This window comes from Lepidochelys olivacea (genome assembly GCF_965140295.1).
Source record: "Lepidochelys olivacea isolate rLepOli2 genome assembly, chromosome: 7".
In the NCBI taxonomy this organism is placed as follows: domain Eukaryota; kingdom Metazoa; phylum Chordata; order Testudines; family Cheloniidae; genus Lepidochelys; species Lepidochelys olivacea.
Genome location: NC_140417.1, coordinates 11,059,493 through 11,203,671, shown reverse-complemented (window position 1 = coordinate 11,203,671; position 144,179 = coordinate 11,059,493). Strand labels below are relative to the sequence as shown.

At 43.4% G+C, this 144,179-nt stretch overlaps 1 protein-coding gene across 1 annotated transcript; it reads left to right on the top strand.

The window, feature by feature from the left end:
• Positions 1–47,616: 47,616 nt before the first annotated feature.
• Positions 47,617–113,081, top strand: RYBP (RING1 and YY1 binding protein). Its single transcript, XM_084633328.1, has 5 exons — positions 47,617–47,789; positions 48,886–49,011; positions 108,886–109,062; positions 109,206–109,304; positions 112,370–113,081. The coding sequence occupies exons 1-5, from the start codon at positions 47,758–47,760 to the stop codon at positions 112,620–112,622; spliced, it is 687 nt and encodes a 228-aa protein (XP_084489454.1). The 5' UTR covers positions 47,617–47,757; the 3' UTR covers positions 112,623–113,081.
• Positions 113,082–144,179: the final 31,098 nt, after the last annotated feature.

Below are 144,179 nucleotides of genomic sequence, written 5' to 3'. Positions count from 1 at the left end.
TCTTCTCCTGGACACTAAGGACCCTTCTGCTGAAACAAATTGGAAAAGTTTTCAACTTTGAATAACCAGCCACAGAGGGTGAAATCCTGGTCCCAATGGTGTCAATGGGAGTTTTGCCCTTGACTTCAACTAGGCCAGGATTTCACCTGCAATATCTATGAATTGAGCTACCTTAAATATGGGCCCAAACCAAAATTCCATATTCTAAGACTCCCAGAACTTGGGGACAGGGCCGGCTCCAGGCACCAGCGAAGGAAGCAGGTGCCTGGGGTGGGTAATAGAAAGGGGCGGCATGTCCGGGTCTTCGGCTGCAATTCGGCGGCAGGCCCTGCAGTCCCTCTCTTCCTCTTCTGCGGCACTTTGGCCGCAGCTCAACCAGGCTTGTTTTTTTGTTTTTTTTTTCCTTCGCCGCTTGGAGCGGCAAAAAAGCTGGAGCCGGCCCTCCTTGGGGAAGTCTGTCCAGAGATCCAAACATCACAGCTCAGGGCCTTTTCTAAATCTACATGCAGAAACCTTATGTTAGTGCTTCTGAGGCAGCTTTATTGTTTAATTTGTAGTTTTAATATATCTATTGAAATCTCCCCTCCACACACACACACATCACCTTCATTTTAATGGCATTTGTCGCTTTGCCTTAACCTCAGCTGATTTCAGTGGAAGCTCAAACAGACCCAAGATTAGCTCGTTGCAGAGGAGGTGCGAACAGAAGACTCAGTAGTTTGCTAACCCATCTCTCAGATCATATTGGGGTCTGATAATTATTCTGCGAGCTGGAAATTAACATGTGAGTCATCAAAGAAGCAGCATGTGGGTGTGCACTAATCTTGAGGCAACAGGTGTGAGAACAATTCTATGTATACAGAGAATACATGGGCTCGTGTCTGACCTTTATCTTCCTGAGTCAGGAGAATGATAACTCACGGGCAACAGAGCCACAAGTGACTTCTCTGGGCTCTCTCCACGAGTGAAGATAAAGGTTGATTTGTATCTGAGTTCAGCCAATATGTTCCCCCTATGGACAAGAGCCACTGCTCCTGTGTTAACCAGCTGCAAAAGCAGTTCTTTTAATATTTTAAACCAAAATTGAGTTAAACAGCAGTCATTAAAAACTAGCTCCAGGTGTAAGAAGAAGTGGCGTTAACATTCAGTTCAACTGATTTCCCCCAGGTCAGCAGGTCACTTAAGCAGATGCTTAATTTTAAGCCTGTGAGTAATCCAATCCCTATTCAGGCGTTTAAGCCTGTGCTTAACATCCTTGAACTTAATGGAACTTATGCATAGTCTAAAGTGCTTTGCTGAATAGGGAATAGTATTATTCAAGTCAAGTATGTGCTTAAGAGCTTTGCTGAATCGAGGCCTACAGATATTGACCTTAAATTAAATTAAAAATATTAGCTGGAAGAAAGTGAATTATTTATAGCAGAGGTATGTTACTGTCTGACAACAGGGCGGTGATGCTAACTTTAAAACAGCATGGGAGCAGTGAGGCCAAAGAATGACATAGGTCGGCATTATACTCGATAGAAACCTCTCTTTAGAGCTGAATGCTTATCTAGTCTCTGCTGCAGGCAAGTTAATATTGACATGGCCTCTACCACACCAAGCTTAAGGGCACTGCTTGTTTAAACAGTGCTATTTAGCATAGCAAATAATGGTATACGGTGTATCAGTGCTTGTGGGTCATAGATCTCGCCTATCTGAGGGAGGCTTGTTCCCCGTGAGTTTGGTCAGGGGCTTCTGCATCATTTGACAGGTTAAATGACTTGCCTGAGGTCACGCAGGAAGCGTGTGACAGCATTTGGAACAGAATCCTTTCCTGACTCTCAGTGCTCGGCTCAAACCTGAAGATAATTCATTACTTGGAATTCAACTCAGGCTTGGGGGAAGGTCTGCAAATACGCCAAGTCGTGTTAAGTGAACTTCTACTAGTGCATGACATCAGGGCAGAAAAATGGGCCTGATCCAGAGAGGGATTGAGCACTTGCAAAGCCAATATGAGTATTGAAACTATTATTACAGTGGGACCTAAATGAGCTTGCCAGGGTCAGGGCCCTGTTGTGCTAGGCCCGTCACAAAAACACAGTGAGAGACAGTCGCCGCCCCAAAGAGCTTACTGCACAAAATAAACAAAGAGTGAGACGGAAAACAGAGGCACAGAGACTTGCCCAAGGCCCCCGATCAGATCCGTGGCAGAGTTAAGAACAGAGCTAAAGTGTCATGACTCCCAGTCCCGTGCCCTACCCAATTAAACTCATTCAGCACCTCGGGCTATCTGGAAACAAAGGCCCTGATTCAGGACTGCCTTTAACCGTGTGCTTAACTTTCCTCTTCAGCTCAAGTCTCACTGATGTAAAGGTAAGCCCATGTGTGAGTGCTTTCCTGAATCAGGGCCAGAGAGCATGCACTGCTGTGTGTCAGACAGCAGCTATTTCCCTTCGTGGGGCCACATACCCAGCTGAAAGCAGAGGTGGAAGGCAGTCGTAATCCTTAAGGTCCAAAACCTGCCTCCATTGCTCAATCCAAGGGCCCCTTGGATGCGGGGGGAAGGGGAGGGTGCGGGAGCTGCGCTCTGACTTCAGAAGGCAAACAAGAAGAAGGTGCGTGTGTTCAGAGCAGAGCACTGCTGGGAACGGCTCTCAAGCTGCAGTTGTTACCATGGCAAATTTTGCTTGTTGACTGCACACCAAATGATAAAATAATCTGAAGTAAGTCTATGTGGAGCAGTCACAGAGCAGCCTTGTGCAGTGCTGGTCTACGGCCGAGGAAAAGGCTCCGAATCTTTCTGTTGTGACTCAGACTCGCAGCCACTTGTCTGAGAAATTGGCGTTTCTTCTCCCGGCTGATTCTCTTTCACCCTGTTGGGGTTTGGAAGCCCGGGAATGGTAAAGAAAGCAAATGGTTCACACTCCTTGGGAAGAGTTGATAGTTCTGAGCTGGGGAACTGGTGGAATCCATGTGTCCTGTGGAAAAGCAATAGGATTGTCAAATGAGTTCTTAGCCCCTTATCAAAGGTGAAGGCTGGATTAACAAGCATGGGGTGGGAGCTGGGGGCTTAGGGTATGTTTACACTGCAAAGAAAACCCCCTGGTTAGTTTTGAATTGCAGAGCCCAGGTCAGCTGACTTGGGCTCTCAGGAGGTGGGCTGTGGGGCTACAAATTGTGGCATAGATGTTCCTGCCCAGGCTGGAGCCCAGGCTCTGAAACCTGGCGAGGGGGCAGAGTCTCAGACCTTGGTCTCCAGCCTGATCAGGAATGTCTACGCTGCTGCCCTGCGAGCCTGCTGTGGGTTTTTCTTTGCTGTGGGCAAAGAATCCTCAGCAGGCATAAAGCTGATGTCGCCAGCCACCCCTCACTTCTGACAATGGGCATATCAGGAGCACGGACAAGGCATCTCAAGGTGGAAGGAGACATTCTTGGGTCAGTGGAACAGTCCCTAAGGGACCATTCCAGCTGGCAGATGTTAGAGAAATTCTGTGGGTCGCTCCACTAAGGCAAGGCCAGTGCTTGGAGCAGCGTGGCAGAGGATGAGTTCCAATCCTGCCCTCTGACGCTGACTCACAGAGAGACCTTGGGCAAGTAACTTTGCCTCACTGGGCCAACGTTTCCCCAAGTGTAAAATAGGGCTAACAATACTCATCTGCCTCCCACAGGTCAAGCAAGGATTAATTGCTGTTTGTAAAGTGTTCTATAAATGCTATGCACTAGCAAGTACTTTCCTACTTAATGGTAACACTCCAGTACCTATGCAGTGGGGTGTGCGGTAGAAGATGGGCCTATTTCTACAAGGGCGTGGATGATACTGCAATTCCCCATCGACAGAATCAGGAACTATGTTTTGTAAAGATGCATTTTTTTATTAAATGCTACAAAATAGAATGCTGCTCTCTGTCCATCGGTGTCCATCTATGGCACCAAACGTAGAAGAGAATTTAATAGTTCTTTTGAAAGATGTTCACAGGGAGGTCCAATTTGAAATGAAAATGTCAATGGTGTGAGCAGTCCTCACTGATAGTTCTCATTCCCCTCTTGGGACCCATGTGATGAAGTGTCATCTTTTGCCTTCTCACGCACCTAAACACAACCTGGTTGAGAACATACCTGCTTTCACCTCAGCCACAAAACTCCAGTGCTTTAGACTGGGGACTATATGGAGTTAGAAAAATGGAATTCATTTCTCTCTCCCTTATTAAGCTTGAGAGGTGACGGGACTTTCACAATCACTTGCATTAATGTAACTCGGCTTCCTAAATACAATGGCTTAGCCAATACTGTCCTGAAAGGTGGGCAGAATTAATGATGCAAGTTAAGGTGGAATTTGATTGCTTCCTTAGCAGAGGCACATGGCAGTAAATCCAGGACCCAAAGGGCTTAGAAATATTTCCAGCTGCCAGGAATGCTTTTGTTCAGATATTATAAAAATGTAATATTTGGATTCAGGATGTTTTGTAAACCTGGATTTAATATACCATCCTGTCTGTTTCTTTGTGATCTCATAGGAGTTTGCATCTTACAGTGTGTAGAGTCCAAGGGACTCTGGGGAAGGACACCTCTAACAGCTCTAACAACTCAGAACAAAATAATTAAAACCGGCCAGTTTTGAATTCTTCCTGATGGAATCAGAACTTCCTGATGTTTTGTTACTGAGCCATTGCCACATCTTTCATAGTCAAGGTTCATTTTATTTTCAGGGTACAAAAGTTCTTGGCACAAACATTGGTGAAACAAAGTGAGAGAACTTCCTTTGTGTTTTAGAGCAACACTACCAGGGGAATTACTTCTGCAAGAGCGGAGGAAGCCCACTCATGTTGTGTTGGTAGCCATCCTGTATTCGCCTCATTATGATGATTTCAATGGGTATTGTGCAAATTGTATTAATCTTATTAGGGTTCTGTACCTTTAAATTTCAGCAGTGTTCATCCTGGTGATCAGGCTACTGGGTAGCCTTTTAGTTGTAAGGTGAAATGGAGGGAGATTGCTGAACACTGAAAAGAGGTGGGGCTTTGCCATGGATATCAATGGTGTATGGTGCTGGCTGTAGACTGAGAAAGAGGCAACTTTCTCCTGGAACATGGAAGCTAAGTATTGCTTCTCCCCCTTCTTAAAGTATTTTAGCAGAATGAACATCCCTTCAAGGAGGAACAGCATGCTCAGCTTTTGAGGACTATCATGGATCCGAAACATAGGCTGGGGCCTGGAGGCAGCTTCATTCATAAGGGAGTCCAAAGAAAACCTGAATCCTCTGGTATGGACCAACTTGGCTGGATCTCTATATGTGACCAAGGTAGAAAACCCTCGCCAAGGGCTGTGGGATACACAAGCTGATGGAACAAATGCTTATTGATCAGGAGCATCAGAACCAGCAATCACTAAACTGATGGTCCCCCACTAGAAGGAATGTCTCCTGCAAGGGATACTCAGATCAAAGTGGATTCAATGAACTTGCAAAAACATTATGGGTGGAATCCTCACCCCACTGAAGTCAGCTGTGAAACTCCCATTGACTTGAATATGACCAGGATTTCACCCTGCAGGGAAAATTTGTCTTGGTATAGAGGAAGCTTGTCTGGGTCACTCTTCCCATAAGCCTGAGGCATATGTTTATGCAATACTAGCTTTAGCTTTACGTGTGTTGAACTCTGAAATAAATAATGCAGATGGGAGGTATGCTAACGCTTTGTGGCACTGAAGTGCTGGAGATGGCTGAATAAATAAATAAAAGCTCCCCTCCTTTTGTAAGTGGCTTATATCCTTGCTTATTGAGTCTCAGGCCAGGTAACCAGAAGAAATCTGTGGGGGGTAGGGCAGAAAGGGGAGGAGAGGACCCTGGCGCTACTGGGCACGGCAGTGAACCCAGCACCCTCTCCAAGAAAGTTGCCACACTCTGGGAGCAGGATTGCCAGCAAACTTTGGAAAGCCTGAGGTTCACTGAACGTTGTACATTTTCTCCAGTGCGGAAGTCAAGAGGCTCATTGCCAGTCTCAAAGCCCAGTGTACATGGAAATGGAAACCAAAAGATGGGAAGGAGAGAGAATGGCTGGGCTGGCAGATGAGTGGCAAGATGGAGGGTTTCCGGTTGGCTCCCACCACTGGCAGCACCTGGGAGAACAGCAAAGACAAGGTTCTCCATTCCCAGGTGGTGAGGTGTCTAATGTTGCTCTCTAGTGGCCCCTTCTTGTCAGCTGAAGGAGCAGTCGCGACAGGTTCTGGTGAGATCTTGCGCCACTTGCGGGGGGAATAGACACGGCACTGTCTAGGGTCTTTGAGGGATAGAGTGAATAGCCATTCATTCCATGGGTATTCCCCAGGAAGGAGGGAAATGGGAGAAAGCAGAAACAACAGGCTCTGGAGTGAAAAGGAGGGGAAGGGAAGAAGAGAGGCACATAGTGACATCTAGGCTAGAGCAGTGATACTCAGACTGAGGCTCACCATCCTGTGGATCTTTGAAGCACATGATATTAAAACAATGTGTGATTTAATTATTAACCACTCAGGGTGCTTTTACTATGTTATTAACCAATTACGTTATCAGCTTGCACTAAGTTATTAACTTATTTGCTGTGAGAAGAACATATATAAGAGGTAAAAAATGTATAGTACTGTAGTAAATGCAACAATGAATTCACACTACTGTGGATCTTTCGGGTAATGCTGGTCACTAATTTGTCTCCTGAACCACTGAGGTCTGAGTCTCACTGGGCTAGAGAAAAGAAGATGTGAAGAGTGGATGGGAGGAGATCTCCTGGGAAGGAATAAAGACCTGGGGCTGGGCCGGAAGCCCAGTGTGGACTTAAATGCAGCTCCAGACTTCTCCAAGGTCTGGGGTTGTTCAGACCCAGAGTTTTGGTTCCAGCCCACCTCTAGAAATGTCAAGGGCTGGGGCGAGATGGGAGGTTCAGGGAAGAGGAAAGAACAAGAGAAAATATGCCTGTGGTTCCTGCCCTGGCTTCCTGTGAGGTGAGCTGGGCTGGAGATACCCAGTCCTCCAACGCCGGCAGGCCAGCCAAGCCAGGGATGGCCTTCCCAGATGGAACGTGTTGAGGAGGAAATGCTTCTGCTCCCCACGGACCCTCCCAACACTGCACCCTCGCTCCTGGAAGCACTGTCAGGAAACAGTACACAGCGCTTAGGTGTGTTAGAGGAAGGGCGGTAGGAAGCAAAATAACAGGCCGTCAAAAATCACCAGCTCTGCTGGGACCATATGCACTTCGCTACACTTGTTTAGCTGCTCTCTGTGAGTCGTGCCAAAATCGAGCTCATTTAAATGAGTTCTGTGTTGTGCCCAAGGTTAAGCGATCACCCCTTTGTCACTATATCTTCTTGTGTTATGCCAGGTGTCTGAAATGTGGCCAAGTTGTTTGGGTGCTGGGTTGAGTGGCAGCTGTATTGTCAGCTGGGTCACACTGCCACTGCTGGAAACGGGAAGGAACAATCTACTCCCAGCTTAATAAAAAAACCAACCCAAACCAAAAAGAAAAAAAACAACAACCACGCAGCTGCTTAGCAACTCTTGCATGCATGTTCCCTCTGAGCAAACGAGCCGGCATGAGCTGGGGAATAAAAAGCCTGGCAGGAGAGCAAGGAACAATGGAATCTGACAAACGCTCACAAGCAAGTGTGTGTGTGTGAGTGTTAAAGTTAGTGAAATTCTGAACAAAGACTGTCCCCAATTGTCCACTGAGCTGGTTCACAAACATCCACTCTCATTAGCTGTTACTCTACAGTGTTTCCAGAAAGGCTCTAATATACCGAGGATAGATAGATTAGACAGCGGCCCAGATTCCCTTTCACAATCCGGCCCATTTGTGCTGCTCGGTAAATGCAAAGGGGGCTTTATTTGGGCTGTAAGTCACCAGCTGAGGATATCCCTGGTGGAGAGAAACTCCCAACTGGTGTAACAGGGAGTTGCATTTTGCACCTGCTACCTACCCTGCCTTTGATATAGGGTGTGTTCTGGGGAACAAGGGGGTATGGAGGTCTGCTAAACCGATCCCTCACAGGCAGGACCTTAGGACAGTAGCTTTGCCTTGTGCTGGGGCCAAGCTGGTACAGAACTGGGGAGCTGCTATCCCTAACACAGGGGAGAAGTGGGTAAAGTTCTAGGCCAATTGCTCAGATTGCAATCAGTCTTACTGATATGAGTAAGGGCTGCCTGACTAGGCTCAAAGTGCACTAGAAATGAAGTGGGGCAGGGACTGTGTGTGTACAAGGCCTGGCACAATGGAGTTGTGCTACTTCAGTACAGATAATCAATAAGTACTCAGGGTCCACTTATATCGCCCCCCCTTCCTCCCCCCTCAATCTCAGGGAATTAATTAGATAGCAGGCACCCAGCACATCCTGACAGTGGCTCCCCATTCATTGCACTGGAGGAAAGGCCACACACCCCTCCCCCCCGTGCCCAGGGAGGGAGTTTCCAAGCAGCCTTTACAATTGGCATTTGATGTGTGAGTGGGGCGATTTGCCCTGTACCTGTGCACAAGAACAGCCTCAGTTCAGCCCTTCATCCCATCCACCCCGAGGTACGTGAGCAGTCCACGCAATTCTGTGTAATTATCTGAATTCCTAATGAGGATACTGCTGCTGTCTCTCCAACGATAGGGATTCGCCCATTCGCCCAATTTCCGACGAGCGGATCGTCGTTCATTGTCTGTACGGCACCAGACATGGCACTGTTCACGTTACCCATTGAATACAGCAGGCCAGATTTTCTGTTGCCTTCCGATCACTCTGGCAGCACAACCGGGCTGGAAAGCAGCTGGATCTGCCCAGCTGAGTGCCCCCCCCAGCTCTGAGCAGCTCTCTGCTGGCACCGAGCTCGTGTTCCCCATTCATCTGCCTCCTCTCCCTGCCGTGCTGTCACAGAGAGAGTGGCTGGGGCATGCTGCACTCTGGCTCTCCCCAGCTGACATCCAGTCCCTCAGGGGCTGTTGCCAGCTGGCACAGGTTAGCACTGCCTAAGCTGCTGTAATCAGGGCCAGGGCTGGTGCACAGCCACCCTGAGACTCAGGGATTCATGTAGTCTTCCCCCTCCTCCCTCTGCTGCGCCAATCAGAAACTTGGCTGAGCAGAGAACCTGGCCCGCTGCTCGTTTTCTCCTGCTTTACTTATTCTGCTGCTGGCAGGCAGTTTGCTCAGCTCCATCCTCTTTTCTCTGATAGAGGGGCCGGGGTTGCTGTACCGGCTATGGATTTCTTCTGCTTGATGTCAGCCTGCCGCTACTGCACGCTTCCTTTGCCTGCCCCGTCTCTGCCTTCCAGACAGCAGTGCAGGATTCTCTCTGGAGCAGCTTTGCTTTAGGCTCCTTGGAGGCCTGACCCTTCACCTCGGCACCCGCAATAGACAGCTCCACTCCCGTACTTACTATTCTGCAAGGGACATGGGGCAGGAATGCTCTTTTTTTTTTTTTTTTTTCCAGCAGCACTTGATAACAAGCCCAAGGAGAGGCGCAAGGAAGGCTGGAGCACTCATGCTGAGGGGCTTCTAGCTTCCCCAAACCAGCCAGAGCACTGCCCCACTGCCAGAAAAATAAGCTGAGCACCCCAGGAGTGCAGGAGAAAAGCTCGGGGCTGGCGTGTTGCTGCCTGCAGCCACAGACATGGCAGCTGCTTCAGTGGCTGGCTACTTTAAGGGCCACTGACTGGGGAGGGCGAGAAGGTGGGCACTTTTCCAGGAGAATCCTGCCTGAGGCTTTACCCACAGCAGCAGAATCACTTTTGCAGTGCAGGATCTAAGGTGATGAAGCTTCTCTTCTCCTTCCCCTCCGCACCCTACCTGAGACCCATCTTTTCACACCTTACAAATCGGCCCATTGCCTCGGAGCATTCCCCCCCCCCCCGCAAATAGAAATAGAGAAAAGTGTGCTTTTAACACATACACACACACACAAAAGCCTTTTGCAGCAGGTTTCTGGGTGCAGAGTGATTAGCAGCAATTACATTCCAGCTCCCTCACATCCTTCAATTAAGCCTCTTGGTTCCACATGAAAAATCTGCTTTATTAAAAATTGCCCACACACAATTTACAACATACATCGGAATTGGGCGTGCGGTGCCCTTTTCAATTCATTCAACTCCTTTCCCACCTGAACGAGAGCAAGCGCCACTGTTTAATAAGGGTAGGCTGTCTCCCAGGAGCGAAATACACCTGTGGGCCGTGTGCAACATTTATGCCTAGGCAGGGGGCAAACGAGGGGCTAAAAATATCAAGAGACTTGTGATGATGTAACCATGATTGGGCATGTAAGAGGTGCCTGTCTGACACATGACTCACGTGGGTGGGTTATAAAAGGAAAGGAGACGCTACCAGCGGGAAAGGGTCACGGCCTCTCTTCTCCCAGCTGGCTGAAGCTTGGAAGGCCTTGGGTGGTTCGAGTTGATTTGGTGTGGTTCTGAGCTTTGTTCTTGGAAATGAAGCAAGCCCTGAGGAAAGGGATGTCAAGTGACTTGTATCCTTCGCCACCCAATGAGTCTGCACACTGAACTTAGCGTGCAGCATTCTTCCACGAACAAGCTCCAGCCACCTGAGACGCTAAAATGTCACTCACAGTGGATTATACAGCTTTTCCTTGTCTCTCCTTTCTTCCACACTTTGATCAGCAGTGAAAACGCTTACAAGGGTGACACTTCAATCAGCTTCAGGCATCTGAGTTAACACCTTCCTCCCCCCTCTTCTCTCCCTCTCCCGCATCCTCCCACACAGATGGACAGAAGCAGTTAACACCTCTCAGAGCTATTGTTATAGGCTCTCTACAAACTCAAGTGCTCGTCTGTATTAGAAAAATTGCCCCAGTTGAACTAAAGTGATCCTAAAGTGGTCTAGTTACACTGATGGACGCCCCTAATGGAGACAAAAAGTAGTTTAATCACTGCTTAAATAATTTCAGCTTGTGTCAGGAAAGGGCCTCTCATGTGGGTGTGATGATCAGTTTCACTGCTGCAGTTCGTGTTTCTTGTTGAACTAGGTGAGAGTTTTCCCTTTGGCCAGAACCAGTAGCCGATGTGTAGTGGGTACAGAACATCATGGGCTGAAATCTCGAATGGATGTTTTAGGGGAGGGGTTCTCAAACTGAGAGCCGTGACCCCTCAGGGGGTTGTGAAGTTATTCCTGGGCGGGTCGTGAGCTGTCAGCTTCCGCCCCCAAACCCTGCTTCGCCTCCGGCATTTATAACAGTGTTAAACAGTAAAAAAAAAAAAAAGTTTTTAATTTATTAGCGGGTCGCCCTCACAGGTTTACTGTGTGAAAGGGGTCACCGGTGAGAACCACTGTATTAGGGTAACCCTCATCTTTTCTATGCATGCGTTCTCCACTACTTGTCTGAAGGGGCTGGTAATGGGCAGGAGATGAAGGTCACTGTGCCCCATTCACCTATGACTGAAAGTTCCCACTGGAGGCTGTTTCCAGGCCTGACCGAATGATCAGCGGTTAGACCCCCAAACCCACCGCAGATAGCACTAGAGATGAGCGAATAAGCAGACCAAACTGATATAGCAGCCTCTGTGGTACTGTGCCCACGTGGAGGCTAACTTGAGCCCCAATGGGCCAGATTCATCCCTCCAGTAAATCCTTTGACTTCAGTGCACTTACCCGAGGGATGAATCTGGCCCTCTAGCATTTGTAGCCTGGGATATTAATTCAGGTCTCTGAACTAAACAGTTTTGCCCTTACTAGCTTCCTGCTGAGTTCTGGTTGTAAGGATTCTGCAGCCAAGCAAACTGGAGCCAGGAGTAGCAGGAATCTGAAACATCTCCCACCCTACTTGCCACCTCCCCCGATGCTGACTGTGCATAGCTACGCGCTTTGTCAGGCAGGCAGTGAAAAGACTGAAAGCAAGAGCTGTGCTCTGGAAGAATGTGCATTAAGCTCTGCACATGGGGGCCTGATACGATGCAGTGAGGAACAATGGGAATGTATAATGTGCTGAAGATGGAGCTGCTGGAGCTGGGGCAGGCTGAACAAAGTAGCAGAATGATGCTTAGTAAGGGGCCTCTATATGGGTGGGGGTGTTCCTTAACTTACACCTATGCTTTATCCACCCAGATGCTTTCCAGGAGCCCTCTGCTTGTGGCAATAAGCCATGCTGGCTACCAGAACTAAAAAGGAACTGCCCAGCTGTTCTGCATCAAGATGAGGCTTCATTTTAAAGAATGAGATGGCATGGTAAGATCTATCTGTCGCTCGACCACCTGTAGCCACCTGCAATTCCATAGCTGAATTTGAGCACTCGGCAGTGAGTCTAGCCACAGAGAGAGTGACTCGTCGCCTGCTTGTATTAATGCTTGTGTGTTTAGTTAATTATTGCTGCTATATTTGTTAAGCACTGTTGATGGGCTTGGTGCTGGACGAGACTCAAAAGGAAGACAATCGCTGCTCACGGCAACCAAGCGAGGCAGTGCCAGGCGACTATGCATGTGTGCTGTGGGGAATGCCAACCCCAAGCATTTAGCATCAGGAGTCAGCCTCCAAAATCATGAGATTTAAAAAACAAACAAAAAACAAACAAACTTCGAGGCTCATTCTATTTGCCTGCTGGGTTCTGGTTCTTTAAGATCCACTTGGGTCAGGAAATTAAGCTTTCCTCTTCCTCCATGGGGTCTAGAAACTTACTTCTTGTTTAAATGAAAGTTCAGAGTCTCACCTAATCACATGAATCCAAGAGCTGGGGCTTTTAACAAAGTCAAATGTTGTTAGATTTGCAATAAAATCCTAACAGCTGGTAACACAAGCATCCTGCGAGCTGATGACAATGCTAGCGAGAACCACAGTTTGTTTGGAAATTGAGAACATCCCCTCCCCAATCCAGTTTCTTTAGAACGGCTTTGTAAAATCTTGTGGTTACTCTGATGGCATCCAAGTCGCTATTGCCAGAAATTGTCAGGAGCGGAGGGCTCTGTGCTTACACTTGGGGGCAGTTTCTCCAAAGAGCGCTGCTCCCTTTTGTGCGCCAAAATAAGCAGTCACATTTTCAAGAGAGCCCTTGTGAAAATCTGGCCCCGGTTGTGAGTGCTGGGCATTGAGAAATCTGCCCTCTCCTGCTTTCAAATCCAGCAATGTGACTTCCACTGAAGTCAGTAGGAGTTTGTCATATGTATGTAAGGGCAGAACTCAGGGCTAAACCAGCAAAATAGTTTATTCTAGCACAGTAGAAATGGTCAAAAAAACCCAAAAAACCTGTATGGGGACAGGCAAGTTTAGTGCCTCTTTGATATGCAGCAGAAGCATTCACTGAAAGTAAGAAACATTTGTCAAGCAAGACCTGTATGGCAGCACAGTAGCCTTCGCAAGGTTGATGTGATCTAGCCTGCTAATGTTTATATTAGTGTCTTTGCTGGAGGAACAGATAGCAGTGTTCCCAATTGACAATAAGCACTTTACGCTCTCACCTAGACCCATCTTTTTGTGGCTGGGGTATGGGCATGCATCACTTCCCTACGGTAGGCCCCGTTTCCTAACGTTTGCTGTGCGTTGGTGGGGGTGTGCTTGAACACTAGAAGATGTTTAAAGGACCCAGAGCGCACTGAAGTCAATGGGAGTGTTTTAAACTGGCTTCACTGGTCTTTGGATCAGGTTCGCTGTGCATGTCTACGCTGCAGTCCGAAGTCTGACTGCAGCATGGGTAGACATACCTGAGCTAGCTTTGATTTACCTCGCTCGAATAACAACATCAGCGAAACAGCAGCAGGTTGGGCTGTACATGTTCATCCAGGACCCCCATTCTGCCCCAGACCCCACTTCCACTGCACCCCCTCCCTCAAGGCCCCACCTTGTCTCTTCCCACCCCATTCTGCCCTGGTCTCACCTCTTCCAGCCCCTGCTCCAGCCCCGTTCTGCCCCCTCCCCTGAGTGCCCCACCCTCCCTTCTCCTCCTCCTTCCAGCAGCAGGCGAGAGGCGCTTGGAGGGAGGGGAGGCGCTGATTGGCGGGGACGCCGGTGGGCAGGAGGCCCTGGGGGAGACGGAGGAGCTGATTGGGGGAGGGGCTGCGAGTGGGTGCTCAGCACCCACCCATTTTTTCCGGCGGGTGCTCCAGCCCTGGAGTACCCCCAGAGTTGGCGCCCATGGTTGCGCTAACCCAGAGTCCCAGGACCCTGCAGGGATGGAGGGTCATATCTTGCATTAAGCAGAGGGTCTGAGCCCCGTTGCTTTGCAGTGTAGACGCAGCCCCACTAGAGTTGGGTCCTGGGAGCTAGACTTGGGTCCTGGGAGCCAGCTGGAAGTATCCCACAATTCCATGGCACAACTTCCTTAGTCTTCTCTGTCCCGACAATCTGCAATCCACTCTATTGAAAACAGAAGCCACCCTCCCTCTTCATGAATGGCAGCAGCTCAGGTCAGTGTTAACTCATTCTCTTCTGATCACGGATCTGCAAGCACGCTGTCAGAGCGCCTCCTGGGTTTACAGTGGAGAGCGAATGGATCAAATCTTTTGCAAAGCGAGCTGCTTCCAACTTCCTGTAACGTGCAGGGTGAGCAGTAAAGTTTTCCCACAGTGCACTACAGTCCCAGGGATAGAGCAGCCACATTTTTGGGGGGTGGAGGGAGACACTAGGGATTCTGGGATATGGCTACTTTGACTCGGGACTGCACACTGCAGTGTGGACATCAGAGCCCTAATTTCGAGCATGGGTAAAAGAAGGGTTAACACACAATGTAGATGCTCAAGCCCAGGGTTCCCTAACATGGGTCAGTTGACTCGAGTCACACTAACCCTGGGCTTACATTGCAGTGTAGACGTATTCTAACCGTTCAGAGACATTTTATTCCATTGGGAAGAAGGGTCCTATTCTGCATGCTTTATTCAGGCAAAACATCCACTGACCATGAGGGGTTAAAAGGTGAGGCGAACCTTCCAATCTGGGTGCATTTTGTACACTGTATGGACTGTCTATTTGGGCACCTCCGTGCCCCCATGGAAAATGCACCCACCTCTCCATTGTATTGGCTCAGAAGCACCAGCAAAGGGCCTGACCCAGCTCCCGTTCCCTTCAGCAGGAGATTTTCCATCCACCTGAGTGAAGTGTAATCCTGATGCTGAGCCCTTCCAGGCTCGTTTCATCACCATGGGGCTTTACAGATCCTGGGCCAGGCACTCCAGAGGGGCACAGGGTTGCAGTGGCCCATCATGTCTCCCACTGCAGAGGCAACAGAGGGCTGGTTGTGTGCTGCCCATCACCATTCCCAGGGCGACCTTGGCATAAGGAGGTCCCAAGGGCAGACCAGATCACCCCATTGGATTCAATGGGGGTGACCTGGTGGCCGGACCAGTGGTGGGAAGGGGAGTGGCTGAAGCACTCTGTGCTCTGGCAATTGCCAAATCTACTGCAGTCTGTAGGCAGCAGGGGGAAGCTACAGTCTGTTAGAGCAGCCGTTGGGGCTCCTCTAATTTAAGCAGAGGCTAGAGTGAACCCAAATCTAGGAGGGACAAAAGCGATTTCAAGCCGCCTCTTCCCGCCCATCCCCTGGGCTGTGCCTTCAGAGAAGCACAGCATGGAACCTGGTCCCAAACCCAATGTGAGGCAGGTGTACAAGGATTAGTGAACTTGTCCAGAAGGACAAACTGAGCCACAGGGTTAGTCTAAGGTCAGAACAGTGTCAGAGCTGGAATTAACCCCCTGGAGCTGCTGGGGCCCAGTCATGGGCTCTGTCCACTAGGCCATGCTCTTTTTTCCTCTTTGCTTTTTGTTGCTTGGCTGAACTTCATTTAGACAGAGGTTTGATCTTACTGAGAGGCTTCCACAGTGCTATATAATTTATGGCACTGCAGTCATCCTTATGAGGTAGGAATGTTTGAATGACTTTTCTTTAGAGCCCTTTTAAAATCCTATACACATGCTATTCCCCTTCAGCAAATGATGGTTTGACAGGGTTTTGCTGATGCACTAATTGGGAATGTTCACACCGAAATCCTTAGCTGAAATATGTTATAGGATTCAGGCTCAAGAAGTACAGGTCCACCATGGACAATGGATTCTTTAAGAATAATTTTTCACCCCTAAATAATGACGTTTTCCATCATGTTACATCCATTAGCTATAGCTTGGCAGTTGCATCCATCATAATATGCTATTTCAGAGAAATAAATGAGTATATTTTTCTCTCTAAGAACCAAGGCAAAATATCTAGCTAGTGAACTGTTGAGCAGGCTGTATAAAATATTACCCTAATGTTTAGTTAAACTTGGACAATGAACATACAGTACCGATTAGACAGTTTACTTTCTTTAAAATAACCTTGTATTCAAAGACCTAACTGGATTCCAAGTTACTCCACATTAAATTCACTTTTAAAAAATACAGGTAACTTTCAAACAGTGTTAAAGGATTTTGTGGCTCTCCCAAAACCACCCTTGTTCGGTATACAGCTTCTCTCAGCAGTAAAAGCTCTTCTCAGTGATCTCTGTATGGATGGTGCCTATTTTGCACTTGCAGTTGTTTCTTTAGCTTTTTTACAGCATTTTAGTTAATTATCCTAAATCCTTATTTTTTCATTCTGTTTTAACTGTTTTCACCTTGTAGCTACAGGACTGGGAATCCTGGTACTGTAATTCAGACAGAAAAATGATCAAAATCCACCACCCAATATACATGCACAATTCTTATGGTTTTCAATGGGGGATGGATAGACAGTGCAGCAGTATTCCTCCAGCATCATTTCTGCATTGCATTGGGATGGGACTGTGGTGCTCTGGAGGAATTAGCAAAGGTTGGTTGAGTTGTTGTGATCCCAGCTCTCCGGAGCAAGTCACTTGACACTCCATCTCTCCATCTGTTAAAATGGTGATAATGTAACTTAACCTAGACCTCACAGGATTGTTGTGAAGATTAGCAAGTAGTTTTCACAGCATTTTGAGCATGTAAGGCAATACATAAATACTAAAAGGTTGTCTACACTTAAAATGCTATAGCGGTAACTGTAACACTTCTATGTAGACACTATATATGCCAATGGAAGGGAGTCTCTCAGCGGTGTAAGTAATCCACCTCCCCAAGAGGCAGTAGCTAGGCTGACAGAAGAATTTTTCCATTTTAGCGCTGTCTGCACAGGGATTTAGGGCGTCTTAACTATGCCACTTAGGGGTGTGGATTTTTCACACCCCTGAATTATGTAGTTATGCCAATCTCATCTTCTAGCATAGACGAGGCCTACATGGTGTTCTCACGGATCTAGTGCCCACTGAAGTCATTGGGAGTTGGTTTGGCCCTTTACATACCAAGCTGAGCTGTGCCTTAATACTACCTAGACTGAACGGATAGAGGAGAGTCTCGATTTACAGTGTTAAAAGTGAGAGCAGAATCTGACCCAGTCTGTGTTTTAAGAGGCAGGCGTACTCAGATTTGTCTTTAGGCACTCAAGTGTTATGGTGATGAGCACAATATAGGAACTTACATAGATTAGAACCTAGCTATAGCACTTCCTATTTCCCATAAAATGCCTAAACCATCACCATTTTTGTGACATAACTAAACAGTTTGTCTGGTGGTTGTACTAAGTGAACAATGAGGAATGAAGTTTCCTTCACACTTTGTTTGGCAAATGCTGTTGAAAATTATTCTTTTACTCAGATTGTCATTCTCCACCGCTCTGCAAAAAACAAAAACAAAAAAGCCCAAGCCACGACATTTGGAATTCCAGGAGGAACATAATTTTCTATTGCTCAGGGACGGATGTTCATGTGAGGCTGTTGGGAAATGGATGTATTGGAGGGCAAGAAAAACGTGGGTTGATAAACACTTGCAGGCAGCAGAGAATTCTGTGCCAGTTAAAGACTTTCAGTGAACTAATTGCAAGATATTTAAAAAGCCTGATTTTCAACCAGAACAATCAAAGGGAAGATCCAGAACTTCAGCTATGCAGTGAGACCCCATGCTGTAATAATACAAGTGCTAATCTCAGGAGCTTTAAGGAGCACAAGAGGAAACAATGTATATGGACAGAGAGAGAGTAGAAGCTGCTTAAACACTGCAGTGTGTAGCTACATGGCAGTGAAAGGCTTGGACAGGGGGAAGGCAATGCAGTGTGGCCAGAACCTTTCCCCACTGCCTGCCCCTGCCAGAGCCTTTCCCCACTGCTGAAGCCTTTCAATGGGGCAGGGAAAGGTTCCAGCAGTGGAAGACTACACTGCTAAAAACATCTGTGTAGATGGGGGAAGCGCTGCTTGTAGAGAGCCATGCAGGGTACATACCCTAGGGGTTCAGGCAGGTTTTTACTCACCTAAGAGAGAGAAACAAGCACACTCCACAATTAACGTCCATGCAATTTCATGTACGTTAACACAGGATCACAGAACTAGGAGATGGAAAAGACCATCGAGGGCCGGATCCTGCCCCCAATGGCAAATTCCCACTGATTTCAATGGCAGCAGAATTGGGGCCTTAGGTTCTATGCATCCTTATGGGGATAGACAGTTTTATGGATTATAGTTACCAAAACTTTTAATGAGGGAAATTTGTACAATGAGCTAATGAACAGATTGAATCTATTCTCTCTCTGCAATCTTTTCCTTGACATCACCAGTGATTATCCGCAATAAACACATTACAGCTCAGCATTCTCAATCAACCAGCAAGTGAAAGCCAGAACATTATAAATTCACCATCATAAACTTTACTGCAAGGTTTAAACTGAAGTATTGTCAGAATAGGTACCTAGCATTTGAACATCTTTATGCATCTCACAGTAACTTCCTGGGTGAGGTTGGGAAAATAAATTAATAAGGATCTATACCATATGCATCAGCAGAAAATGACAGTACATCTAACACTTCTTTTCACCAGAAGAGACATCTTACAATTACCTTATGTGACCCTGTCAGTTTCCTGCACAGAAGAGATACAACGAGGTTATTAAGCAAATATGATTAATGAATAAAAGTACCTCTGGCATGCTGGAAATGAGGTTTGGAGGCCTGCAAGGTGGTGGGAGAATTCTCCAGCCTGCGCTTTGGGAAATGTGTCAGGTTTCTGCAGTAATATGATTTACATGCTGCATAATGGGCCAAATTCATCCCAGGTGCCCCTTCATTTACATCAATGGAAGGACACCTGGGATGAGTTTGGCCCATTGTGGTGTATGTATTTATTCCATAGTCTAGAAAGTGCTTATAATTGCAGTACTGTCCAGCAGCGGGACTGGGAGGGAGGTGGGTATGCCATACCCGCACTCTCACTGGTGCTGTTGGGAAAAGGAGTGCAGGATTGAATAAAGGACTAGAAAGCTGGATGGGATTTCTAGGGTCTTATACTGCACTTATCACTGTAGTATCTGAGCACTGCCACCCGTAGTATCAGAGGAAAGAGGGAGCAAAGAGAGCAGCAAACCATACTCGCTCTATGCTGTTTTACCAACCTCTGGGAACATGAGAAGGGACTGTAGGGTTGGAGAAAATCTGCTGTGAACATACAGTGTTTACATTATCTTGCCATGTGGCTTTTATCTTTATGGAAGCTCTGCAGACCAGTCTCACACAAGGCCGTGGGCCTCATCCCTACCCTTGTCGGCCACACCACTGCTACTGTCCTCTGCTGTGGATAACAAAAAGCTGCCTATTCACTGGACAGGAAGAGTGGGAAGAATTAGAAGCACCTCTTTGTTGTTTTCCTTGATTTAGAGCAGCTGGGGATAGATAAGACAGATGCAGATCTTGTATGGAAGGTGTATATGCCTCATGCTCCGTAAACTCATTGTGCTTCTCTCCCTTCGGTGCTGACAGTCATAGCTACAGGGCACAAAATCTTCTGAATCACAGTGTTAAGAGCGAGAGGGCGAAGGAGGAGGAACAGGGTAAAGGACCGACAACAGGAACTTGAATGGGCTGGTTTCTGTTTCTTTGTGCACTTATTCTATATCTTGACATGGCAACAGCTGCTGTCTCCTCTTACTTCCCCTCCACTAGCCTACAGTTGGTTGGTTGGTACAGAGGGATTTCCTGTGTCTGCTGGAGGATGAATAGGGCATTAAATGAGGGTATCTGTGTGTGTCTGATGGGCACTCCCATATATGCTTGAAAGAAAGAACATTTCAAGAGGCCCACTTTTGTTTAACGCAACCGTTCAGGAGTGCCACATTTCTGTAAAAGAACTTCTGCCTTGGAACGTGAGTTGAAGGACTCTGTGGAACATCAAGAGGCACTGACTGAGTTCTTACACCAAGAAAGGAACCTCTTCCAGCAGAACCTGTACAAAGAAAGCACTAAATTAGACATGTTCTCTTCTGCCAGGTAGACTTGAATGAGATAGATGATGCTAGAATGAGAAATCTGAACATCTCCTCATGAGCCATAAAAAGGACTTTACTGGCATCAGACTCTATCGTGAACTCTCTCTACCTACTATTGATGACTGAGAAAAAGCTATCTTCTTTGAGGATGTTGCACAGGATGGGTTTTGAACAAAGATAGTTGATATTCACCTCTCTTTACACTGGATGGCAGAGATATTCATGGACCTCCTATCAAATGGAGATGTAAATTTGCAAATTTACAAGAGCAACCACTCAGACACTTTATGGACCATCCCAATGAAGTCTCCATGAATTTCTGCAGTTGCCAGTTTGAGACCTTTTCTTATAGACCATCTTTATGTAGGAGATAACAGTACCAAGTAGGATTCAGTAAATATGGGCTCTCCTAGCAAGAAAAGAAAGGTGAAAGTGTTCTTTACATACACTAAAGAAAACACAAGAATTTAATCTTTACTTTAGAAACTTTAGAAACACCTTTCTGCCCCAGTAATATTATATGGTGTGAAAAAGCTATAGCTCTAGACTGGTGGATACAGCTCGATTGCACACTTACTCTTCATTTTAGTCCCGTGCAATGAAGCTGTCTCAGACATATATTCAATCCTGCATTCATGTCTATTATGATATAAGGCCATGTCTACACTAGAGAGCTTATACTGGCACAGCTATACCGATGCAGCTGCACTGCTGTAAGCTCTCTCATGTAGCTGCTCTATGCCGACAGGAGAGAGCTCTCCTCTTGACATCATAAAACCACCTCCACGAGCGGCAGTAGCTATGCCGGTGGGAGAAGCTGGCCTGCCGGCATAGCGCTGTGCACGCTACCACTTACGCTGGCAAAACTTATGTTGCTTCGGGGTGTGGTTTTTCGCACCCCTGAGCCACAGAAGTTTTGCTGAAATAAGTGGTAGTGCAGACATGGCCTTAGTCTATCAATTCTTCTTTGATATCTGGTATATGTCGCTACTCATGTAGCTGCCGTACTTTCTTTGACACATCAGAGATAGGTGGAGCATTCAGATAAGGCCTAAATATTTACGCTGCCCAGAAATGTGGGTTCAGTCTTAGAAGTCAGATAGTCCCTGACATTACTTTCTTTATATGTTGCCAGTTTTTATTTTCTGCTATTGTCCATCACCTTCCTTTGTAGTTTGAATAGTATCTTAATTAACTGCTGATCACTAGGAATCCAGCTATCTAGAGTAACTGGATGGAAAATCATTAATCTCAACCAGGCCTTTATAAAATCATGTCACCACACTAATTCTCTACACTTATCAAACCCCACTATGGTGTGAAAAATTGATATTTCTACTCCGGAGTGTCAACACATGGCCTGTGCTCCATTCTGTGATTTGCCGTCCATGGGGGTTCAAACTGAGATGCTGAGCTAGGAAATACTGCTTGGTTCTGAGTCCTCAAAATGAAATAGCTGCCACCCGGGCCTGGGAGCACCAAGCATCACAGGCAGATTAGCTGCTCTCTATTAGCTGATCAACCTTCAGCAACTTGAAGTAAATGGCCTGAATCCTGAGATTCTTACTCAGCCTTTATTCAGGCAAACCCATTGAACCATGTGAAAACAGAATCAGGACCTCTGGTTTCTGCACCAGTGTATAAAATCTTCCTGTTAGCTGTGATCTGTGGCCATCCCACGTCACGCTGTGATCTCATTCTGTCTCACAGATGTAGTTGGTTAGTGCTTACACTGCAGATGTCTAAGGAAAGCAGAGATGCTGCAAGAAATGTTTCCATAGGTGACGTGCTCTCTTCTAATTCACTGATGCCTCAGTATTGGGCTTGTGGGCAACATTTTTCTGGAGAAACTATCTGATGCCTGCATCCCAGGCAAGGGGAAAATATTCACAGGGAAGGGTTGCAGACTAAGCAGAATGAGCAAACATCTCAAAGAGGGGATTAAGAGAAAGCAGAAAGCCTACAAGGAATGGAAGATGAGAGGGATCAGTGAGGAAAGCTACCTCTTGGAGGTCAGAAAGTGTAGGGAGAACAGCTAAAAGCCAAGCAGAGTTGGACCTTGCAAAGGGAATTAAAACCAATAGTAAAAGATTCTATAGCCATATAAATAAGAAGAAAATAAGGAAAGAAGAAGAAGTGGGACCACCAAGCGCTGAGGATGGGGTGGAGATTAAAGATGATCTAGGTACGGCCCAAAACCTAAACAAATTCTTAGCCTCAGTTTTTAATAAGGCTAACAAATTGCTCAGGGTTAGTGGCAGGGTGGCTAATAGGAAGGAAGATATGGAGGTAGAAATTACCACATCCAAAGTGGAAATCAAACACAAACAGCTTAATGGGACTAAATTGGGGGGCCCAGATCATCTCCATCCAAGAATATTAAAGGAACTGGTACATAAAATTGCAAGCCCAGTAGCAAGGATTTTTAATTAATCTGTAAACTTGGGAGTCGTACCCTGTGACTGGAGAAATACTAATATAGTACTGTACCTATATTTAAGAAAGGGGAAAGAATTGATCTGGGAAATTACAGGCCTGTTAGTTTGACCTCAATTTTATGCAAGGTCTTGGAATAAATGTTGAAAGAGAAAGAAGTTAAGGCGATAGAGGTGAATGGTAATTGGGATAAACTACATCATGGTTTACAAAAGGTTGATTGTGCCAGGCCAACCTGATCTCCTCCTTTGAGAAGATCACTGATTTTTCAGACAAAGGAAATGCAGATGTTATCTGCCTGGATTTCAGTAAAGCATTTGATACATTTCCACATGAGAAATTATCAGTTAAACTGAAGAAGTTGGGGATTAATGTGAGAACTGAAAATGGATAAGGAACTGGCTGAAGGGGAGACGACAAGTGGTCAAACAGAAAGGTGAACTGTCAGGCTGGAGGGAGGTTACTAGTGGACTTCCTGAGGGATCGGTCTTGGGACCAATCTTAGTTAACATTTTGGCACAAAAAGTGGGAGTGTGTGAATAATATATGTGGATAACAAAGTTAGGAGGTATTACCAATATAGAAGAGGGCCAGAATATCATAGAAGAAAATCTGGAAGTCCTTGTAAACTGGAGTAATAAAAATGGGATGAAATTTAATAGTGCAAAGTGCAAGGTCATGTATTTAGGGCCTAACAACAAGAATTTTTGCTATAAACTGGGGACTTATCCGTTGGAAGTGACAGAGGAGGAGAAAGACCTGGGTGTATTGGTTGATCGCAGAATGACTATAAGTTGCTAGATGTGATGTGGCCATGAAAAAGGCAGTCCAAGGATGCATCAGGTGAGGTATTTCCAGTAGAGACAGGGAAGCATTAGTGCCATTATACAAGGCACTGGTGAGACTTCATCTGGAATACCATGTGCAATTCTGGTCTCCCTTGTGTAAGAAAGATGAATTTAAACTGCAACAGATGCAGCAAAGGGCTACTAGGATGATCTGAGGAATAGAAAACCTACCTTAGGAGAGGAGACTCAAAGAGCTTGGCTTGTTTAGCCTAACCAAAAGAAGGCTGAGGGGAGATACGATTGTTTTCTATAAATACATCAGAGGGATAAATACCAGGGAGGGAGAGGAGTTATTTAAGTTAAGTGCCAATGTGGATACAAGAACAAATGGATATAAACTGCCTGTCAACAAATTTAGGCTTGAAAACTAGGCAAAGGTTTCTAACCATCAGCGGAGTGAAGTTCTGGAGCAGCCTTCCAAGGGGAGCAGTGGTTAGGCAACACACCTAACTGCCTTCAAGACTGAGCTTGATAAGTTTATGGAGGGGATGGTATGATGCAACTGCCTACAATGGCATGTAGCTGCTCCGCATCTGCTAGCAGCAAATATCTCCAATGGCCAGTGATGGGACAGTAGATGGGGGAGGGCTGTGTTCTGTCTCTCTCTCTCTCGTATGTCCTGCTCCTTGCACTTCATGTGACTCACACAGAGACAAAAACTGCTCCACCAATCCAAGCCCTAGCCACTGCTTTTCAAACCCCTTGAGCCACATGGTTCAACTTCTACTCAAGCTTTTTCATGTGCTTGTGTCTTGGGTGCTGCTGCTATTGTTTCAGCCACTTCTTTACATTTATCCTGAATGGCTATGCCCATCCCATCACGTGAATAATCGGTACATGCTTGTGCACTCCAGCCTCCCACTGAAGACAAAGGGAGTTGGGGTGGCAGAAGGAACTCAGTGTGGGATGAAGGGGAGTGGAATTCTGAATGCCCACAGAAGGCTCAGGGGATGTGCAGTGTTTGTTTGCACGTGTTAGCGCAGGAAATATTGCCATGCAGCCTGTCCAGGCCAACCCTCTGTTGTATTCTTCTTGAGCCTGGATTCTGGATGTTCATTGGCACAAGGTGATTTAATGGAGATAAATTTGAGGTGGGAATTCCTTTTTAATTAAATTTTTAATAATGTAACAAGCATTCTGGAGGACAACGACCAAGGTAAATATATATGGAGACCCGGGGACTTGTTGAACTGTTACAGAAATCAATATAAATCAGGAAGTAACTTGACTGGGTATCTTTCTTATCACCTCTGAGGCTCTACCTGCCTTTGTCTAACAACAATCTCAGTTAATTAGGTAATTAATCTAATTACTAATTAGTGGAATTGCTATTGCTAATTAGGCCAGTTCTCTCTCTTTTGGCTAATCCTCCACCTTATTCCATGATTGAAACCAGACAGTGACAGAATTCATTGCTCTTCGCTGCTTTAACCAAAACCACCTGGAAACACATTTCCACTCAGGCTTTCTTTGAATGAAAGCAAGGCAGCCAGTTGGAAAGTAGAAAGGGAGGCTCTCAGCACCAGATTAATTGTTAGCTCTGAATGTTGCAACCTGTTAGTTTTTAATTCATCCTCTTGGCATAAGATTAATTTTAGCTCTGAATGCTGCAATCTGTTATGTTTGAATTGATCCTAAGAAAACATTTTACTCATAGCCTAGAGAAAAAATCCACTAACTTTTTTGTCTGGACAAGTTTAACTAAATCATGGCTTCAGCTCCCAAAGTAGATTCCTCTTCTAAAGAGGAAAGTATTATTGTCTGATTGTGACTATCCAGTCAGCTGTGTGGAAGAGTTGTGTGTAGCTGCACCACCCCAGAAGCGGACCAGAGACGGGATTATGATGCAGAGTCAGACTTCCTCTCCTGCTCCCCCAGCTAGTTCACCCCTTTCTGTGGAGTGTTTTACTTCTTCCTGTGCCCCCAGCCGGGGATTAAGACCTACGGCAGCAGGGCTTTTAGTCCTCCCACTTTCCACCCATCTCTACGCCTGCCATTTCCAATTGCTTGTGGCAGGGAGTACCAAGCCAGGGGCCCCTGCTCTCCCGATCACAGCTGAAGTCATTCCCAGGGTATGTCTACACTATGAAATTAGGTCGATTTTATAAAAGTTGATCTTTAGAAATCGATTTTATACAGATGATTGTGTATGTCCCCACTAAGCCCATTAAGTCAGCGGAGTGCTCCGGAAATGTCATCACGAGTGCTTTTTTTCCCGTCTTCTAATCTGTGATAACCTCGGGGACGGAGATGATAGGGGGAGCATAGAAACATTTGCACCTGGGGGGGGGTAAAAAGGGAGAGTTAAATTTAAGATGATACATTTCTGAGAACAAAAGGGAGACTCTTCAACAGTGAAACAAGCAATTCACAGCAGACAGCAAATGTGCTTTAGGTACAAGGTCGCATTTTGCCTTTTATATTGAGCACCTGTTGGTATGGTGACACATCACACAGAGCTGGGCAACAGAATTTGGTTTCCAGGCAGCCATGGTAAGCCAAAGGGTACATGGGGTTGGCTTCATACGCCTTCATAATATGTGAGAATGGTTTCAAACTGCAGCACCCTCCTTTCCCAGAGCAAGCAATGCCGGTTGGGTTTCACATTTAAAAGGAGGGGCTGCGGTTTTCGGGTGGATGTGCAGCACACACCTCCCCCCACCCCACTGCGTGGCTATTCTCTGGGATGATCCCTTCACCCCTCCCGCTGCCGCGTGGCTATTCTCCGGGATGATCCTTTTTAGCCAAGTGCAAACAGCCCAGCATGAATGGGGTCCTTTTACTGTTCCCTTACAAAAATTCCCCTTTTTCAACCAGGAGACCATGAATGATATCACTCTCCTGAGGATAACACAGAAAGATATAGACCAAATGTTGCTTGAATGCGACCAAAACCCAGGACCATTCGCTGCCATGCTTTGTACTGCAATGATTCCAGACTACTTGCTACTGGCTTGGCATGGTAAAGTGTCCTACTGTAGAGGACGAAATAAGGCAGCCCTCCCCAGAAGCCTTCTGCAAAGGCTTTCAGGGTACCTCCAGGAGAGCTTCATGGAGATGTCCCTAGAGGACAGGTTAACAGACTTTTCCAGTAGCTGTACTGGCCGCAAATGCATCCCAAGTCTTCAGGGCAAATCAAACATTAAACACTACTGCTTTTAAACCCTGTACTGTAGTTACAAATGTGCACTCACCAGAGCTGCCTTCTCCGGCTTCAGGGTTGGGGATCCCACCTTCGGAGGAAATTGAGTCCAGGGTGATGAAAAGGTCCTGGCTGCCGGGGAGAACGGATTCACCACTCGCCTGCTGTGCATTCTCCTCCTCCTCCACAAATCCTCCTCCCTGTTGCGTGAGACTCCCCCCTTGCAGGTGTCCACGGACAGTGTGGGGTAGTGGTAGGGTCCCCCCCTAGAATGCCATACAGCTGATCATAGAAGCAGCATGTAAGGGGCTCTGACCCGGAATGACCGTTTGCCTCCTTTGTCTTTTGGTAGGCTTGCCTGAGCTCCTTAACTTTCACGCGGCATTGCTGCGTGTCCCTGTTGTAGCCTCTCTCCACCATGTCCTGTGCGATTTTGGCATATATATTAGCATTTCTTCTTTTTGATCGGAGTTTGGCCTGCACAGATTCTTCTCCCCATACAGCAATCAGATCCAGTGTCTCCCTTTCGGTCCATGCTGGAGCTCGTTTGCGATTCTGGGGGGACTGCATGGTCACCTGTGCTGCTGAGCTCGCCACACTGACCAAACAGGAAATGAAATTCAAAATTTCATGGGGCTTTTCCTGTGTACCTGGCTAGTGCATCAGAGTTCAAAGTGCTGTCCAGAGCAGTCACATTGATGCACTCTGGGATAGCTCCCGGAGGCCAATGCAATCAAGTTGCTTCTGTACTACCCCAAATTCAACCCAGCAAGGTCGATTTTAGCACTACTCCCCTCGCCGGGGAGGATCACAGAAGTCAATTTTAAGAGCCCTTTAGGTCGACGCAACGGGGTTGGTTATGTAGATGTATTCATTTTAAAATGGACCTAAAGCGGCTAAATTCGACCTAACCCCATAGTGTACACCTGGGCCCAGTCTGAGCAGGGATGGTGGGGGGCAGTAAGTGCTGTGATGTTCTAGCATTTTCAAAATTATCCTCTCTGTAATTCGTGTTTGAAAATGGGGATGGGATTTGTGAACCCAATGTGCATGTTTAAGGAAAACTTCTATCCACCCAAGAAAATGAATAGAAGTAAAGTCTAAAGTAAAGAATTTTCAGGAACTCTTTCGTCTCTCGGGGTTTTGGAAAAGGTACTGCACTCTGTCCATTAATCGTCTTTCTTTTCTGCCTCGTGATTGCTGCCAGACTCCATGACTCTTAGGTTATTCTCAGCCCGTGCATGTTGGCCACCTCTGACTCTGTTGTCATGGAGGTGCTGTGATCCCAGGGCCTGTGGAATCACTGTGAATGGCTCAGCAGAGATAGTTATCCCTTCAGGATATGAGGCAGGCAGTTACCATGCCTTGGATAGACAGATTTTAAAAGGTACCTATTTGGGACTCTACGGTGCCTTTGACATGAGTTTCAAACCCAAACAAACTAGCAGCCGTCCCCCAACAGACAATAAAATTTGACCACCAAGGAATTCCCCACCTCCCACACAAATCTGAGTCCCCATCAAACCCCACCCTCTTCAAAGGCCTGGATAAATAGAGAAGCCCTGCCCCAATATGCCTTGAAGGCCAACAAAGCTGGGCTATTTAGATCAAAGCGGTGAATTGATTCCACAGCTGAGGGCCACTCACGGGGAATGCTTTGCCACCAGCCATCTCTTTGAACTCACAGGCCATCTGGTTCCAGTGCCTCTACTGATCACTGTTGTGGTACACATTAATTGTTATTGTGCTAAAGGAAGTTAGGTATTATACCCCAGAAATAGCATTACCTGCCACAGAATCGATGGAGCTGGCCACAGGAACAGGTTTTAAAACACTGTGGAGCCTGGTTGTAGTTCACAGAAGGCAAAATCCTTGTTCCTACCAGGGTCCACCTGCAGTATCAAGACCACAGTCAACAGGTGAATGTCATGGTTTTTTGTATATTACCTTTTCTCTTCTTTTTTCTTTTTTTTTTTTAACCAAAGAGTTGCAAAACAACCCCTAGGCTTACTTGATGATTTTCCTCTGTAAAAAATACTTTTGTTTTGTTTTTTGGGGGCTGCTGGGAGGAAAGTTCACCCGGCGTTTCCATTTTAAACCTCTATATTGCGGTGTTTATTACTCCGTCATGAAAATTTACATTGAGCTGAAACTTGGCAAATGTTCTTTGGCTTGGAGCTTTCTTTTTAAAAAGAGTTTACTACTAAAAATGTTTAAGTTAATTTAAAAACACACCCAGCCCCCTTTGGAATGGGACTCAGAAACAGTGGGCCAGAGCCTCAACTAGCATAAATGGCAAATGGTGTAAATCAAACATTATGGAGCTACACCCACTCATACCGGCTGAGGATCCACACGCTAGGGAAAGGGGTCAGAGGGAAAAAATGACTCATTGAAAACATTAAGTCCTGTCCAGCTGCACTCATTTCAAATGCTACGGATATTAATGATGGCAGGTGTACAGAGCCCAGCCAGCTGTCCTTTCCCAAGGCTGCGCTTTTACTATGTCCCAGAGCAAGATGGGTTCACAGCACCTGTAACAAAGATTTGAAATCTCTGCATCATTCTATGCAACAGACAGTGCACCAGCGCTGGTAGCTATTTTAAAGCGGCTTGTGTAGTCACGGCATAGCGCTGGGAGAGAGCTCTCCCAGCGCTATTAAAAAAAACACCTGCAGGAAAAAAATAGCTAAATCAATGTAAGGCTACTTTGGAACTGAAGACCAGGTCTACACTAGGAAATTAGGTCAGTATAACTGCATTGATCAGGGGTGTGAAAAATCCACACCCTTCAGCTACACAGTTAAACCAACTTAACCCCTGGTGTAGACAGTACTGGGTCAATGGGAAAATTCTCCCATTGATCATCAGCGTAGATTGTGTCTTCACTGAAGAGCTACGTTGAATTGAGGCCATTTGATTCTGAATAAGAGCATCCACACAGAGGTTTAATGAATGCACTAAAGTTAATTTGGATTAATTTTCCTGAGTGTCCCCATGTAGACAAGCCCTATTGTTTCTGATGCAGCAGTGAAGTGCTTCCATTCCTCTGGGGCAGCAGAAACCTTATCTGCAAAGATCATGTGCTCAAATTCTAGTGCCAGGAGAAGCTTCACTTTGGATTTTCAGAGCCCTGCCGGGGGCACTCCCATTAAAGTCAATAGGAGTTCCATGCGTGGGGCTCCTGCAGGAACATTCTTCCATTGCTATTGCTTCCAGGCAGCAGGGACTGAATGTACTGCAGGGGACGGGCATTAGACCTGGTCTATGCTTACAGTTCACACTCCTGAGCAGTGTAGTTAAGCCAACCTACCCCCAGTGTAGATGGGGTTAGGTCAATGGAAGAATACTTCCCTCAAACTAGCTACCACCACTCAGGGAGGTGGATGACCTACATTGATGGGAAAACCCCTTCTGAGGATGCAGGACAGATTCATGCTATTGTGCTACATTGGCATAGCTGCAGTAGCACTTGTAGTGTAGACATAGCCTCAGCCTTTGGTTAGAGGGAGATGTCTTATGTTACACAGCAGCAGCTCCTTGGGCCAATTATTAAGGCTCAACTTTCTTCAGCCTGAAAGACTGTGCCATTGAAATGGGACTTAATAGGGTTGCCAACTCTCCAACAGAAATATTAAGGACAGCAGTAGGGCCAGCTCCAAGCATTCAAAAATCGTGAGTTTGGCTTAAATTATTAGATTTTTTTAAAAAAAAGTCTGAGTTCTTTTTATTTGCCCTTTGGTTTTTGAGCTTGGGTTCACGTTTTCAAGCTCTGCAGCCATGATGGCTAGAAACTTTTTTTTTTTTTTTTTAAATTAGGGTTACCAATTTTGGTTGGACATATTCCTGGATGTTTCATCACATGACATAATCATTAATTAAAGATTCATCTTTAATTCCTGGAGACTCCAGGACAATCCCAGACAGTTGGCAACCATAGCTCAGATTCTCACTTAGTAATAAGATTCCAAGAGCTGGGGCGTAAAGAACACCAAATATTGTGAGACTGATGATAAAATCATGAGCGTTGGCAATACCAGGGCAGGTTGTAAGAATTCAAGTGCAAGGTGTTAAATGCAAAGGAACAGTGGTAGGATCCAGCCAGTTCCTATTTATCCCCGCCCCTGCTGAATTACACTGCCCTCCCTGCCTTAACTTTAAAATTTAAAGCCCTCTAAAATGTGCAAAAATACATACAAGAGTCAAAACAACTCTTTGCAGTTTGGTTTTATGCTCATGTACAGACATTGCTTTGGCTATGACCTGATACTACTTTTTCAGGGGATTGCTTCATGTGCCTATTAGTCACAGGACGCTAGTGTTGACTGGGTCTGACAATGCGCAAACTGGTTCCAAGAAAGCCAGACCCCTATTTCCACCACAGACCTTTTCTAGAACGGCACACTAATGGAATCTTTTAGTAAGATTCTGAAACTCATGGATAGGGCTTTTTCACTTCCACTCCTGGTCATAGCTAGAAATCTTGTGAGCATATCAGTGCCCACAAGCTCAAGCTTGCACACACAGGAAGTTTTGATAGTTCAAATAAGCATCGTCATTTTGGTTGCTTTTCCAAACTAAATCTGAACCCCAGCGCTCTATGACACAGACCTTTGCAAAGATAGATTCCCCCTTTAGTCTGATCTCCATTTTCAAGGTGGTTTCTGGCTCTCGGTTAGAAAGTTTCAGAGTAGCAGCCGTATTAGTCTGTATTTGCAAAAAGAAAAGGAGTACTTGTGGCACCTTAGAGACTAATAAATTTATTTGAGCATAAGCTTTCGTGAGCTACAGCCCACTTCATCGGATGCATTCAGTGGAAAATACAGTGTGGAGATTTATATACATAGAGAACATGAAACAATGGGTGTTACCATAGACACTGTAACCAGAGTGATCACTTAAGGTGAGCTATTACCAGCAGGAGAGTGGGGAGGCAGTGGGGGAACCTTTTGTAGTGGTAATCAAGGTGGGCCATTTCCAGCAGTTGACAAGAATGTCTGAGGAACAGTGGGGAAAAATGTTTTACTTTGTGTAATGACCCATCCACTCCCAGTCTCTATTCAAGCCTAAGTTAATTGTATCCAGTTTGCAAATTAATTCCAATTCAGCAGTCTCTCCTTGGAGTCTGTTTTTGAAGTTTTTTTGTTGAAGTATTGCCACTTTTAGGTCTGTAATCGAGTGACCAGAGAGATTGAAGCGTTCTCCGACTGGTTTTTGAATGTTATAATTCTTGATGTCTGATTTGTGTCCATTTATTCTTTTACGTAGAGACTGTCCAGTTTGACCAATGTACATGGCAGAGGGGCATTGCTGGCGCATGATGGCATATATCACATTGGTAGATGTGCAAGTGAACGAGCCTCTGATGGTGTGGCTGATGTGATTAGGGTGTAGCTCACGAAAGCTTATGCTCAAATAAATTTGTTAGTCTCTAAGGTGCCACAAGTACTCCTTTTCTTTGGTTAGAAAGTTGAGGCCAAATCCTGCTGGCTTTAGTGCCACGCTGATAAGAATAGAACAAGCAGGATTTGACCTCTGATAAGAAGGCCACAACATTGGTATTGTCTGATTGTGCTATAAAAGGGGATTTGCTGTTCATGCCACCACAAATCTGTAGCCAAGGCTGTAGATTCTAGATTAGTATTTATTAGCCCAGACAGTCCTGCAAACAATTACTCCATCCTGAAAACATCCTTACTGATCCCATTGAAATCCTGACTACAGGATTGGCTCCGTGTCACTAGCACGCCAAACTGTGAGCAGCATTTTGTACTGTGAGCCTGGAGGTTTCGGTGGAATACTTCAGAACCCTTGCTGAAATACAAGGGACTGAGCTAGTGTGGATTCAGTTCTGTCTGCACTAGTGCTGTCAATTTGTTTCCACCAACCATATTTTGCTCAGTTGGTTGAACTGCAATGTTGGGTCCCCGAGGGCTCCATCATGCTCCCTTGCTTTTCAGTGTTTTCATATGATATTTATTGTTTTCCAGCATTTTGCTGCTAGGTATCATTGTTATGCAGATGTTGCACAGATCTATTTATCATTTTCCACTTATCCTGTTGTGGTAATCTCTTCAGTGCCTTACTGTCTTTCCATATTGCAAGCTTGAATTGTTTAGAGCTGGTAGACGAACGTGCTTTTTTGTGGGTTGCCAGTGTCTGTCAAGAGAGGGAAGATTCTGAGCCGTTGGTTGTTTTAAGGATAATAATCAATAAGACCCATTAGAAAGACAACTACATACATCACTAAACTTTGACCTATGCTCCCCAGAGCGGTCCCAAGATGCCTATTCATACATTAGTGACATCCAGATTGTACTGTTGCAAAAAACCTCTTTGGTAGGTGTCATAAATATAAAGGGAAGGCTAACCACCTTTAAATCCCTCCTGGCCAGAGGAAAAACCCTTTCACCTGTAAAGGGTTAAGAAACTAAGAGAACCTCGCTGGCACCTGACCAAAATGACCAATGAGGAGACAAAAAGAAAAGGAGTACTTGTGGCACCTTAGAGACTAACCAATTTATTTGAGCATAAGCTTTCGTGAGCTACACCTCACTTCATCGGATGCATACCGTGGAAACTGCAGCAGACTTTATATATACACAGAGAATATGAAACAATACCTCCTCCCACCCCACTGTCCTGCTGGTAATAGCTTATCTAAAGTGATCATCAGGTGGGCCATTTCCAGCACAAATCCAGGTTTTCTCACCCTCCACCCCCCCCCCCCCAAATTCACTCTCCTGCTGGTGATAGCCCATCCAAAGTGACAACTCTTTACACAATGTGCATGACAATCAAGTTGGGCTATTTCCTGCACAAATCCAGGTTTTCTCACATCCCCCCACCCCCATACACACACAAACTCACTCTCCTGCTGGTAATAGCTCATCCAAACTGACCACTCTCCAAGTTTAAATCCAAGTTAAACCAGAACATCGGGGGGGGGTAGGAAAAAACAAGAGGACACAGGCTACCTTGCATAATGACTTAGCCACTCCCAGTCTCTATTTAAGCCTAAATTAATAGTATCCAATTTGCAAATGAATTCCAATTCAGCAGTTTCTCGCTGGAGTCTGGATTTGAAGTTTTTTTGTTTTAAGATAGTGACCTTCATGTCTGTGATTGCGTGACCAGAGAGATTGAAGTGTTCTCCGACTGGTTTATGAATGTTATAATTCTTGACATCTGATTTGTGTCCATTTATTCTTTTACGTAGAGACTGTCCAGTTTGACCAATGTACATGGCAGAGGGGCATTGCTGGCACATGATGGCATATATCACATTGGTGGATGTGCAGGTGAATGAGCCTCTGATAGTGTGGCTGATGTTATTAGGCCCTGTGATGGTGTCCCCTGAATAGATATGTGGACACAGTTGGCAATGGGCTTTGTTGCAAGGATAAGTTCCTGGGTTAGTGGTTCTGTTGTGTGGTATGTGGTTGTTGGTGAGTATTTGCTTCAGGTTGCGGGGCTGTCTGTAGGCAAGGACTGGCCTGTCTCCCAAGATTTGTGAGAGTGCTGGGTCATCCTTTAGGATAGGTTGTAGATCCTTAATAATGCGTTGGAGGGGTTTTAGTTGGGGGCTGAAGGTGACGACTAGTGGCGTTCTGTTATTTTCTTTGTTAGGCCTGTCCTGTGGTAGGTAACTTCTGGGAACTCTTCTGGCTCTATCAATCTGTTTCTTTACTTCTGCAGGTGGGTATTGTAGTTGTAAGAAAGCTTGACAGAGATCTTGTAGGTGTTTGTCTCTGTCTGAGGGGTTGGAGCAAATGCGGTTGTATCGCAGAGCTTGGCTGTAGACGATGGATCGTGTGGTGTGGTCAGGGTGAAAGCTGGAGGAGACAAGATACTTTCAAGTCTGGAGTGGGGCGGGTGGAGGGAGACAAAGGGTCCTGTCTGTCTGTGTGATGCTTTTGCTGGGACCAGAGCAGGAATGCAGGTCAGAACTCCTGTAAAGAGTTAGTAAGCAATCTAGTTAGATATGCGTTAGATTATGTTTTGTTTAAATGGCTGATAAAATAAGTTGTGCTGAATGGGATGTATATTCCTGTTTTTGTGTCTTTTTGTAACTTAAAGTTTTGCCTAGAGGGATTCTCTATGTTTTGAATCTGATTACCTTGTAAGGTATTTACCATCCTGATTTTACAGAGGTGATTCTTTTACTTTTTCTTTAATTAAAATTCTTCTTTTCAGAACCTGATTGCTTTTTCCTTGTTCTTAAGATCCAAGGGTTTGGGTCTGTGTTCACCTATTCAAATTGGTGAGGATTTTTATCAAGCCTTCCCCAGAAAAGGGGGTGTAGTGCTTGGGGGGATATTTTGCGGGGGGAGATGTTTCCAAGTGGGCACTTCCCCTGTTATTTTTGTTAGACGCTTCGGTGGTGGCAGCATAAAGGTTCAAGGACAAAGGTAAAAGTTTTTACTTTGGGGAAGTTTTAACCTAAGCTGGTAAGAATAAGCTTAGGGGGTCTTTCATGCAGGTCCCCATATCTGTACCCTAGAGTTCAGAGTGGGGAAGGAACCTTGACAGTAGGCAAGGGATTAGAGATTTAAATTGCACGGACATCAGCCGCTGCAGAATACAGCAAGCAGGATGCTTTACCAGTGTCTCTGCTTTCAGCTGGTTTTCTCTTCAGTTCTACTCAGGTGAGATTTATATTTGACTCTGCCACACAACGCATTTCATGCATCTTTTTACCTATCCAGATTCTTTTTTCCACTCCATTCTCTGTCAGTGGTTGGCAGTTTAAGGGCACGTAGACACTGTTTGTAGACTCATGGCACTGACGGGCTTGCATGTTACACCTCCTCTTTCAGATTCCTTTTACACTGTGTTGTGCTTGCTGTAGGATGTTTCTGACAGAAATTTTTTGGCTCATTAATTTAAGTTATTGATGGCAGAGATTTGATCATTTGCTAGTTTGGTGCTAATTAGCTATTTTATTTATTGTTCCTAAAGAATCATGAAAGATAATCTAGAAATAGATTATTAAAAACTATTTTAACAACAAGGAGTCCGGTGGCACCTTAAAGACTAACAGATTTATTTGGGCATAAGCTTTTGTGGGTAAAAAAGCACTTCTTCAGATTTATACCGCAAAAACTATTTTGTTTTCCTGGAAGACAACAAATTAAGAAACGGAATTTAAAAACAAGCCAAAACCTGCTGGGCATTTCAATCTGCCAACTGCATTTGTAACTAGACACATAGCAACCATGAGGTCCCTCTCTCTCCCCTGCCCTCTAAATCCCTGTGCCTTGACACATAAATTGCAAATACCTATCAGTAGTAGCATCCCCTGAATCCCATTCACTAGGACTAAGTCAGAGAAATGTATTCAGTGAGGGAAAAGAAGGCTAGGGTTATAAAATAACATATATTGTTGCCCCCTTTCTGATTTGAGTGGCTAGTCAAAGTTCAGGGCCCAGGTGATGTTCCATTTGAGAGCAGAAATTGATGGAATCTGGTATTTTGTTTGATGCAATCTTGTTTATTTACAAGGAAGTACAAAGTCCTGCTTTGTAGGCGGAACCAAGAACAAAAGGTTGAGTTTCTTAACTTATAGCCCCAAGTCTCTTTAGCCAACAGACCCAAGTTCTGTCTAGCTTTTCAGTATCAGGGGGTAGCCTTGTTAGTCTCTATCCACAAAAACAACAAAGAGTCCGGTGGCACCTTAAAGACTAACAGATTTATTTGAGCATAAGCTTTCATGGGTAAAATCCTCACTTCTTCAGATGCATGGAGTGAAAGTTCCAGATGCAGACATAAATATACTGGCACATGAAGAGAAGGGAGTTACCTCACAAGTGGAGAAACAGTGTTGACAGGGCCAATTCAATCAAGATGGATGTAGTCCACCCCCAACAATAGATGAGGAGGTGTCAATTCCAGGAGAGGCAAAGCTGCTTCTGTAATGAGCCAGCCACTCCCAGTCCCTATTCAAGCCCAAATTAATGGTGTGGCCTTTTGCCTCTGCCTCCCTCTGTTCTGTCTATTCTCGGTTTCTGTGTGTTCTCCCTACACACACATAGACATGGGAACCTGAGGTGTTGGGGGTGCACCCCCGAGCTCCCTCCTGCTAGCCCTGTGCCCAGGGTCCCGGCTGCCACCCCACATGCCTGGGGCTCTGCTGCCGCCCAGCACCTGGGGATTTGCTCCCGGCCTCAGCTCTGGAGGGGATGTGTGTGTGGACAGGGTTAAGGGGGCTAGCTTTCAGCACCCCTATTATTAAAATGTTCCAGCTCCACTGTACACAGACAGATAGCTCAGCAACACCCCCCACTCACTCCAGGGTCTGGGCAGGTTCACAACCTGCTTTTGTCTCAGGTGAGGGGCTTCCGATTAACTCATCCTGACAGTTATGTTAACTGAATTATGTGTTCACACCCAATCTCTGTGAGGTTTTTGATCAACGCACTCACCACTACTTCTGAGTATAACAATATTTAGGCCAGGTCTTCTACACTACAAACTTACATCAGTATAACTACATCACTCAGGGGTGTGAAAAATCCATGCTACCACCTATCCTGGAGGTGGATTAACTACGCGGATGGGAGAAGCTCTCTCATTAGTGTAGTAACGTTAAAGCGCTACGGTGATGCGGGGCTGCTGAAGCACTGTACATGTGGAAAAGGCCTTGGACAAAAGAGGGGCCAGAGAGAGCAATTCAAAACTACAGCCCTTCCTACTAGTTAGAGAGACTCAGGAGCACTTTTGTCATTCATGGTGAATTTCTCAGTCTGGTCTTCTTTCTTTGCCACTTACTCCCCGGTTTTATATTATAACTGTCTCTGTTTTTAATTTCTTTAACTCCACTTCCCTCCTCTGACAACACCCTCCTCACAAACTGTCATGGTTTCTGTTAATGCTTCCTCAATTATTTCCTGCTTCTCTCCTCAAGGGTTCTTTGTGATTGTCACTACAGTTTCTTCAGGCCCCCTACCCCAGCCCTGAGCCCCGTCCCGCATCTCAAGCCCCTCATCCCCGACCCCACCCCAGAGCCCACACCGCCAGCTGGATCCCTCACCCCGCACCCCAACCCCCAGCCCAGAGCCCACTCCTGCAACCCAAACTCCTCATCCTCAGACCCACCCCAGAGCCTGCACCCCCAGCGGGAGCCCTCACCCTCCCGCATTCCAATCCCCAGCCCCTGACTCCAGCCCTGAGCCTCTTCCTGCATCTCAAATCCCTCATCCCTGGCCCCATCCCAGAGCACATACCCCATCCCGCACCTCAAACCCCTGCCTAGGGTGACCAGATGCCCAAAATTTATAGGGACAGTCCAGAGTTTTGGGTCTTTTTCTTATATAGGCTCCTATTACCCTCCTACCTCCGTCCCGATTTTTCACACTTGCTGTCTGGTCACCCTGCCCCTGCCCCAGTCCAGTGAAAATGAGCGAGTGAGTGAGGGTGGGGGAGAGTGAGTGATGGAGGGAGGGGGGGATGGAGTGAGTGGGGGTGGGGCTGCGGGGCAAGGGTGTTTGGTTTTCTGGAATCAGAAAGTTGGCAACCCTGCCAGATCCTCCAAAGGTATTTAGGCATTGATCTCAATGGGAGTTAGGCTTTGTCTACACTACACAGCTTTTAGCGACACGCCTGTGTTGCCACAGCTGTGCCGCTAAAAGTCATGCAGTGTAGCTGCTGTACGTTGGCTCTCCTGCTGACAAAAAACTTCCACCCGCAACGAGTGGCATTTCGGTTGTTGGCAGGAGAGCGCTCCTTCTGACAACGTGCTGTTCACACTGGCACTTGTCAGGGCAAAACTTTTGTCTTTTGTGGGAGGGGGTTCAATTGTCTGTGTAGACACAGCCTTAGACTCATGAATATCTTTGAGGATTTGGGCTCGTGTGTCTAGCTCCCATTGAAATCAACCCCTGACAGCCAGTGTGCTGTAGGGCTATTTTTTTAAGAGTATGTGACCATAAAAGATGGTGAGGTCAGTTGGACAAATTTAACACATACTTTCTGTTCTGGTATTTTCTCTTGAAGTGGAGACTTTCAGGCTTCTGAGCATGTCTTCCTCACGGTCCCAGCCAAGGGAGTGATCACAGACTACAGCATATGATGTTGGTCTGTGTGAGGTCCACAGGCTGTTACCAGACCATCCCCTTTTTTTCTAGAGGCGTGGCTGGGGTTATTTAGTGCACTGGATGAGGTACTCCATATGTTGTGATAGACATGTGTAGGACCCAGCGATCTTGAAAGTAACCCCCAAAACTCACCAAGAAGTCTGTTATGTAAAGCCAGGCACTCAGACACCATAGGATATGCTCCAAAAGAGGAAATCCAGAGTATGCACCTTAACACACTCAAAACTGCCTTCCCCTGAGAAGGAGATCTCATTATGTAACGGGCCACCCAAATACCCCGAGAGAACCTGCTCATCATCCTGAAAGAAATCTTCTGGCCTTCAAACAGCCCCCAATCTCTCCAAGCTCATCATCAGAAGCAGGCTTCGCACAGACAAGGACACAGCAACTCAAAGTGGCACCAGACTGACAGATGCAAAACCTGCAGATATATCTTCACTACTACAATGATCAACACCCTCCACAACACAACTTTGAAGATCCATGGGTCCTACACATGCCTATCACAACATATGGTGTACCTTATCGAATGCAATAAATGTCCCAATAACAACTAAATGGATTAAACCAGACAATCACTACAATCTCAAATGAACTCTCACAGGAAAATGATAAAAGACAAAAACACTGTATCACCTGTGAGTGAACACTTTTCACAAAGCAATCACTCCATATCTGACCTATCAGTCCTCATCCTCAATAGAAACCTGCACAGCACTTTCAAAAGACAAGCCTGGGAGCTTAAATTCATAACTTTGCTAGACACTAAAAATCCTATTCTTAATAAAGACACTGGATTTATGGCTTATTACAACAGTCTATAACCCACTGACCCCTGTCCCCCTTTTTTTGTCCTATGACTACACGGATGCTAACGGGCCACTTCACTTTGAATGGTCTCTTAGTTTAGCATAAGTAGTTAGCCCATATTCTATCTATTCAACCTTGTATTTAGCTGTGACACTCTGAGTACCTTTTCCAGATGTGAGAAAGAGCTCTGGGTAGCTCAAAAGCTTGTCTTTCTCACCAATAGAAGCTGGTTCAAAAAAAAAAAGATTACCTCACCCACCTTGTCTCTGCTGTAGTATAGACATACCTTAATACAGAGCCCCAAGTCCTGAGTTTGTTCCCAAATCCCAAATTCTTTACTAAAATAAACCCACCACCAATAAACACACAAATAAAAACAGCCATATACAAGTGGTTAGGAATCAGGCTGCTGTGCACAACAAATCTCTTCTCACAAGTTACACATATTTGACATAAAATTTTAAAAATGCATATTTATCACATTGGTGGCTATTAAGCTCGAGTTAATATTTACATTTGGCATCAACCCCTATACACAAATACCGACTTTGGCTCCTTGTGTTTCACACCAGTTTATTATTAAAACAGTTTATACTGACAGACTAGGTGCAGGAAAATAATCTCAGGATCTCTGCTCCCTGGGTTGGAGAAATCCACCCACATTGCAGAAGCAATTAACTGGGTGCTGAGTTGGAGGATGCAAGTTGTTGGTACACTCACAGAGCATCCCTTGCCAGCTGCTCCATGGAGAGGCCTGGACAGTAGACTTGGACTGTATCCCACTTTCTCAGCTGAAGCAAAGAAGCCAGAGCAGCTGCATGCTAGTGGGGATGAGAGATCATTCAATCAGGAGTTAAGTGGCTGCAGGGAGAGGGATTGGGAAGACAGAGTTAGGTGCGTTGCTTAGATTTCTTTAGGGGGGATTCTTATATATAAGGGGTTGGGAGGAGATGCCCTTGCTAGCATTCCTCTCTCACATGGTCAACATGACCTTTGTGAACAAAAGTGCAGAGAAAGTGGTTATCATTTGTTAAAGCTATCTGCCCATTTGGCATTTCTAATCACCTGGGTTTCTAGGTTCTTCATCCAGTGATTACCACAGAAAAAAGATGGATCAGTACTAACGGCAAACTGTTGGATCTGCCCAGATTAAGATGGTAATTTATGATTTGCATGTATTTATCTATATTTAGTAGCACTTTCTCCCCCCTACATCCCAAGAAATGACCAAATCAGTGCTTTATTAACTACCAGGAATACAAAGATCTGGCATAGTGTACAACTATTTAGTGGACACTGATTTGGACATGCAGCCAGGCACGGGGGTGGACCAGAAAATCAAAAAGAGTTAGGGTCACTAGGAAGGGAGCAGCCAATGGAGTGGCTAGCTTAATTTGAATGGCACAAGTTTAACAATAACAACTGCAGTTGTGCCCAGAGAGGCCCTGGATGTGTGCAATAGGGAAGTGGCAACCTGGCTAGTGGGGGGAAGAGGGCTAAAAAGACATATCCAGGGGGGGAGGGAGAACAAGCTACTGAGGAGTCTTTCAAAGAAATGATAGTAAGACGGTGGAGTGCTGCAACTGTTTGAGCTCAGAGCTGTTCCTAATGTGCCACTTTAATTACACAACAGAACTACAGGTTAGAAATTCAGAGTGGGTGTGTCCCAAATTTTAGGGTTTGTGGGTGACTGCTGGCAAAGCCACCCTAGACCTAACTGGGATTGTTTAGTTTTGAAATGGGTGCCATAGATTTCACATATGAGCTAAGCAATCTACCACTTCAGCTCTTGACATCAGTAGTGCTGAATAAACAGATGCTAAGTGACTTGTCCAAGGGCCCATAGTGAGTTAATAACAGAACCTGGACGACAATACAGGTCTCCTCATGTTCAGTCTTCTGCTCTAGCCCTGCTGCATTTCAGTGAACGCGGAGGCAGGCTTTAGGACAGCTTTTTATTAAACTAATTTAAACAATTTATGAAGTAAATACTGCACTAATGCTGACTATAGTTACAGACTTACTCTCTGCAACTGGTTCCTGTCTCTATGTTAGAGGGTCTGTGTGGGTCAGCAGGAAATAGTGTCCTGTAAGATGTGGCAACATCAGGCTTCCTGCTGAAGAGTAACTCCCCACTGTATTTTCCGCTGAATGCATCCGATGAAGTGAGCTGTAGCTCATGAAAGCTTATGCTCCAATAAATTGGTTAGTCTCTAAGGCACCACAAGTACTCCTTTTCTTATAGCACAACCACTAGACTATGCTGCTTCTCAGTGAACCATTGCAGCCTTTCCATCCAGTCTAGGAAGCTAGAATCTACTAATTGCCACTTGAAGAGCATTTAATAAACTGGGAATAATTACCTCCTGTTGTATATACATGATTAAATGAAGTCACACTATGGTTAGGTTGCCAAGCTTTCAACATGTGACTATGAAAACATTATTTGCTAAGAAGGAAGGTTTCCAGGGCAATTTACATAACGGATGTTGTAGGTTTTAGAAAGAAAACAATTTTCGCTAAGAAAAAAATTAACTTTTAGAGAAGATAAATTGCTTCCTATGATGTGTCATGGCTCCTTAGTACCTCTCAACAATAACTTATTCTTTGTTTATAGAGACTGTCCTTTAGTACAGTACTGGCACTCTGAGTTAAATCTTTAGCAAAAACCTCAAGCAAACATGAGATTTTTCTGGTATTTCAGAATGTGAGAGTCAAATTCTGCTCCGATCAACTATTAAATCAAAGTTCTGAAGCTTTTCAATTCCGTGTATTCCTTTCTGATTATCCATTGATGTTCCTCAAAGTACTCAATCACACACACAAAATCTTTGGTATGATAGTGTTCTCGTTGCAGTCACCCTTGGCCCAGATCCACTGAAATCAATGGAAGATAGGTGTCTAAGGGTTTGTCTACACTTGAGATGCTACAGCAGCACAGAGGCAGAGCCTCAGCTGTGCTGCATAGTACTCTAGTGTAGACAGTACAGAACCCTTCCCATCAGTGTTGGTAATCCACCTCCCTGAAAGGTGGTAGCTAGGTTGACAGAATTCTTCCATCGACCTAGTGCTGACCACACCGAGGGTTAGGTTGCCTTACTACGTCATTCAGTGTGGATTTTGCAGAGCTCTGAATGACATAGCTGGGTCGACCTAACTTTTTAGTGTAGATCAGGCCTCTATATCTTTGAGGATCTGGGCCATTGCGGTTACTGGCCAGGTCTACACTACAGACCTATACCGGTATAACTCTGGTGCTCAAGGGTGTGAAAAATCCACACCCCTGAGCGACATAGTTCTATTGGTCTAACCCCGCCATGTAGAGAGCGCTATGTTGACAGGAGAGCTTCTCCTACCAACATAGCTACCGCCTCTGGGGGAGGTGGATTAACTATGCCAATGGGAGAAGCTCTCCTGTTGGAATAGTAGTGTCTTCACTAAGGTGCTACAGTGGCACAGTTGCACTGGTGCAATTGCACTGCTGTAGTACTGTATGTAAAGACAACCTCATCATGTCCTTACTGAATGTTACAGTTACTGTTCTAACATAAATCCCTCACAAGAACATTACAGCTATGATAGAGAGCAAACAGCAAATATTAGGAAAACAGGAAATAAGGTGACATTTCTCACATATATCCACATAACCTTAACTTTGTTCTGGTAGGGATGTGAGCATCCTGTTGTCTCAGTCCTTGGGGCTGGATGAAGAGGGAATTGGTGATCTGTATAAAGTACAAGAAAGCAATTTTTGGAAATTCCCTAGTGTATTGTTAGCCTCTTTAACTGTAATTGTGCAGCTGGAAACAAGGAGGAGTGGTAGCAGTCTGTCAATCAGTTGCAATTACTGTGCAGATCACTGCTACTACACAGGCTGGACGAACAGGAATCTTAATTTGAAGTTATGGTGGGTCCAGATAACATGGAACTTTTCAGAGTTGCTAACTCCACTGATTTTATCACAAATCTCATATCTGGTGTTTTTCTTTAAAGCCACAGCTCCTGGAATCATGTGGTTACCTGAGAATCCTACCTTTCATTCTTTTTATAAAGTAATTTTCTATCCCTAAGGGTTGTGGAAAAAACTTGAAAACATAATGCCTAAAGTCTCAAAAGCCAAATAAAAAGAACCCAACATTTATTATTTTTTAAAATTATCATGATTTTTAGGCGCCTGACTCATGGTTTTTAAATCCCTTGGATTGGTAATTCTGCTTTGTGTTAAAGGTAGGTAGGATATTGTGGTGTTCTGAGCTTCTCTTGCCATCTCTGTGGGCAAAGGATTTAGGTTGTGAAGTTTTCATGTATGGGAAGGTCTAGGCGTGGAACCGGGCTGCAACCTTTGACTACTGAGAGGCCTGCTGCTCCATAAAAATACAATCTGAATCTGTTAAATTATACCCAGGGCTTGACTTTGAATGGGCACGTGGGCAGGACTTTCACCACCTATGGATAAGCCTATGTCACTGAGGCTTTAAAGTACAAAGCACAGCCACACTCTCGCCTTTTCCCGATACAAGCATATGCTACCTTAAGTCATTATTTACAAGGGTTTGTTTTCTAAATCATGAAACAACTCCCTTTTTTGGGGTGCACTGTCACCAGCTAACTTCTCCAGCCCTGCTTTCCTTTGCCACCCCCAAGCCCTACCTTCTTGCTGACTGATCTTTTTCCCTTTGGATTGCTGGGTATGGCTAAGTGCGTGCCACTTAAACTCTCCTAGGCTAATACTACAGGCCGTATAGTGGCACAGGCATGGCACTGCCATTGTGTCGCTGTAGCGTTATAGTGTAGCTGTGTCCTACATCAACAGAAGGGGATTTTCCATTGCTATAATCTACTTCTCTGAGCGGCGATAGCTAGGGTGATGGAATAATTCTTCTGTCAATCTACCTGGTTAGGTCAGCTTAACTAAGTTGCTCAGGGATGTGAATTTTTCACACCCCTGAATGATGTGGCTAGGTCATTCTAAATTTTAAGAGTAGACCTGGCCCTCTAGATTATGTTGCATCCTGCAGTCTTGTCTGCACTAGCAAATTTGGCAGCTGTAATCTTCCAGCAGTGGAGGCTGTTAATGTAGACACACATTTTTGCCAGTGCATCATCTAACCCTGGTAATGTGATAAAAATGCCTGTGTACACTACACAGCTTCCACTATGTAGCTACATTGGTGCAGAAATATGGTTGTGGCTAATACCACTATAGATGCACCCCTTTGCACTGCCCTTTGCTTGTGCGTTAGGGGAAGGGGAGAGGATGCACAGCTTGTGCTGAATATGCTATTCCCTATTCCCTTTTTATTTTTAACGAATGTCAAATGGTTCATGAGTCAATCATGAACAAATGTGAATGTCACTTTTGAAAAGCTAAGAAATTACAAATATGCCATAAAGGCAATAGTCAAGTATCTGTGTGGGTCTATGATTCACCACAAAGAGCAATAGAGAGAAGGAAGAGGGGGAAGTGGAGATTTGGGGCTCAAGTATGGATGTCTCTCCGAAGGCACTCCCTACACTCTTTGCTTCTCTTTCCAGGCTAAATTCTACACTCCATTACATCAGGGCAAATTCCATTGAAGTCTATGAGGTTGCATACGTGTGTGAGGACAGAGAATGGCTCCGTCTTTCCCCCGAGCTGGCTATGCTGCCCTTTGCAGGGTCTAAGCGAATGTGCGGCAGGGGAATGGGGATATACCTGCTTGGCTTTCCTCTTAATGTCCCTTGACTCTGAGATACTCAAGTTTGCTCCCATGGGAGTAGACTCTCCTTCTCTTGCCCTGAGGCTTATTGCATCGTCCTTTGGGTGGGTACCTCCCCTCTCTCCCCCGGTCTCACTGAGCCCTCCTTTTGGTGGATGGGAGGGTGAGCACATCTCCCACTGCCGTGGTGCACAAGTCCCCTTTTCACTGGGCTGACTGGGGGTGATGCTGGTCTTTTCTCAATGCCCTCTCCCAAGATCTCCCATCACTGGTCCCTATAGGGAAGGAATGGGAGTAGATATCCTCTGTTCCTTGAGCAGGACTCCCATTTGCCTTTTCCCAGGGCTAGCTCTTGGTTTTCTGCATGGGCTGGATATGGACACAGTGCCCCTTGCCTTCTCCCCATACTCTCTGTCCACTTGGCTGGACTCCTAGTTGGGTGGGGAGGAGGGCTGTTAGGGGAAACAGTGCTTCACTCTCCCCTGGGCTCACTGGGGTCCCTTCTGGTTGCATTGGATGAAGAGGGGTTTGTGACCTTACTCTCTCTCAGGAAGCCTCTATCCTCCCGGCCCTGGGCAGTAAAATCTCTATGGGTTCAGTGGGGGAGGCCATCCCCCGGGGCTGTTTTGTGCCCCTGGTAGCAGAACTGGATGGGGCACATTCACAGGTCTCTTCTCCTAGGGCTGTTGGATGGCATAGGCTGCTGGCCTGTCTCCCAGCCTAGGAAGGACTCACAGCAGCACCTGAGACTTTCAGGGCCCTGCCCCAGGGCTTAGTTTTCAACATAAAACTTAGGCAAAACCATTACAACACAGCAGTTGCAAAAACGAAAACACACCCTTCCTGTCAACCCCCTTGCTTCAGGGCCTACTGCAGAGACCCTCACCTTCTGGAGCGGCTGCCAACTAACCTCTCTGTCCTTTATAGAGAACAGGCCTGGCTGGTCCCAGGCATCCTGGCTCCTTAAAGGGGCAGGCCACTGTGTTACAGCTAGAAACAAGCCGCCTTGCTGTCCCCCACCCCACCATTCCCATGAGGTGGCTCTACCCTGCTTTGGGTGGGTACAGACCCCACTGTGCTGTCTTTCAAGAGCACCCTCTTCCCCGGGCTCAGGCTGTGCCTTCCTCGTTGGTTGGTTTAGCTTATTGTTCTGTACTTGGTCTCAGGAGCTCCCTTTCTCTCTCCTGGGTTACCTGGGCCCACCTTTGGGGAGGTCAGGGCTGGCTGTGGGGAACATTCCCCTCTCTCCTATGCGTGGCAGCTGGCTGGGTCGGGGGGGGGCACATTCCCCTCTCCCCTCATTGGAGCGGGTGGGTGGGTTGTTGGCTGCCTACATTCCCCATTCCCCTTCGGGTGGGGGGCTGGTTGTGGGGGGCACATTCCCCTCTCCCCTGTGGGTGACTGGCTGGTTGTGGCTGGGGGGACACGTTCCTCTCTCCCCTGTGGGTGGGGAGGGACATTCCTCCATCTCCTGTGGGTGGGTGGCTGGGGGGGGGCACATTCCCTTGCAGGGTTGCTGGGGGGCAGGTTTCTCTCTTCCCAGTGGGTGGCTGGTTTTGGGGGCATGTTCCCTTGGGGGCAGGTTCCCCTCTCCCCTGCGGGTGGCTGAGGGGAGGCAGGTTCCCTTCTCCCCTGCGGGTGGCTGGTTGTGGGGGGAGGCAGGTTCCTCTCTCCCCTGCGGCTGGCTGGTTGGGGGGGGGGACGTTTCCGGGGGGTGGAGGTAGGTTCCTCTCTCCCCAGTGGGTGGCTGGCTGTGCAGGGGGAGGCAGGTTCCTCTCTCCCCAGTGGGTGGCTGGTTGCGGGGGGGAGGCAGGTTCCTCTCTCCCCAGTGGGTGGCTGGTTATGTGTGTGGGAGACACGTTCCCCGGGGGGGGGGCAGGTTCCTCTCTCCCCAGTGGGTGGCTGGTTGTGTGTGGGGGGGAGGCAGGTTCCTCTCTCCCCAGTGGGTGGCTGGTTGTGGGGGGGGGGGGAGACACGTTCCCCGGGGGGGGCAGGTTCCTCTCTCCCCAGTGGGTGGCTGGTTGTAGGGTGTGGGGGGGAAGCAGGTTCCTCTCTCCCCAGTGGGTGGCTGGTTGGGGGGGGACACGTTCCTCGGGGGGGCTACATTCCTCTCCGGGGGCACGTTGCCCTGTGGCTGGGGAGCACGTTCCTCTCTCCCCCGCCGGGGGGTGGTTCGGGGGGGGTGGGTGGCACATCCCCCCCCCGCGGGCTGCCGGCTGGGGGCCCGCCGCCCTGCGGGTGGGGAGTGGGGGGGGGGCGCATTCCCGTCCCTTCTCCCCTCCCCGGCGGAGCCCAGGGCCGGGCGGCCCGGATTGGCCGGGCCGGGCGGCGAGCTCCGCCCGCTGTCGCCGTGCGGTCGGTGGGAGGGAGGGAGCCGGGCTGCGCTGCTAGTCTGGAGCGGAGCCTGGCAGCGGCTGGAGCGTCGGCGGCGGCTGAGGAGCAGCCGGAGCCCGCTGGACCGAGTCCGCCCCGACCCGTCTCCTCTCCCTTCGCGCGCAGGGCAGGGGGGCCCCGATCCATGACCATGGGCGACAAGAAGAGCCCGACCAGGTACGGAACGAGCGGGCTCCCGGGGGGTCCAGCAGGGGAAGCCCAGGGGGCGGAGAAGAGGCTCCTAAGATGGAGGGAGGGTGGCCGGCCGGCCGGGGTAGGGGAGGACTGTGGGGCCTCCCTCAGCGGGCAGCTCCCCTCTTGTCTGGGTGTTGGGGGCGCCTAGGCCCTTGTGTGGCTGGGGCGGAGGGGGGAAGAGTGGGGGGGGGCTCCTAAGATGGAGGCGGCGGGGGGGGGGGGCTGTTTGCGTCCCTCCAGCCAGGTACAGCAACTCCAGCTTCTCCGCGGTGCGCGAGGGGGCTGCTCGCCAGCCGCGAGGCTCCTAAGATGGAGGGAGCGTGTGAGGGCAAGAGGAGGAGGGAGACGGGCTTGTGTCTCCTTGCTGCTGGTGCCAGGGCTAAGCTGGTGTGAGAGCAGCTATGGCGGCTCCTCTCTCTCGCACAAACACACTCTCCTCCGCTCCTCACTTCTCCCAGACAAAGGGAGATTTAACAAGGTGGAGGAGACAGACAGACATGGGGGTGGGTGGGTAGGTGGGGGGAACACGCCTCCCAGCTTTTCAAGTCTTCACCACCCACCCGTCTCCAAAAAAGGAGGGTGAGGGGGGAGACGGGCTCCTCTTGTCTCTCCCCTCCCTGCCCAAGTCTCGCCCTCCCAGGTTCACTGGGTAACCGTTGTTGTTTGTGTGAAAATCGATTGTCTGGGTTTAAAGATTTGAGGGGAAACGCCCCCCACCCCCCCCAGTTTCTTTCCTTCCAGGGTGTGTGTGGGGTGGTGGTTAGTAAATGCAGGGTGTGTAGTGTGTGTGTGGGGGGGATGGGGGGGCGAAGGCTAGGATAAAGCAAAGTGTGGGGTGTGGGATTACTGCTTTATAATAGTGCCCCCCCTCGCCCCCAATAGCAGATATTTGATGACTCTTTAGGCAAGGAAGAGAAACGGAGTCTGGCGATGCAAGTTGAGAATTACAGAATGCACTGGATTTCACTGCTTGATAATATGGTTTCTAATGTGTGTGTTTTTCTTTTTCTCCTCCTCTCTTCCTCCTCCTCCTTTTTTCCTCCTCCCCATACACACATACGCACACTCTCTCTTCAAGGCCAAAAAGGCAAGCAAAACCTGCAGCAGACGAAGGCTTTTGGGATTGTAGTGTCTGCACCTTTAGGAACAGTGCTGAAGCCTTCAAATGCAGCATCTGTGATGTCAGGAAAGGCACCTCCACAAGGTATACATATACGTTAAAATATTTCTTTAATCCATAATTATTCTGTCTTGTTGATTTTACCTGCTACCTTGAAGTGGGTTCAGTATTTTATTTCCTTTAGAGTAAATAATCTCCCCTGTTCTCCTCTTAATACTGTATGTTGTTTTAAATTCTGTTTCAACGCTTAAGTATACCTTGGACACAACTGTTTTATAGGCTTGGTAGTGACCTGATGTTTTTTTCTGTATGTTCCATTTGATGATGATAAAAAGACTCTCTTTTTTTTAAAACCCTTTCAATTCTGATTTGGGTGGACATTTCTCTCTGTCATTTGGGGAAACAATTTTTGTTCTGTTGGAAATATTTGTTATGCCTTTTGGGGGTTAAGGGAAGTGAAGAGAAATAGCTGAAACTAAAGATGCCACAGAAACAACTTTTTTTTTATTCCTCTTCTCTTGTTGATCTTTGAATTCTATTGTCATTTGAAATTAGTTGGTTTTCCACAGAAATTTAATGTGGAAGTCATGTGGCTTTCTGAAATCTTTAACTGTTGGTTCTTTCTGCATGATGGAAGTTTTTGCAAGACAGTGAGACTGTCATACTCTAGTTAAATGAGTACACATGATTCTCCCCCCCCCCCCACCCCCTTGGGTTTAGAAAGTTACTCTTGACAGTGAGAGTTAGGACTAGGCCAGGGGTAGGCAACCTATGACACGCGTGCCAAAGGCGGCACGCATGCTGATTTTCAGTGGCACTCACACTGCCTGGGTCCTGGTCACCGGTCCAGGGGGCTCTGCATTATAATTTAATTTTAAATGAAGCTTCTTAAACATTTTAAAAACCTTATTTACTTTACATATAACAATAGTTTAGTTATATATTATAGTCTTATAGAAAGAGACCTCCTAAAAACTTTAAAATGTATTACTGGCACATGAAACCTTAAATTAGAGTGAATAAATGAAGACTCGGCGCACCACTTCTGAAAGGTTGCCAACCCCTGGGCTAGGCTATGAACATGGAACTGCTTTTTTGTTTGCAGATCTTTCAAATGCCTTTGACTCATTTTAATGTTTTTATATTTTGTACAAGTACATTCCTAAATTTGAGGAGTTCATATTTTTGTCTCTTTCTATTAAGGAAATATTATATTCTTATTTTTTTCAAAGTTTAAGACAATGTTTTAAGTAAAGCTCTTTGCATACTGAGAGACATTTTCGTGAACAGACTGTTGCTTGAAGACTTCTGGTGTTTTGAGTTGTTTGACAAAGGAGACTAAAAATGTATTCAATTAGTTTGTACAGTGCTTTGAACAAAAAAAAAAAAGCCTTATAAGTGCTAAGCTTTTCTTTTATAATTTGGACCAAGCTTTTGGGCCATTGAGCCTGTGGGTGACATGACCATGACAACTATGTGTAGTATTGCAGTACTCCACTAGGTAACTAGCATATTTTAATTATAATGCATGTTGATTAAAGTGTGTGTATGCTTTACAGTAGGGTATTCTGAAAAGTGTTGAGATAAATTGTCTGATCATTGGCGTATCATTAATTTAGATATGATAATATGAAGAATATAAAGCCATTTGAATGTGGACCTAAATCTTTAAGTTTTTTTCTATTACTCTCCAGTCCTGCAATTTAACTTCTTCAGGTGGATCTCTGAGTCTGGGCAAAGTGCTGTGGGCTTTTGTGGGATATTTTAATGGATCCATCTGGAGGGTTAAGGCCTGACTTTACTCCTACGGGTAGTCCTATTGAAATCAGTGAGTGTAATCATGGTCATAAAGTTGAGCATGTGTATAAGTACTTGCAGGATGGGAGTCTAAATGAGACTAGGAATCCAAGTGTGGGTGGTGCATGGACTAACTTGGTGTATCTTATGAGATCTTTTCAATTTGACCACAGTACTTTCTGAGAAATGAAAATCCATACAAAACTTTTTTGAAAACGATACATTTGAAAATGTTTGTTCAGCCAGAACAATTACTCTTCCAGTTAAGAATGAAAAATTGTTTTGTAGGAGACAACTTTAGGTTAAGAAATGCTACATAATTTGCAAATGTGATCATTGGGCCTGGAACATCATGAAGCATTTTCCCATTAGCACTTTTTCTGGACAGCTTATTTTAATTTAGAATATATTAAGTTTGTGTGCATTTGAGTGCATTAAGTTTTTGTGTGCCGCTGTTTGAGTTATGTTGTAGAATTTGAAAATATGTATGGTACAGGATACTCCATTAAAAATCATACAGTTTTGCTTTAGTGTCATTTACGAATACTCAACTGAAAGTAGTAGTCACTGTCTATTGTGAGTGCACTTCTGTTTGTGTGCCTATGTAGAAGACCTCAGAGGTCAGAGTTCTTTATTGTGGTTTGGCTTTGAGTGTTACTGTATGTGACGTATAAGTCAATAGCTGGGAAACTCTTCAGAGTTTTTTCATAAGTGACTAAGGAAGTGTAGTGGTTTATGGCTGACGATTTATTACTCAGAATACTTTTGTTTGATGACGAAATCTGTTTGAGTGATTTTATATAAATTTTATTCAGATAAAACTGTGGTTACCTTGAGATATTGGATCAGCAACTTAAGATATAATTTGACAAATTGATGTCATTTAGCCATACTTAAAGCTAGTGAGTTTCACTAAAGTTTGAAGTATTTTGCTTTATATTTAAAAGTAATTTGGACAAATTCATAATATTTTTCAAAGACATGAAGTGAAGCAAATGTCTTTCATCTTTAACTGTGTGCAGTTAAAATGTTCCCAGTTTCAACAGATTTACATGAATCCAAAGTGACTTTTTTTTTTTAAAAAAAAAAAAACCCCACAGTAAAGTCAGTGATTTGCTGTAGAATTTATTTTGGCAGATTAATGTTTTCTGATTTGTGAACTAGTTTAGACTTTAACTAACTTTGATTGTGTACGTTTTTACAGACTTGATATAATCCTTGTCTGCTGTGTGGGAGGGGTGACTGGCTTCAGTGAGACGTTTCACTTATTCTCTGATTTAATGTCCCTTCCCTAGGAGCCTAAAAAGGGAATTTTACGTACAAATACAGTGACTTACGAATTTGCTAATTAACAGGAAGAACCAAGATAGACTATTAATTATTAATCTGTACCGGAATGGTGTTTTTCAGTGGACCCCCTGTAAATATTTAAGTTACAAAATAATATTTTTAAAATGTGTGGGGCCATGTTCAGCCCAGGAGAATTCATAAATGTTATGGTTGGTTTAAACACATAACATTGATGTAAATTCTAGAGTTGTCATAATATGCAACCATTTACTTTCACAAGTTATCTTCTAAATTTTATCTCCCTCTACTTTAATAAATGTATCTAGTATTGAGTGTTCTTGTGTTCTAAGGAATTTTCCGATAAACAGTAAAAGAAACAAAGGTGCAAATTACATACAATCCAACATTCATTTCAGTAAGGTGAAAACTTCAGAGCTGACTTGACTGAACAATAGTAACATCAATCCAAGTAGGCTGAGGCTTTGCCTACACTGGGGTTTTTATACTGGTATAACCACATCAATGTGAACTGCTAGTGTAGATGTGGTGCACATGTGTAAAAAGTGACTTATGGTAGATAACATGGCTTATCTTGGTTTCAAACCAGGGAAAGTTGCATTGGGGCAAGTCTACTTGCATCTACTAAGATGTTTGTGCTAGTGTAGCTACCTGTTAGCTAAAAAGAGATTAGGGCTTGAATTAAAACTTCTGCTACTGGGGAGATTTGCTCAACACACACTACCCTTCCAGTACCCAATACTACTTCAAAATATAGAAGGAATATTTAATCTGGACATTTTAGGGCCAAATTTTGCCCTTGTTGATATTAATACGATTGTTTATTTGAGGGCAGAGTTTAGTCCATTTTGTTTCCGACTAGTTCTCTTAAAGGTACTGGCAGTCCTCTCCCTTTGTTTCTATTTTGAGGTGTGCACGTGTTGCATTCTCCCCCCCTCCCCCCCCCATATCTCCTGGGCATTTCCTCTCCCAGCTGAGTGATCATACCTGAGAATCCTGCCCCTGTTCATAGTTCGTTTCACACTGCTCCTGGTACTCCTAGAAAAGTGGTATTTAGCAACTATATTGATCATGCTCAGGTGACTGAGGAAAATGTGGGAGGGTGATAACTTTCCTAGCTTAACCCTTTAGGATAGGCTCCTTCTTTGCCTCTCTGTTCCCAAAGCAGGGCTTTTCCTATCAAGTTGCAGTGATTGGAGTCTTCTCTGTACACTGAAAAATGTGAGAGCGGCAATTTGCCATCTTCTTCTAGAGAGTAAGTGACTTTTGAATAAAAGAGGAACAATTTGCTCCATAAATATCCTGAAGAGGGTATGTGTGTTTATTAATAGGCATTTCTGTGGTTCTTATCACTAGTATTTGTAGACACAAGGTATGCACTTGGAGATCTGATCGGATATCTTTGTTGTACTTAGGGTAATACGTGTCTGGTATTAGAATCTTGATCTTATCTCTCATTTCAGTGTAGTATATTTATGAAACACAGATTTACAATGCTTCCATTACATCCTTATTTGGAAATAACTGGTTATGGATCATACATAAAAGCATTTGATACAAAATTAATAATCTGTAGTTTGGGACAAAAATCTAAATTGCTCTATCCAGTATAAACATGCATCACTGTGTGGCTCTTTTTATTCAGTCTTGAGCTCATCGTAATAGTTGCTAGGTAGCCCAGTTCTGTTCTGGGAATTAGGGGCTGCACTCTAATTGTTGTCCCATTCTTTTGACTTAACTGCTGGGCCACCCTTTCCTGAAGATTTTTGTTTCACTCTGTAGTCATGATGTAGTTAGAAGCAAGCTGCTTTCATTTAGCTCTAAGTTAAATGTCTTTCACATGTATTAAAATTCATTTGATTTTTCAACATAAGTATATTTCTATACTCTTAATATCCTACAGCTGTACCCCTGTAAAAAGATTCTTCCTATTTTTAGCTCCCCAACCACAATGGAGTTGGCAAACCCAGTGTGATTGGGGAGCTAAAAATAGGAAGAACCTTCCACAAATCTGACATTGAGGCAGAAAATGTTGGATGGTCACAAACATGGCCTGAACTGCTCAGGTTTTTTCCCAGAGCTAAAACTCTGAACAGGAAGTATGTCCTGGGTATTGACATTCAAATAAGCATGCCAGGAGACACCCCACACCCCCTCCCTGGATCTTTCTAGCTCCCAGCCTTGGGCATATGAAATGCTACAGGTGATTAATACAGTAGGTGCCATCTGACTGGCAGAGATGTTTGTTTTCTACCTCCATTCTCTACTCCTCTCCTCCCATTTCTGAACACCGTATTCAAACAAAATAAATAGAGCTTTTGGGGTACATTTCCACTGGGAAAATGTTGAGGTTTTTTTTCTATGTTAGCTGACATGGTAAAATTCTATTTTGGACACAGCAGGCTGTTTCATGTGTTAGCAGGATGAGGTAAACGCTAGAGGGAAGCTTAAGGTGTAAAAGACCTAACTTTATTCCTCGTGAAAACAAGACCTTAGAGGCTCCCATGGGTGAGCCCCTGCCCCTGGCATTGAGCCTGCTACTCCAGCGCCAGATATAGCCTGTTACTCCAGCGCCAGATGACCCCCCTTCATCTTCGTTTGTCTCTCAAGCCGAGGTACTGAAACCAAAGCATGCAAAAAAAAACAAAAAACTTTCCTCTCTTCTTGTAAACAGGCCCTGCATCAGCTGGACGCCAGCTCCCTCTGTGTCTCTATAGAGTCTTGTGCTGGAACTACGTGAAGACAGAGGAAGGCAAAGTCCCTTTCCGTGCATGCTTTCCTTAAACTGACTTGATTGTTTCACTTTCCTATGGGCTGGTCAAAAAAACTGGAAAGCTGAGCAGATATGAGATTGGCTTCTATGCAGTGCACCCTGAAAGATCTCTTATGTGGGCCCTTTAAATTACTGGGACCCAGTCGCACGTGGACCTGAAATAGGCAGCAAGTGTACACTATACCAAGTAGTTAGGAAACTGCCAGATCCTGTCATCTCCTTCGAGCATGTCTTTTCTGCAGAATTAACTTGGGTTCATACTTGCTACTCATGCTGATAGTCCTCCAGTGCCTTCCCACAATTCCACCCTGTGTGTCCAGAAGGACAGAAAAGTTCTTCTACAATTCAGTAGGAAAGCATCATAGAGCGGCTCAACATATTGCAGCACAAAGAATCCTGGGATGTGCCATAGTGACACACACAGCTGAGTACAGCATCAGTGAGGACCTGGTAATGGGTATAGCTTTTCAGTGTGGCTGCTTATACCCAGGTTAGGCTAACCTGGGTGCTTAGACTGTAGTGCCGAACACTTGAGTTAATTTCATAGTGAAAACCTACCCTAACTGTTCTCATTTGGTTATTTGCTCCTCTGCATGAAGCACATAAATTTGTCTCTACATATATGTAGTCAGTCATGTCACTTTCACAATGATTACACACTCCTTTTAAAGAGAGGAACCCCAATGACCTACTTTGTGGGCATTCAGCTAGTTCTGTAGGTCAGTAGGTTTCCATTCCACAATGTAGGTCACTTGGCAGGTGTGCAGTGCTTCTGTAATGAGCAGCTTTTGACCTCGAACAAAGTTTACCCAGGCTATGCATACAACTACTTTTTGTGGCAGTTCGAGGTATAGCATAGTATTTGTCTTTGTCCTGTTGTTCCTCTTCCTAAGGTACAGTAAAGAATTTGGGCTTTCCTGGATGGAAGCACTTTTACAAAAGGGCTTGTGTGGATTTTTAAATTTTATTTTAAGTGTGCATATTTTAGACAGACAGATAGGGACAAATTGTACTTATTGCTGCTTGGTTTCTATTGAGCACTCAGCAAAATCACAGAAACATCTATTTACTATTCTTCATATATTATGCTAAGCAAATCTTCAGTATCCCAGAGGAGGGAGAAAATTGTGAAATTTTTGGCTTATCTCATCTACCTAAGTCCACTCTATGGCTGTATGTGCTTACTACATCTGTCAACCTTTTGTGCAAACAAAATATTTCTGTAAACAAACAAACAGTGCTCTACTCACACATCTTTGCTGCATCTATAAGCACAGTCAGTCCTTTCAGTTTATTTCCTAAACTCAGCATAAGCCCTTCCATAAAACAGGTGTAAATTAGGAGCACGTTCTGGATATTGACATACTAATAAGCTTGTCAACCACATCAGTTTGCATTAGAATTCTGATATTCCCAATGTTCAGTTAAGGACTGAGAAAGTGGGTCTATTTTTCCTTGTTTTCACTTTGGAGTCAGCAATGGTATCTTCAGAAAATTCAGATAAATTTTGCTCCAGCCAGAGAAATCAAAACTGACACAAACATGATAGAACTGGTTAAATACCTGGGTATAACTCCTACTGTATCGTGGGGCATTTCCCTTTTGTCATGGGAGGTTTTGCCTGTGTTTATGAGGCAGTGTACACACTACAATGCTCCTTTTGCCAACAAAACTCTCCTGCTTTGCCGACAAAATAAAACCACTTTGACGAGACATAGAGTTTTTTGCGGCAAAGATATATCCATAAGTGTAAGCGTGGACACCGGGCTTGGTTATGTTGCTGTAAAATGGCCTCCAGGAGGAGTCCAACAGTGCCCATTCTGGCCGCTCTGATCAGCAGTTTGAATTCCCGTGGACTACAGCTAGGTACACAGGCATTTGCCCCACCCCTTTAAAGGCCCACAGATTTTTGAAATTTCACTTCCTGTTTGCTCGGCATGGAGAGCTCATATAGCTTCTTCCCAGCTGATCATGGCGGCGCCACGTAGCAAACACTGTTCTGTTTGAAGCACACCTGAGTTACTGGATTTGCTGGCACTGTGGGGAGAGGAGGCTGTGCAATCCCAGCTTCACTCCAGCCATAGGAACTTTGACATTTATGGGCAGGCTTCTCATGGCTTGTTGGGTACGGGCTATGAACAGGGGACATGCAGCAATGCTGTGAAAAGATAAAGGAGCTGAGGCAGGCATACCGGATGGCAAGGGAGGCCATCGATTGCTCTCGCGCTGCGCCGAAGACCTGCTGCTTTGATAAGGAATTGGATGCCATCCTCTGTGGCAACTCCACTTCCACTGCAAAGAGCCCTGTGGATACTTTGGTGAGGCTGGGGGTAGTGGACCGTGGACCTAACCCCGAGGACAAAGTCATGGATGAAGAGGTCAAGTTAGAGGACGATGTGGAGTACATGGCAGGGTCGTCTGGTGGCACGGTGAATCAGGACCTCTTCTCCACTCTGGAGGGTCTAGCTAGTCCCAGCTGTCTGTCTCTGGCACGCATGATGCAGGAGAGGAAAGCCCTGGTAAGTGATCTTTTTGAGTTGATGCTGCTCAATTATGAGAGATAGAACTGTCCTTTATATTGAAGTGGGTGAAGGGACAGAAATGTACAAGACTAGCTGTGTTTGAGTGTGCTCCGCATTCCTTTGCGCAACTGAGCAGTGTGGCGGAACAGCAGTGTGTTAACGCACACTGAGATTTCATGGGACTCATCCAGAGAGATCTGTAGGAAACTTTCCTGGAGGTACTCGCCAATCTTCTGCCGAAGGTGCCTTGGCAGAGCTGCTTTGTTCCTTCCCCTGTTGTAGGAAACTTTCCTGCGCCACTTGGCAATCACTTGTGTAGAGACCAAAGCAGTACACAGGCAAGCAGCATAGGGTCTGAAGCTGCAAGCGTGCGGGAGATGCACCCTTGCATCCTTGTTTATTCTTAGGAGTGAGATATCGGCTTCAGTGATCCCTGCCTATGGAAAACGGTGGCAGAATCTACAATATTGTCCTGAGTCGCCTGCACTTATGACCTTAAAAAAAACACCTAGACCCTTTGCCCCATCTTAAATGCCAACTTGTACCCGGGCCGAACTCACCATGTTTAGGACATTCGCAGACATGTGTGCTTGCAGAGGGACAGTGAGAAAGTGATTTGTATGTAAAAAGATGTGTATTTTACTATAATAGTTCACGCACAGCATTGAATCAACAACCATGCTTCTGTGTATTGTTTCTTGTGCTTCTGCAGATGTGTAAGGCAGGGGTTCTCAAACTTCATTGCATCGTGACCCCCCTTTTGATAACAAAAATTACTACATGACCCCAGGGTGGGGGATCAAAGCCTGAGCCCACCTGAGCCCCACTGCCCTGGGGCGGGGGAAATCCGAGCCCAGCTGCCTTGGCAGGGAGAGCCAAAGCCTGAGCCCCATCGCCCGGGGTGAGGGGCCCAAAGCCCAAGGAGGGGGGCTTGTAACCTAAGCCCCGCAACCCAGAGCTGAAGCCACTCAGCTGAAGGGCTTTGGCCCCAGGCCCCAGCAAGTCTAACACCAAGCCCTGGTGACCCCATTAAAATGGGGTCCTGACCCACAGTTTGAGAACCCCTGGTGTAGGGGGTTCCTGTGAAGACCACACTGGCAGAATGCTGCTGCGCGATAAGGAAGTGATCAAAGCGGTGCAAGGAGGATGTGTTCCAAGAGGTGTTCAAATCCTCAGAGGCCAAAAAAAGAGTAATGCAGGGAGGAATGGCAGGACAGAAAGGAGAGAGAAGCGTATTGTAAAGGGCTGGGAGTGGATGATAAAAGTGATGGAGGAGCAAACAGAGATGTTGAAGTCGCTAATCATGCTCCAATGATAACACATGCGTGCACCCCCCTTTACCCCCCGGAGCCAATACAGAACTGCTTTCCATGCCCTTCCCAAACTCCTCCTACACATTCCTTGCAACTTCCTGGCCCATCTTAGTACTCCATTCACTTCACCCCTTTGGACAGCTTCCAAAATGATAGCTGGACTTACACACAGCTGTGAGAGCCTACACTGCTCCTCACTGTTATCTTCCTTCCCATCAAACCTTGTGTGTGTGGTGTTAATTGTTTTTTAATAAAAACAAGCTCTGAAATATAACCAATTTTTGTCTTCTACACATGGTGATTTCTGTTGGTAGTAATACATAGTATCAGTTTGATCATTTTCTGACTATAAATCCTGGTCAGGAATCCTCACAATTTTCATGCAAGGTGACAAGTTGTTAAAGCATGGCAGAGTACTGTATAGAAAGATACATTACTGGTGGTCATTATAAAAATTTGCTTCAAAGCCTCCCTGATTCAAATTGTGCCCCCCTAATAGCCCTGGTGTCTGGCTGCTCAAATGCAGCGGTCAGGCAATCAGCCTCCATGGTCCACGCCAGGGGAAACTTTTCACCCTGAGCCTCACAAATATTATGGAGCATGCAGCAGGCTGCTATGACGATGGGAATGTTTTCTTCATTTAGATTTAACCTGCCATAAAGGCAGCACCAGCGTGCTTTTAATCTTCCAAAGGCATGGTCCACTATCATTCTGCAGCTGCTCAGCCTATTGTTGAAGCGCTCCTTGCTGCTGTCCAAGTTTCCCATGTAAAGCTTCATGAGCCATGGGAGTAAGGGGTACTCTGGGTCTCCCAGGATCACTATGGGCATTTCAACATCCTCCACTGGAATCTTCTAGTCTGGGAAGAAAGTCCCTGCTTGGAGCTTTCTGTACAGGTCAGTGTTCCTGAAGATGTGTGCATCATGCATCGTCCTGGACCACCCTGCGTTGATATAGGTGAAATGACCCCGGTGATCCATCAGCACCTGCAGTACCATAGAGAATTAGCCCTTTCTGTTGCCGTACTCCATTGCAAGATGGTCTGGAGCCAAAATTTGGGATATGTGTGCCATCTGTCGCAGCTTTGCAGTGAGGGAATCTTACTGCCGCAAAGCCATCCTCTATTTCACGCACATTGCCCAAAGTCACTGTCCCTCATAGCAGGATGCCCTGCACGCTTGCCTTACCGCAGCCCCAATGCTCGATTTCCAGACTCCAAACTGATTCATGACTGACCGGTTGCAGTCTGGAGTTGCCTGGTTCCACACAGCGATAGCCACACGCTTCTCCACTGCTAGGAGATATCTGATTTTGGTGTCTTGGCACCGCAGTCTTGGGGCTAAATCTGCACAAAGTTCTAGGGAGGTGGCTTTCTGCATCTGAAAGTCCTGCAGCCACTGCTTGTCATTCCAAACCTGCATAACAATGTGATCCCACCGCTCAGTGCTTGTTTCCTGAGCCTAAAAGCAATGGTCCACTGTGTTCAGTTGCTCCGTGAATGCCAAAAGTAATCTGGTGGTGTTTTTTTTCCGTGGCATACAGCAGGTCAGGCAACTCTAATTCCTGTTCAGATTGGGAACTCATGGGAAAGCGTGACCATCTGAGACGTGTTCATAACTGTGACCACAACAGTAGAGAGCCGTGTGGATCCATCTTTTCAGACAGTGATGGCGAGCGCACAGTAAACAGGGGCCATTAAAAATACTGTGAAACATAGTTGGAAAACCATAGAATGTTGGGACAGAAAGAACTACATTATGGCATGTTGAGCCTACACCCATGATGCACTGCGATCCACTCTGCCTTCCCACAACTCCTACCTGCAGAAGGTGGCAGGCAACACAGAGGGATAGCTACCCACAGTGCGCTGCTCTCACTGTCAGTGGTAGAGCACCAAGAGTAGACGTGCTCCACCGACAGAAGGAGTGTAGTGTGACCACGTACAAGTGATGTAATTATACTGGTTTTTGATTGTCGGTTTAACTTGCGTCAACAAAACTCTGTAGTGTAGACAAGGCCTGAAAGTAGAAGTGGGCCTGGTGTGTCCCTGGTCAGCATTCTTTTCACAAATGGTTGTTGCTAGGAATGCTTGAGATGAAAGATGTATCTACATTTAAAGCAAGGAACTTGTGGTACTTAGGAGATGACCTGGATTTGAGCCCTGACTCTGCTGGGGCTCGTCTTCACATAAAGCGCTATAGCTCTGCAGCTGCACCGGTGCAGCCATGCTGCTGTAGCACTTCAGTGAAGATGGTCCTACACCAGTGGGATAGCTTCTCCTGTCGGCATAATTAATCCACCTCCCCAAGAAGCTCTCCTCCTGACATAGCACTGATTTAACCACCTGAGTAGATGATGTAACTGCATCTCTCAGGGTCGTGGATCTTTCGCACCCCCAAGCGACGTAGTTATAATGGATCTGTAATGTAGACCTGGCCCTAGTCTTCCTTCCTACCTTTGCCTCTGTACAATGGTGATAACGCTCTACATTACAAGGGTGTTGAGACTTAATATTTGTAATGCACTTTTGAGATTCCAAGCTTGAAATTGCAATAGAAGCGCAGGATTTTTTTAATTTTTGAGCTGATCACATTTCTGACCGATATGAATATAGATTTTTGTGTATCTGATCAAAGTTTATAATTTATGGTGTTTTGATGGGAAGCCTCCACTTTTAGGTAGATGTAGCAATGTATTTTCTTTATCTCCTTTACTGCCTTTCTTAATTTGAAATTATTGAAATCCCCAAGAATCCTTTTTACAACTTGTGTTCAAATATGTACGCAGGTTTTAGCTGCTTTTAAAGCCCATGGTATCCTTTTAGACTATCTTTTCTTCAAAGCATGCTCCATTTCTTGTTATGAACGTTAGGTAGTTTGCATTCTACCTAAGGACAAACAATGAATAAATCCTTAGACTCGTGCGTCTTTCAACAAGCAGTGCTGTATTCATCAGTATTTAAGAGTTATGATAGATTTCTTTGTAGCACGCAGAAGTGCTGAATGACGTGAATTATCTTGCCTATGATAAAACTGTCGTCTTTTTATAGTGGGTAAACGTGTGACTGAGTGGAATCTGAAATACTGTTTATTTTCTGAACTAAGTTGGTGGCTTCATTTGTCTGGAGTTGACCTATATTGGGAGATGTTACATAAAATATTCAGACATAACAGGCAGAGTAACTTAACCATTATTCATTCTAACAGATTTGGTTAGGAGATGTAGATGGACCAGGATTAATTCGTATGAATTATTTTACAAAAGTTCTGCAGGTTTGGAAATTGAGACCATCAACTGATGTATGTTGAAGACAGACTAGAGGTCTAATTCTGCTCCTGTTTAAACCCATGACAAAATTTGCAATGACTTTAATGAGTGTAGGGTGGAGGCCTACCTGAATATAAAAATGTTCTATATATGGTTAATAGTAAAGTAATATAAATTCTCCTACTTTTATATTTCCCTCTCAGTCCCATCTTTAGTGGCCATCAAGGTAATGTAATATCCAGTGCATTCTGAGCCTATGTGAAAAGAACAGTTTAAAAATGTCAGGCGATCAACTAGTCTTTTCTTAATTATCCCCAATTTACCATTTGCTAATTAGTTGAGATCAGATGTGAAGGCTGAATGTAATTCTATATAGATTAATTTATGTACAAAGGGTTTTACTCCCTGTTTGTAGCTGTGTAAAATCCAGAAGCATGTGAGGGCATATAACTTTATTTATTCTTAGTTGAACAGTGCATTCACGTATGCTCAAGCTCTTGAAGCTGTGTTCTGAGATTCTGTTCAAATATTTGGATCTAATTATTTGAGCTGCTGTATTTGGCATTCTGATTTTGAAAATGCTTGCACTGATTTTTTCTGAAGCAGCACTGAACACTTTCTCTTCCTGAGAGTTCAACAGAAGAGGCAATACATTGATGGACGATTGACTCCATCACAGGGCCATCAGCCAGTGCAGACATTTGTCTCCTCTAGGATGGAGCATGGCATTAGCTGTGGCGGGGAGGACTGCTCCTCAGTGATGTTAATATAGTGTAGAAACTTTGCTATACCTTTGCTTCTATTGTGTTGTTCTAGGTACTTCGGAAAAATGGGTTTTTTTCCTATTTTCATTTTTTAAATATAGTAAGAGTGGGTGTGTTGCTCAGTTTAATAACATATTTAATGAGCCTTATTGAAATGCTCTTTAGTAGAGGCAAGACTATGTCACAAACAAATATTTCTAACACGTGCTTAAGTCCAAAAGTTGCAAACCTTCCTTTGTTTGTGACATGTGATATGTAGTTTTTAAACTGCTTTTATACACTTAATTTAGGAATAAATTTGAGGATTCCAGTCACAGTTTTATATCAGAGGAAGGAAGAAGGCTATTTTTAAAAATACTTTCAAAATTTTATTTCAAGTATTAGCAGTTCTAGAATTTTTGGCCTGGTATTACTATAAACATAAAAAATAAAGCAGGAGTAATTTGTCTCTTTAAAATACGTGACTGTAGCTAACGGCTTGTCAATAAGTTGTATTTAATGTTTCAATGAAACATTATGCATTCTGCTTATATAGTAAAGTTATTATTAAAATTGTAAACACCTGTATCGGGGAACAGCTGAGTCCCCATAAAGCTTTATTGTGTCACTAAGAATTATGGACATGTTACTCTAGTAATCTAGTACAGTAAGGAATTATCTTTAAACTGAGCATACTCAGTTTGGTGGAAACTGAAACAGAGAAAAGAAATGGAATGGGGTTGTTGAATAGGGTCATATTGTTTAAAAACTTCTCTCCATCCCAATCCTCCCCCACCCAAAAACATATAATGTAAATTGCTTATTTAAAGCTTTTGAATATTCAGTTTTTTTCTTTATAAACCCAGAGTTGTTTATAAGCAACGTTTTCCAAAGGGGGAGATTTTTACTGGCAAATTCATTACAAATAGCTTAACGTGGGGTGTTGGATGTAATAAAGGACAGCACAAATTAAGTGTACATTTTTCTGTTGGGACAAATAACCTGTGTCCACCACATTCTTGAAACTGATATTATCTGTTTATTTTTTACGGACAGTTTAAATACTGGAACATCAGAAAAACAACTTAATTAACTTATTTTGGTGCCTTTTCTATAAACGATCAAGATCAGGGCTTGAAAACCAGACTCTTATTAGCTCGAGCTAGGAATCAAAGAAAGGGAGCATCACAGCGAGGTGTGGGGCAACACAGAGGTGAGAGGCCTAGTGCATCCCTTTGGCTGCTTTGAACCCTCTGTGGAGCGGGAGGGGATGGGGATGTTGGTTGGTTGAGATTGGCTGTTCTCCCAAGAGTGCAGTTTCCAAGACACCCCCATCTAGGGCTCATCTTTCATAGTAATTTTGACTTGCAGCTGCCAGATAAATACAAAGAAGGGATATATCTTTTATTTTGAAACTTCCTGTTAACTTTTGAGAGGGAGTCTCTGTCCTGTCAGCCCAACCTTTACAACTTTGACTGGTTGCAAAAAAGTGTTCTTGGGGAAGTTTGCCACTCATTCGCCTTTCTCTTCCTGTCAGCCCCACCTTCTTCCGCCCCACCAAAGAAAACCAAATCACCCACACTTTTATTTTGTTCTATGAACAACTTCAAATATCAGAGTGAAATTGACATGTCCTATCCCTTATTTTGAGTAGTTGTGAAACTGATCTGATTCTTGTTAGTTTCACTTCGCTGAGGAAAAGCTTCCTGTTTGCCAATGGCCAGTGCATTTTTCATGGAGTGCCAAAACGTTCTTCAAAGAAAAAATGGGGGCAGACAGCAGATGATTAAATCCAGCCTTCTAGGTCAAAGAACTGCTATTATAATGGAGCCTGACAGAACTCCGTTTCAATCATGGTGGGTTAGAGATGGAGTAGTTTTCTTGGTGGACTCAGCTTATCACCCAAACTATTTACTGTCAGGTTCATCATTTCCTGTAATAAAGCATACTAGAAAGCTTTGTAAGATGTGAGTCTGAGTTATTGACTCATGACACTGCATTTATTTGTTTAAACTTTGTTTTTGTTTTAGTTTTATTTTATTTTCAAATTTTGTTTATCAGAAACCTCTTGCGCCTTTTACCATTACAAGATATCAGAAACTTACTATATATTTTGGGTATATTCTACTGGATATCATTCATCGGGGATTAGTGTAAAGGTAAATCCAGCTGCCTCAATGAGGAGCAGACCAAGGGGAGGAGTTTTGTTTCCAAAGTATCTTGACGTCTTAGGGAGGTCCTGCCTAAAGAGACAAGGGCTGAAAATTTTGCATGTGTGAGAAGGCTAAGTGTTCAAAGATGTCTGATTTTGTGTGTGTGTGTGTGTGTGCGCGCTTCCCTCCCCCTCTTTCTTCCTCCCCTGTTCTCCCTTTCCTGCAGTATAAACACTGGCAAAAGAAGATAGGGGAGTTTAACAAGAGTATTAGTTGGATTAGTTGCCTGGTCTTAATGTTATGCGCTACAGCTTGGGAGGCTCAAGAGAGGGAATGGTCAGAGCTAAGAGCATGAAAGTAGGAGTCAAGAAAGGACATTTCTGGATGTTCTATTAAATTGCTTTGACATAATCAGTTGCCTAACTTCTTTTGTGCTTCAGTTTATCCATCTGCAAAACAAGCCACAAATGGCTGATGTGTGGTTTGTTTAATGTTTGTAAAGTGCTTTGAGATCCTCAGTCTCCCCCTCTCCTTCCCCCTGCCCCCCATCCGAAATAAATGCAAGTAGGCTTAGACTTAGAAGCAACTTTTGGACCTTCCATTCCCCAACCTATGCAAATACGCGTTTAAAGTGACTGGGATGTCACCTGGGCTGCAAGAGGACTGGGGATGATCACCTACTAAATTATTCTTGGTGTGGCATGGCTAATAGTTTAAAGTGCAAGTTGGATTTATCCACTAGAATTTTGCTGTTGTATGGACTGCAGTGAAATTTCTCCAGCATGTTACAGGAGTTTAAAATTCAGAATCATTTGTATTATATATTATTGTACTGTTTCACACTTACTTTTAAATAGGTATATGATTGGTAGGTGGAGGGTTGTATGTTTTATGTCATGGAAAGTGGAGTGAGTAATACACTTGCTTAAAGATGGTACTACAGTGTGTCATACTGGGAACAGTTAAGGATCATTACTTACGAATACAAATAATAAAATCACATCTGGAAATAGATGGGGGAAGCCACACTTCATTCCTTTTAAATTGCCAAAAAACCTTAGACACATCAGTTTTCTGATTCTGTAAGCTGTTTCATGCAGGCAGACCCCTGTACCTCTAAGGTGCCTTAGCATCAGTGGAGTTTTGAGTGAGTGTAAGAGTACATCCTTATGGTCCAGTTTGCAAGACCAGAGTCTGAAATATGGTCTTAATCCTGAGGTTCTGTTAGATAACTTTCTGCACAATTACTTGACACGCACACTGGTAAGGAACAGTACATTATCCAGACAGAGGCTCAACCAGATTAGCCAAAAGTAAAATTTCAAACAAAGCATGGCACTCTTAATATATTTGAAAGCTTTTTCTACTTGGTTTCTGCAAATTAAAGAACTAGATTACTTAAAAATGCCCCCAAACAGATTTCTTATCGATGTACACTGTGACCAAAATATTTAGGTTTGGGTGTCTTAACTGAAGAACTGATATCCTTATTTAGGCATTCCATTGACTTCAGCTGAAGTTGCAGATTCATGGCATCTCTGAAAATCAGACTAAGTATTTAAGTTCAAGAGTTTTGATCTGAGTCCACAGGAGATTACCAAATGAAAAATATAAAAGAAATAAGTAGTTTTTCTGTATCTGTGAACTGCCTGTCTGACCATTATACTTCAAATACCCTTTGGTCGTAAGTAAGTAAGGCTGTGATTTAGTCACGGAGGTCAGATGTCACAGAATCTATGACTTCCCTCTGCAGCTCCCAGCCACGGTAGGCAGACTCCCTGCCACTGCGCCAGCAGGTGGCACAAGGCACGCCTAGAGTTTCCCGCCACTGCAGGTGGCACAGGGCATCCCCTGAGCTCCCTGCCACTGTGGGCGGCATGGGGGACGCAGTGGGGAACCCCCGCCTGCTCCCCGCCACCATGGTGGCAGGGGGGACCTTGCAGCTGGAAGCCACAGTAGGAGTGGGACCCTGTAGCTCCAAGCCCCCATGGGTAGTGGGGGCCCCTGGAGCTCCCAGCCCACGGCAGATGTCCAGGCTTCCCATTTTGTCATGAATATTTTTAGTAAAAGTCAGGAACAGGTTAGGGGCTTCCATGAATTTTTCATTATTGCCCGTGACTTGTCTGTGACTTTCCCAAAAATATCCATGACAAAATCTTAGCCTTAATTGTAGGCATAGACAGTGACTCCCAGCTGCAGAGAATCATGCCTGGGCAATCATGAGAGTGGGACAGAATAGAATAGAAGTCTGTGAGTTCCATGCTACTGCCCCTGCCTGGTCAACTGAGAAGCACTGTGTGCAGTAGCAGCAAAGCAATGATGTTCTTGTACAGAAAAATTTCTGGCTTGGGGCAAAGCGGAATATCAGTGTACCCTTACTAAATTTGATCTCCTGGGTTGTGTTTTTGTTTTTAAATTCATGTAGTTTGATCCATAAAACTTCTAATGGAAAACACTAATTTTTTTTGTTGGGTCCACGTCATCTCATCACTATGTAGCAGGAAAGAGTATTCTTGGGGAAAGGAAACATTAATTTTTAAAATTTAATTAAAAAATCCATTTTTAAGTGTCTTATTGGGCTGTTTTAGAATGTAACTTACATCACGTTAAGTTCTTGGATGAGACTGAAAGTACTTGTTGATTAGAAGAGTGCTTATTGTAGTCAGCTGAGTATTTGTCCTAGTAAAATATATATTGTGCTGTTAAAGCAAGGATATATGCTTTGATTTCATTTATTCTTTGCTAATCAATAGAAATTCTGTAGATATCTCACCTTTAACATATTTCAGTGTTATGCTACATGAAGCCCTGTAAATCACAAAGAAGAATTTAATAACTTTCCTAACATTTCATTCGATGTTTTGCAAAACCAGCTCATGTTCAGTGGTTATTGGTAGATGTGAAAATCTAAATAATGCATTAATTCTGGCTTTATTAAAAATACCATCTTTCATATTGGTATCCTCTTTTTAAAATTCACTTCTAACACTCTACTCCTAAACAAAGGTTTTTAAAGTTTACATTTTTTTAATATGATGAGGAAAAAAATACATTTTCTGTGCTCAAACCATGCATCAAAAGCAGTCCCAAGAAAATCGGGGAGAATAATAGAGCACATAACATCTAATACAATCATAGCAAAGTATCACTGCAATTATTTAAATAATTATCCCACTGCATGACTTAGCAGAACCCATAAATAATGCATATAGAATTGTGTTGGCGTTTGCAAGGGAAGAAGCATGCTGGCAGAGTGGATGAAAGAGAAAGGAGGATAGGGAGAAGGTACAACGCGCACAGCCTGACACATCAGATCCTTTTTTTGGAAGCCACTAACTCAATTCAGACTCCTAGTGCTTATATTAAGTAAGATTCAGAAGGGTCCCAAACATTTTTCCATTACTCTTTTTGGCTGTGAGGTCGCTTTCTGCCTGAAGGTTATCATTGCCATGTTAGCAAACCAATTGTCATTAGTGGTACCACCATACCCTAAAAGTTGGCCTCACTTTGTTTTCACCGATACATTATTAAAACATTAAAAAAAATTAAAACCTAGTCTGATGTTTTGTTTGTAGCTGGCTTGTAGTTTAATTTCAGATTATATTTAGGATTTGTCCAATCCTGCCTCTACTTTATTGTTGGAGAGCTCCTTCTGTCTGGGGCAGGGAGCTGACAAGAGACAGCACATGCTGAACTAGCTACTGTGCTGGGATGTTGGCAAGAGTGCTTCTCCCTAAAGAGCTCAGCTAGTTTTGGGACTGGGTTGTGATGTGAATTATGCAAGAGGGAATGGATTGATGATAGTTTGGGAAGCTGGTGTCCAGGAGTCATTAGGAGGATAGACAACCAAGTGGAGTTATCTGCCTTCTTTTCCTGAGTCATGAGAGATCAGAGAGCTTGAGTAGAATCATAGAATATCAGGGTTGGAAGGGACCTCAGGAGGTCATCTAGTCCAAACCCCTGCTCAAAGCAGGAGTAGGGAGCAACCCTTTCGTCCCCTGCATTGGTTCTGCTCTCAGGAGCAAATTCCTTCCTCTGCCTCTTGCCTCCAGATTGCAGGCTCCCTGTAACCTATAGGACATATGACTGAGGGTGTCTGCTGCTGTGGGACTCTTCAGGCTCTCTGCTTCCCCTTTGGCTCTATATGGCCAGTTGCCTTTTTTTCCACAGCAGCTCCCAATTTCTATACGCTTCATCTGCATTCTTTGTCTGCCGTATAGCTGGATTCATCCTTGTCTGCTGTCACCTGGGCCTTTGAGGACAAAGAGGAGAGTGAAAGTCTCACACAGGCTTTGTCTACACTACACAGGTTTGTTGACCAAAGTCAGATTTTGTTGACAAAAGAGTGGAGGTGTACACACGATGCTCCTCGCGCTGATTTTACTCTTCTGCTACACCGACGTAATAAAACAATCTCGACGAGTGGCATAGAGCTTTTCCCGACAAAGTTAGAGCCATGTAGTGTCAGTGTAGACGCTGTTTGCTTATGTCGCCTAAGTGTCCTCCAGGACATGTTCCACAATGCCCATCATGACTGCTCTGATAAGCAGTTTCTACTCTGCTGCCCTGCAGCCAGGTACAGAGGCATGTGCCCCTCCCCCTTTAAAGCCCTGGGAATTTTTGAAATTCTACTTCTTGTTTGCTCAGTGTGGACAGCTCATATTGCATCTTCCTAGCTGATCATGCCAGCTTTCCTCAGCAAACATCTGTTGATGGAATACACTGGAGTTGCCGTATCTTTTTGGGTCTGTGGGGAGAGGGAGAAGATGGTGATTTGTTTAATGGGATAGCTACCCGCGGTGCACTGCTCTCGGTCAGCACTAGTGCACCAGCTGTGGATGTGCTCTACTGACACAAGGAGCTTTGTGTGAACATGCACAAGCGATGTAATTACAGTGGTTTATGATTGTGGGTGTAACTTAACTCTGTAGTGTAGACATGGCCTCAGTACACTAGCACAGCACTTCGCTCTCATCTTCTGCTCTGAATTCCATCAGCAGAGAATTTTTTCAGGCACATTTGAATGGCAAAATTAGGGCTGCTATTCAATACTTTTAAAGATAGAAAAAAGAAATACCCTTGGTCTGTGTACCTCTGTAAAGAGAAAGAGGGAGCAGCCCATGCATTCTGGATAAATGGAGGACTGGCAACAGTTTATGAATCTGTCACACTGTAAATGACTTTGAAAAATAGTATGAACTAGTTATTAGTATGGGATATACCAAACCTTCAGCATCATGAACAAGCACAGGAAAATAGAATACAGTTTGAAAAGCTGCTCACCTCTTAAAGGAAATTGTCTCAAAGTTGTGTGTAACTCTTATGTGTTAAAACCCATTGTCACAGGGCAAGTACGCCCCGTCCCCCTTTAGGGTGGGGGAAAGGGTGTTATAGTCCCGCAGCTGAGCCCAACTGACCACCCGTAGCTTCATAGCAGTATGGCCTAGTGTCCAGAGTCAGTATGACTGCCCTTTTCAGTGGGGGTGCATGTCCTAATGGCCCGAGTCAATACAGTTGACCTCCTTCACAAGGCTATGTGGCTCAGTGGCCGGAGTCAGTACAGGTGCCCTCTTTAGCAGGGCTGTGTAGCCTGAGGCCAGAGGGGGCTAGTGGCCGGGGCAGGGGGACCTGATCTCTCCTTACTCCACCAGGTCCCAGCCCAGGGCCCTATCAGTGACGAGTATATTCACCACTGGGTCAGTGGGGATCCAACTGAAACCTGCCGATTTATTGTTCGGTTCTCCAAGTGGACCAATGGCTAGTTCCCGTGGGCTGCTTCCTACCCTTTCTTCCAGGGGCATGGTCCACAGGTCTTCGGGGTCTTTGGCCTATGAAGCTCCCGACGGTTCCGACGTCTCTCAGGCACCTGCAGGTAGCTGGGTACCTGCTGGGTCTCGGCATGGCTGGCCTCCACAATCTGGGGCTCTGGCAGATCGCAGGTGGGAGGATGAGCCCTGCAACATGTGTCTTCTGTCCTTGGGGGTCAACCCTGATTGAACTGGGCTGCTCCCTTTTATGCTGCTGCTCCAGATGGAGCATGCCCAGCAAGGGAGAGGGGTGTGTGGCTTCTGCCCAGCGTACGGGATTAACCCTAAGTAAACCCTTCAGTTCCTTACAATATGAGCTACTTTTTCCTGCTGCTACTTGTGTTCAACAATACAGGCAACACCTTTCTTTAATTGAGCATTAATAAAACTTGGTAAACATTTTATCTACCTTATGAACAATCTATTTCCGTCAGAGATGCTGAATTGGTTATCAAAATTAGCAAAGAAATTGCCACCATTTGGCAATCTCTAATATCTGGAAAGACCATAAACTTCATAGAGACACCAAGCTTTTGGTAAGTAGTGCTAACCATTCTGTATCGTTCTCAGGTCTGAACTCTTAATAGGCATCAAACCAAGTGGGTGAATGCCATTCATTTGTGTTCTCCAAGATTATTGTTGTATCAATGTTCTAAGCATATAAAGGTGATGGTCAATCAAAATTATCAGATGCTGCTGTAGTTCTGAGGGGAGGGAGGAAAAGTAATTGAATGAGGTTAAACAGGTGCTTGAATGCCTCTGAATATCATCTTCTAAAGAGTTGTCTTCTGTAGTCAACTAAAGAAAGGTTTGTGCTGGCATACAAGCCCAATGTCTCTATTTTAAAGATGGGTATTAATATTGCAGCTGATACTTGGTTTGTTTAGATTTCAAAATTTTCCAAGTGGAGGATCACTAGAAAAGGAATTGCTACTTTTGAAAAGAACTAACTTGAGAAACGTATACAGCTTTTTTCGGTGCTATGGCTTCAGGCAAACTAGTATAATCCACTGTTCAGTGTGTGTTGCATGTCCCCCTGTGCGTCCATAAGTGGAGGCTTGTCTAGGATTCAAACTGCTATGCACCTTGGATGGTAAGGACAAAGTTCTTCTGCTCTAGAGGAAATGTATAACCCTCTGGTAAGTGCACGGAATGTGTCCTCCCCACCTGTGCTTGATGCACAGATGATACGATTATGTAACAGCCCCTGATTGTTTTTAGCTCATGGTTGAGGCTGCGAGTCTGTCACGGAAGTCCGGGATTCTGTGACTTTCTGGGACCTCTGTGACTTCCACAGCCGCACCAGGGAGCTGCTGGCCCTGGAGCTGCCCAAGCAGCAGCAGTCCGGAGGGCGGCCCCGGAGCAGTGGTCCTGAGGGCGGCCCCTCTCCCCCTCTGTCTGAAGCAGCAGCGGGCCTCTCCTCACCCGGGGCAGCAATGGTGCCCTGGGGCCCCAGGAGGAGCTAAGATTTAGTCGGGTTATTTATGGTAGAAGTCATGGACAGGTCACAGGCCATGAATTTTTGTTTATTTCCCATGACCTATCCATGACTTCTACTAAAAATAACCATGGCTAAATCTTAGCCTTACTCAAGGTTTTAGCTCTGTAGTTCCCCAGTGTTGGCTAGGATGTCAGACATCACATCAGCATCCCGCTTCCATTATTTGGTGCTCTATGATCTTGATTGAAGAAATTTTTAAATGTCTTTAATCTATGTGAACTGACTTCACACCTTTATTTGATTCACCTTAACTTTTCTGAATGTCCTGTGTAGACAGTCCTTCAGACTGGAAGCTCTTCTTGGCAAGGACTGTATATTCTATTTGTTGATAAAGCACTTAACACAGCGTAGCACTGATTATGGCTGGCATCTTTGGGTACTGCTATAGTACAAGTAATTAATAGGTATGGGTCTTTATTACTGAACCTGAAGTACAAACCCTAAACACAAAAATATGGGCTGACCTTGGGGTGCCACCCAAGTTTTACAAACTTCTGAAACCACCACTTATTGACTGCAGACTTTGAAAATCTTTGGGGGGAAGGTTGTTTATTTTAGCTTTTTTGATAGGATCTCAGTTATTTGAAATGATGTATAATCTTTGTTATGGAAATTATCACTATCTACTGTAGGATTTACAACTTGTGTAATTGATTTGATATAAAAATGTTAAATAGATTAAAAAAAGTCAGGCAGCGACTGTCACTGACATTAAAGTTAACTTCTGCAGGTGGAAATAGTTGAATGGGGAAGGGCTTTAATGAAGGTAGTTCTTGATTTGCAATAGGAGTGACACAGAACAGTGTGTGGTATCAACTCTTAGATGAGCTTACACCCCTTTTCATGAACAATTCAATTTCCCACTCTGTATCCTGCACTCTGAGAAACAAGTGAGGGGAAAGGTGGTATTTAGAGTGGAAAATTTAACATAATCCTACTAAATGCTCAATATATATTTTCTTATCTTTTTATTAAATTAAAAATGTGTGTATGTGTGTATATATATAAAATTAGTTTTGATTACTTATTTTAGGAATTAAATTATTTTCTTAAACTAGCGTGGATCCCATCTTTATTCTTTTCAAAATGATGCATAATCTCAGTCTTCTGCTTTTTATGAGATTGATGGCAAAAATGGAATACTTATTAAAGACCATTTCAAGCATCAAAAAAGGACTCTCCAAGCCACTTGTCCCCTTCGTGCTTTCCTGCTTGAGTATTTTAGCAAGAACCTGACCATGTCTGTATATTCTCTGGTAAAAGAGAGAGCACTAAAAGTGATCAATAAAATTTGTTCTGGCTGTTGAATTCACAAGTAGCTTGTTGGCTGAACTCAGCAGTTGAGGTGGCAGCTGTTGATCATCAGCTTTGCCCTGCCAGTAGAGTCTGGAGAGCTTTTCAGGAGATGGTGATGGATAATCCACAGCAATACGTGGGGCCACTACTTAGAATAAAATTAAACTGATAATACCTCTATAAAGTTAAACTGAAAATTGGATGCACATCTAAATTCTGGTTGTTAGGAAACAGATGTATTAGGAGGATTTGTTGCATGTTGTGTGGTTAAGAGTAAAAGATTTTTTGTTTCCAGAATAAAAAAGGAGTAAAGTGAAGATATTTCTTGTCACAACTAGTACTTCCCAGGGGTGATTTATTTTTCCTCCTACATTTTGCTGCCACTTGAGAGCATTTTATACTTTGCCTCCCACATAGATAAGACACACACCCTAATCTGTGCTTCCCTGAGTAAGGAAAACAATTCTATTACTGTTTTAAATAATTGACTCACTTCATGAAGCAGACAGGCACGCCTGATATTCATGGACTCTTCTGTCCTTTCATTTGTTTTTGGAAGTACTTCACTCAAAATGACATGTACCCAAAGGGCTGTTAGTTTGTGTACAGATTACTTAATATTACCAATATCTATCACAAGCGTTTAGAAAAATCAGGGTTTTCCCCTTTCATTTTCCCATGTAAGGAAATGTATTACTGTCCTTTTATGTGTTCACAACAGAGATTAGAAATGAAATGTGATATAAAACAAGAAATATTAACAAGAACCTAGAATCACTTATCAGTACAAGTACATCCACTCAAAGTGGATCCAGACTTCAGCGGAACTAAAAGATGGAACATTCCTCTGTCAATTTATATTCCATCTTTAAAGCATGTGCTCCAGGGTTTTTGTAACCCAAGTATTTTTAATGCCCCCAGCATTGTTTATGTCTGAGCATCAGGTCCTGAGTAACCAAATAAAACATGGGGATACAGGGGTCCATCCAGCTCTCATTAAAGTCAAGGGAAAGACTGAAGTAGGAGTTAAATCAAGCACTTGAAGTCACATGTGACAAACTAACAATATTCTGAATGAACTTTATTGAATTAAGTTAAACCTTTTTAATTAGTTTTAACGTCTTTGGAGTTCATTGTATTAAAATGCACATATTTATGCACTATTGTGAGATTATATGGAATTTCTTTAAATTTAACAAGAAGCCAGGATTTAATGCAATCTCTGGAAGGGATTGTAAGGATCTTCAAAGGACCTTTTGAAACAATGCAAATTTTTAAGATTAAGGGAGTTTCTCAAAGAGGAGGGGTTATGTGCTAATGTAGTTCTTCCAGTTGTCAACCCTTTGAAGCCCCCTCCCCCACCTATCAATGGGGAGGTTTGCGTATAGTAGTTCAGATGGGATTCTCTAGAGATCAACAAAAGAAAAGACTCAGGGATAAATAGCCTGAGACTCAGGACCTTCTTCCTGAATCCCCATATCCCTCATCCCCACACACACTTCATAGATCCTCCGGTCCACAGAGGACCTCAATCCTTAGGGAAGGATGGGGGAGTTTTGGCCTAATGAGGCCCCATAAGACTGGGTGCCTGTTCTGAGCGGAAGCTGTTGTGAATTTGTAACCACAAGAAAAACCCTAGGGTAGAGTGTTTAAAGACTGCTCTTCTTTTATTGTTTTTAATGTTTTCTCTATAGTACTTTTTATCTTAAGAATAAAATAGGCTTGCTTAGAAAGAACTGTGTGATGATTTATATCTGTAGCAATTACTCAATCAGTCTCTGAAGAGAAAGCAAGTTGGTCTGTTTAGGCAGACTGTCTTTGCTGGGAATAACACAGTGAAGGCAGGGAACTACTCAGCATGGACATATCCTGGTCAGAAGGGAGTGAGATGTGCCTCTACCCAAGACAGGCAACAGCTGAGGAGCTGGAAGCCAGAGACTAGGTGCCCTTGCTGAACCGCTATGGAGAAATACTGGTACAATTGCCCTGAACTTGACACCACATTCTTTGTTCACTTTCTTAAAATCCCCGATTAAAATTGGGGCCTGCCTAAGCAGTTGGATTGTGTCATAATTAGGACATAATGAGAGCTAAAAATCAGAGCTCAAAATTTTAGAATGGAGAACATACATAATGGTAAGTGTTTTTTTTGGAAAAGATTTGTGTGGAAACCATTTTAATTGACTTAAAAATATCTTCTGAATCTACACATTCTCAAATTTCTGAATGCTGCTTTGATAGCAAAGGTCTCCATCTTCGATAGAAAAATCCCTAGTCTTTATCTAAAACATACTTACAGGTTAACTTCCATATGGTTTGTAAATCATTGCTGAGCAATCACTTCCCAGTGAGCAGAATTGTTTTTGTATCTTTTTAGTCTATTGGAGTGTATAGATACAGGGTTAAAATAGTTTAATCACACTGAGGAATTTGGCACATTGTTCCTTTAAGATCTGAAAGAACCCATCGCCATGGTAATAGGAATAACTCTCTCACTGGAATGAGCTAAAAGAATAAATGATCCAAAGTTTTGAAGTTTGTAGCAAAGTTTTCAACTATCATTAATACATGATAGTAGTAATCAACTAATAGTCCTTTGGGTATGTGTCATTTTGAGTGAAATACTTCTAGGGAATGAATTGGAAGAGTCTATGAATATTAGATGTTCCGGTCTGTCTCGTGAAGTATACCGATTATTTAAAACCTGTTTTCCTTACTCAGGGAGGTATTAATTAGGGTGTATGTCTTCTCATATCTGGGAGGCAAATATAGGATAAACATGAATAAATTCTTAAAACTGGGAACATAGTGTGATGCTTGTTATTTATGAAGTGGTGGATAACAGTGGCTTTGTGAAAGACTTAGGTGCTGATCGTGCAATGAGCTCCATGTGGGCAGACTTCAGTTGCAATGTAGAGTTAATTACAGTATTATTGAGGTGATCTCTAATGTTTGTTCTTGCTATAAGTGTACTATTTTAACTTTCAGATATTTCATGAAAATGCATACCAGTCATTTGAAATTGCCTTTAAATTACACACCTATCTTCACCTACACACCTAAATTTCCACCCCCCCGCCCCAACCACTTTTTCTGAGTAACACCCAAGATTTAGGCTACTTTATTGTGGATTTTGACAGCATTTGTATATAGTCTGCTGTACTCTGCTGCTGCTGCATGAAAGACTCACAAATTAGGGAGAGAGAAGCATCCAAGAATGCGGAACATGTGATGGTAAAAGCACAAAAATCAGCATGGGGGACTCTGGTAGGTGTAACATGGAAAACTACTTTAACTAATTCTTTTAAAATTGACTAGATTTCAAGTTACCTCTGTCCCTCCGATGCACTGTTACCTCACTGAGGGCTTGTCTACACTGGTAATTAACAGTGCTGCAACTTTCTCACTCAGGGGTGTGAAAAAACACGTCCCTGAGTGCAGCAAGTTGCAGTGCTGTCAAGCGCCAGTGTAAACAGTGCCCAAATGCTGGGAGCCGCGCTGCGCCCCTCGTTGAGGTGGGTTTTTTAGAGCGCTGGGAGAGCGCTTTAGCGTTGCCAGTGTAGACTAGCCCTAATCCTTCTTTTTTTAGAAGCGCCATGTGTTAATTCTGTCTTCGTCCAGAGGAGGACATGAGTTTGAACTGCAACTAATTCAGCTTGTAATGGAATTGAAGCTTCTCTGAAATAATTTGAGCACAGCATGATGACATGGTTATTGTGACATTTACTGTGTGAATGTTAGTTTAGTAATAGGGGGTTGTCAGGAAAAACAAGCAGAAAGGGAAACAATGGTTCAAGATACGCCATCCCTAAGTAAAAACTTACAGGTTATTAAGAGATAATGCCCAAATTGTTATTTCTGAAGATTCTACCACCTAGTTCCAGCCCATTTACAGAACTGGTTTTGACAAGCAGGGTCAACATGAGAGAGCTTGCAAGTTCAAAGGAACTTTTGCTGGGTTAAAAGGAACTCTCTCAAGAGAGTGAAGTTGTTCAGTAGAACCAAACTGACACACAGACACTAGCGGGGAATATCTGAAGAAGATAGGCCTGCCTACATCTTCAACGCAGAATGCTTGGGCTTTAGGTAGGATAGGTGTGGGTTTGTTCCTACTTTTAAAATAAACAATCATTTGGTTTTAAAAGTGGTCTAGTTACTGTATCTATCACTGCTCACAGATTCCCAAATGGAAGAATCGCAGGTGCTGAGCTGAATTGGATCTGCAGGGTAAGCATGGCTGATACACAAGGTACTGTATCTCAGGGCTCAATCTAAAAGAGTGGAAAACTGTGGAATTCTGCCCTAGGATGGGTAAAGCCACAAGGCCTGACACCTGAGGGGATGCACTCAACGCTGTTCTACAATAATGGTCATCTGTGCACGGAAAGGCTACAGCATTAGAACAACAATGATGTTGCATATTAGGAGCAATGCGCATTAGCCAAACTACATACAGACAAATTTACACTAACTGTTTTGGCTCTGGCTAGCTGGTTTTGACCTTACTCTCAATGTAAGCCCGACCCTGCGAACACACAATTGTTTAAATATGAGTAGCCCATCTGAAGACCTACTCATGAATCAAGTTAAGTATACGGGTAAGTGTGTGCAGGATCAGGGTCTTACTAAGCACACACAACACATCACTGAGGTATACTCTTCAGTATCTGAAGAAATACAATTCATACCCGACATTTAATTCATATGAGAGTGAATAAAGGATCTCTGGGAAAATGTTTGCCAAGGGTGTAAGATTTTGTAATACTTAAAATTCTTTTCCTGCTTTAAGTCTTGAATGCAGATTCAACTTCCTAAGCAGTATTTAAAGTTTAAATTCTATAGGTACAAGACAAAATTCAGACTAAGCGCTGTGTGTGTCAGGGGAACAAAAATATACAGAAGCTGTAAAAAAAAATTTCTTTTTAGTTTGCATAATAGCACATTTTGAATTGAAATAATTTGCCCTCTTCTCCTTAAAAACCATTTGAACCTGTGTACATGGTAAAAAGGGAGTAGCTGCCTGAGTTTTAAAGAGTCTTGTGTGAAGTGAGCCCAATGGTATGGAATTATGAATCCATTGAGAGTACTACTTGTTTTTGGATAAAGCCATCTGCCCTGTGTTTCAGCTAGCAGCATGGCTTACTGCTACAGAGGAGGAAAGAGGCTGAATAAACAGGGAAACTATGGAATAAACAGAAACAAAGTAAAACTTTGCTCCTACATAGAGTGTGTTTAAAACTAAATAGGTAAAGCAGTTGTTTGAAAATGAGGTGTTTTTTTTAATCAGGAATGATGAACGGAAAGAAGCATTTGAACTTTCATTTGTGCCATAATATTGTTCGTTTCCAGGCATTTTGCTTGTGTAGCTGTATCACTTGCAGACTGTTTTTCTCTTGAGGAGACTCATATGGAAAGTAAACTTTCCAATTGTACTTGAAAATTGGGCAATAACTAATTTACTTAAAGGGGTGCCACTAACATGAAAATCACATTTGTCTGACAAGTTTGTACCTGCTATTGTTAAAAAGGGCACCCAGATCATTAAAACCGAGAAGTTAGTGAGAAAATGTTTTTCTTGTCTTTTCAGTGTATTTACTTTATGAATTTGTATGTTTATCCTGAAACTAGGAAGAGACATGTAAATTGCTAATCACTCCCCAATCTACCTGATGTTACTACGAGCTAGGGCATGCAGTACCTCTTGGGAGATGCTCAGTAGGACACTGGATCAGATCCAATGTGATTCATTAATAAATAATACAGCAAGAACTTGTTACTGTTTCTAGACCATCACAAGCCCCAGGAAGTTAGTAAAAAATAAGTGATTGGCTATCCAATCCCAGGAAGCAATTAATATAGGAAGCAACATAAGTAAGTTAGAATCTCTCTCACTCATTTTTGTTAAGCTGCAGACAGCAGTAATTGTCCCAACCTGATGAAGGATGGCCTAGTTGTTAGGGCACTAGCCAGAGACTCAGGAAAACCTGAGTTTAATTCCTTGTTGCACAAAATCTTATGTGAAATTCAGGTAAGTCATTTAGTCTCTTCGTTCCTCAGTTCCCCATCTGTAAAATGAGGATAATAGTATTTTCCTACCTCACAGGGATGTTGAGGATAAATATGCTAATAGGTTGTGAGACACTCTGATACCCTGGCCATGGGGGGTGTGTGTGTGTCATATAAGCACTTAAAATAGCCATAAAAACCCCAGACCAATCCAAGCTGGTGGTCACTCACCACTTCTCAGCAAAGACTTAATATGGCTGTGCTATGATAAGGTATTGTATTACCTTTTTGAAATATATTATAGTACATTTGCTAATAAGAAAAAAAACGAGAACTATACTATGCTTGTCAAAATAAAGTGTATTTTGTGATGGAGTTTCAGATTTTTTTTATGATGTTTCTTTGCTTTTGCGTTAATTCACAAAATTCAGTAATCTGTGATCTGTTTGCCAGTCAGTGCAAACTAAAAAATCCTACTTTATATATCTGCCTATGTCTGAGTTATTTCTGAGGGGACTTTCACGTGCTGTGTTTGGGCTTTTCAGCATATGTTGTTTTATTTCCAAATACAGTATTTCATTTGTTCAGTTGTTTCTGAACTTTCAATATGTCATTCATGTACAAAGCACTCAAATTTAAGCAAGTTTCATTATTTATCCCCTTACTTTGGTAATGCCTGTTTACATCACATCTGTCTACCAGCAGTCCGATCATATTGTCTGTATGATGCATCCCTTTCCTCTGCCCTTCATGTAGGTGTCCTTCATCAGTGTTGATAAATGCAAAGTAATGCACATAGGAAAACTTAATCCCAACTATATGTACAAATTTGTGGTCTCTAAATAAGCTGTTACCACTCAAGAAAAGAGATCTTGGAGTCCTCATGTATAGTTCTCTGAAAATATCTGTTCAATATGCAGTGGCAGTCAAAATAGATAACAGACCATTAGGAATCATTAAGACCAGGACAGATAATAAGACAGAAAATATCATAATGGTACTGTATCGATCCATTGTATGCCCACACATTGAATATTGTGCAGTTCTGGTCATCCCATCTCAAAAAAAAAAAAATTATATTGGGATTGGAAAAGGTACAGAGAAGGGCAACAAAAGTGAGTAAGGAGGTATGAAGCAGCTTCCATATGAAGAGAGAGTAAAAAGACGTGGACGGTTCAGTTTAGAAAAGAGATCACAAAGAAGGGGATATGATAGAGGTTCATAAAATCATGAAAGATGTGGAGAAAGTGAATATTCACCCCGTCACATAAAAAAAGAATCAGGGGGTCACCCAATGAAATTAATACGCAGCAGGCTTAAAACAAAAGGATGCACTTCTTCACAAAACACACAGTTAACGTGTGGAACTCATTGTCAGGGGATGTTGTGAAAACCAAAACTATAACTGGGTTAAAAAAAGAATTAGATTAATTCGTGGAGGATAGGTCCACCAATGGGTACTAACCAAGATGGTCAGGGATGTAAACCTGTGCTCTGGGTGTCCCTAAACCTCTGACTGCCGGAACCTGGGACTGGATGGATGGGATGGATCATTCGGAATTGTCCTGTTCTCTTCATTCCTTCTGAAGCGTCTGGCACTGGCCGCTGTCAGAAGGCAGGATAATGGGCTAAATGGACCATTGATCTGATCCAGTATGGTTGTTCTTTTCAGTTGTAAACTCTTAATGGCAAGGACCATGTCTATACTCAGAATTTTTGTGTCTGATTTCCATCTCCTCCTTCAGTCCCCAATCAAGAGATGGTATAAGAACTTTTTTAAATAGCTACATGTTAATGCTGTTAGTGATAACCATTTCAGTCAGAATTCACTTTTGAGATCATTCCATTGAACCTTTTCTATAATTATACAATTAAGAAGATGAGTTACATTCAAAGTAATTTCAAAACAGAATTCTTACTTCCAAATTCTGAATGCTTTTTGCTGTTGAAAAGGAAATATACTGCATTCAACTTCCATTTGTTTATTTGTGTTTGCATGCTTTGTTATAGCAATATAAGGCTCAATTTTGTTCTTGTTCTTATCACAATCTATTCATCCACCCCTCACTCCATAAAACTAGGGGGAGAAAAACCCCAAATATTCACGCCCCTATCTTTTTGGACCACGATTTGAAACTTTAATAGTTGGAAGTTTTGGAAGCCTGAGGCTGTTGCTAATCAGGCGTTGTTTAGTTCTACTTCAGTCTGAGACTTTCCAGATGACACATTGTATTGGGCTGACAAGTCCATACGTGTTGTGGGTCAGGCACACTGCCAAGTGTTCAGCATTTAGCCAGCAGGGGAAAAAAGCATTAGGAATCCCAATAATCCATACATCAGTCTCTGTATACTCCTTGGTCAGTGGAGACTGAACAAGTGATCTGTGGAGAGATTGCGGGTATTAAGTGGGATGGGTAATGAAAGGCTATACTGGCATTGATGTGAGACTCTTTAAATGGAAAATGACTTTAAATGATGGTGCCAGGATGGTTGGAGTGATTTACAGCTGGCACAAGTTCATAGTTTAACTGTTAGTTCTCAACAAGACTATCCACTTCAGAATGTTGCACCAGAAATGTGCTTTTAGAATTAAAAAGAAAACAAACCTTCAATCTGAAATTTGCTGGCTTCCACTCTTCTTTAGTGCATGCATCAGAATGAAAGAGATTAAAAGATGTTATACATATGGCACATAAATGTATTTAAAATATTTGGCATGTTATAATAGTGGCAAAGCAATGGTGACAAGTAAAATATGTAAATATTCAGTCTGCTGGACAAATACAATGGAATTAACGTTATACTACTTAGGCTCACTTTAAGCAAGCAGTTTTTCCTAAAAATGATAATTTTGCATTGTGGACAAATACCTTGAATATAGGTCAGGAGGTGACTTCTGAGAGTGCTCAAAAATGCTGCTACTTAAATTAATTATTCCTGGCTTTCTATTGTGTAGGATTGTTCTTTGTGGTGCTAATTTTGTTTATAACTTATAATTATGAAGAAAGTTGTTTTTCCTTATTGGACAGTTTGTTTGGTACATGTGGACAATTAGGATTAGGACTCCGTAAGTGAGGAATTGATTGTTTATGAAGTAAAAGGACAGGAGGAGAGAGAGAGGAAGGTTTTCAACTGAGCATAGCAATGCGTTCTGAAGCTCCCTGTAAACTTTCAGCAAACATTGGGGCCACATCCAGCAAACATTGGGCCACATCCTCAAGCCCATTAAGAATAAAATTAGCAAGCAGGGATACACAGTGTCCTGTATTTTTAATAGCTGTTCTAGCAGCACCTATATTGATAGTACTTAAATGTGTTGGTGCAAATTTGAAAATACAGGATACATACAGGTATGCTATGCATTGTTCTCTGCCAGGGTGGATTTGTTTTAAATCACTAGTTAGGAAGACTCGATTTAATCATGGATTTCTACATAAAAGTGCATTCTTGTTGGTTGTTATAACCTTAATACATATTCTTCACAACTCAGCAATAGATGTAGGTTTCATTTTTAGAAGGTACACACTATACATTTTTTAAGTGATTTATTTTGAAAACTTTTCAGATTAGTTTTACAGCTATATCAGAAAATGAATGATTCTTTGGTTGGTTCATTTACCAAAGGTAATTGAAGCAGATATTTATGAAGTCATTGGGAGGCAAACTATCTCCAATTTAACAGGTTAATCGTTAATATTTGGAGGATTTCTTGCCATACTGTATTAGGAGGAGAACATCACCAGACAGACATTTAAATTGTTTTATTTAACTAAAACAACAACGTTATGTGTTCTGGATTTTTTTCTTCAACAGCAAACACATAATATTTTAACAAAACAATATGAATTTTTGAATTTAGTTAAACATTCAAGTTTTTAAAATTGTTTTAACTAAAATAGTTAAATGAAATATTAAAAGAAAAATTAAATCAACTATGTCAGCCAGGTCAACATGAGAAACTTAAAATATTGGCTTCTGCAGCTAACTCAGTCATCTTCACCTTCATTTTCCTGTTTGTTTATAATCTGGAAAAGAAAAACAAGTTTTCCTGTTTTTTCAGGGCCCAAATGATTTCTCAGTTTGGAATTAATTAGTCAAAAGGAAGAAAATATTCTTTCTACACCAGCAGAAGAAGCTACTGCTGTTTAAAAGTGAGATTATCACTTCAGCAGTCTCTGAATCCAAGTGCTTAAGTGACTTCCACAAGTTCACTGGTGTGACTTTCTTTAAAACATCATCTGCAAACATATATTTCTTGAATGGTTCTTAGTCCCAAATTGGGTGTCTCTTGCAACCTGCTGCCATTATAGGTTTTCCCTTCTAGTGAGAGCATGGTATGGTAGATCGCAAATCAATGAAGGCTACACTCAAAAAGACCTCAAGGCTTCTGGAATATGCTGTTCAGAGTTTCACTTTTGTTTCTACTGCCTGTCCCTCCCTTCTCACATTTATCTCCAGACTTCTTGTCCAGATCAATTCCGCCCCCAACAATCTTCTGTTCATTGAACTTTTTGAACCATTGCACTTTTAGAGAGAGGTAAGGGATTGACTCTGTGTACACAAATTTGCAGAGGACAATAGGGTTGAGGTCTGTTGTTTCTCATCTCTATGTATTATTTAATTAATAAATTAATTAAAAACATTTTTGCTGTTAACAAGCATATCATCTCTGGAGACACAAATCCACAGTTTGAGAACTGCAAAACTGAGCATCTCTGATGGTATCTTCTAGAGTGAGCACTGAATCCCATTGGGTGGATAGAAAGATTAACCTAAGTAATCTATACAGAAGCCCCTGGAACCCCATAAGGTGGGGTCCCTAATCCATGAACTATTGGAACTCATTTACAAAACTTTTCTTAAACATTACATGAATATATTGTCTCATACTATAGAGTTAGAGTTTATAATCCCTATTCCATGATGATATCTTTGAGCTATAATGTATCTTAGTTAGAACTATCTTTAGATAGGTAGATTTTTTCATCAAAAAGCATTTTATCAAAAAAATCAGTTTTTAATAAAAATCTGTTTTAAATTTTTTTTTAAACTATTGACTTTTATTCACCCTGTCTTCTGCTGATAAAGGTATTTACAGGAATTCTTAATCTCATATTTCATTTTTGAAAGAAGCAAACTGACACCTTGAGTGGTAAATTTTCCTCTTAAAATAACATAACCATTGACAAACCAAATTTCCTTACAAATTGTGCCAGAAATATGTGACATAAATTGCCTTTGTCCTATAAACTGGAACTTTGTTTATAAAATTACTGTTACTTGAAGAACTGAAGCTTTGTTTTCATATCAAGTGAAATCTATCGTTGATCCTCTCTTAAAGAGATTTTCACTTGATCTAAAGTCAAAATGCCCTTCATTTGAGTAAAACTTTTAGCATCTGAAGTGCCTGGAGAAAACATGTCTTTTATAACTGGATTCTTACTTGGTTTTCAAATGGAATCCTAAGAAATGTAGGAAGTGTAATAGGAAAACATCGTTTGGTGTATCTGTCTTTGAACAGGTAAACTTTCCAGTTTTACCTGTTTATGATGAATGTAGTGCTTAACAATGAATGATAGGGTGAAGGCAGTGCTCCTTTGCTTGTCTATATGTGTAAGGTGTCCCAATATGTTGTGAGTGTAAAACTTTACTGTGATCTGCCAGTGTATCCCAGCTTGCCATGTAGTATTACAGCAGAAATCAATCTCCATGCTCCTTTCTCAGTCATTTTAAGCAAGACCTACCCATTACTTGAAGCAGGTATATTTGTAGTAACATAATGACATTGGAAGCAGAAATGTAAATATCCATGCTTCTCCAAAGGTATGTTTATAGTAGAACCTCAGAGTTATGAACACCTTGGGACCTGAGGTTGTTTGTAACTCTGAAATGTTCATAACTCTGAACAAAACATTATGATTGTTCTTTCAAAAGTATTTACTATGCAGAAGGAAAATGCTGCTTTTAACCATCTTAACTTAAATAAAACAAGCACAGAAACAGTTTTCTTTCTTTGTCAAACTTACCCTTTATTTTTTGAGTAGTTCATGTTTAACACAGTACTATACTGTACAGGGTTTGCTTTTTTTGATCTCTGTCTGAGTGCATAATTCCAGTTCCAAATGAGGGGTGTGGTTGACCAGTCAGTTTGTAACTCTGAAGATCTACTGTTATGTGTAACTTTAACCATGGCTCTCCCAAGAGTGACTGGCCTGGATGGAACAGCTAGTTGATTTTCCTGCCAGGGATCACCACTGGCAGATTCAAAAGCTGTTTCAGACCCAACTGACAGCATTGACTTCAGGCCAATATTTAAGAATGTGGGTATGGGGAGAATTTAAAAAGTGGTCCCATGAATCAGGGTTGAGGCGCATGGCTAGGGAAGTATGTGGGGAAGTTTGAGTTAATGCTGTACTTGACTTCGTTGATCAAAAAGATTTCATTCTCTATGGCAATAAATTCACCACATTTCATAATTTGAATCCATCCCTAAATTTAGTAATAAAAGTGGTGCATATCTGGAAAGCATACATGTTATCAAAAATGTCAAATTGTGAACCTAGTAACCTTGATAAAGTAATTTTGAAGGGATCATTGTAACTCCTTTTAGAATCCCATCCAACATTTGTTATATTTATCCGGGCATGGTTGTCATGCCTTATTGCTTATCTGTTGGTTTTATAGATTATATCCTGTTAAATTGTCTTCACGTCTTTTTTAGGGTAGGAGTAGTTCTCAGGGATCACAACAGTACTACTTAATATGTTAGAACACTGAAACTTGTAGGTCATACATATTTTGACATGAGTAACCCAGGACCATACTTCTAAAACTTTTTTAAAAAATACTGATTTTGTTTTGTGACATGATTAATACAGGCTATGGAAATAAGGACTTAAAATTGGAAACATTTATGTTGGGGAGTCTAGGGAAGAACACATTGTTTTGTTATAGCAACTCTTGGGCAAGATGTTTGCCATTCCCAGCGTCCCTTCTCACTGTGCTCTGGCGCAGTTATCAGTGTTTATCCTTTTTCTCTCAGTAGTCTCTCTCTCCCCTGACCTTTTTCTTTTTCCTGTCCTGTTTTTTTCCTTTTTTTCTCTGGAGGATAGTGTTGCCATCTTTCCCCCCTGTTTCTGTTTCTCTTCCTCTTCCTCCTTCCTTTTCCTTCAGCAGACAGCCACATGCTGTTTGTAGTTGAGACTTGGTACCATTCATTCATGGCTGGGCTGCATGTGCTCTAATGACTGAGATGAGCGCTGTGGGAGCAGAGAAAAGTTTGGCAGGCTGCTGCTGTCAGAGCCTGCGGCTTACATGTGAAATTCTTCAGCAACCCACTGTAATAGGGACAGCTGTGGGATCATGGAGGGAAGCCAGGCAGCTTTCAAGCAGCCATCCACCGCTATACCCGAAGCCTGGGGAGCACATTTGCAGTAGGAGATAAACATGAGAACATGCAGCTTTTCCCATCCCTCTCTGGCATATTCTCCTCTCCCTGAACAAGTATGGGGCTCCTCTACCTCCAAAAGGGACACAGTCTGTCCCCTTCCAAGGCTAGGCTGGAGAAACACTGAGTTGAAGCATTTTAAATTAGCTTGAACCTTCTTGTTTGAAGTGGCTGAAATGCTTGCGACAAATGCTTCCAGATGGGAACAACTGTCAAGATAAATTAAGGTGTGATATAACCTTGACAATTTTTAAACTTGAGAAGTCAGTCTGAGACATATTAGAAGTTGTTTTAAAGTATTTGTGTAAATCGTGTTAATTCAAATATTACTCTACTTCAGATATGGTTGATGTTGTAATAGATCCCATCTGTACTTCTCAGTTCTGAGTTTGAGTTAAAACAATGACATATGGTGCTAGCCATTAGCAGTAGTTCTGCAAACTTCTGTGAAACCTGCGTAATAAGTCTAGCTTGGTTTTGGACCCATTTGTACTCCATATTGTGGAATGCTCACTGCTATAATTAGTATGTTCTGATACTTGATTCAGAAGGTTCACTTAGCTTAACAAACGGTCATAAATTTGAGGAAGTATTTAAAATAAATCTATTACCTATTTGTATTGTAAATCTGAACATTTGATTATGATCTTCCCAGTTGCTGGTAGCTCCTCATTCTATCACAGCCTTGCTGAATTCTGCTGACGAGCAACTTTTTTTCTTAAACAGGCAAGTAAAATCTCATGAGTTTTGCATCATTCTGGCAATAGCAGGCAAGTGAAATTTGTGTCCAGGCTAGTACATTTTCATAGTGATTTTTGAAAGGCATCATAAATTTTGAGCCTGCGGTAAATGCTGTGATTGGTGGGGAGGGGGCTTAAATAATTCTCACCATTTACTTAATCGGAAGGCTTAAACAAAAGTGAAAATAACCCAAGAAACCTCATCCTAATGTTTCCCCTGTTCTTGTGCAAAGTACCAATTTGGAGTTTCAGTACTAGATTTATAGCCCAAACAGTAGCTTATTGATTACATTATTGAGTTGAAGACAGTGGCGGAGAGTTTCAGAACCATTTTTGGTGTCTTGTATTCTTGTCTCTTCTCCTCCCTTCTCAGTTTGAATGTCACTCAGAGGGTTAGTTGAACATGATGAGTGTGCAGGTGGCATATCAGTTAGCTCCTGCAGAATGGTAAATGATTCCTGACATATGGCTTAACATTGACAAATCCACTCATGTAAAACATATTCATACAAGAACCAAATAATTCTTTTTTATCCTTAAACGTTTCTGTGGAATGTTCCTGTGCTGCTTCATGAATCTGAGCCTGTGCAAAGATTGCAGTTGTGCAGTTATTTCCTTGCATTATGGGCAAAGTGGAGGCTCTTTTTACATTACTATCTTTACTACAGAGAAATGTAAGTAATGCTGTAGTTGTGACACAAAAGTGTCTTAAAATACCAGTTTTTTCTAAAAGAATGTTGTGTGCTTAATAAAACGATAGTGGTTCAATATTTTAATTCTGGTGATGCTTTACAGGTGGTTTCATTTTCTATCGTGTTTTTCTTATGAGAAATCTAAAATAGCCCTTTTATTTATTTATTTGTTTATATATATTTCAGTTCGGGCGTCATTTTTGGGGCTTACATTGGAGCCAGTTGTCTTATTCCTCATCTTTCCCAAAAGTCTTGGGTGTGGAACATGTATGTTTGCACTTGTAAGACTTGTCTCAGTTGTAAGAAAACTTTTCTTCCTTTAGATACAATATAGAAGTTCTAGTCAACAGTATTTTCAATTCCTTTAAATTCTCAAGACTAATGCTTTGACATGGGACTAATCATTGGAATTAATACAGGAACACTTGTTACATGGAAAAAAAAAAACTCTGTAAAGTTTTTTTTCTTGCTGAAACAGAACTTTCCTTAATTGCATGACCCGTTGGATGTTTGGAGGACATTGCAACAGGGAATTAATACAGTCTGTAAATTACCGTACGTTGCAGATTTGGGAGCCACATAAGGAAGGTGTTTCTTTCCTTGTTACCTACGTAGTTAGTTTCTGAATTCCTGTTTAACTCTGTTCATGTCCTAACCTGGATAGAGCGTTTCTGTTTGCTTAAAACAGCAGAAAAAAATGTAGGTAACACTTCTGGAAAACGGATATCCTATTTGATTATAAACTACGACGTGTCTTTTCTTTTAGTTTTCATGTAGTGTGTGAACCACAGTAGTTTTGATATGAAGACTGCATTTTTAATGACATGAAGAGTTTTTTATAATGACAACACCAAGGGTTTCAGATCTCTTCTGTATCTTTGGTTTTCTTTTAAGAGGTGAAAGACTTGTGCGTTCAGTCTTTCTTCATTAAGAAGAGGATGGATATATTTGTGCTGTTTTCCGATGCCCTAATTTTAAATTTTTTAAACTAAGCCTCTCTCTCTCCCTCCCCAAGACCTGTGTAATTTTTGTATAGTGTACCAATGTCTTCTTACTGATTTCTTACACTTTATGCTCATCAGTATCCTAGTGGAAATAGAATGTGCTAATTTGTACTATTATTTCTGTCCTGTAGTAGATGTACTTAATTAACTGGAGGAAGTGTAAGTTAACTGTGAAATAATAAGAATAAGACGGGGACTTTTCAGCTTGGAAAAGAGACGACTAAGAGGGGATATGCTAAAGATCTATAAAATCATGACTGGCGTAGAGAAAGTAAATAAGGAAATGTTATTTACTCCTCATAATTCAGGAACTAGGGATCACCAAATGAAATTAATAGGCAGTAGGTTTAAAACAAACAAAAGGAAGTATTTCTTCACAGAATTCACAGTCAACTTATTGAACTCTTTGCCAGAGGATGTTGTGAAAGCCAAGACTATAACGGAGTTCAAAAAAGAACTAGATAAGTTCATGGAAGATAGGTCCATCAATGGCTATTAGCCAGGATGGGCAGAGATGCAAAACCTTGCTCTGAAGTGCCCCTAGTCTCTGTTTGCCAGACACTGGGATTGGTTGATAGGGGATGGATCAGTTGATATATCACCTATTCTGTTCATTCCCTCTGAAGCACCTGGCATTGGCTACTATCAGAAGACTGGGTATTGGGCTAGATGGACCATTGGTCTGACCCAGGATGGCTGTTTTGATGTTCTTATGAAATAATCTTACACTGTATGATAATAGCCTCATTTCGAAAGATTGCCGTACTTTACAAACTTTGTATACAGGAGTTACTGAACTGGTCACAGAGAAGTCTATCTAAGCGCATAAGCAACTCCCTACACAACTGCTTAGGACAGGAAGCGAAGACTGTTGGATAGAATTGCAACTGCAGGGGGAGGATGAGATCTAGATAGGCAGAATATAGTTCAATTGCTCAAACTGGAATTCAGCCAAGACACTGGGCATGGCAAAGAAGGTGGATGCTTCTCCCTGCAGTTATTGAACTGTAACTTCGGCTTCCCCACAGCACTTTTGTTAGCAACTAGAGATTACATTTGGAAGCAGCAGAGCCTCAGAGTTACAAACACCTCGGGAATGGAGGTTGTTCAGAACTCTGAACAAAACATTATGGTTCTTTCAAAAGATCACAACTGAACATTGACTTAATACAGCTTTGAAACTTACTGTGCAGAAGAAAAATGCTAACCCTAACCCACTACCCCACTCTCCTTCTCCCATTTCCACTGTCCCACCCCACCTCCCTTGCCCTGCCCCACCGCTGTCATTCAGCATTGTACAGGAAGTAGGATGGTGACCATGCAAGGCGTCCAGCACACACAGAAGGGGAGGATGAGTGACACTAGGAGGCGGTGTCCAGGTGCACAGGCAGTGAGCTGGAGCAGCCACCCTCCCTCACCCAGCAGAAGAGGCTCCGTCCCACTCCCTGTGCTCCCCACCCGGGTGAGCTGGTAACATGCCAAGGGGTGCAGAAGTGCAGTGTGGGAACAACAGATTCCCCCTTCCCCAGCAGGCCGAGTAGAGCAAACCATGAGCAGCTCAGTGCTCGCAAAAATCGAGGGTGGAGGCAGTGACTCAGCCCTGTGTGCCCCCTCCCCCCCCCGCCTCTGCTTGGTTGGGCAGTGCCCCCTCCCAAATTACACCCATGTCAGTTCATAACTCTGGTGTTCATATCTCTGAGGTTCTTCTGTATTCTCTGTGTGATCTGCAGTGCCCATCTCTCTAATGCTATTGAGTTGTCAGTCCCTCTGAGGGCTTGACCAGGAAAAAGTGCTGGGTGTTGCCTTTTTAAAAACATGATGGCTCCTATTTTAAAATCCTGATGTAGACGTGGGAAGTTGTAATTTCAATGTGTGAGATAGCTGAGGTGATCCTTGGTCTCTTTCTCCCCCCCCCCCCATTTTTTTTAAATCATGGTTTTATTTTTTGAAAAACAGAAAAAACCCCCCCACACACACACATTATGTACTGGCATAGAACAGTGATGGAGAATAACTATTCGTTTACTATTGTTTCTAACCACATTGAGCTGCTGTGTGAAATATTTCATGAATGGAAGAAAATTGGCCTGCTCTTAGCCTTAAACCATGCTATTTTGAAAACAGACTTTGCAGTGCCTTTTGCTCTTGCCCTATGAGAATAATTGAAGCTCTCATTCCAATACAGGTAAGGCAGTGTGCAGTATTGTGAATTTTATTCACATTGATGAAAGGACTTCTGAAGAAAATTATGTGTAAGAATGTATAGAAGGTAAGCACAGTGAAAACTCCATATGACTTTCAGTAATGATTTAGGAGGGCAGATTTGTCTTGGAATTCATCAAAATCATGGTCAAGTTAGTAAAAGTCACTGTATAAGGGAAAGTGATGTGTAATGTCCTGGGAATGCCATTTAAAGTGGTGGAGCTATGCGGGGCGGGGAGATGTAAAGTCCTGACCCAGAGGTGGGAGACTCTGGGAGGGGCTGAAAAATGAGCCTGCCCTGCAGCGGCAACTCCTGTCATTATGGAGGAGTGGCAGGGCCAAACCTGAGCAGCGCTGCAGCCCTTGGTTCCAGCTCGTAATACCTGGAACAGGAATCCAGGCCCAGCGCCACAGGCCAGAAGTCAGCACTGCAGAATGAGTTTATTAAAATCACAGACACAAGAAAAAGGCACGGACAAACGGATGGTATTCATGACATTTTTAATGCCCTGACAAACCTGCAGCCTTACTTGTGACTGTTTGGCGGTGGTGGTGGGAAATTAAAAGCACAAACTCATTTTAACTAACAGTTTACAACTTGCCTCATCTGGTTTAACCTTTGTTGGTCTGTTGTCATTTCTTGCTCAAAATGGGAAAACAGACTCCTTTCATTTTGGATATGTACCATAGCAGGTTTGTTCCTTTGAGGATAGAGATTCAGGTTTTTGAAAGTTTTCTTTTGGTTTGCAGACCATCTCAAATGAACAGACTGACTGATTTGGTCGGGAGCAGTCTCTCCAGAGGCATGTCTGATATGTCTTGCTTGATTTAATCCTTCTCTTAATGTAGTATTTGCATCTGGAATACACTCCATATAGGAATTGCCTGCTGTTCACCAACATGATTCATAGCCCCTGGATCCTGTTGGGATCCATCACTGCTCGTACATTCTCAGGAAGCAGCGGTGGTGTATAATGCCTTTTTCCATCTGTAACTACCAAGAGGTTATGACCGTACTACTTTAATGCAAGCCTCACAATGGCATCCATGTCTTTGTTACCTCCAGCCAGGATGACTGTAACGTCCTTCTGTTAGGGCTACCCTTAAAGACTCCCTGTTTGCATTTAAAGGTTAGCAGTGAATGCTGTGGGACCCAACTATTTAAGGCCCTGAGGCTGAAAAGATGTATTCATGTGCTTAACTTAGGTGTGTGTAGTTGTATTGAATTTAGTAGATCCTCCTGGTCTACGCTGAAAACCTCTCTCACACACACTCACACACGCGCGCGCGCATGATGTAGATAGGTCAATGGAAGGATTCTAGTTACCACATCTCGGTGAAGTGGATTAACCACTGCAGTGCTTCAGCTTTGCTGCTGTAGCATGTTAAGTTAGGCATATACCCTAAGTGAGTGCCTCACATTAGTTATGCCATAAAGATAAAATCAACTGAGATGCTCTCACTGTTGGCCCTGGTGTCGAACTTTCCAGGACTGGCACTTTGGCTTTCTCAGTACAGGGCCTGAACTTCGAAACTCATTCTGATTGACAGTCTACCACAGCCTCAGTTTGGCAGCTTACTGAGGACTTTGTAAGATGTTGTTTGTTTGATTTGGCTCTTACTTAATTGTCCTGCTTTGCTTTTATATTTAGACTTGTTAAAGTGCCTGTGCTACCAATTATGGGAAGTTTGTGTACATGGTTTTGATTTGGTATCACAGTTTTAGGCCGGTTGTTTGTCACTGCAAAATATCTGAATCTTCATGGTATTATCTGGTAATAATTTTAGTTTTAAAGAAAAGTCATGTCACAATATTCTAATAAGCTGTTTTGATAGGAATTGTAAGAAGTCAAGTACTCATTCTTTAATATGATAAAAACTACAGTGTTGTATAAGAGAAACAAGGTTGGACAGGTAATATCTTTCTCAGACTTGAAGAACTCTGTATAGCTCAAAAACTTGTGTTTTCTCCCAACAGGAGTTGGTCCAATAAAAGATATTACCTCACCCACCTCCTCTTTCTAATACCCTGAGACCAGCGCGGCTACACGGCAAACAACAATGTTGTGTAACATTTTTAAAAGGTATAAAAACATGAAATTTTACTATACTGGAAGGAGACCACATAGAGACAGATTTGTAAATTAATCATGGAATCTTGCTCAATAGTAAGTTCACTAAGTAGGATGACAAAGACTATGACTTTTAGATTATTTCATAAAATGTGAAAGACCATAAGCATTGGTCATGAAAGCCACACTGTTACAAATATAGAGCCTTAATCCTGATAACTTCGATACTGTGGTTATAAGTAAGGCTGCGTTTTAGTCATGGGTATTTTTAGTAAAAATCATGGACAGCTCACACTGCAGAAGTCACGGAGGTCACGGAAAGTCATGGAATCCATGACCACCATCACAAACTCCCATCCTTAGTTATAAGCCTTAAATAAAACAAATGTGGATCCCTGGTGGCATGATGGTGTCCTGGATTCCTAAGGGCACTCAGATAGTACGCTAATTATAAATAAATAGGCAGAACATGGTTAGCCCATTATCAGCAGATGCTTCCTTCCCTAATATCTATGTTGATTTAAATAGAGAAATGAAACCTTGCCCTTCATAATCGTTCTCCTACAGTCCTCATTTTAAAAATCCTCTTATGAGGAAAAAAGCAGTTTTTTTACCCCTAAAATGGAGGAGAGACAGAGACTCTGTGAAGTCTAGTAGGGACTTCATTATTGATTTTATAAGAAAGATGCTCATACTAGGGTGATGGGCAGCAGCATAAAATTCTTCAATAGGAATGAAGTTCCAAATACCCTCCTCCTTTCTAAATCAACTTTGTCATCCCATCTGGGGATTCCTGTTTGAAAACTGAAGACCCACTCCTGCACGCACTCTTGAAAATGGTCACTCCGTAGCCTGGGAATTAAAAGCTGGTGTATTTTGTAAAAGGGAAGGAAAGGACTGAGAAAGGTGGGTGAACATGGAGAAGGAGGTTGGGTATCCAAGGAGTTTTGGTGGGTAAGGGGGAGACAGATCAGGGAATTAAATATAGAATGCAGAGCTGAGATTTCAAAACTGAATGATTCCTGTGGCACCCAGGGTCTACCAGGCTGTGAAGATGATCATGGGGAGGAGCCTGGGAGACCCTAGTCTTTCTGCCTGGTCTTTTCTGGAGTTGCTGCTGAGAGGAGAGGGAGCACCAGGGAATGTGGGCTTAGATCAGCCTCCTTCCGGCTCTTCCTCACTGTCGTCGGGCCTCCATATGGAAAGGGGGAGGTCAGGTTGTTGGTCTCACTGTCAAAGGCAGCCTGTGCTAGATCTGGGGAAGAGAGGGGGGCCAGGCAGGCCTTAGAATATGCCCCCTTCTGACATTAAGTTCTTGATTTATTGTGCCCACATTTTTTAGAGGCTCTGGATGTATACTGAACCTTTCAATAAATATATAGTACCTCCAAAATGTGCTGTCTGAATATGCAGTATTCATTGTGGATCTCTCCAGTTCGCAGTATAAGGAAAAGAATTTAACGTTTCTTCAGCAGCTTCTTTGTAGGAGAAAGCTACTTCTGAAGAAAAACCTGTAGCTTAAATTTGGATGTTGTAAGACTCAAGGTTTCGATTGTAACCGTTCCAGATCCCAGGCTTGAGATCAATTGAAAATCAGTTTTTTTGGATTTTTTATAGTTTTCTCCTTTAATTACTCTGCAGCCTGTTTGGGATTTAACTCCTATTTTAATATTTTCTGGTACCTAGTATAAATTATTCCTTAACTACTTAGAAACATTGTTAGGTGGCCTCAAACTGTGCAAAGGTTTAAAAATTCTCATGAGCAGATTTCACTCAGTTTCTCAAGAATTCCTCCTGTAGTACAGATTTTCACCCAGTCCTGCAGCATACAGTTTTCAGGAACCAAGCACTTAAGAGATAACCATTACTTCCTTAAAGCTGAAGCTTTGACCTCCATGCAGAAAAATTTCTATGGTCTTTAATTACATCACATGCAGTATCTCTACTGTAGTCTAATGTTCTATGTCAAAATCAGAAGGAACTCTTAGATTTGGAAAGTGACTTATTTTTAGGTAATATTCCTCATGGAGCAGAGTTAGGATTTTTAGTGAGTATATTAATGTAACTTCTTGTATCTCCTTAATGCTGATAGGCTCGCTCTCAAGTTGTTTCCCCCTGTAATGCATATTTTGGTTGTAAACTATTTCTTCTGAATTCTATCAAGTTAAAAGTTTTATTAAATAAGCGCCTCAGTTGATCCATTGATACAGCTTGATATGTACCTGTAACTATGAACATGGTGATTTTATAACTTACTAAAAGGAACGGATGAGACAACATAAAAAAAATTGAGACCAGGGGAGTTGATTTCACAAAATCAGGTGTTCCAACTTAGTTGGCAGCAAAGTGTTAAAAGTTCCAATCATTAAGTGGTATATTGAAACCTTTCAATAGTTTGTGTATGTTTAAATATACTTAAGTTTGTTGGGGGGGGTTTGTTTGAGGAGCAAAGTTGCATATCTTAGCTTTTTGTCAAATGGATGATGATTTTCCTCTTTCACATTTTGTTAAATTTAGAAAATGTTATCAGTGATACTTAATCTTATATGATGCTTTCTTGAGATAACTTTCTTGTATTTCCTTATATACTGCATCTTAGATTAATATCAATTCACATTTTTTTCCCACTTAGAAAAGATAATTGCTCCATACTGATAGTATAAAGAACAATTAAAGCCCATTTACACTGTGGTTATAATTTGTCAACTGGCTACAAGAAAGCTGTCCTGTGGTCTTGTTTTGTTCAAAACTGAAGTATGGGTGGGACCACAACTGTTAAGTCCAATTATGGAATATTGTTATGGTTCCCATCTACACTACAAAGCGGAACTGTGCTTCGGGTGATTAGATGTCCTGATTTTATAGGGACAGTCCCAATTTTTGGGGTCTTTTTCTTATATTGGCTCCTATTACCCCCCCATCCCCTGTCCTGATTTTTCACATTGCTGTCTGGTCACCCTAACTGTGCTTGAGCCAGATTCTATGTCTTGGTTATTACTGTAATGTAGACAGGGCCTTGGCAGTGTGTGTGAAAACTGATGCACAATATATTTCTTCACTTGAGAAGTCTATACTGTTTTTGATCATATTTATCAGACTCTTGGGTTACTTAGATTAATTAACTGTTTCTGGTTACTTGTCATCTAAGAGTAAAAGTCATTCATATTAGTTTTTGTTTTACTTTTTGGCTAATCACAATTGAAACAATACTTCAGAAGATTTTGGATTTTCTTGAAGTAATGTTTTGTGTGCTTTTATTTAATCACTCATGCTCTTTCTGTTCCTGTTGGGGTGTGTTCTGTATTATCTTTTAGTGCTCTGTAGTCATCCAGTTGCCTTGTCCTTTTGGTGTATTGCTTAGCCTATACACTTGGGACTAAAATCTCCCCTCAGATACATCCGAGCAACTTCCACTGAAGTCATTAATGTTGTGCAGTTTATACAAGGAGAGTTTGTCGATTAGTCTACACCCTTTCTGATCTCTGAAAATGACAGTGGACTCACAAGTGAATTTTGTAATATGTGTAAAAGCATGAATACTTTGATTCAGCCACCACATACGTGGCTTAACATCTTCTAAAACTTTTCTCTTTTTTTTAGATTTGAAAAAAACAAGGTTTTGAGAAAATAGGACTTGCTATTTGAAGTAATGTTTTGAAGGGTTACTGTCTACTCTCTTCTTGCAGTGCATCTATCTCAGAAGAGTGCTCCTTATTGTATTATGATCTTGGAACAGATTGTTTTATAAACAACTCTCAAAAACTGCTTTGGACTCTTTTTCTTTGTTAAATGTGCAGTTGAACGCTTGAGAATTCTTAAACTATTTGTGTACTTACACTTCATGCTGCATTGCATATGAGACATATTTACTTTCTTCGAAGAAATGGTGAGACCCCACTCAGAGATTGACATATTGCACCACTGTGTGTGAAATTATTCAAATCATCAGTACTTCATGTTGCCATGAGGTTTTTGACTTTGTAAAATACCACTTGATGCTACTTCCACTACTGTGATAACATGGTGCAAAGGTAAAAGCAATTATAATTGGATCCATACTCCTGGGAATTGCATGAGTCCTCTAAGACTTTCTGTGCTTCCATGTGTTAAGCAGGCCATTGATTGACTCCTCCATGGTAGAATCTTCTCTGTCTTCAGGAGGTAGATGGCTTATGCCTTTCAAATCCTAGAGAAAGGGTCAAGGACTCTTGAGCAAGTACAGAATACAGGAGCACACAGAAAATATTCTGTACCATGTGGTGAAAGTGATTTTGCTACATAATTCCACTTTATTTCCCAGTAAATAACTTGCACCAAGAGTATGGCTATTATTTCGATTAATTTGGCTGCTGGCTATTATTCTGATTAATTTCGCATTAACAGTAGTTGTGAATAAAAGGGCAGAACTAATGGATTTTAGTATCCTGGACCTGATTCCAAAGGAGAGATGGTAGTTTGGCAGGGAAACATTTTGTTGGAGAAAAGGAAGGAAATGTGTGTAAGGTATCTACAGAGATTTATCAGAGTCCCAAGAATGTGGATCAGTTACCACTCTTGGAAATTAAAGACATGTGCCATGAGACCCCTGCTGAGGGATCTTGTGCCACTATGTCACTAAAATCAAACCAAACCCAAACTCCTTAACTCTGTATTTGGAGTTGGTGTGACCACTGTTGGAATATTGGGTCCAGTTCCGCTGCCCACAGTTCAAGAAGGATGTTTGTAAATTGGAGAGGGCTCAGGGAAGAGCCATGAGAATGATTAAAGGATTAGAAAACATTCCTTACAGTGTTAGATTATTAAAGATGTCAGTGTGTCTAGGTTAACAAGGAAAATATTTAGGGTTGACTTGATTATTCTGTATGTACCTACATGGGGAATAAATACTTAATAATGGGATGTTCACTGTATCAGAGAAAGGTATAAAGGATCCAGTGGCTAGACAAATTCAGACTGGAAGTAAGGGATACATTTTTAACAATGAGAGTCATCAGCAATCCCTCAAGGACGAGGATGATCTCTTTCACAGGTTTTATTTTTCATGGGTCCTTTGGTGACTGAGGAGTCTGATCCTTAAGCCACAGGCTTGTTGACAGAGGTGGTGTTGGAAGACAGGGCTAAGATGCGATTGCTACGTGACAGTTGTCTTTCCTTTCTTTTCTGGCGTTTTTCTGCGACCAGGGCAAGGCAATTTTCCTCAAAAGTGGACGTTCCCTCTCTGACAAGTCTTTGCCAGTTATACCTATCCTGGGCTGCTGTCTCCCAGTGTGTGGTGTCGATGCCACATCTCTTGATGTATACCTTGAGGGTGTCTTTAAAGCGTTTCTTTTGGCCTCCCTGTTTCCTTTTTCCTTTGGTGAGTTGGGCGTGCAAATATCTGCTTTTGTGACATGAACTACAGCTTCCCAGAGACTGCCAAACTAATTTTAATTGGAATATTTTATTGCTCTCCAGTGATAATTTTCAAAACATAGATTGATTTGGTTTGGTTTTGTGACTTGTCTTAGAGGACAAAGGTAGGTATTATTTCTCTAATTTACTTGCTTCTGAAAGCGGAAGATTATCTTGTATGTTATTAGTCATATCAGGGTCAAATTTGATAGCTAAGTCCTTACCCAGGAAAACTGTCACTTAAATAAGTAGGCCAAGTAAGGAATGACTAAGATCTCAGCATTTGACCTGAAAAAGTTTAAACTCTTTTAGACGCTTGAGTCAGAATTTGGTCTTTCACTACTAATATGTTGGTAATATTAAAGAACTTGAAGGTGTTCTGAAATTTGCTTGTTATTTTAAGGTTTATATTTTTAATGCAGAAATCTGGGGTGTCTGCAATGAGTTCCTAGTTATAAAGCCATGTGCAGGTGCGTTCTCCTACAGAGATGGCAAAAAATCCTGATTGGGAAAGAAGTGTCTGCCTTGCCTAACTGCGCACCTCCTGAATCTCCTCTCAGATCTCAGAAATAATCATGGCATCAAGGCGATGCAAAGGGGAGAGGTGCAGACTGTCAAAACGTAGGAAGGCTTGTACTTGTAGCGTACCTCTTTGTGATCATTCCTAAAGATGAAAGTGAGGCTTCACGACACAAAGTAGCCTCCGCATGCATCAGCCTCTCTGTTTGTACCACTTCGTGCTTTTGCATTGTGTAACCTTCCTGCTTCGGCAGTTTGAACTCTCATTGTTGAGTTACTCTCAGTCTGAAGGGTCTGTCAGCTGAAGGGTGAAAGTGTAACAGCAGCCTCCCTTTTATTCCTGGCAAGAACATATTTCCTGTCCGTCTCTAGATCGGTTTCTTCGCTAGCCTAGCATATTCGTTACCTTCTCGTTCCCATTGGCCTAAATGATCCCAGAAATAAAACCCTCCTCCTTTACTCCTCCTCTTCCTCTGGGCCGGAGTCCGCTAATCATTGTTCCTACCTGAGGAGAAACTTCTTGACTAAGACTTTTGCCTAGCATAAGACTTGGATTTGTGTCTGCTTGCTGCTGCTCTGGGCGTTATATTTGCCTTGCTCCAAGTCCACACGAATCAAGGAACTAAGTGTGGCTGGCTAGGCTGAGGAGAATGTCCCTGACACATTAACTCTCTCCATAGCTGGAAGTATTGTCATATAACTTTGCCTTCATTTCCAATCACTCGTCTCACTAACATCAGACACCTGTAAAACATACTTGACAAGCAAAGCCAGCTGCTGACATGTAGCAAATACCAGTTCACATGTGACCCTGGAATCCAGACTCTGGCCAGATCCATTAGAATGATGATGTGACCCAGGGATCCAGATTCTTTGGAATGATATTGACTGGCAGGCTGTTGTGTGAATATATCCTTTGGATTTTACTCAGTTGTTTTAACATTAGTAAAACTTGGCCCTCACTTTTTTGTTTTTGGTCTGGTCTATGACATCTCGGCGATCCTGGTCTGAAAACCACTAAACGGTGACTACAAATTAGAACCCATATTGGCCAATGATTTCTCACTGCCAGCTACTTGAAATAATATTTTTTGTAAAAAGTCACATCCAGAAAAATTGGGCTAATCTGTTGCTGGTGTCTGTCCCACAGGTAAGCTTTTCAGAATTAAATTTTTATTTTTTTTAGTATTTTGATAGATGATGTTTATTTTAAAGCTTTTTTTTAATGTCTATTGATTTAAATTTTCACAGTTGCAGGAAATAATGAGGGGCTAGACAATCATTATTTAATGACAGATGTTGATATGCAAAAAGTTAAGCTTTATAACTGTTAAAACACAAACTGTCAGCATCATATATGTAAAAATATACAAAGTAAATAGCCTTAAATCAAACTCTAAGAAATTCTCAAGCAGCAGCATTGTTCCTACTCTGTAAATTTTGATTATTATCAATGGAAATATTTCTTAATGTTTTGTGTATATGTGTTCAAGTTGATGTTTATCAATATTTACCAATAAAAATCTAATCCTTCCAAGCCTACACATAGGATTCAGAATTCAGTCACGTGACATTTACTGTCAAGCCTTCTGTGAGTGACCAAATTGCAGTAGCCCTCAGCACGTATTAAAGTTGAGTGGAAGAGATCCACTTCCTAATTAAACGCCTCTCACTCTCTCAAATGGTCACCCAGTGTTCTCTAAAGAGTATTGTCATCTGCTCCAAATGTGTACCAGCTTTTCTGCAAGAATCATCTTCAACTTGGATCCAGTGAAAGCAGGATGGAAAAGACACCCTTGGAATCCTAAAACAGGATGACTGGATAGTGCCAACAGACAGCTGTTCCTCATAGGCATCCCACCCCATAACACACCAGATTTGGCACAGGACAGAACGTCATGGAGGCACATAACATATTTGCTGGCCTCTGTGTTGTCCAAGTGACAACATGAGAACTAACCAAACAACTAAGCTCACCACTGCCGAGGGGGAAAATCCTCTGCAACTCGCTTGGGTACTTTGGGAGGACTCCGATTAGATTGCAGAAACAGGTAGGACATTATAGTTACCACCATATTTAATGACAGGTTTCAGAGTAGCAGCTGTGTTAGTCTGTATTCGCAAAAAGAAAAGGAGTACTTGTGGCACCTTAGAGACAAACAAATTTATTTGAGCATAAGCTTTCGTGAGCTTTCGTGAGCTACAGCTCACTTCATCGGATGCATCCGATGAAGTGAGCTGTAGCTCACAAAGGCTTATGCTCAGATAAATTTGTTAGTCTCTAAGGTGCCACAAGTCCTCCTTTTCTTTTTACCATATTTAATGTGTGGCAGTTTTTTGTGAATGTAGCTTCCTGAATTCCTGAAATGTCACTTCTGTTTTTCAGGGAGATATTGCAATTCATTAACTAACTCTGGCTCATGTACAGTGCTGGTTAATCTTACATTCTCGCTAGTTCATGCAGTCTTTTCATACATTCATTGATGCAAGTGAGAAGCTTGTCTACACTTGCAACGCTTCAGCGGCACAGCCGCAGTGCTGCAGCTCCCAGCTGCATTTGTAATACATGTCCCCGAGAGGCAGTAGCTAAGTGAATGGAAGAATTCTTTTATCAACCCAACGCTGTCTACCCCAGGGGTTAGGTCGGCTTAACTATGTCCCTCGGGATGTGGATTTTTCACACCTCTGAGCGACCATAGCTGGGTAACTTTTTAGTATAGATCAGGCCTGAGTAAAAGACACTAAAATGCCATACAGTGACAGTTAAGCTGTTTCCTTGAGCACCGCCGTTGGACAGAAGGCTTAGAGTGCAGACTGCCTTGTGTTTTGGTTTTGGCACCCAAACAGGATATTGGTATTTGAAGTGCATTAAAGTTCAATTTCCTTTCTGTCTCAGCAGGATTTGGGCACAAAGCAGTTAATCTTAATTTTCGAGGTAATTTTTTTTTTCTTGCAAAAAGTGTATGTTGCAGACAAATTTCTTCTCAGGTCACTCTGCTCTCATGCTAAATAGTTTTAAAAATGGGATATTTTTGTTTAAAGCAGTAGTCTGTTTTTTTGCAGATATCCAGTCATAAAATGGCAAATGAGAGCAAAATTGTGGCCAGAAATACTCAAGTTCAGTGTGGTGTGAAACTAGCACAGAGAGATCCTTCTATACTTTAGTGACTCAGAACTCTGGAACAGATGCCTGAGCAGGTTAATTCATTGTATTCCAAGTGGAAACGAGGCTTCAGGTCACCATCATCTCCTTTTCATTTTAAAATATGAACAGGAATTGTATCCCCCTGAATATACTGACTTTGTCTTACTTCTGCCTTTCAGGAAAGCAAAGTAATGCTTTGTAGCCATGGTCGGTGAAGGACTCATGAGATTGTTATAGTGAGGTCTTGTAACAAGTCCTGCTCTACTCTAAAATCAGAAAAACCTAAGCTATAAAATACAGAAATATAGAAAAAAGTTTCCCATATCTCAGGAAAATAATGGGATGTTTTGAAAAATAGTTGAGATGAAGGATGCTGTATGTGGATACGCAACCAAAGGGTACCAAGCATTTTTATGTTGAGAGGCGTTATTAACTCTTAAAAAATTGAGTTCTCTGTGGAAAAGATCTCCTGTTTGAGAGAGAGAGTATGGTCCAGAGGCCAGGCAAGCAACTTACATATCTGGACACAGCAAAAGCATTACTTCTGCATCATGCCCTGTGGTTAAAAATGCATTGTGGTAGGTTTGTGCTTGCTTGCTTGGCTTTTCTCTATCCAAAGTTCTTCTACCCAGTATAGTTTGATTATGACAGTTTTGTAAACTATATCCTAAAATTGTGGGGGTTTTTTTCTTTGATTTTCAGGGACTTGGGGTCCCCATAACTCACCCAGGCATTGTTTACTTTTTTCCCAAGTTTGATAGAAATTTGAAGTAGAAGACTAAATGTTTACTGAGGCCTTGTCTACGTGAACATTTAGTTCAGAGTGAGGTACGAATCTATCCCACACTAGCCTACCAGACACTAACTGTCCATGTGGATCCTGCTGATATGCACTGAAAATTCATTAGTGCACTTTATTCTATGCCACTTTTGAAATGCAAGTAGATTAAAGTTCACTAATGAACTTTTAGTGCACATCAGTAAGGTCTACACAGACTGCGGGTTAGATTCACACTTGAGCTTGCCGTGAACTAAATAAATGTTCATGTAGACAAGCCCCTAGTTTGGTTTAAAGGGACACTATCATTTTGGATTTCTTTTTTAATTATTTAACTAGACTGTTTTTTAACCTAGCGTCTTTTTAAAAATAGCATGCTCTGAATTAAAAACAAAAATATTTGCAAGGGTTTAAAAGGAGCAATGCTATCAAACGTGCTCAGATCCACTCTCCCACTCTCCCAATTCCCCTTTATTTGTGCACTCTCCTGCTTACTACCTCTTCATGGCTGCTGCTACTAACTTTTGCATGGAGTAGGGAAGAGCGTGTACATGAACTTGCTGGAACTATGCATGAGAGTTATGTCACTGACCATCCCTGAGACAATAAAACTGACTATACATACAGTGCTGTCAAGCATCAGAGGGGTAGCCATGTTAGTCTGGATCTGTAAAAGTGGCAAAGAGTCCTGTGGCACCTTATAGACTAGCGCTGTCAAAGCATGAGAAATTTTGAAAAATCCTCTTTATTTTCTGTGATCTTTCTTCTGGAGGTTACCTTTGACTGTTTCCAGAGGTAGATGTGATTTTCAAGTTTTAGTTTTCAGAGTAGCAGCCGTGTTAGTCTGTATCCACAAAAAGAAAAGGAGGACTTGTAGCACCTTAGAGACTAACAAATTTATTTGAGCATAAGCTTTTGTGAGCTACAGAAAGAAGTTATATTTTTAACTATACAGTGCTGCACTCTTTAACTCCTCAGCAAAGAATGTGGAAGGAGGGTTTATAAACAAAATATACTGATATGCAAGCTCCCCAGTCATTGAAGTTGGAGCAAAGCTCCACACTTGGCTAACATTATGAAGAGCAGATCAAAGTACTACTAAATAGAAAACCTTATATGAGATTCTTAGTGTGAGTTTCCTAATATGATCTTTTGACAAAATGCATAAGCACAAATGATTGCAAGAGTTTCTGATTTAACTAGTTATGTAAGCAGCAAGTAACTAGAACTTCCAGTCACTGCTGGAAAGGTAGCTTCAGCAGTGAGGTCAGTCGTGCAGTGGAACAGTCTGTGCTCTCCAAGGATTTGTTAACTGCTACTTTATTGTGTGATCCATTTTGGAGAACTGATGTGAAGATGAAGCAATGTGTGAACATCCATTTTTTTGGTCCAATAGTACAAGCTGATGACATGAAAAATTGTAAAAGTTGCAAAATTCTTTAAATTATTTAACCTTTAAAAGGTTGCATTTCACAATCTCTGCTATTTAAGCAAGACTTTTGTGAGAATGGATTCATTAATCAGGTAAAATCTTCCTTCTACTGCATAACCCAACTGCTCTGCTCTGTCATGTTTATATCCACTAGTTGTTATGCAGTCATAGCTGTAGAATCCTTATTTAAAATGCAAGAATGCAAAACTGTCCCCAGTATTCCATTAAAAAAATCAGTAGATAGTCTCTTACCCTTAAATCCCCCCCGAGGAATATTCTTGATAAGATAAGTAGGCTGTTGATGTGTAATGGTATTTATAATTGTTCATACCTTGGGCCTTGGCTATACTACAGGCCATATGAGCAATAATTGTACCAAAAAGCTTTCTAGGATACATTTTTCAGTTTGACTGTTTAGTGAGGCCCTCTGTGTGCACACACTTGAGAAGTGTAAGCAAACCACATTATAAACAGTATTGGGCTCTAACTGTGTTGAAGAATCTAAATGCAGCATGGGGTGTTTCATAACTTGGTTACAAATATTATTCCAATTTGTTGTGCAGACTGGACCACAATAGTATGTTGTAATAAAGCTAAAGCCTTGTACAAACAGAACCGTGGTTGCAGTACAGATATGGTCTTCCTGGAAGCAGCTTTGGACCCACAAAACAATTGCCAGCAAAATTCCTTCTGTTGATATCAAGAGAAGTTTTTTGTTACATGTGCCTTCACATAGTGGTGGCAGAAACTTTTTGGGACACTTCCATTGTTTTTATGGGGCATCTGTAGATTTAAATGTTACATTTTTATCAACAAATAGTATCGTTCACCTTCATTTAAAAAAACATGAAAGCACTGAGCAGGTTTTAAACAAGCTCTCTCATCTAAATTTTGGTGTTATAAGAACAGAAATGTCACAGGCAGTTCTTAGTGTAGTGCTTCCTTCTGTTAAAATAAGTTTGTACAGCAGACTTCTTAGTCTGGACCAACTACCATCTATTTACAGTAGGTATCTTTAGCTGCCTTGTTTTTACTACTTGGTAAGATCTAACAGGGCCACAGAACGGTCATTCTGAAGAGCTGGCTGGCTAATCAATGGTGCCGAATTTGGTGATCTCCAGTGGTGATTTTACATATTGCTAACTTGCACAGAGAAAGAGGTTAATTTTGATCTTGTCACAGAGCCCTAACTTTTATTGGACTTACAAACTCCATCAATAGTTTTAGAAAGACAAAAATACTGACACATGACCAAAAAAAGTAAAAAATTGCTCCTATATTGCATGTGTGTATAAGAAAGCAGATTCCAAACTAGTGAAGTATAGGAAAGTGCTATGTAGAATTGTTTTCACACTATTTCAGACACACGGCCTCCTAGCAGTGGTCTTATGTGACTACGTGAAACCAGAGACCTTCTGTGCACTAACTAGGCAGATCTGTTTTTCAGCACCAGTTTAGATGCAGGAGTCCTTTTAATGGTGTATTGGGCACAGTTTTAACACTCTGTTATCTAACCATAGCATCATAAGGTTTTTTATTTTATTTTATTTTATTTTTTAAAGCCTGTGATGAGTCTACACTACACAAACTGGTAGCACTGATGCAATTGCATTGCTGCTAAAAAAATGAAAGAATCTTTAAAATGTATCTTTTACCCACTTTTGCTGTTTCATCTCCCTTTCATTCAGCAAAAACAGACTAGTCAATTTCACTTTTAATTTCTAGCAAGTTTCAATATCCAGTTCTGCTCTAGCATAGCACTTGGGAAATGTCTGAATCCCCAAAAGTTGTGTTCAGCAAATATTTTAATTGATTTTTTTCTTGTAAAACTAGGGAATGTTTAGGTTTGTATTCATTTATTTATTTTAACGTTGGGACTAATGTTAACTGACCCTTTCTAAATTTTTCATTTAGTGCTGAGGTGCAGTAATTTATGGAGTCCTTTGTAAAGGCATACAAGAGTGGTGGTTACACAACTGGACTGACCTATGCAAAAATGTGTATGTGTAGCAAAGAATGCATTGATTATGTTTGTCTCTCTGGTTCCTTGCAGAACACTTTGTGCTATCTTTGGATCTTGTATGAAATGGGAACTTTGTGTGCCAAGATAAACTGGCTGATTTAATTCTTGAGAGGAGTTATTTTGTAGTTCGTAGTATTTCTGTTTTTGATTTAATCTGTCAGAACTACAGATCCATGCTGCATGAGTTTACGCTATATTTAAATCTACTTTAAAAAAATTAATTGAAAATGTGTTAATACAATATGTGTGTGTACACTACAACTTTAATTTTATATAGTATTTATAGAAGCATTGTCTCCGTATATCCAGAGTTAAACGTTAGGACCAGGAGAGAGAAAAGAAGAGGTATAAACAAGTTAGCAAACAGCTATTTAAAGAGATGGGCAGTGTGAAGGAGGCTGTTAGGAATGGCTAGAGCTGCAGAGGTGAATGCTCTCTCTACAGTCCAAGGAGTTTGCAGAGAGTGAGCAAAGGGTGGTGGTAGGTAAGGGAAATAGAGAGGCAGCTAAGTTCACAGAGCATATCTGGTAAAATTTTCAAAAGTCCTTGAGTGATTTGGGAGCCTGAGTTCCATTGATTTTTAGTGAGACTGAGGATCCTAATCTGTTTAGACGCTTTTGAAAATTTTTGTCCTAGGAAACATTCATAGAGACGTTTTGTAAACCAGAATAATTTTGAACTTGAACCTGAAATAAAAATAGGGAGCCAATGGGGTTGTTTGACAATAGGGAGGATGTGTTAGTGCTGCTTTGAACACATGAGAAGGAAGTCAGCAGTTTGCACATGCTGGGCTTTGGAGAGGCCAGAGAGAAGGAAAATACACAGTTGTCAAGGTGAGAGGAAATGAAGGCAGGAATGAGGATTATAGAAGGGATGAGTGTATGAATTTCTACTGAGAGCACTCAGCGCAGAATTGTTAACTATCTGGTGGGTTAGATTTCTGCTTGAAACATTTGAAATAAAAATCTGGCTAAAAAGACAGTAATTTGTTTACCTCTTCTCTTCCCATTTCCCCTCTGTAATGTAACCTTTTCTCTTTTTTTTTTTTTTTTTTGCCTGCACACTGCCTGCCCCCTGAATCACATTATCTCCCTCAAAAACCCAAACCTACTAGCCTTTAGTCACAGCAGAAACCAGCCATTTCACCTCAAGTTGTCTTTTTTGACCCTCACCTGGACAGGAATAGACCATTTTAGACTTCTTGATCTCAGTTACAGCAAGTCAGCTCACTAGGGTCTTTGACTAAGGATATAATATTCCAGAAAGAGCATCCTTCAATTTTTGTTGTCCTTTTTGTCTAAATGAATATACATTGTAAAGATTACTGAATACTATTTGGAGTTTGTAAACAGTTGTGTTGGGAGTGAGTGCTAGTTGGAGATTGGCACAGACAGACGTGACACTTAATGGTACAGTGAATGTCCCATTTGTTTTGTTGTTTGCCATGAATTACAATCTGAGCCTTTGGTGGGACACAGTAAGTCTTAGTTGCTCTTTATCAGTAAACCTTCTGTTGCTCTTTATCTGTTGTCCAGGCCAAGTCCACTGCTTCAGGGAACTAGAACTTATTCTGAAAATCTAAATGTGAATGACACCTTACTAATTTTGTTTTTCTGTATTTAACATATTACCAATGTCTTTTTAATAAAATGAGATCGCACTTTAAGTCTAGATGTTTGAAAGCTGTCAGTCCATGTAATTCTGAAAGATTTAAAAGAGTGTAAATTTGTGAAGCATGTGGAAAAAGAGCATTATATTTGTTAGAAATATTGAGAAGGGTTCCTGGACTGTGGATTAGTACCAATGAAATTCCAGTTTGTAGGGCTATCAAATTTTAGTTGGAAAATTTCATACTTGCTGGTAGCTGGTAATACGTGATACTAAGTAAGGAAATATACTCTGTACCTGAAAGTCAAATATCCTTCCATAAACAATGAAACGGATCTTAATGGTGCTTCTGCTACATTTGAAATGACATGTCCTTTATTAAATCATTGATTGTGGGTCTTATTTTTTTCTCTTTATAGAAAACCTAGAATAAACTCTCAGCTGGTTGCCCAACAAGTTGCCCAGCAATATGCCACACCCCCACCACCTAAAAAGGAGAAGAAAGAGAAAGTGGAAAAACAAGACAAAGAAAAGCCTGACAAAGAAAAAGAAATCAGTCCAAGTGTTACGAAGAAGAACACCAGTAAAAAGACTAAGTAAGTTTCAGGGGGACACTAGTTAGGTGTACAGTTAGTTATTCACTATTTAAGCTTTATCAGTGATTGGTTGTCTTGCCAAGCAGTAGTGCACATTAATCAGCAAGAAAACCTATAATAATAATTTTTTCCTACTTTTACAGACCAAAGTCAGATATTGTAAAAGATCCTCCTAGTGAAGCAAACAGTATACAGTCTGGGAATACTACAACAAAGACCAGCGACTCAAATCACACTTCAAGGTAAGTTTAATATAGAATCAATTGATGTTCATTTAGTTAGATCTTGACATCTGAGAACTGAACTGAAGGGTCCAAACTAGTGGGTTTTTTAATTGGGTTGACAGCCCTAGAGACAGAAGACTCTGATTTATCCACAGAATTGGTAAGGCATGAACATCAGTAGTATAAGCTTCCTCTGTGCCTGTGCATCTGAATGATTACCTGGAAAACAGCAGCTTCAAATAGTGGAAGCAGTTGACTCACTAGACACTCAGTCATTCGCCTTCTGATAAAGCTATCGTGTCAGTTGTGGTGGTTTGTTACTTTTAGGCAGTTAAACTGCTGTGTAGAAAATAGATATTAATCTGGTCAAAAGAGGTCACCTGTCAATTTCTTCTTACCTTCTCTCCATTTAGACCCAATAACAGTGTAAGGAGTGGATATATTATATTTGCCTGTACCCATGCCTCCAATGCTACCACTGCAGTTAGGAGAAAAATTGTCTTTTGATTGTGTTCTTAGGGGACCACATGAAAGGTCTCATTAAACAATTCAGGCATTTACGAACTTTATTTTTGTCCAAGGATAAAACAGTTGATTCAAGCTGATATTTCAAATTGGCTTTTGCCTGTGTGTTAGAGTTAAGTCCTATCCTCAGCTGTGCTGACATTACAGGTTTCTTTTAAAATAAAAGCTATTGCTCCTTATTTCTCCAATGCAACAGGCCCAAATTGTGGTCGTCTTTACGCCTTGAAGTCATGGAGGCAACAAGCAGAATTTGACCCCACAGTTTGACTACCTGTGTGAAAGTGCCACGGGTGTGTGAAAGTGCCACGGGGAGGAGAGTGCCTTTAAACTCCCTTTTGAGCTTCAATCAGATTTGTTAAGTCCTCCCAGACCTTGAAGAATGAGCAGGGGGGTTAGTCTCAAACATCAGGGTGGATGGGAAGCCACGGCTGTTACCGCCTATCAGACTCCCGCAGTTCTCCCTTATTTTCTTGTCAGCATGTTCCAGTGCAGTCATGGTGACAGGGTATCTCCCAGCTGCAGCTGTTCAGGAATCCCCTGAAGTGGTTTGGTAGCATGGAGTTATTCTGGACAGAAGTTAATGTGGCTTGGGGCCATGTTAAGCAGATCATTGAGAGGGAGCAGTCTGCTCAATGCACCTGTCATTGTTCCAGCTCCTGTCAAGTGACAGCAGAGAGGTGTACTCAATAGCAGAGAAGGGCACTGGCAGAGAGATCTGCACCAGCATCCCAGAGACAAAATCCGGGCCAGGATTTTTAGCTGTTTCTGAATACAAGAGAAAACAAATGAGTCTGTAAAGTTACAGGAAGAACTGGGTTTCCTAAAGGAAATGGGGACTTGGGGGAGAAAAATAAACAAACCTACTTCCTGGAATATTTACTGTAGATACAAAGGATCTATCAGTATAGGGTGGCCTTTGCCTGCTAAGTCTGAAAACTGACAAAATTGCCCAGATATGCTGAGCTAGTTGGCCTTTAGCATCACCCACATGCCAGGTGACGTTAATCGTTTCATCTAAGTCTGTGGTTACATGTTCAAATCGCAACCTCTTGGGTGTGTAAATGAGTATATACATACTTACGTGTATGTGTGGCTTCACATTAGAACTTACTGACAGCACCTACGGGTTTGAAAAATCTAGTGACTAAGTGGAGGGGCAGTATTAAAAAGAAAATAAAGTTATTCAGTGTCAGGTTGTTATCCCAACATAGTTTATAATTTAATATTTAAATGTGATTAAAATATTAATGTTTTTCCTGTTAAATTTGATGCAATTTTCTTTCTAGGTTACCTACAAACACAGTTTTTTACAGTGAGAAATTTACAGCACACTTAATTGAAGGTTTAAATTCACAAGAATATCATTTATTTTTCTTTTGAAACTATTTATCATCACCATTTCCCACCACTTTATATAACTCTAGTTTAGAACCTACATCTATTTCAGTGATTTTATAGGATAATCTTGAACGGGGTAGCCCTGGGATGATCGTCTACCAATTCTCGACACCAGCAGAGAGGCATTGAAAATATAAAATTGGATCCACTTCCTCTTTTCTCACTATTTTGAGTTAGTCCAATATGACCCAAATGTAGAGGAGAGGGTTATTTTCTGCTCAGTTGGGAAACTGGGGCCTGGTCTTGAAGAAAAACCTGTCTGTCTCCTATCTCCATGAAAAACGCAATTTCTAGCGCTAGCGAGCTAGTTCTACCTGATGTCTGGAGAACGCCCCTCTAATTTCCCTAGTGGGGAAAGTTCTGCTGCATCAGTCTGACCCACGGTTGGAAGGGAAAAGAGTTAACTGTAAATCACAGGTAATCACTGAAGCAGATGTGGCATCCGCCAACAGCTAAAGGACTGTCTCACACGGCCAGCAATAGCACACGCCAGCAGAAGTTTGCCCTTAAATAAACTCATTGCATTGTATTTGTATCAGAATTTTGGACCAAATCCTGCAAACACATGGATGTCAGCCTCTGTGCAGAGCACAGTCCTTTATTAGCTGGGTTACTAATTGCATGAAAGCGCAGAAACAAATTACTGATATAATCCTGAGCTATAAAAACCAATGTGTTCGCTTTGTTTTGTCTTGTGACAGAGAAAAGCTAACACTGTGAGAAATGTCCTGGGTTTTACTTACAACAGCCTTCTGGAGGGAGCATTTTGAACAATTTTATACTTGGATTGATTGGGCCTCTGATTTGTATAAACTCAAAGTTGAGAAGGGGAAGCCAAGTTGCCCCAGTGCCTGAGTTATTTGCAGCTACAGTGTTCCCCACATGGGAATGAACGTCCATGTTCAAATGCTTTCATGTGGTTTTGTATTGCAAAGTCACAGCCTTGTCTCAGAACATCAGGGCACGTGATGTGGCAAGATGGAGTATTCAGATAACAGAATTCTTTCATCTTTTGTCCCATAGGGCTGGTACCAGAGCTCACTTCCAAACTAATCTGATCTGTCCAAGAGAGCTCAGAACATATCACTTAGTAGAAAGTTTGTTTCTGAAATATGGTTCCTAATAAACGTTTTCCCTTTTTTTCCTCACCTGTTCTTTAGGCCCAGACTGAAAAATGTGGACCGAAGTACTGCACAGCAGCTGGCAGTCACAGTGGGGAACGTCACAGTAATTATCACAGACTTTAAAGAAAAGACTCGCTCCTCTTCCACATCTTCATCTACAGTGACCTCCAGTGCAGGATCAGAACAGCAGAATCAGAGCAGCTCCGGCTCTGAGAGCACAGACAAAGGCTCGTCCCGTTCCTCCACGCCGAAGGGCGACATGTCAGCAGTTAACGATGAATCTTTCTGAAAATTGCACATGGAGTTGTGGAAAACTATGAATCAGGGTATGAAATTCAAACACTCCACCTGCCCATGGGGCTTCAGTCCTGGAGAGCCTCTTCTGTGCTTGAACACACACTTTCTTGGACATCACTCTCTTACTGATGCAACCAGGATAATTTCTGCTTGTCATGGGCATCTGGCCACCAAGGAATTTCGCACCCTGACAATTACTCTTGACACTTTTATGTATTCCATTGTTTTATATAATTTTCCTAACAATCATTTATAATTGGATGTGCTCCTGAATCTACTTTTTTATAATATCTGCTGTGCACAATTTTCCATGAACATTACAACTTTTTTTGGTTTTTTGGAGTGTGTGGGGGGAGGGGAAGGGGACTTTATTTATTGCATTCACAAACTCCATCCTCCTTCAGCATATCCTTTAAGTTCAGTTCTTTCTTTCTTCCAGTTATACTGTGTACTATCAGTTTTGATATAAATTATATATAAATATATATATAAATAAATATATATAAAGGGTTATTTGAAACCAATACATGGAAACGCTGGTGCTTGAAACACTGTGAAGTGAAACAAAAATATTGAACAGTTAAAGATCTGGGACAGTCCCCTTTTGTGAAAGTGCTGATACTGAAATGGAACCAGGCTTAGATGAAAAGTATATTTCAGAAGGTTTAAAGCCAGATGAGACCTGATTTTTCTCTCTCTTCCCCTCTCCCCCCTACCCCCCCAACTTTTGGCTAATCAGTACTGGGCAAATAGTTTTTATTATACATTGTGATCTATAATGGGAAGACTCCTCCAGATAGCCTGCATTCCCAATAGAATAACTCAGAATGACAAATCACAAGTCCGTGTCCAATTGGAGCGTGCTTATTCAAAAGTAACTAAGCTGGTTTCAGAATGCCATGCATTAATGTATATTTTGTTTACTTGTTGACATGGTTATTTCTTCCATAGCCAATCACACAAAAATGTGGTATTCTGTAATTTTGATTAATTCCATCCATTTTCCAGACCTGCATCAATGACTGAGGTGACATTAAATCTCTGTGGAGTGGCTGTTTGCTTTAGAATTCAAGGCAGAAGAGAACCCTAAGGCTGGAAGCTTTTTAGAGCTGATCAACCAAACCATTACATGTTCACATCTGATGTGGTTTGGTTCTTTCTTGGTCAAACCTTTTCATTTCTGACTCTTTCCATTCTGTTGTGGGGAGTATTTTTGGGTTTAATTGAGTTGGGTTTGTATTCCAAGAGCAATTTCTGAACAGCATATCATCCAATGATGACATATGTAGGCTTGTTAATGTTTGGACACGTCTAGATATTCTGCTGTGGGAGCTACAGTTGAGAAAAAACTTTCATGCTGGCAGGTCAGCAACAAGTGCTGCTCACGTTGATGGTCCGTGTCTCTTTCATTCTTGCTCTGTATCTTTTCAGACTATAAACTTCGTTCCTGGTCTATAAGCATTGCTTTACAGTTTACCTTCTGTGCATTATCCTGCTAAAATAATAATCTGAAGAGGTGAAACAAACCGTTTTTTTAAGATTCAAGTTCTATTTGTCTTTTTATCCTTAATTATGTGGCCCAGAGTGCTTTGCAGTAATTTCAGGCACAGAGTCTGTAACTTTATTCAACATCAACAGGATAGCTTTTGGGTGTTCTACTTGGAAAGAGGGCCACTTCTCGGGAACTTGGTGCCAGCTTCTTACATTGTGAATTAGTTGCTCGGTAAAAATAATTTCTGTCTGTGGAGGCAACTGAATAAAATTCTATTTTGAAATCAGCTTGGTTTTGAGTAGCAGACATGTAGGTTCCTTTCAAAATGATGATAAAATTATTCTGTGCTTAATTAATCCGTTACCAGCTCTGCTTGCATGTGTACGGTACAAAGCAGTGTCTTTACAGCTGCAGTTTTATTCTGAACACGTTAACATGGGCACCCCCTTTTAATTCTGTTTTATATCTGGGATATAAGCTATACTTACCTTTTAAAAACTGCATTTTTAAAGTATTTATTGAAAAACCAAAGGAAATCAGATGCTACCTATGAGCATCAGTATGTTATACATAGTTTTAATACTATGAATTTCTCAATCCACATTTTAACATTAGTGGAACATTGCAAAGACATTCCTTTTCAAGTTTTACTGTTCCTTTAAGGGTCTCAGGGAGGGTAAACTGGTCAGCCATATTTATTTATTTTACTGAGATGTATTGGAATAATTTTTTTAAAGAGAGATTTTCTGAAGATGCCCCTGAACTTGTATATTTTGCACTGCTTTATAAATGAACCATAATCAGTCAGCTTAAATGCATTTGGCCTAAGCCAGCAAAACATGTAAGCAGGAGTCTAGTCCCACTGACTTCAGTGGGGCCACACTGATGCTTAAAGTTATGCACGTGCTTGTGCGCTTTGTTGGCTGTCGTACTTTGTGCAAGAAAGCATTGTATGTACCAGAAAATTACTTCATGTTAAATGAATGGACCCATAGATTATTTGAAAAAGCTTTAACACACAGTAACGAGCTACTCAGAGGCTACTGATTAAGTCATTGAAATCATCTTTGGTGGTGGTTTATTTTGGTTGTGCCTCCTTGATAAATTAGCTGCTTGTAAGGATGGAGTGGAAAATTGCTTTGGTACAAGAGAACTGAAACTCTGCATTTAGTAGAAATTGCTAGCTAAGCATTTGAACCTAACCGGGCCACATTTTTAACTGTTGTGTTGTGGATTTGAAGGATAGTGTTTACTTCTACACTTAATTTCTGAAATTGATAACACCCCTAAGGCATGTATCTGGAAATGGAATTCCCTTCACTTTCTTGCATTTTCAGTTTACCCTGCTATCATTAGGGAGCATGTTTAAAAAAAATTAGACACTAGTGTAAAGGAAAGACCAGAAATGCTTGGTATTCAGTGGCACAGAAAGCAGGTAAGAAAAGCACAGTGTTATGTTTGCAAGTTTAAACTTTTACACACAAACACAGCTTGCCTGACTTGCTCAGTTTGACATAGTCATGCAAAAGAAAAAGTAAAATAATTTTAACACAGACTATTTATTTTAATCAAAACACTTTGGTCATTTCAAATTGGACAGATTTAAAATTTGGCAGTAGCTTCTGTGAGTTTATTTCCACTGAGATATTTTCACCTGCCTTATTAAGATCATTCTCAGTCTACTTTTTTAAGCTACAATAAACTTAAATTATTGAAAATTTATTAATTGCTGACTATATAATAACCTTTGCTTGTATGTAACCGAAAAATGGTTTTAAGAGCCAACATTTAGAGTATGACAATGGAGCTGAACAGTTTTTAATGCGCAAGCAGTTCTGTTCTTGTGTATGACTTGTAACCTTAATTTACTGTGTAAAGATGGTTACATTATTTCCTTAGCTTTGTTTGTTGGAGACAAATATAGAATGCTTGTTTAAGTATGTCAAAACATAATCTTATCTTGTGGATTTTTATGTTAATGTATTATACGAGCTATATTTTTCATTTGCCCAGAAAGACAGCTTGTATAACGCTTTTGAAAGTTTCTCCGCTCTGTAAAGTCTTTAGAGCTGACAGTCCTGTTAGGTTTGTTTTGATCTTCATGCTAAAGTGTCAATGGTGGTTTTGTGAACTGGTCAGAAATTCACAGGTCTTAAATGTTTTTGGGAAATTTATATTGGACACTGCTCTTTGTCTAGCAAATAAAAGATGTTAATATATTCCTGTTACTGGCATGTGCACGACTGTTATTAGAAGCCACTTTATCATTTTCCTGCTTTAAATAGAAATGTCTATTTATGAATTCTGCTTGTAGTTTTTTTCACAAATAAAATAGTAAAATTTAATTAAATCTGAAAGCTCTCTTTTTTGGGAGATGCCAGTATTCAGACAAGGTGAAGAGCTTGTATTATTGTAACTGCTTTTCTGCAGAATGTACAGAATTATATATGGGAAACACAGTTGCTGTACTCCAATCCTGCAAACACTTAATGCGTGTGGTGAACTTCGTGCACGTAAGTAATACCATATTGTTCACTGGGGCTAATTGCATGAGCAAAGTTGCAGATGTGTTTGCAGAATTTGGGTTATATTGCTTTGCAAATAACAGAAATAGACAATTTCCCCTCCCTCCCCCATTTCTGCAGCTATGGTGAAGTTTGGTGCAAAGAATTTTAGTGAGAGCCCCTGGGTTATCTTGAGCTACCAAACTCTTAAGAGTAACATTTTATAAGACTTTAATTGGAAATCTAGATATATTTTTGCATTGTAAAATACTGCTATTTTACAAGTAGTATTTGCTTCCACTGTCTAGGAAACAAGATGGTATGAAATACTGAACTCCTTCCGGTTCTGGGGGTTTTTTTTAAGTGATTGAGTAATTCAAAAGAACTGTATAAGTTATCAAATTAAAAGGAGTTGATTCTTCTGTGTCTTATAACTAATGTCACTAGAAGTTGCTTAAAAAAACACCTCACTATAGATGCAAACTGTTTAAGTACTTATCACACTTGGAAATGTTTCAAAAGCATTGGTGCCAAAAATACGTAGCAACAGGGAAGGTAGTTTTAGAGAGCCCAGAAGCATTGCTTGGTGCATCACAGAAAAAAGTAAAGAAACAGGCCTTGCCTCAAAGAACTGAAAGTCTAAGGCCCTGACCCATCAAGCAACTGGGCAGACAGACCTCAGAGTCAGCGTAATCATTTGCAGGATTGGGGCCTCAGGCCAGCTTTGATAAGAGTGATAGAAAGGAGAAAGTGAGGATTGCAGTAATGGAATCACTTTTATTAAGAAATGTACACAGCTTGAAAGATCCATTAAATTAGCATTTTTAACCTGCTACTTGTAGGGAACAAGGCACAAGCCAGATGTACTTGCATGCAGGAATCTAGTTCATAGCAGCTGTTCAACTTCTGTCCTAAAATGTCACTAAGTTTAAAGTGTATATTGGTCATGGTTATAAAATAGTATCCTACTATTTCATTATACAAAATAAAGGTGATAAAACTCATCAGCTTGTATGTCAGCTAATTTTAAAGCTTTTCTTTCCTGACTTTGTAGAGAAGAATAGGGACAGACGCACCAAAAAGGCGCCAGCTGTAATAAGAATTAGTAGAAGTCTCTTAGTTCATGGGGTCACTTTCAACATCCATTGCAGAACCATGAACTCACTAGGTTAGTTTGGGCACACAGGCCGAACAGCCAAGAGCCATGTTTTGAAACTGTTGCCTGTGCCCTAATATTCCATAACTTCACATTAATAAGATACAAGAAAATTTTTGTTACCAAGGGCTAGATTACAATCAGTTTGAAAGATCCATGCAATCAATCCTTTGAAAGACACAAGGCCACGTGAATTTCAGTCCAGGAATATGGAGCCCCATTATCAGCTGCTCCAACTAATAGTCTTTATCTGACACAAAAATGAGTAGGGATCCTGATCTAGCTTTATAATAACACAGTGAATAAGAGTGTGAGGGTGGCATTTGCTGTAAAAGAACTTGCCTTACTAATTAAATATGAACACAAAAGTCATAAAGAAACTAAAAGAATAATTAACACAGAAAGATACCCCTGAAGACTGGGTAAGAGTGTTAGAAACCCACAGCAGGATTATTCTATTTAACTACTAGACGGACACCCTCATAGTGATTAATTACATGTGTCTAGCATCACTTTTATTGCAGTGAATCACAATTGGAGTTTCTAGAGCTCAAGCTGAAAATTGTCTACAAAAGAGATGACAGATGTGACGAATGGCAGTTTCTGCCCCAGCTGTAGCAAGGTGTTGGATTACAGACCACTGAGTACCATGTCAAATCAGAAAAACACCAGAAGACAGGATTTGTGTTAGATCCAGAGTGTAGGCAAACCTTTCAGAATCCCATGGAGACACTGTTACATCAGAGAAGAAATGGCTGCTGCTTTTGTCATTAGGATTGTAGCTGCTTCCCATCCATCCTTGCAAACTCCAGTTTCTTTAATACCCATGTGCAAAGCAAGCAGAGAGAGAGCAGCCTCTTTGGAACCACTGTGGAGATATCTTAGGTTGAGGTATGTGAACTCAAACAGCGCTGTACAGTCTAATTAGAAAATACTTCTGTTCCACTTAATGCAAGAACAGCTTGCAGCAGGATGATGTGCTGCTCTTTTAATTTTGCTTTGAATGTGTAATTCTCTTCTTGGTGGCTTTGGGCTTGTTTCCATGCCAATAAGCTCAGCACTGTCCACTCTCAATCTCTGTACAAACGTGTGTCTGTCACTGATTGGCAGTGCTTGCTATGTGCTAAATGTTGGTCTGGAGTGATCCCTTGGGTAACTCCAATGCTTTAACTCCATCCATTATTCTTAGCCTCCTTCAGTGCAAAGTCAAGGCTTTCAGAAGTGATTAGTGAGGCTGGGTGCCTCTGTTTTTAACATGCCCAATTTTAAAACACCTTGAAGGGGCTTGATCTTTCAGAGGATGGGTGCTCACACTTAATGGAAAATCAGGCCCATTTCCGGGAGTCCCAACTTGTACACTTTGGAAGGAGTCACTTCTTGGGCAATTTGCTGAAATGCTCATTATATTAATGGTGACCAGCTAAAGTTCTAAATAAGTAGTCTGACATTTGTGTATTTGGTCTCGGAATGAGGTTTTGTGTGGTAGCCATGTGCTCAGGAACCTTACGATGACATTGCTGTTTCACCTAGAGATCTGGCGTGCTAGCCTGGAAGAGTGGTCTCTAACTTGGTTATAACTGGTTAGAGTTCTTCTGTGATACGGTATTGAGCCCAGCAGGAGTTATCCAACTCTTGAGGCTGGTGGCAGGATTGTGTGGAAAGAGCCTGGGTTTCCATTTAAGCAGCAAGGAAAGGGGGATTTGCAGCTCAGGTTGCACAAATAACTCCTGGCAACTACTTGTGGAAAAGAAAGATGATCAGAAGGACACACCTGAGGAAAGATACTGTGATCTCTGAGACTTCAAGTCTGTTCGTGTTGCTGTGCATAATTGTTATAAGGCCTAGGAAATATTTATTTACGATGTTTTCCTTGTGTTTCTTGTGTATTGGTGATTTCCTTCTATAATAGTTATATAATTGCTAATCCTATTTTTACTTCTATAATTGTTAAGCCAAATAATACAGATCTATTACTCTCCCTAACCTTGTGATGTTTGCTTTGTATTTATAAGAAATCACTCTCCAGGGATGGATTGAATCTAACATCGATGCATCCTTTGAAACCTGCTATCCTGTTACCATTACATCTAATACAGAGAGATAAGCGAGACAGTTTGCCCTAAGTAGTACACTCACAAAAGGAAAGGGGTGTGTGTGTGCAAACCAGCAACAACACGTAAGAAATTCCAAAATGATTGTTTTTTTAAATAAGCACTTAGGTTCTCAGTCCCAACAATGCAGTCACAGCCAAGCAAGAAAATGAAGAGCAGTAAAGAGCAACATCGATGAAGTTTTATTTCTTTGCTTTGCTCTTTGGCTTCAACTGGAAAATATGGTAGCTTCAGTCTTTCCAACTCATGATGTTATCACAAGTCTCATAATATCTGCTCCTTTGTTTAAGGTCCCAGCTCCTCCTGGTGCTGAGACTCTCAAGTTTCCTTTAAAAAAAAAAAAAAAAAAGTTTCTAGCCCTCTTGCAGAGGGTAGCCTTTAAATGTAACCGAAGTACCCCCAAAAGGAAAAGGAGGACTTGTGGCACTTTAGAGACTAACAACTTTATTTGAGCATAAACTTTTGTGAGCTACAGCCCACTTCATTGGATGCATAAGTACCCCCCTAAAGGATAAGAAACCAAGAAGTCAAAATCCCCGAATTTTATATTTTAGAAAATCTCTTTTTGGGGCCTGATTTATGATTTTTTTTAAAACCATTTGGTTTTGGCAATGCTGCACCTGATGTGTCTGAAATGGTGTTCCAGCATGCTTGTTTCCTGTTTGCTCACAAGTGTTTTCATTTTCAAAATCAAATATTATACCTGAAGTGCTTGAAAGTGTCATGCTGTGAAACTCCATGTCCTGGATTCCTTGGAGCTGCTGCTCTCCATTTCCTCTTGCCAGCAGGTGAGTCAGAAATGTTTCAAGCGTGTAACCTGACAGTTCACTTAAATGCTTTGAAATATCCGGTGTAATACACATTTGAAAATTGTACATCAAAAGCTTTTAGGATGTATTCATTGGTTAGAGCTACTAGAGCTGACCAGAAATCTAAAGGGCCTGAAAGGCTGTTGGAGAGCGCTGGAGAAAGCTAGCAGGGAAACAAAGAGTGAATTTTAGAATGGCCCAGGGGGGTGGAGCATGTATGCAATCAAACAGAGCTCCAGCACGCTGCAGAGGGACAGCATGTTGCACACAGCAGAAGAGGAGGGACCGATAATGCATCAAAACAGTTGTTTGCCTGGTGCCACACTGTGCCTTTCATCTGCTGTTTATGGGGCTTTCTGCTGTACGGCTTGCTTCAGATTGTCTGCCTGAAGAATGCGGCATTCAGACATGTGGTTTGTATTACCCTGCACGTTGTGTGCAACTCACTGTTTTTAAATGTAAAGCCCAGAGCAGTGCAGAATCGGTAGAGCCATTGTACTATTTTAATTACACCTTTCCCCTGCAAGTTAAAAATCTAGGATTTAAAATGGAAACAGGCTCAGGGCTGCAGAGACATCCTCAGCAACAGGGTAAATACAGAAAGATGAGATTTCCAAATTTCTCTGTCTAATATCTGCTCACCCACCTCTGCTGGCTCATCTTCGCTCTAGTAAGAATTGGCAACGTATCACTATGGATAAGAATCCCAACTGTTCTGCATAAAGCTTAGCCTGTTATCACTGAATTGGAGCCGAAAGATTCAGCCCACTTGCTCCTTAAGTTAGTTCAGAGAGGCTCCCAATAGTTTATATAAAATAATAAAACAACTTTAGCAACCCATTACATTAAACTGATTTCTCTAGCATAGGGGTATCTTGAAACATAAACAGAGTAGACTTTTCTAGCAGGAGAGATCTTGACTTTCTGTAAGTGCCGGTAGATATGGACTCTGATAGCTAAATGTAACCTTTCCAGGTTCAGGAAGGCCAAAGATCTGCCCTCATATCTGCAATAGTTAAAATTCATGGCTGCTGACTGATCTTCTCTGGGAAGTTCAATGTAGAGATCACTGGACAAAGTTTCCAGTTTTGAAGAAATGGTATTTTTCCATTGACCACATCCAGGGCTAATTCACAGCCACACCAAGTATAAATCCTACCATCCGCCACCAGTTTTTTAGCGGGTGAAATGTGTAGCCCAGCAGTTCAAAAGAACAAGCTTCCCCCCCACCCCCCATTTGTCGTTTTACTCTGCTGTATTCGAGATGAGTTGAATAATGCAACATGAATGGAGTTACGCTGCTTTTCTGTACACCTTCGCTGCTCAGCTGCCATCGTAACACTCCACCGCCACCTCATTGCCTGTAAATAAATGGGGCTGCTGCTGTTTCATTCCTCAAAACACACAGCTTTATATAACCTAGCACACCAGCCTTGCCCTGCAGCTGTAAGCCGGAGTGTGAGGATACCGACAGCCCCTATGCTCATGTGCGCTGCTGGGGCCCTGCTCCACTACGATCAGAAGCTAGGAGGCAAATCAGCATATGCTCGGACAACCACACCAAAAATGGCCCCCAGCCTGGCTCTGAGTGCTTTAGCTGTGCTGGCTATCAACCCCCAGATCTCCTTCTCATTGCTTGCTAGATCACTTTGTCCTTCAGCCGCTCTTCCTTTTTGGCGTTGCATTGGAGGCAGATTGTATGTGCTGATTTCCAGGGCTGCTTTAGTGTCTGCTAAGCCAGTTACATGGGTGGGATTTTCAAGTGTTTGACAGAGTTGGCGTGTCCATCTCCCTTAGGCATTTTTGAAAATCCCACCCATTATTTGCTAAGCAACAACTATGTGCTTCTGGGCTAAGCGCCAGCTGGAGGAGGATCAGAGACCGTCTGGGGAAAGATGCCCTACAGCCAGAGGGATGTAGATCAGATGTAGATGCCATCTTCCTGGGAGCCATGTTGAGCCATGCCAATGTCCCTGACTGCAGATCCTTGTGGGACACCCAGCACTGTGTCAGGAAGCTGGGAGCGGTTGTGTGTACGCACAGCTGGGGGGTGGGGGGAATGTCTAAAGCTGATGAATGTTTGTTAACAAAGCCCGAAGCTGTTTGTTGCAATCTTCTTGCATCAAACTGGCGTCAGGGGAGGCGGTGGTGGCCACCACAGTGCGTCTAATCTCTGAAGAACTCTGAGTAGCTTGAAAGCTTGATCCGTCCACCAACAGCAGTTGGTCCAATAAAATATTCTCACCCATCCAGTGTTTCTCATATCCTGGGACCATCACAGTTTCTACAACACTGCAAAAAGGCAGTTTGTATCCTTAATCCAGACGCTCCTGCCCTTGATTTCCACCAAGGAGAATGTGCAAGGCCTTTGAAATCTTCCTGTTGTGAGTCTGGACTTTGCCGCATAGGGTTTGGGGGGATTGTATGTGCTTGGGCGCTGATGGGCAGAATATAGCAGATGGGGAAAAAACCCTCAGTGAGCCAAACAATATCCTCATAGGTTTCAGAGTAACAGCCGTGTTAGTCTGTATTCGCAAAAAGAAAAGGAGGATTTGCGGCACCTTAGAGACTAACCAATTTATTTGAGCATGAGCTTTCGTGAGCTACAGCTCACTTCATCGGATGCATTCAGTGGATGAAGTGAGCTGTAGCTCAGGAAAGCTCATGCTCAAATAAATCAGTTAGTCTCTAAGGTGCCTCAAGTCCTCCTTCTCTTTTTGCGAATATCCTCATAGCAACGTGCACTGATGTGTTTGCTGCAGGGTATGTTCTCCCTATCAGGAGACAGTCGGGCTGGTTGTGTAATTAGCTGTTCCAGTTGCTTCCCAGCTATTCAATAGAAATGTTGCTGGTGTGAACTTAGTGATGTAAAACCGGGGCTGGAGTTAAAACCATGGTCTGGATGTAGGAATAAGTGCTGCGCTGTGCTGGCAATCCCAGAGGGGTTTAATTGTTACTGCAGTGTTAAGCTTGATGGGTGTGTGACAGTCTGTGACAAGGAGCTAATTGGGAGTCACTGTAATACAATAGGAAGGAGAAAAATGACTGATGGGAAACCTGCATGACTGCAAATGATCATGAAATGTGATGACATGGGGGCGGGGGGGGGGCTAAGACAAATCAGAGGCAGTGAGCAGGAGGGGAGGCTGCTCTGGGAAGGTGCTAGGTTTGGGTGTTGTGTGATGACTGGCAGCTCTGACTCAGAACTGAGGAGTCTGTTGCCTGCAGCCACCTTCGCTCAGCTTCCCAGGGACGCATTATAGCTTCTCGCTTGGAGGCTGCAGTGTGAAAGCAGCCAGAGTTCCATGAATCCACAGGGCAATCCTGACCGTCACTTGCAGGGGCAACACAGGCAGGCAATTCAGCCATAGCCCTATAGCCCACAATTGGGGTTTGCTTTAGAGCCCTGTGCAGGACTCCTCTTTAATTCTGCTCCCACTATTATGGCAGCGGGTCCTCTGGGACCTGTGGGATCCCAGTCCCGCTGCAGGGCTCTGGTTTGCTTCCAGCTTGCCTGGGGGAAGCACGTGGGACTCTGTGTGTGGGGGGCGGGTTGGCTAATGAGAACAACTTGAGCAGACCTGTCCCTGTGCTGTATTTACCCTGCCAAGGAAAATCAGAGAACAGCAACATGAAAACAATCTGAACAGGAGAGAACTGAGAAGGGAGCATGTCCTCCAATGTTCCCCTCCTTTATGCCAGCCCCTGGGCCTACCAAACAAAAATGGAAGTGCTGCATTTTTTTTAGACCTTCCAACTGGCAAGTGTGCTCTTTAGCAGGGCGTGTGCACACATGCTCTCCTTGTGATCAGCCACTCTGCAGAGGAGGAATAGGTTCCCAGCCAGAGAAAATAGGCCATTCTTTTAATAAGATTTTGTGTCTAGCCCTCAGTTGCCATAATCACCTGGAAAATGAACAGCATTCTGTGGGGTAGTGAAGTAGTATTTACTCATCCCATTTTACAGATGGGGAACTGAGGCACCGAGGACTTGTCTTCGCTGCAAAAGTTAACTAAAGCAATGTTCCAGCTGCACAGAGTGATTGGGTTTGCAGCTGATGGGCGGTGCTAGCTGGAGCTGCATCACTACTGCTCAAGCGTCAACACCTCCTCTCCCGCAAGGGGGCAAGTAGCTGGAGTTTAAAGCCTCCCGCACTAAAATCCCAGCTCTCCAGAATTTATAAACCTAAAATAGAGATTTTTGTGTGTGGATGGGAGTCAGGTTAGGGACAACTAAGGATCCACAGGGCTAGAACCTGCAGTTGTGGGGTTGTGGATGATCGATGCCTCCACATTGCCCCTGGGGAGCTAGGCAAAGGAGCATCAGGAATTAGTGGTGGGTTAGGCACTGCAGGAAGTACCGCCTGGAGAGGCCAGAGTGACAGAACCCTGCGGCCACCTGATCGGTCCACATCAACTATTCAAACCAAGAAATTGTCTGAGCAACACCGCAGAACAGCTGGCTCCTGTTACAGGTCTCGTCTTTCGCCCCATCTTGCTCCTGAGTCCTGCCCGCAAGCCTGGCCCAGCTTGGTGCTTGTCTGCTGATATGGCTTGGTAACAAAGGGAGGAGTTGAGACTAGACTCCTGCTCCGGCTGCCGGCACCTCGACCATTATAGCAACACTCTAGTTCCGACTCATGCTACAGTGAAGACGAGACCTTAGCTGAATGCCCAGGGCCTCACAGGGAAGGGAGCGCAGCTCTCTCAAGTCCTAGGCTCGTGCCCCAACCACTGAGCCAGCCTGTCTCTTTACAACTATGAAACCTAAAATGATAAGGTAAATGTCACCATTGTTAATGATTCACAGCTGACTGCTTTAGCAGAGACATTCAGCTGCTGTACTTTTGCCCCTTTGGGCCCGAGTTGTTAGCCAGTGTGCAGGGCCTTGATTGGTTGGTTGTTAGGAGGAGGAACTGATGATCCAAGCAAGGTATTTCTATTTATTTACAAAGCATGTACACAATGTCCTGTGTTCCCTGGACACAAAAGGAACAAACAGTACCAGGCAGTTTCCTTGCTCACAATTTCCAAGCCTGCCTTTCTTGCCAGTCCCGTGCCCAACAAGCATCATCCCCCTGCTTCCTCCCAGGGCCATGCTCATGACTGCTTCTCTTGCTGTCTACTAGATAGTGCTGGCTTTCTACCTCTTGCACACACACAGGTTGCAAAACTATCCCTTAGCCCCTTTGATTTCAATCAGTCCCAGAGAAACCCCTCTATCTTTACCAGAGTTAGATCTTCCTCTCGGGTTGCCATACTCCCACTGCCTCGGGTGGTGGCTTCTATGGTTTTCAGTTATCACTATATAAAGGGGGCCTAATTGCGCCTTCCATTTAGCCTGAATGAAAGGTGATTAGCACACCCATTAGCTTTAAGCAGGTCTGTGATTGATGGCAGACATCAACACCTTCCAGCATAACGGTGCTTACTCTACAACTGCAGATTGCCTCCCACACTAAAATCCCAGCTGTCCAGAATTTACAAACCCAGCTCCCAAAACTTCCAGCTTCTGTCCCAACAACAGCTACCCTGTAGTTTTGTGTTGTCAGTACAGAGATCTGTGGCACACTGAAAACGCTAGAGGAGGGCACAAGAAACTGAATTTAATCTCACTGCATTGCTGTCTGTCGCAAGCAAACGAAGCAAATACCATACATTCTATTGAAACTACGGGATGACATGGGGTTTAACAACACTGTCTCACAAGTGCTGTGGTCTTTAATGACCACAACTTGAGAGAGGTGGAGCCTGGAGGGAAGTGTCCTCTGGCCAGAATCTCCCTAGCCCTGACATTGACTAAGGGAGATTCTGTCGAGCCACTCAATGCTCTGGCTCTCTATTACTGTCCAATCTATTGTAATGGTCTGTCTTGCCTATGCCAGTGTAAAATGCAGCTCTCCAGCAGTACCAGGTCTGACAAACCCAGCTCAAGTACGGCTATGAAATCCTTTAAAACCAGCATATGCTGCCTGGGGTGTTTCACCATCTCCAGCAGCCAATGACGTTCTGTAGAATAAAAGGACATTCATAAAAGGACAGTCCTAACTCCCACCTCTTTCCAGCTCACTCTCAGAAATTCAAAATGCTCCCAGCTGGGCAACAATTAATTGATCTCGGCTGCCAGTGGCACATTGCCCTCTCATGCGGACTCTGAAACAGAAGCTAAGCAGGCATCAATCAGGGGCTTTTCCGCCTGCTAGTAAGAGTCCTAAGAGAGAAACAGCACCTTTAATACCCACTGATGTCATCAAGAATAGCAGCACCGTGAGCAGGTAGACATAGGTCACCAGGAGGATTCCCGCAGCAGCTCTCACAGGGCTTTGGCACAACCTGCTTTTAATGAGCAAGGGCAAGTTAGCTAGGATCACTGTGTCTATATCATATTATTCCACCAATTTTTTTGGCTTCCAGCTTGTTCAGTAGCCCCCAAACTGTGAGGCACCCCCCGTTCAGGGGGGCGTGGAGGAATGTCCGGGGAGAGGTGGTTGGACCCAGGCCAGCCCCCACAGTAGGCAGGGAGGGAGCACTATCCAACCCCACCCTGCCCCCCAGCTCTGCTCCGGTCCCCGCCACAGCTGCAGCTCCACTCCTGGCCTGTGGGAGCGTGGACACGTTCCATTACTGGTAAGGGGGTGCGAGAGGAAAAGTTTGGGCACCCACTGAGCTAGAGAGCTGGAAGAAGTGGGGAGATGTGACCCCCGTCTTTAGTTTCTGAGCTGAAGAAGACACGGTTAAAGCGAGAAAGGGCGCATGCGTGTGTGTGTGTACACGATCCAGAGATTTTGGCTGTGGGCTTGTAGACTGAGGAGCGGGATCCTGGAGGGGGCAGAAGAGCTTGTCTGGCCAAATGGATCTTGGCCAGTCTCAGGCACTTTCTCCCCTGGTATTTGTGAATCAGTGGGAATGATTTGTATCTTGTGGGTCACTTAGAATGGTATCCCTTTGACACCACTTCCAGTGTATTTATGCCCAGTAAAGCTAGTAGATGAAAGCTGCTGCAAATAATTGTGCTCATGGTATTACTGCTCCCATGGCAAGGCTTCAGGGAAACCCACGCTATTGTGCAGTCACAGCATGCACACGTGCCCTGGTGCTACCCCCACAAGAGCAGCAAGAGCCAATGTACGACACTAGTGCACTGATCAGAGGAGCAAAATGCTTTCAAACCAGGGACGCATGAGTGTCCAATTGCCGCATTCAACAGAAGCCATCGCCACACTCCCCAAACCCTTTCTTATGCACAAACTCGCTGTGAGTGACTCAGATCAGTGCAATTCAGTATTTTCAAACACCTCCTAACAGACTGCGTGAACCGAGCTTGGCAGCTACATGTTCATGGAACAAGGGATACTGGGCTATTAACGAAAAAAAAATTTTTTTTAAATCACCAGTGTTCCTTTAGCTTCAGGCCTTCTCATTAGCAATGGGGTTTAATCCAGCAAAAGCTGTAAAGTCTCTTTATTAACCTCTTGTTCAAATCCAAATAAGAGTCCATATGGCAAAAGTCCTCTAGAATTGAATGGAACATAACCATTCTACTGCACCGTCCTCTACAATTTAGACTAAGAATATGAATTAGAAATCAAATTATATATGATGGCTAAATCCCTCCCCCCAACCAAGAGGAAGGACTTAATCCTCTGAAGTTCTATAAGGACCATATTCTGCTTTCTTTGTTATTATTAAATCGTACTTTTTTCCACAAGCAAGTCCACTGAAATCAATGGGGCTCCTCAGAGAACTCAGTGAGAGTAAAGATCTCAGCCTCTGGCCCAACGTGATTAGGGTAACTTTAGAAGAACCCTCTTACATTTCCAAAGAAGGCTACTGTTTTTTTTCCTATTAACCTTGCTACGATATTTCCATGCAGGAAGCAGCATTCAGCAGAAAGCTATTGTTTTTATCCCTCTTAAACTCTATAGGCTATTTCCATGTGGGAAGCAGCCCAGTGAATAGCAGAGCTTAACGTTGTTCGATACAATTAGTAGTATAAAGACGAAAGGGAAAGAAATGTATGAAACTCAAGCTCTAGCAAATAGCCCCATGTTCTATCTACTTTTAGATACTTACGTGGCACCTGGTAGGATAGCATCCAAGCACCTCACAATCTTTAATGTATTTCTCCTCACAACACTCCCACAAGGCCAGGAAGTACTTTCATCCCCATTTTACAAATGGGGAACTGAGGCACAGAGAGGGGAATTGGGTAAAATCCTGGCTTGTCCATGCGGCCAGGATTTCACTCTATTATTTACCAGAGGTCCTATAGCCAGTCTCTGGGCATGGCATGCAATTGAATCCAGGTCGGCCGAGTCCCTGGTTAGCCCCTGACCACTAGGCCATCCTCTTTCTCCTTCCTAGTAGTGTTGCTAACAAAGAATTGCCTAAAAACCAAGGTCTCTGAACAAAACAAACGTTCTAAAATGCTGGAGAAAGGAGCTAGCCAAGTATGATTTCCCTACAAATTTCCTTCTTGCACCCTAATAATTGTGCTTCTTGGGAGCCTATAAAAAAGCTCCAACATCCCTGTATCCTTTTTACATTGCTCTCATTTAAAAAGCCCCTAAAAATAATACAATGATTAAGGCACATTAATAGTCTGTCTTAAACCCACAAGCATGGAAGCAAACAGCAGGGGATAGTCTAATTACTGCTATGTTGACCCTGGCTCCCTGCTGCAGCTTGTTCTAATGTCATACTGATGGATGCTGCTGATCCTCAAGCCAGCTAGTAATGAGCCAACATCTCCGGGCTTTCTCATCCATAGCGAAACAGCCAAGCCCAGGTGTTAAGGTCTGGTGTCGTCGTGACACTGACAGCAAGGATTGATCTTAGGGCTGCTCCACCAGGTACCATCAGGGCAATCGCACATTTTACACCATCAGGGCCTAATGCCTGTAAGCCCCTGGGATTCTGTGCACTGAATAAGTAAAACAATGTTGCTGGTGTTATAAATGGGGTTATAGCCCCAATATTATTTGACCTGTGGCAGAGACTAGAGGCCTGACTAAAGCAGGGAGGTAGGCCCCATTGTGCTAGGTGGGGTACACTGCCCTGCCCCCGCCAAAGAGCAACAGTTGAAGTACTGGACTGCAGGTGGGTGCAACAGCCAGAGGTGGGCACACAAGGTAACAGCATGAGTGTCCTAAACAGCGGCCTGGCCATTGGCGAGCACTGGGTAAGCATCAGAGCAGAGAAACCTCCAAGGGGGCAGAGACATTCACCTTCCTCCGGCACATACAGGAAATACACACACAGGCCCCCAGTGCAAACGTAACAAGGAAACCAAACCAAGCTGGGCCTTGAAACAAACTGGGATGTATTCCGGGGGCGGGGCAGGGGCAATTTTTGACTTGTGCCTCCGGCTCACTCCCGGAGCTGGCCAGGGGTATTGCGTGCCCAGAGGTGTCTCATTCAGGCAGGTGCCTCGCAGGGCTCGATCCCTTCCATTTAGCAGGCACCAGGTATCCCTGAGTCCCGTGTTTCCCCTTCCTGCCTCCTCTGCCACTGAGGAAAACTCACCAAGCCCTGAGCAGCCCTTCCACTCCCACGGGAGAGCCCACCTGAGGGGAGGCCCAGGCCCGACTGGCGTGAGAGTGAGAGTAGCTGAGGCAGCAGTAGGAGTGGGTGCTCCAGTCACACGTTGCACCTGCCTGAAGAGTCAGAGGGCATGGGGCAGAGGCAGTAACATACAACACACGTTGTACGGGGGTGTGGGGGGCGGGGGGGGGGCGGGCTGGTGCATCTCTTCTCTGGCGTCATTTGAGCTATTAAGTTGCAGGGGACAGAAGGAAACTAAGGCCCTTAACCTATGATTGGATCCGCACAGGAAACCCTGCTGCCCAAGGGCCCTCAGCACAGGCGCAGGGCTCCGTGCACACGGATTAGACTGCAGGATCAGGGCCCTAATGCTTGCCCTAGGGTGCACTACATCGCTACTGACTCCTCCAGCCTAGCGCTGAGCAGGGCAAAAGCACCCTGCTTTGTTACAGCATGAGAGTGAGTGAATTATTGTGCCAGGCTGCTGCCTGGGCGACAGGGACTCCATCAATCAATCAGATGCCAAACAAATGAATAAATATGCAGCAGGCAGGCTGGAGTGTGTGGCTGATTCCTATCAGCGGCCGTAATGTAAACCAGATGCTTACAGTTTCTTTGCTTCCACAGTCCCCATTACCTGGGCAGCTAAAGTCATGTGAGTGAGAGCAAGAAAATTGCAGCGAGCTTTTACTATCGTTGCCAAAGAAACCATTCCACGTGTTCAGCAGCCCCTATTCAGTTTGTGGCTGCATCCCCAGGGGCAAAGCGTGGGGCTAATGCTGGGGAAGAAGGCAGGCAAAGGAAACCAGCGTCATGAAATAATACTGTGCGGATGGATCTATTAAAGTGGGGCAGTGCTCTGGAGAATCTCTGTTAGGCGGGGTTGAGTGCACACACGGAGAGGAGTCTGGGGGCGTCTCTAGCCAGCAGCTTCACCAAAGGGACGGGACCTTTCTAAGAATGTAAAAACCAGAGGGGGAACTTGTGGCACGCTCCTAGAGCCTCACGGCCTACACAGGGCTGCTCCTCGGCTGGGAAACATTTCAGAAGGTTTATCCAGATGGAAAGAGATGGCAGTGAGCCTGGGGCAGGGCGACCGTGGGCAGAGGGGGGTCCTCAACTGCAGGGCAACTGGACTGTGGGGCCATGCCCCAAACTAAAAAGACTTGTAGGAAGTAGCCCAGAGAAACCGCTGTTGACCCCGCCCCCCAGCTCCCTGTTCCCTGTCCATCCACTGCTTGGAGGGAGACCCAACCCTCTGCTTAGAGGTTGAACTACACATGGCCCTGGGACCTGGTGGAGAGGGAGGACTCAAGTTCCCCTACCACTCCCTTTGGTGACTAACCAACAACCTAGCCACTAGGCCATCTAGCCATGAAGGCTGCGTCACATGCATTATAAAGGTGGGTGAGCAGCGTTGCCATTTTTCCTAGGTACTGATGGAAAACTAAGATTCCACTTTAGTGCTCAGTTCCACCACTGTAAATCTCAAGTAACTCCATGACTTCACTGAAGTCATTCCAAACTAACACTGGTGTAAATGAGAGCAGAATCTGATTTTGCAGAGTTACTCCAGATTTATGCTGATGTAAATGAGATCAAAACCTGGCCTACAGAAGTTAAGTGACTTTCCTGAGATCACACACATCAGTAGCAGAGCTGGGACTGGAACTTAGATTTCCTGACTCCTATCCCTGTGTGAGAATTGACATGATGGACTATAATGGGCTTCCTTCTGTGAGCTTTTCAGGATCTTTTATAAAGCCATATTTGTGACTCAAAAGATCATAAAAGACAACCAGCTAAATACACCCAGTTATGTGTACTAATGTTAATATACCATCCTGGGTACTTCTGAATAAATACAATCTACAGAGCAATTAAGCAGGTTGGTTGATCCAAATTTTTATGTTGAATATACGCATTATTTACACATCAGAGTCTAGCAGTTCCATGTGTCAGGTTGAAGCATTATTTTGGTACAAAACATCTAACACTGATAATACATCCCAGCTATAGACTATGGTGTAAACACTTCCTCACACATCATTGGCCCAATAGGTCACAAAAGTTCCTTTGTGGTCTGTCAAGGCAAGTTAGATGCTTAACATACTCCCTAAGTCAGCATAGTAAAAATCTTTATGATCTTTTTAATGAGAAGAGCTACTGCACATGGACAGCAACTCCTGTTTAAAGCCTCAGTATTTCAGCTACATTTCTTTTTTCCTAACTTGGAAAAACATTTAGACTAAGAAGTAGATGTCTAAAGCATGGCTCCGTGGTCTATGTTCAAAACTACTGAGCTCCCAGTCGCTTCCACTGAAATTTACTTTTGAAAATCAGGACACTTATTTAGGAATCTAATTGCTGTGGATGTAGAATTAGGCTCCTGTTTTTGAAAATTTTGGCCTCAATTTTATCATATTATCAATTTACCTGTAACACAAATTCTTGCCATTTTAAGTTATAAAAATGGTCTCAAACTCTTGAATTTCTATTCTCTTCAATGACAAAGCAGCATGAGTTTGGGAATAGACAAGGTAGGAAATGGCTTGCCTAGCTAAGTCTTTATATACCAAGTTCTAGCCAAGTAGCAGTTTTGACCTAGCAGCCCACCCTGTTGTAGCATGCTATTATTCATAACAGATATTACCTCTTTGGTGTAGCAGACTCCGATTAACTATTTATTGTTTTGGAACAATATTGAAACTAGAGCAAAGCACTGTAAAGCAATGAGACCAGCTAGAGTGAAATGTGTTGGACTCTTCCAAGATTCTTTTGTCTCCTAGTAGCTCAGCCCTGCATTCTGCTGCCAAAGGGAAAGGCTGTAATAACAGGGAGTTGAAAGCAGTGGGCAGGGGACAGAGCATCACGTTTGGGGCTGCTGTTGGCTGGTATATTGTGAATTCTCCCAACTGTTCTTGGAAGAGTTGGGAGAATTCACAATCTACCAACCAAGCCCAAAGTGCTTGCAAAGGAAGGGGTGCTAAGACAGAGTTCGGCAATATAAATCCGGCCATCAGTGTTTGTCTGAATCAGGGACCATTAGTAAGGATACGATTCTGTCACAGAAGTCACGGATTCTGTGATTTTTTTTTTAAATTCCTTCCCCCCCCCACCCCTGCCAGGACCTCTGTGATTTCTTCTGGGGCAGCTCTCAGCAGCTGCCGGACGGCAGCCAGCCCTGGGGCCACCAGAGCAGTGGTCAGGAGGGGGTGTTGACCGAACAGCTGACCAATGGCCAGCCCTGGTCCGCCAGGTTGGGTGAGCCCCCTGGGGCTGATGCAGCAGCAGTCAGCCCGGCCACAGGAGCAGCACCAGGGCTGGAGCAGCTGCAAGCCCCAGCAGAGCTCTGTTTGTCACCTCACCCCAGGGTATTTTTAGTAGAAGTCAGGGACGGGTCGTGGGCTTCTGTGAATTTTTGTTTATTGCCCGCGACCCGTCCCTGACTTTTAATAAAAATACCCGTGACAGACTCTTAACCTGAACCATGAGTAATGTGAGGAGAAGGGGAAATGGACAGTTACTTAAAATACCCAACAGGTAACCACCTTGATCACAAGAGCAACTGACCAATCAGGTGTAAGCCTCTACTGAGCTACCATTGTATAGAATGCAGGGAAGGGGAATTGTTTCGCTGAGAACTTCATTGTTCTTCTGACAACAAAAATTACAACCCAGGAGGGGGGACCGAAGCCTGAGCCCACCCAAATCCCGCTGTCCAAGGCGAGGGGGCCAAAGCCCAAAGGCTCCATCCCCTGGCAGGGGGCCTGTAACCTGAGCCATTCTGCCCAGGGCTAAATCTCTCAGGCTTCTGCTTCAGCCTGGCACTTTGGGGTCCTGACCCACAGTTTGAGAATCTCTGGCTTAGAGGGTCCCCCCGACATGCGGATCTCACCCCTCCCTCATGGAGCAGGGGAGGAGGGTCAGCAGCCTCTGTGGCATGGACCCTCCATCTTCCCCTGACCTTGTGGAGCTCCCTGTCTGGAACCAGCACCCTGTGCGTGAGGAGTACACTGTAAGTCGGTCCAGGTGCATGAATCCCCTCAGCAACCAATGATACTAGGTAGTAGAGCTCCAGGCTGTATTGCCCATTCTACATCTCTGGGCCATCCAGGGACCTCCCCCACTTTTCTTGGGGGTGGAAACGGGCCAAGGAAGCCTGGGCTTGAAGCCATGATTCGCAGGGAGGCCGGGAGAGGGGTGAAGAACTTTGCAGCCAAAGCAAAGGGCTGAGGGCTATATGCAGGAGACACGGGCTGCTGGCAGACCTTGGGTGATCCATGAAGTATGGGGCCCAGATCTACTGCATCTTGCCGGGGTGGGAGAATGGGTCAAACCCACCTCCTGAACAGGAGAATTTTGTGGAAACTTCACTGCAGGCACCTCACAGAATGTTCTTGCCGCTGGGCCCACTCCCCTGGGCTTTACCATGAGGGGACATGAGCTGGGGCCTGGATTCTGCGCGCAGTCCCCCTGGTGCCAGTCAGGTATTTACTGACCTGTCTTGGGATAGCATCGAAGTGCTGAAGTCAGTGAAGTGACTCCACATTTGCGCCAAGAGCAGAATTTGGCCCTCCCTGTAGTGGAAACAATGGTGATGTCTGAGCCGCCGTACAGCACTGTGCACAGGCCGAGCTTGTGAATGCTCTGGGGAGCTGGAGGGAGGCACTGCAGCTGTTGATCTGTTAATTAAGATTAATGTGCTAGCTGATAAGGCGCTGACTGCTGTTATGAGCCAAGAGGCTGCTCGGCAGCAAACAATACAGCCTTAGTCAGAGGCTGTGGCCCCCGGGCCGTTCAGGGGCTGTGGTTTGCAGTGAAAAGCAATGTGCTGCAGAGCACCAAAATATTATCCGCGCTGAATGAGCTTGTGCCCCTGCTTTGCTTGCGTAGTGCGTGCCAGCTAGCGGGGGCACTAGCTTGTCAAAGGGAGGAGTTTTCGATTCTTAGAGAGGAAATTAAAGCAGCTAAAAAAATCTCAGGCGATGTAGCTTACGTCTGCAAAGCCAGGAAAATCCCCCCCGCCCCCCCCATACACCTTTGGTGGGGGGTACTCACACCGCTATAATGTGCACACACAAAAACGAGGCGTACTTGTGGCACCTTAGAGGCTAACAAATGTATTGTAATGAAGTGACTTGAGACTTGCAGTTGATGTCACTGTAACCAGCACAGTCTCAATTGATCTAAAGGGCGCTCCTACTTCACATGCCCCTGGCTAGAGGGCATGCATTGCCCTGGTGTGTATGTAAATCAGGAGCATGACAAAGTGCCTTCCTGGCATGGCTGTCCTGCACAAAGTTAGGCAAGTGCTTAAGTAAGTTGCTGAATCATTCAGGGCCTTAGTGAACCCTGCATCTTTTCCACAGAACAACTAGAAAGTCACTCAAATAACAGCTGTAATTTGCACAGTGCCATGAAATGATCCAGGATTTTCATTGAAACCAGTGGAACCATTGCACACTTTGAAGTTAGTCACATGCTTAGGACCGTGTTGAATCTGGTCCTAAAGGAGGGTTTTACTGCACTGTGTCCCTATCACCAGCCTTCAGAGTTGTTCATTCTAGTCAGTGTCTTCCTTTCAGCTCACTGGCTCCTTGGAGAGGAACTTAACAGGTTTCAGATTCCTTTGGACATTGCTGATTACAAACTCGCTGACACTATTGGAAGAGCTCTCTTCTTTTCCTTCTTTTTTGTACCCTCTAGCAGAGGGAATCAGGAGTGGACGCTGGTGTAGTCCCTGCCAGCTCCAAATAAAAGCTGCAAATGAGAGCCTCTGAATAAGGACAAAAAGTAAAAATTTTGAAAACTTTCATGAACTGATCATTTAAAAAAAATTGAATTGGGGCAAGTAAAATATTTCATGTAGGCAATTTTGCAATATTTTGTTTTCATCGTGGTGTTTTTATTTTTTAAATATTTTTAGTGTAAATAAACTACCATTTTGAAATGAAGGAGCGTTTCAGACTGGAAAGCACAATGTTTCACTTCAAAACATGTGCAAATGGGATTTTTTTGATAAGTTTGAAACTGTTCTCCCCCCCAAAATTTTCAAATTGGGAGATCAACTGAAACCGACCCATTCAGGCAAACCGTTTCAGTTTTGATGAATCAGCATTTTCAGACAATAAAAAGGTTGTGTTGGAAAATTCCTGATGAGCTCTATTACACAGAGTCCAAAAGTCCCTCTTCTTGGGGGTCTAGTTTTTATTAACAAACTAATAGGTAATTCCAAAAAGGTAATTCCAAAATAACACGCCATGAACGAGTGTAACTCTTCTTAGCTTTGGCTGATTGAGCTCCCTCCCCCGTAACTCACTGCCCCAGCAGCAAACCTTGCATTCAGGGTGGAGTTTAACGAGCCGCTCCTGTCCCAATGCATCAGCAGGAATTAACCTGCAGCAGCAGCCAACAGGATGCCACCAGCAGCTAACGGCGCAGCCTGGAAAAAATCCTGCTCCCTGGTTGCTGAACGGATGTTCCAACATTGAGACTATCCTGCCATTTTGAAGACAGGTATGTCAGAAATTCATACCAGCTCACAGCCTGTATTAGATAGAAACAACGATTCTGTTCAATAAGAACACCTTGATGGGGGAAAGGGGGGGCACTTTCTCTGGGGGAAAAGCAGTTCATGTCATACTGAAGATGGAAATGTGCTTTTTAACATTGGAGTAAGATTGGATTCAGAAGCTTGCTGAACTCACAACCCACTCTGTTTTGCTTCATAACTTATTTCTCCATACATCCCGACTGCAGTTTTGCTATGGAGGAATCTGCTCTATGCCCCAGAGAGTGACCCAAACACACTGAAAAGGACCCAGGGATTACAGTGGACGAGAAGCTGGATATGAGTCAGTAGTGCACCCTTGTTGCCAAGAAGGCCAACGGCATATTGGGCTGTATTAGTAGGAGCATTGCCAGCAGATTGAGGAAGGTGATTATTCCCCTCTATTCGGCACTGGGGAGGCCACAGCTGGAGTATTGTATCCAGTTTTGGTCCCCCCACTACAGAAGGGATGTGACCGAATTGGAGAGAGTCCAGTGGAGGGCAATGAAAATGATTAGGGGAGACTTATGAGGAGAGGCTGAGGGAACTGAGGTTATTTAGTGTGCAGAAGAGAAGAGTGAGGGGGGATTTGAGAGCAGCCTTCAAAGAAGATGGAGCTCGGCTGTTCTCAGTGGTGGCAGATGGCAGAACAAGAAGCAATGGTCTCAGGTTGCAGTGGGGGAGGTCTAGGTTGGATATTAGAAAAAACTATTTCACTAGGAGGGTGGTGGAGCCCTGGAATGGGTTACCTAGGGAGGTGGTGGAATCTCCATCCATAGAGGTTTTTAAGGCCTGGTTTGATAAAGCCCTGGCTGAGATGATTTAGTTGGGGTTGGTCCTGCTTTGAGCAGGGGGTTGGACTAGATGACCACCTGAGGTCTCTTCTAACCCTAATCTTCTATGATTCTAACTGAATGGCCTGCTTTCTGCTCTGTTTTCTGTGCAACTCCTATTTAAGCAGCCTACTCTTTAATTAGCTCCTAAGCACCTAACAAGCCTTGACCTTCAAGGCTCAGCTCACTGTCAGTTAAAACATACACAAATATATACAGGTCACATTCAGAATTAGCAAAAAGAAAAGGAGTACTAGTGGCACCTTAGAGACTAACCAATTTATTTGAGCATAAGCTTTCGTGAGCTACAGCCTTGTGACTGCACCCTGTACAAATCAGTAATTCTGTATGACTGTCAGTTTCTTTCAGCCAGGCACAATTGCCCAGCAACATGGCTCTGTCTCTCTGGATGCGACCTAATTCAGTTTCTGGTCATCCATAACAAAACCTCATCAAGGCATCTGGTGAAGCAAGAGACAGACAAGCCCCAGCCCATGGAAAAGGGCTGGAGTGCTAGCCAAAGCCGATAATTTTAGCAAAATCTGTGCTCTCAGACAAACAGCATTTCAGATATTGGTGAAGAGCCTGGCTATAAAATTCTTATTGGTTAGTCTTGTAGCAGTCTGTCCTCCTGCCCCAGTACATAGGTTGATTAGGACGGGTCTTGAATCACACTGGAGTACGCATGGGGATCAAGGAGCATTCAGAAACTTACCCTTATGCTTCCAAAATAAACCCCAACTACTGACATACAGAGTTATAAACCCACTGAACTTTCCCACAGGTCAAATAGGAGTAGAACAGATGCTGGTACCCATGTAAGCTCCAGCCACAATACTGCCCATGACTTGTTCCCACCACATGGCATGTTGCTCTTATTATTTATTATTGACTTGTGTTACCATAGCACCTAGTGGCACATAGCACAGTCATGGACCTCACACCATTGTGCTAGGTGCTGTACAAACACTAAACACAAAGATGATCCCTGCTCCTGAGAGTCTACAGTCCTCCCGTCTTTATCATATCTCTCCATCCTGTGCCCCTGTTGGCCCCTGCACTATTTCTTGGGAAAAAGGAAGGAAAAAGAGGGTGGATGAGGGGAAAGGGAACAATCGGAAAGGGGAGAAGGCATGGGGGAAGAGAAAGAAGACCCTTTGGCCAGAAGAAGTAGCATGTCTACCTTATCCAAGGTATATGGAATTTACACGAGAGGATGACGGTAGGGTGGCAGCAATACCAAGTGGCCATATAGTTCTCCACTGTCAGATCCCGGCTTGCATGGAAAGTGTTTATTGAAGGGAATTGCTTGTGAGCCAAAGCCTATCACAAACATGCCACAGCCACCAGGGGCCGAGGGGTTTGGAGTGCAGGAGGGGCTCAGGGCTGGGGTATGGGGTTGCGGTGCAGGAGGGGGTACAGGCTCCAGGACGGAGTTTGGGTGCAGGAGGGAGCTGGGGCAGGGGGTTGGGGCATGGGAGGGGGTGAGGGGTACAGGCTCCAGGAGGCAGTTTGGCTGAGGGAGGGGGCTCAGGGCTGGGGCAGGGGGTTGTGGAAGGGGGTGATGGGCACGGGCTCTGGGCGACGCTTATCTCAGGCGGCTCCTGGAAGTGGCCAGCATGTCCCTGCGGCCCCTAGGTTCAGGGGTGGTCTGGGGGCTCTGCACACTGCCCTCACCCGCAGGCGCCTCCCTGCAGCTCCCATTGGCTGTGGTTCCTGGCCAATGGGAGCTGTGGAGCTGGTGCTCGCCGCATAGACAGCACGCGAAGCCTCCCTGGCCACCCCTGCGCCTAGGGGCTGCAGGGACATGTTGGCTGCTTCCAGGCGCCGCGCGGAGCCAGGGCAGGCAGGGAGCTTACCAGCCCTGCTGCTCCGTCGACCAGACTTTTAATGGCCCAGTCAGCGGTGCTGCCACTTTTGATTCCTTTTTGATCAGGTGTTCTGGTCGAAAACTGGACTCCTGGCAACCTGCCAGGTGGCTGAGCCCAGATGAAGTGATCTGTGCTGGAGTAGCAGTGACAAATGAGCACAGGTGAGAGTGGGGCATGAGGAAGGGAGATATTTGTCCCATTCCAAAGATTTTCTCTAGGTTTCAGCCTGCAGTTGTTTCATGTACCATGCCCTGGGTAATAACAGGAGAGCACTCCAGGCTTCTAAAACTAAATGTGCTCTTTATTACGTGACTTACTTACAGAGGTGTTGTAATTACAGCTCGCATTCCAGCCAGGTGCAAACAGATTGGCTTCGTGATACCTCCTCCAAACTCTTCCCTCCTGCAACCTGGGCTCCTCCCTCCAAGTTCCATGTGTGTCGGTTACGCAGGCATGTTGCTAGAGCAGTGGATGCATTTCTTCAATGGATGGATATGAAATTCGAGCTCACTGTGGGTTAGGCTGCACCTTTAGAGACACTCCCTGAGCACAGCGTCGTGCATGTTGCATAACACAAGGAGAAGCCCTAGAATTTCAATTCTTACTCTCTCCTTCCTCCTTGCTCCAGCAGGAGGAGTAGCAATTTGTTGCTGGCCTATGCCAGCAAAATTACTACACCCCTTTTAGCCAATGAGTAAAGAGAGCAGAACCAAGGCCTTACTCAACTTGGTCAAAGGACGAAGGGGGCATGAAACATCCCCTTACCCACATGTATCCAGACCCAAGGTCCACGTAGCTTTCATAGGAGTGTACCTGGGATTCTTGCTACCCTGCTCATGTGCATAGACCAAGCCTCAATTATAGAATCATAGAAATGTAGGGCTGGAAGGGACCTCAAGAGGCCATCTCATCCATCCCCCCTTGCTGAGCCTTATCTAGCTGTTATCTGCTGAAGACTAAAATGGGTGAAATTCTGAAGCAACGCTGCAAGCCCCAGAGACATGTCAAACTAGGGGAAGTTCTACACTGATCAAAGCAGAACAGCCATCAGTGAAGCGAAGTGTTTTCAAACATGATAACACTATTCAAGGAGGGTGATCAGACAGGTGCCAAGTTTAAAATATACCATTACTTAAACCTACTACCAGGCAGAGCTGTACAACACTCAGCCAATATGCCCTGCAGGGGTCCATGTGAATATTTCCTCTGGGCTTCTAACTATACCCCCTCCACTGCAATCTCACATTGAGCATTGGGTTTGAAGGTAGTTGGCTGGGAGACTGGTTTTGCACAGGAACCACAAACTCCACATGATTTTAATGCAAGACCACAAGACTCAGGTTTATTTGAAAAGTTTGCGAACCTTTTGAGTGAGGATGTATTTAAAAAAAAACAACCAACAACAAAACCCCCCAAACTAGGCAACTTTGAGGTGTTTTTATGTTTTATGGTGAACATGCACAACTTGGATCTGATTCTGATCTCACTGACCCCTCTTTTACACTAATGTAGCCCCATTTGCTTCATTGGAGTCCCTCCCAGTTTGATCTGCTGCAACTCCGCTCAGAAGCATTTAATCACTTGGTCAGATACACCACCCTGCCATCCGGGGACGTGAATAGCGGTGCGCAGCAAAGTGCGGCGCTGTATCGCTCCTGTGTGGATGCTGCGGGTGCGAGCTAAAAAGTTCCCAGTTCGCATTAACGAAGTCCTCTTCAAACAGGATCCCATTCATGCAAACTAGGAATCTTTTAGTTGGTGCACACAGCATCCACACAAGGGACTAACAGTGCAGCACTTTGGAGTGCTCTGCTACTCACACCCCTGTGCAGGGCAGAGATAGCCCTCGTCTGTAAGGACTTTGGGCAGGGACTGGCTCTTTGTTCTGTGTTTGTACAGTGCCTCACACAATGGGGGAGTGGCCTGTATGCTCTATATCAATACAAACGATACAGAACAAAGCCCCTTGACTCTCAGACCCTTTTTATTTTTCTGTACTGTGTTTTGATATTTTTGCTCTTTCCAGCCCTTTCTCTTTCACTCCTTGAGTTTTTCCCTTGCGGCTCAAACTCCCCTTTCACTTCGTGCAGTGAAATCAGCAGCAGGGTTTTGCACTCTCTGTTATGACTCTCATCACATCAGATTGATTGCTGCAGTCTCAGGATCCTGCAGAAAATGTGGGGCAGGAAGAAAGTTGTTATTCAGGCAAAATTATCTCCAGTAGCAGCAGCGGGAACCCAGAATATGCCCAGCAGTGGCAACACCAACAGATATAATGAGAAGGTAAGATTTGTGCATATTTTTTATCCAGCCATTGAGGACTTACACTAAAAGCCACGCGCAATAAAAGGTCAGTAACCAAGAGAAACAAAATCAAAATACATGAAACTGGCAGGGTTGCCAATTTAGGTTGGTCATATTCCTGGAGGTTTCATCACATGACATTATCTTTAATGAAAGATTAATTTTTAATTCCTGAAGACTCCAGGGCAACCCTAGAAACAGGACACGCTGATTGATATAGAGATTGGGAGTGGTGGCTGCAATGCCTGGAACAATCCTGAGCCGTATCCCCTCTCCATGGGGCAGTGGAGCACCCTACACTCATTACAGGAAAGGGGAGGGCTGACTCATAATACAAACTCAGGTCCAGTCCTGCTCTCATTGATGCTAAATTCCACTTGGCTTCCTGGGGTACAGAATCAGGCTGGGCCTTTTCCAAGTCTTTGGGTGATATCCTAACCCCCGACTCTGGTCCTTTCATGGACAGGAGCAGCATAAAGGGACTCTCAAAGCCCTGTATGTAGGCAGGGGTGGATTCCTCTGGAGCGAGATCAGTGGAAGCCAGCTGTAAGTGGGGACCCTCTTGAGAGCCCAGGCAGAGGGGGTGCACTGGGGGCTGTGGAGATTCCCGGCAGCACTGCAGTCCCTAGGACAGCGAGGAGAGGCTGCTGATATTCACAGCAGCTCAGGTATGGGAGGGCACAAAGATGGTTAAAGTCACCTTGGGCCTGTGCCACCCACAAGCTGAGAGTTCTGTGCTGTCTCTCTCAGCGGCTCAGCACAGGATCTGAGCCTTTGTCTTAAACTACAGAATGTTCCCAAATTGTAGAACATGAAACAGAGACCGCGGAAGAATAATCACAAAATGGATCCCTTATAGGAAAGTTAGAGGTGGAGCTAGAGGCCCTTCACACTAAAAACAGAGTGAAGATACAGCGGCGGGAGGTGCTCAGAACTCGCACACGTATGTCTCCTCGAGCTGGAAATGACACCCTAGCTTGAAGTGTAGGCACTCTACATTGATGACTTGCATGGGGGGGCTGGGTTCATTTATACCTCAGCACGTAAGTTACCCCCCCAGGAGCTCCGGAGCTGGGATTAAAAAGTGGGGTGGGATCCATTCTATACCGTTGCAATTTTGAAATTTGCAATTTCGGACTCTGCGAAACGTCACCCGCTCTCCAGCTGGTTAAAAAATGCCAGGCGTTCCTGAAAAAGATCATCATTTTTCTTTTCTCTTTGCTTTTTTTAAATTTAAAAACGTGGTTGGAATTTCATCAGAATCTCCCCAAATTTGAAAAACGCTGCCCAGCTCTAGCAGACTTCTTTACACTCTCAACGGCGAAAGGATTTTTATATGTATGGTGTTATTGCCGTGGTGGATTTACAACAGACACCATCAACGTAGCGGGGAAAATAGTGTCCAAGAGAAAAGAAATCAAATACACAAAACAAATACAATGCAATAAACATAAACCTAACTCAGGCGGTAGTGTTTGCCTGATGGCTCATAAATGCTTGCCCCTGTATTATCATCAGGAGATCAACTTGAAATAGCACGGGGGGGTGGGATTAGGTAGCTAATAGGTGACGAGGGAAGGGATAATAGTGTTGTTATTTTAAAATCAATTTGCTAATGAGGGTGGCATGGGAGTTCCTTCCGCAGCTCTAAATAGGCAGGCGCTGGAGAACAGCAGCAGTCTGTTAGCCAGAGAATAGCACTGGATACCACCAGCAATATTCTGCTAATACATCTGTCTCTTAGGGTTTTCCATGCTCATCACTGTAGCATCTGAGCGCTTCCTAGGGCTGTAAGAACAGCGCAGTCAAATAACTAGTGGCCATCAAGGAGTCGTCTTCTCTTCTCCCTCCGCTTGTTAAAGGAGGATGTGCTGGGGGGCAAATATGGAGGCCGTGTGGCCTCGTGGATAGTGCACTGGGCTGGGGACACAGGAGACCTGGGCTCTGTTTCTACCACTGGCCTGTGGGTGACCTTGGGCAACTCACTTAACTGCCCCGTGCTTCACGTTCCTTCTCTGTAAAGTGCTTTAGGATCTACTGCTGTAAAGCACTATAGCAGAGCAAAGAGTAACTACTACTTATTTAGGTGGAGCCAGTAGCATCGCCTATTTAGTTACAGTTGCCGGACTTTCCACTGTCCTACAACTTTCCGTTATAACACCTTGTTTTCAGTTGCTTATAATTTTCCCAACCTTAACTATCTGGGCTAAAATGTCCCCAGTGGGGTATCTGCCTCAGGCTGATGTTTTGGGGGAAGTTTCCGCTAAAATGATTCAATAGCTTCTGAAAGCAAGATTAGGGCAAAAGACCTTGTTTTGCCCAGGTTAAAAAAATTCTTCCAACCATTCCATCGAGAAGCTTTAGCTCCTCCAAG

Bases quoted from the DNA above. Each gene is read 5' to 3' on its own strand.
- RYBP (XM_084633328.1), top strand. From the start codon at position 47,758: ATGACCATGGGCGACAAGAAGAGCCCGACCAG. The intron at 47,790-48,885 runs GTACGGAACGAG...TCTCTCTTCAAG, and splicing joins GACAAGAAGAGCCCGACCAG to GCCAAAAAGGCAAGCAAAAC. The intron at 109,063-109,205 runs GTAAGTTTCAGG...CTACTTTTACAG, and splicing joins AACACCAGTAAAAAGACTAA to ACCAAAGTCAGATATTGTAA.